The sequence below is a fragment of the Nicotiana tomentosiformis genome, chromosome 9, assembly GCF_000390325.3.
Source record: "Nicotiana tomentosiformis chromosome 9, ASM39032v3, whole genome shotgun sequence".
NCBI lineage: Eukaryota > Viridiplantae > Streptophyta > Magnoliopsida > Solanales > Solanaceae > Nicotiana > Nicotiana tomentosiformis.
In genome coordinates this window covers 68502797-68646975 of record NC_090820.1, presented here as the reverse complement: position 1 = coordinate 68646975, position 144179 = coordinate 68502797, and the positions used below count along the sequence as shown (strand labels likewise).

At 39.9% G+C, this 144179-nt stretch overlaps 3 protein-coding genes across 5 annotated transcripts in view; all 3 read right to left on the bottom strand.

Moving 5' to 3' along the window:
• LOC104092547 (mini zinc finger protein 2-like) overlaps positions 1-162 on the bottom strand; it is a 1925-nt gene extending 1763 nt beyond the window's left edge. For all 3 annotated transcript variants that reach the window (XM_009598171.4, XM_009598170.4, XM_009598169.4), the window contains exon 1: positions 1-162. This exon is cut by the window's left edge and continues 364 nt beyond it. The gene's annotated coding sequence lies outside the window, so the exon portion shown is untranslated.
• Positions 163-40867: 40705 nt separating this feature from the next.
• On the bottom strand, positions 40868-113395 carry LOC138898932 (uncharacterized). The gene is made up of 3 exons (XM_070185041.1): positions 113020-113395; positions 59214-59398; positions 40868-41317 (listed from the first exon to the last, which is right to left on the bottom strand). The coding sequence occupies exons 1-3, from the start codon at positions 113393-113395 to the stop codon at positions 40868-40870; spliced, it is 1011 nt and encodes a 336-aa protein (XP_070041142.1).
• A 7292-nt stretch (positions 113396-120687) lies between these two features.
• LOC138898931 (uncharacterized) lies at positions 120688-121194 on the bottom strand. The gene has a single exon (XM_070185040.1). The coding sequence runs from the start codon at positions 121192-121194 to the stop codon at positions 120688-120690; it is 507 nt and encodes a 168-aa protein (XP_070041141.1).
• Between the last annotated feature and the right edge of the window lie 22985 nt (positions 121195-144179).

The following is a 144179-nucleotide window of genomic DNA, read 5'->3' as shown; positions in this document are numbered from 1 at the left end:
TGGAAAACCCTAACCCTAGAAGGCATATTTATATAGCAAGCTTAGTATTAGTACAAGCTTCTTTTTTGCTTTGGGTCGTGGCTTACTGTAGCAAGTAAACGTTGACGCATTCATTACTCATTTCTTTTGTCTCTTCAATGAATATTTGTATATATTTATTCGTGTCAGTTGGGGTCTCTCTCCTAAGGTAAAATCTAGAATAATCGGGCTGAATTGATTGCTCAACTTCCAATTACGTATCAAATTTGCTTTGCTTAAAAAGGATTGACCGCTCTATAATTTTTTAAATTAAACTTAACATAAATCATTAATTAGCTGTGTTTCCATAATTAGGAATGTAATAGTGACTGATTTCCTATAGAGCAACATGATAAGCTTGCTTTTATTTGGACTAAATGAATGTGGCTCTTAGAAGTGATAGGCAGCCTGCTCGAAAATATAAAACTGGTAATCCAACTTTGAGCTGACCTGATAGAACAAAAAAAATTATATTGTCAGTGTATAATGTTGAGCTCCTCCATCGGCTATCTATAAATCGGCTATCTAGGGATATAAAGATATCTTATATTGTACTCCTTCCGTTTCAGTTTATGTGAACCTATTTCATTTTTGGTTCGTTCTAAAAAGAATGACCCATTTTTAAATTTGGAAATAATTTAGCTTAAACTTTCAATTCTACCATTAATGAGAAGTTTTATAACCACATAAATACTCTGGACCTTTTTTTGACTTGTTTAGAACCACAAATTCTAAAAGTCTTATTTTTTCTTAAACTCCGTGCTCAATCAAACAGATTCACATAAATTGGAACGGAAGGAGTAGTAGATAATATCCTCGCCTCATGAGCTAACTTCTAGGGTGAGCTAGGTTCTAAGATCTATTTTTTTATCGTGTATAAAAGCTACACGTGCAATTCAGCACTAAGTTTTTAGTTATCTCAGTTTCTTTTAAAAGAAACTAAGCCTTAAACCCCAAAATAAGATGTCTAAAATTATGAACCACACATCTCAGTCTAGTTTACGATCAAGTGCTCACAATAGTGATAGATGCATTAAACAGATTACTTCAAGTTGAGAAGCCAGAATCAGCACTTTGGCACAAAAGATCATGTCTGCATACTTGAACATATAAAATATTAGGCCTCACAGCTCACATGTAATCCTTTTCTCTCTTTCAATATGACTAGACAATATGTTTGGTAATGGTGGAGAACTAACTTAATGGGCCTAAATGTTTTTCACCCATTTCTGCTACACATAGTTCGGTCGGATATCTTCTTTCTCATGCTTCTGTGCCGAAATTGAATTTGAGCTCCTATTGTGTCCACCAATTTTGAAAACTACAAACCTGGTTATGCACTTTTTCAAACTTTAGGTACTTGTACGAAATAACGTAATCCTTCCAGCAGCACATTGTTTAAAAGAACAATAAAATAAAAATTTCATTGAATCATTTTATCGGGTGTGCTAACAAAGTTTTATATTGAAAGTTGATATAAATAAAATATATAGGATATAGGTATACTTTTAATGGAGTGACACTTTTTAAAAGAAGCGGTGTAAATTCAGCACAAAGCAAATAGTATCACACTATGATAGTGTCACGATCCCCCATTTCCCACCATAGGATGTCGTGATGACACTTAGACTCTAAGACTAGGTAAGTCTAACACATGCTGATTTAATAACAGAATTAAATTATTTAATCATTTATCATAAACCATTAAATGACATACATAACCGCAAGCGGCCAATAGGTATACATTTCTCAAAACCGGTATTACTGAGTCATAAGCACTACTAAAACACACTAGAATTTCTAAACACAATACTGTTTTGATATTACAATTTAACAGTAGCATAATGAAGTAAGATAGTGACTTCGAGGCTTGCAAACGTCAAGCAGGTATACCTTGAAGTCTCCCGCCGCGCAGACGCAACTTCAACAACACATACATAATACCTGGATCTGCACAAAAATGTACAGAAGCGTAGCATGAGTACACCACAACGGTACCTAGTAAGTATCAAGCCTAACCTCGGTTGAGTAGTGACGAGACCAGGTCAAGACATCTACTAGACATAGAAAACTGTTCAAGATATACATAAGCTAACAATGGAAAGAACATCAATGTAAGACCAACGACAGAAAATATATTGATTTACAACCAACAATGAAGTAATTGAAACATAAATGGCAGCAAGTAGTAAACGATTAATAAAGAAACATCATAATAAGAACATCGATGAGATGTAAATGAACCCAAATAAGGAAAAACGGATGACAACTCAAATAATAAAATCGCTCCCAACGCATGGAATTACAACAAAAATTATCCCGAGGCACCACACCTCATAAACCACAAGTGATGGACCACAATTTCTAAATCTTACACATATGGCACCTCGTGCCCATAATAACAATTATTTTTGCAACCGTGATAAGTAATAATTTAGATGAACGAAAGATATATTTAAACACCATAAAACATAATAACAATCTTGAATAAAGTAAGGTGTCAAATGAAATAATGAGTTTATTTTAGAAATCAAGTAAAGTAAAATAATATACAATTTGTACGAAACAGAGTATAAGATGGGTTTAGTTTAGAAATCAATAAAATTGAGAAAAAGTATCATTTTTAACGAATTAAATATAGAATTTACTAAGGAAAAATACGATAACAATTTTAAGTAAGGTAAACATCTAATAGGGTGATGAGTATCATTTGAGAACCCAATTATAGTAAAAGTGCGATAACCATTTAGAATAATAAGGCACTGAGTGAGATAACGAGTTCTCCCTTAAGAGGATGACACATAGTATAAAACATGTTAATAATTCTTTTATTTAAACCATTCACTACTGGAAAACTGCCTAATTTCGTCCAAGAAAACCGACCGATATCGGTCGGAATTTGAGGAAAAGCGACCAATTTCTGACCGTTTTTAATCAGTTAAAAAAATAATGGTCGCTAAGGTGTTGCGACCGAAATCGGTTGAAATTTTTCGACCGAAAACGGTTGGTTATTTCAACGCATTGACTGACAACAGAGATAAATATACCGACCGAAATCGGTCGGTATTAATTAAATTTTTATTTTTTATTTTTCAAATAACGACCGACATCGGTCGGAATTTTAAATATATTATATTTTATAATTATTTATAAATTGTAATAAACCGACCGAAATCGGTCGGTATACTAAATAAATAAATAAATTTAAAAAGACATTTCCGACCGAATGCAGTCGGAAATTTCAAGATTCTGCAGAATTCATTTGAAATTTCCGACCGAACTCGGTCGGAAATTTTGAATTTTTGGAAAACAAAAGAGATTTCTGACCGACTTCGGTCGGTTTTCTAAGTAAAAAACGGACAAAATATGCCTGCTTTTTAGCTACACCACTTGTCAATTACAACCAATATCCATCCTATAATGGCAACATTACATTGTTGCCATTCAACCATAATTAACCAACAACAACAACAAGAATTAACCAACAATAACAACAATAATAATTAACCAACAACAACCACAACAACAACAACAATTAACCAACAACAATGCTAATAACAACCACAACCACAATGCTAATAACAACAACACCAACCACAACAACAACTATACAAATGTTCAATAACAAAATAATATCAACAATACAATCATCATTCAAAACTATTCCCAACTAAATATTCACACGTTCAAGACTTTGTTTAGCAATACACATGTCACGACCCAATTGGAGGGTCATGACTAGCACCCGGGCCATACTTGCCGAGCACCAACGTACATTTTATCTAACCTTCCTTATTATCTTTAAGGGCCGACAAGATCAATATAAATGGTAGACATGGATCATGAACATCCAACAATGAAAGATAATGTCATGAACATACATAATATGGGACGACAAGATTGTCAAGAAGCTATATATAAGGTACGAGCTACCATGAAAGACTATACAACAAAAATCAGCCGACAAGGCATTCCAAACCATACATGAGTCGACACCTGTCTATGAGCCTCTAAAGGAACATAAGTGCTACAACATTGCCGGAACAGGGCTCCGACATATCCATAATGTCTATAATAAAAATGCATACCAAGACCACGGCAAGTCCAGAGAAGGGATCTCGCCAATAACTGCTGAACTGGACAGCCTACTGTGGTGGGGGAGTTGCGTCTTCCCGTTTATCAGGACCTGCAACACGACATGCAGCATCCACAAATAAAAGGGACGTCAGTACGAATAAAGTACTGAGTATGTGAGGCAGGAAAGCATAAGTAAGAACAGTAATGTAAACAGGGATAGAGAATATACAACCTGTGACATCTGGGTACCTCTGAGGGCTACTGACATGAAATACATGATACATACATATATATACATAAACTTTTAAATATATACGCCTTTGTGGGCATCACCATCATCATATCGTACCCGGCCGTAATAGGCTCAGTAAAACGTACCCGGACATCATAGGGCTCGGTAGAATCGTACCCGGCCACATGGAGCTCGGTAAAACCCAACTGATCAGTGGTTGCACAATAGGTGCCTTACCCGGCCGACTATAGCACAGCTCGGTAGAGTAAATAAATACATATATATATGATGCATGCTGGACTCATTGGAATCACATTTTGAACCTTTCGAGTGACGTAAGGTCGGTATCCTTCGTACACGTTATTAGGATTAACTCTTCATAAAGAATCTTATAAGAATCAGAAACTACCAACAACATCGATAATATAAGAATAAAAGAAGTAACATCAATATCAATCGTTTCGTAAGAAGGGCAGCAATGTAAGTACTGCTAGCTTCTAAGAGTAGAGTATCTTTGGGAGCTCGTTCATTACATTATGTACAATCGGAGTCGTGCAAAAGAATGAAGGGGATAGCCTCACATACCTTGTATATACTGCCCAACCTCAAGCTATGCAAATGTCACGACTCCTTAGTCTACAATAAGAGAAATGACACTATCATTATCGTTTAAGCGTCGTAACTATTATGTATCGACCACAACCTATTTTATGATGAAACGGACAACACCTCCCCTGTTTATATGACTTCACACAAGTAAATACAATCACCAAACAGCCCAAACAACATCATTAATAATCATATTGAGCCTCCCAAAATATTCCACCAACCAACAACATTACTACCAAGACTTTCGATATATATTTCACAAGTTCTAGCTTCAACGACTTAGCCGCAACTTGGATAATCTTAAATATATATAGAGTAAGAGGTTCCTTACATTTAAACAGAAATAACAACTCCAATTTGACCTTAATTTTCCACGAAATATCCCTCCAATTCTGCCACAAGAACAAGGTAGCGAAACTAGCAATCAATTCGGGTTTTTCAGCACTTGAATTACTTTAGAAGACATGAAATCACCTAGGGTTGATATTAAAAACTTGAAGGAGTATTTACAGAACATAAAACACTTAAAACAACCTCCCACACGAGCTGGAACAACACAAAAATCAGCAACAACGAGAAGAACAAGAAACTTACTAGCACCACGGGATTTCCGACACTTGATTTGTGTTGTTTGCCCTTTGTTTGGGTCTTGGATCATGAGAACCTTGAGAGAGTGTTTTTAGGGTTCTAAGGTCTGAATATACTGAAAAATAATGACTGAAAACGGGGTTGAGGTATCTTATATATATCCATATGTCTTAAACCACCTATGTGGGCCTCATAGAGAGATGCTTGGCGCACTCTCTCAAAAATGCGAATATCTCTCTATTCCGAGATCGTATCGATGAACGGTTTAATGCGTTGGAAAAGAGACTCATAGATCTTCAATTTTATAGGTAGATCACCCCATAATTCCAAGTACATTGGGATAAAAATGTAGTAACATTTGACCTAAAGTTTAAGTAAAATTATAAACGTAAGTTGCGACAACTTTTATCGACTTTGTTTCATAACTCGCTTGACATCAAGACTTATGATACGGATATTATATGATTAAAATACATTAAAACATGACCTCTTGGGACAATTAATATCCTCTAGTGTTACCCGATAATACGGGTTACAACATCCTCGATTCGTTTAACTTCTAATACTTGTTAACCACTCTTATACACCCTTGTATCGTTTAAGACCAATATGATTAACTTCTTATCTTCTCAAAGATAATATCTTCTTGGATTTACGTCGACTAACTTATGGCGTGATCTAAGGTACGCGAATTTGGGTTGTAACACCCTCTCCCCCTTAGGAACATTCGTCCTCGAATGTAAGGGTTTATGGGGTGTCTAACTCATCGTGGATTCCGACGGAAATTTCCAGCTGAGTTTCCCCTATAAAATGGACACTAGCCAAACTTGCAAGCAGTTAAACCCAACCTATGGCCTTACAAGACTATAAAAAGCATTATGGATATGTACATTATCTGCATATCACCATTTTGTATTAAAAAAAAAGTATTCACAAGCTATTGCTTACCTCATAGAGCCGTTCCACCTTATAATGCATCCTTCTTTCCCCCGGCATCCTCGTTATCTTCACTTTGGAATAGGTAAGGGTATTTAGACTTCATCTCCTCTTCTGCTTCCCATGTCATTTCTTCTATATTCTTGTTCCTCCATAATACTTTGACGGAAGCTACATCCTTTTTTCTTAGCTTGCGGACTTGTCGATCTAATATAGCCACTGGCACTTCATCATATGATAGATCCTCTGTAACTTGTACATCTTTGATAGGGACGACCCGAGAAGGGTCTCCAATACATTTTCTCAACATAGATACATGGAATACCGGGTGGACAAATTCCAATTCGGATGGCAATTCTAACTCATAAGCAACCTGTCCAATTCGTCGAAGAATTTTGTACGGCCCAATATACCGCGGACTCAACTTACCCTTCTTCCCAAAATACATAACACCCTTCATCGGTGAGATCTTCAGGAAAACCCAATCACCAACCTCAAATTCCAGATCACGACGTCGGACATCGGAATAAGACTTTTGCCTGCTTTGTGCCGCCCTTAGTCGCTCTTGTATCACTTTCACCTTCTCAATGGCTTGGTGAATCAAATCTGGCCCATATAATTCTATCTCACCGACTTTGAACCATCCAACTGATGATCTACATCTCCTCCCGTACAGTGTCTCATACGGGGCCATTTTAATACTGGAATGTTAGCTATTATTGTAGGCGAATTCTATAAGTTCCAGATGGTCATCCCAATTCCCCTTGAAATCTAGAACACATGCTCGTAGCATATCTTCAAGCGTCTGAATGGTACGTTCAGCCTGTCCGTCAGTCTGTGGATGGAATGCAGTGCTGAGATTTACTTGTGTGCCTAAACCCTTCTGAAAAGACCTCCAAAAGTTAGCCGTAAATTGAGCTCCTCGGTCTGATATAATAGATACTGGCACACCATGAAGCCTAACAATCTCCTTGATATACAACTTCGCATAATCTTCAGCCGTGTAAGTTGTCTTAACTGGCAGAAAATGGGCAGATTTTGTAAGTCGATCAACTATCACCCAGATGGAGTCAAACTTATGATAAGAGCGAGGTAATCCAATAATGAAGTCCATATTAATCACCTCCCATTTCCAGGTCGGAATCTCTATATTCTGAATCAATCCACTGGGTTTCTGATGCTCGATCTTTACTTGTTGACAATTAGGAACTGAGCTACAAATTCTGCAATAGACTTCTTCAGGTTATCCCACCAATACTGCTCCTTAACGTCATAATACATCTTTGTCGAGCCGGGATGGATAGAATATCGGGACTGATGAATCTCAATCATAATCTTCTCTCGCAACCCTTCCACACTAGGCACACATAATCGGCCCTGGTATCTCACTGTCCCATCTCCTCCGATATTGAAACCTGTAATCTTACACTGCTGAATTCTCTCTCTCAATCTTACTAAGGTAGGATCTTCATATTGCCGTGCTTTTACCTCGGCTACCAAAGATGATTCTGCTGTATTCTGTATAGTAACACCTCCGTCATCAGAGTCCAACAATCAGATTCTCATATTGGCAAACTGGTGAAGCTCTTTGGTCAACCCCTGTCTACCTGCCTCAATATGTATTAAGCTTCCCATTGACTTACGACTGAGAGCGTCTGCCACAACATTGGCTTTACCGGGATGGTACAATATCTCGATGTCGTAGTCTTTCAGTAATTCAAGCTACCTACGCTGCCTCAAATTCAACTCCTTCTGCTTGAAGTTGTATTGTAAACTCTTGTGATCTGTGTAGATGTCAACATGGACGCCGTATAAGTAGTGTCGCCATATATTCAAAGCATATATTACTGCAGCCAATTCCAAATCATGAGTCGGGTAATTCTTTTCATGCTTCTTTAATTGTCTTGATGCATAAGCAATCACCTTCCCACGTTGCATCAATACGCACCCCAAACCTATACCTGAGGCATCACAATATACCACATAACCTTCTATTCCTTCTGAGAGAGTGAGCATTGGCGCGGATATCAATCGATTCTTTAGCTCCTGAAAACTATGTTCACAAGCACCAGACCACTGGAACTTGGTAGTTTTCTGTGTTAACTTAGTCAATGGTGCTGATATAGAGGAAAACCCTTCTACAAACCGCCTATAATATCCTGCTAGCCCCAGGAAGCTGCGGACTTCTGACAGTGTTGTAGGTCTCGGCTAATTCTTCACTACATCGATCTTCTGAGTGTCGATACTAATACCCTTATCAGATATCACATGGCCAAGGAATGCTACTGAGTTCAACCAGAATTCACATTTAGAGAGCTTAGCATATAAATTATGATCCTGAAGGGTCTGTAATACTATCCGCAAGTGGCCCGCATGTTCTGCCTCCAAACGAGAATACACCAGAATGTCATCAATGAATACGATCACGAACACATCAAGATAGGGCCTGAATACACTATTCATGAGATCCATAAAAGCTACTGGGGCATTTGTTAGCCCGAACGACATCACCAAGAACTCAAAGTGCCCATATCTTGTCCGGAAGGCCGTCTTTGGAATATCCTTCTCCTTAACCCTCACCTGATGATACCCTGAACGCAAGTCAATCTTTGAGAAATACTTGGCACCCTGGAGTTGGTCAAACAAGTCATCAATCCTTGGAAGTGGATACTTGTTCTTTATTATAAACTTATTCAACTGTCGATAATCGATACACATCCTTAACGACCCATCTTTCTTCCACAAAAACAAGACTGGCACACCCCAATGTGAAGTGTTAGGCCTAATGAAACCCTTATCCAGCAAGTCCTTCAACTGCGCCTTCAACTCTTGCAACTCTGTCGGGGCCATCCTGTATGGAGGGATAGAGATCGGTTGAGTGTCAGGCAGTGCATCAATGCTAAATTCAATCTCCCTTTCAGGAGGAAGGCCTGGGAGTTCATCTGGGAAAACATCTGGAAATTCATTGACCACGGGGATTGATTGTAGAGTAGACGGCTTCGCCTCCGCATCCCTAACACGAAAAAGATGATAAATGCAACCTTTTGAGATCATCTTCCTTCCTTGCCTTAAGATAGGAAATAAACCTACCTTTCGGTGTAGCAATGTTCCCCTTCCATTCAATGGCGGGTTCACCAGGAAACTGAAACCTAACCATCTTCGTACGATAGTCAACATTTGCATAGCATGAGGTCAAACAGTCCATTCCCATTATCATATCGAAATCAACCATTTCTAACTCAAATAAATTTGCCGAGGTTTGACGACTATAAATGATCACAGTGCAACCTCTATATACCCTTCTAGCAATCACAGAATCTCCTATCGGAGTGGATACCGCAAGCGGTTTACTTATCAATTCAGATTTAACGCCAAACTTATTAGCCACAAAGGGTGTAACATATGATAAGGTAGATCCCGGATCAATTAGCGCATATACATCATAAGAAAACACAGACAATATACCTGTAACAACATCCGGAGATGACTCGAGATCTTGTCGACCTACTCTAGAGCATAGGTTCGATTTTGAGCACCACTCGAACTCGGCACTGAACCTCTACCTCTACCACGACATGTCGACTATTGAAAACCTTGTGCTGGAGGTTAAACTGATGAGAAAGAACCAGACACAGATCCAGTGGGCTGAACCATACCACCACCTCCTCTGTTAGGAAAATCCCGCATCATATGGCCAGGTTGTCCGCAAGAATAGAATGCATCGGAACCTCGATGGCACAGCCAAAAGTGGGCCTTGCCGCATTGATCACAACGAGGTGTTGGGGGTCTCGTCTGACTAGTATCTCTATGAAATTGTTAGCCTGATTCCCTCGAACTCTGACCTGAACCAGAATAGGTAAATCGATCATACCGAGGCCTTTGAAACTGTGGAGGAGCACTAGCTACAGGTGGCGCCGAACTCCTCGAAGACTGGGGCCTGATACTGCATCTAAACTCATCAGAATACCCTGCAAATCTCGCACTCTTATGCCGGCCCCTATCCTGCTCCCTATCTGCCCTTTGCTAGCGCTTATGATCCTCTAGGGTTTGGGCATAAGCCTGAATACGGGAAATATCCATGCCCTCTACCAAGGAGGCTGTTGTGCACTCATTTATCAGATGTGGTCCCACCCCGTTCACGAACAGGTGCACCCTATCACTCATCTAGGCCACCATATGGGGAGCATACCTTGCTAAAGAATCAAACTGCATACTATAGTCTCGTACACTCATATTACCCTGTCGAAGGTTCAAGAACTTATCAGCTCTAGCTCGTCGTATCTCAACTGGCAAGTAGTGACGAAGAAAAGCCTCAGAAAATTCCATCCACACGGCTGGAGGAGCGTTCGGACCCCTAGATCTCTCCCAACTATCATACCAAAAAATCGCTAAATACCGTAACCGATAAGAAGCCAACTGTACTGCCTCCGTATCACTAGCATGCATAACCCACAATGTACGATGAACCTGATCAAGAAATGTTTGCGGGTCCTCCTTGGGGTCTGATCCGATAAACACTAGAGGGTCTAGATTTATAAAATCACGAACTCTCGCACTAACCAGTTTATCAGCAACACTGGTATTCTGCCTCTGAGCCTGAGCAGCTACCAAGCTAGTCAACAACTGCACCACACTGTGCATATCGTGGTCTGTAGTGCCAGACGGAGGAACTGGATGTACTGGGTGCCTCCTAATATCCTCTGGAGGAGATGGAGAGGTATGAGACGACATCTCACTCTGAGCCTCATTTTGGCCTGCTCTGGCTGGAGGCACCTGAATGTTACCATCTGCCACAGCTGTATCAAGCCGTTTACTAATCGCTTGCTTCCTAGTCGAAGGCATCACTGGAAGAAAATAAGGTGAATATTAGATATGAACACTTACGACTCAACTCTACGCACGATCTAGATTCAGGAAGAAGGTAACAAACCTAGATGTCACGTAGCCTCCTGATTAGAAATGTGGCGCGCTACATATCCATAATCAAAACTCTACTATACACGGCTCATAGACAACCCCTAGGACAGACTTTCTCTCATACCAAGTTTGTCACGACCCAACTGGAGGGTCATGACTAGCACCCGGGCCATACTTGCCGAGCACCAACGTACACTTTATCTAACCTTCCTTATTATCTTTATGGGCCGACAAGATCAATATAAATGGTAGACATGGATCATGAACATCCAACAATGAAAGATAATGTCATGAACATACATAACATGGGACGACAAGACTGTCAAGAAGCTATATATAAGGTACGAGCTACCATGAAAGACTATACAACAAAAATCAGCCGACAAGGCATTCCAAACCATACATGAGTCGACACCTGTCTATGAGCCTCTAAAGGAACATAAGTGCTACAACATTGCCGGAACAGGGCTCCGACATATCCATAATGTCTATAATAAAAATGCATACCAAGACCACGGCAAGTCCGGAGAAGGGATCTCGCCAATAACTGCTGAACTGGACAGCCTACTGTGGTGGGGGAGTTGCGTCTTCCCGTTTATCAGGACCTGCAACACGACATGCAGCGTCCACAAATAAAAGGGACGTCAGTACGATTAAAGTACTGAGTATGTGGGGAAGGAAAGCATAAGTAAGAACAGTAATGTAAACAGGGATAGAAAATATACAACCTGTGACATCTAGGTACCTCTGAGGGCTACTGACATGAAATACATGATACATACATATATATACATAAACTTTTAAAACATACGCCTTTGTGGGCATCACCATCATCATATCGTACCCGGCCGTAATAGGCTCGGTAAAACGTACCCGGCCATCATAGGGCTCGGTAGAATCATACCCGGCCACGTGGAGCTCGGTAAAACCCAACTGATCAGTGGTTGCACAATAGGTGCCGTACCCGGCCAACTATAGCGCGGCTCGGTAGAGTAAAATAGATACATATATATGATGCATGCTGGACTCATTGGAATCACATTTTGAACCTTTCAGAGTGACGTAAGGTCGGTATCCTTCGTACACGTTATTAGGATTAAATCTTCATCAAGAATCTTATAAGAATCAGGAATTACCAACAACATTGATAATATAATAATAAGAGAAGTAACATCAATATCAATCGTTTCATAAGAAGGGCAGCAATGTAAGTACTGCTAGCTTCTAAGAGTAGAGTATCTTTGGGAGTTCGTTCATTACATTATGTACAATCGTAGTCGTGCAAAAGAATGAAGGGGATAGCCTCACATACCTTGTATATACTGCCCAACCTCAAGCTATGCAAATGTCATGACTCCTTAGTCTACAATAAGAGAAATGACACTATCATTATCGTTTAAGCGTCGTAACTATTATGTATCGACCGCAACCTATTTTACGATGAAACGGACAGCACCTCCCCTATTTATATTATTTCACACAAGTCAATACAATCACTAAACATCCCAAAAAACATCATTAATAATCATATTGAGCCTCCCAAAACAGTCCACCAACCAACAATATTACTACCAAGCCTTTCGATATATATTTCACAAGTTCTAGCTTCAACGACTTAGCCGCAACTTGGATAATCTTAAATATATATAGAGTAAGAGGTTCATTACCTTTAAACAGAAATAACAACTCCAATTTGACCTTAATTTTCCACGAAATATCCCTCCAATTCTGCCACAAGAACAAGGAAGCGAAACTAGCAATCAATTCGGGTTTTTCGGCACTAGAATTACTTTAGAAGACTTGAAATCACCTAGGGTTGATATTAAAAACTTGAATGAGTATTTACAGAACATAAAACACTTAAAAAAACCTCCCACAAGATCTGGAACAACACAAAAATCAGCAACAACAAGAAGAACAAGAAACTTACTAGCGCCACGGGATTCCCGACATTTGATTTGTGTTGTTTGCCCTTTGTTTGGGTCTTGGATCATGAGAGAACCTTGAGAGAGTGTTTTTAGGGTTCTAAGGTCTGAATATACTGAAAAATAATGACTTAAAACGGGGTTGAGGTATCTTATATATATCCATATGTCTTAAACCGCCTATGTGGGCCCCATAGAGAGCTGTTTGGCGCACTCTCACAAAAATGCGAATATTTCTCGATTCCGAGATCGTATCGATGAACAGTTTAATGAGTTGGAAACTAGACTCATAGATATTCAATTGGATAGGTAGATCACCCCATAACTCCAAGTACATTGGGAGAAAAATGTAGTAACATTTGACCTAAAGTTTAAGTAAAATTATAAACGTAAGTTACGACAACTTTTATCGACTTTGTTTCATAACTTGCTTGACATCAAGACTTATGATACAGATATTATATGATTAAAATACATTAAAACATGACCTCTTGGGACAATTAATCTCCTCTAGTGTTACCCGAAAATACGGGTTACAACATCCTCGATTCGTTTAACTTCTAATACTTGTTAACCACTCTTATACACCCTTGTATCGTTTAAGACCAATAGGATTAACTTCTTATCATCTCAAAGATAATCTCTTCTTGGATTTACGTCGACTAACTTACGAAGTGATCTAAGGTACGCGAATTTGGGTTGTAACAACACACCATTCAATGAGTGTTTTGTATTGCATCATCTCCATCTTCACTACTAGAAGCTTCATCTTCGGCATGGTTTGAAGGATCAGGACGAGAAGGATTAGCATCTGGGAAAGGCTCACGAGACCGGACAATGGGGAAAGCACCACTAGCAAGAAAATTGGCCAACTGACCTTGAAGGAGATTAAATTTTTGGTCTCTCTTTTCTAGCTGAACTTGAAGGGTATCAAATTGTTCATCTCTCTTTTGCTCTCTAGCCTTTGTCTCTTCAAGATCTGCTGCCAGCTTTGCAATCTTCTTCTCCATAGACGAGAGAGTCGACCTATCAATTGCCTCGCCTTAGGTAGAAGTCCTTATACCTTGCAATCCAACCCTATAGCGCCGAAATGATCTCTCTGGAAGGCCGTATGCTATCCTCCTTTTAGGACCACCGACAACATCCAATTATATCCTTTGCACTTCTTTGTCTAAAATAGGTGGTGGCTCGCCTTGCTCATTCGGTGGCAAGCTCTGAGTGTACTCCTCCACATTAATTTTGTAGCAACACTTTATTTAGAAGATAGAAAATTATTAATTATATAATATTATAAACATTAATTTCAAGTTATAGTAGTTATGAAACATACATATGCAGTCTCCGCCCGGTCCTCGACCCATCTTGTTGGATCTGTCGGTGCCTTCTTCTTCCGGATGTGAGTCTCCATGAAGAACTCATCATGAGTCATCTTCCTCCCATATTGTTTTTCCTACAAATATAATAAACATGTTAACTAAATTAAAATATATAAATATAGTTCGATAAAAATAGAATTAAATATTTTAAGGAATTACAAGTAGTCTCCTCGCAGTCCCCATGCTCCTTGCGCCCACACAATGCAAGGAGCCACCCTTCTGAAATGCTCGACCCTTTTCCTTGTTCACTTTTTTTCTCAAACTTCTCAGTGGTCTACTGCCTCAGCATATCCTCCCATATATGTAGTAGAACCCATGAAGGCTTCTTGCCATTCTTGCAAGCAGAATAGAAGGAACCGAATAGTCTCTTATGGCATTTGAACTCAAAAATTGCAAGAATTGCATTGTTATGCTGGTCCTCTCAGGCACACTTGGTCTGCAAATGAAGTGTGTAATGTTAGATGAAAATATTGTTAATATAATGCTTAAATAGATAAGAATTGTATTAAAACCTTAAATTAGTTGAAGATTTGCTGCACGAGCTCCGGTGAAAAGTCACTCCAAGTCGCATATGGTGCATCGTACAACCGGCCAAGAGCTTTAGTGATTATCTTTGTAGTCCGATTATTAGGTATGAACCTGCAAAATAGAAATTACATTAAATAAACAAGACTAGCTATTATAATTCATCAAAAACAAAGAAGTAATAAATAAATCTTACCCAATGCCCTCAGGCCTGATGATCATCCTATGGTAACGATCATACCGCACTTCCTCTGGATCATCTTCCTCCGATGAATCTGAAGCATGCGCAGAAGGGGAGGCATCTGGCTCAGCGCTACTATCCCGAAGGCAAAGTCTAGAAATTCTAGGAGACGAACTCCGTGGAGAGGGAGACGGTGTCGCTGATGAAGATGGCTGCGATCCACACCCCTGCAGCGATCTAGATCCCTGCAGCGATCTAAACCTCTGCTGCGATCCAGACCACTACTGCGATCTGGCTGGCTGAAATCTAGATGGATGCGATCCAACTGGTGATGAAGCAAATGGAGCAGATGGAGGGCGTATCACCACATGGCTCTCTAACTGATGACTCGATGGACCCATGTAACTATATGCAGGATCTTGTGGAGGAAGCGGGGTATAGCACTGTGGCGGAGAATGGTAAGAATACTACTGGGAGGGCGAATGGTAGGTAGTCTGATGAGTAGATGGATGTGGTGGAATATATGTGTGTCTAGAAGATTGCTGTCGGCCATCAGCAGCGGAGGGATGCAAGTGTGGAGTGGAAGGAAGCGAGGGTGTAACACCATCATCATGATCAATAGGACTTTTATCCTTCCTAGACCTACCTTGACCCCTACCGGTCATCTGCATAAATTAAAGAAAATGTTAGAATTGAGAATATAAAACTATATAAGTTGAGAGCGCTTGAAAAAACTAACATGCTAGTCGTCTTCATAGTATCCTTCCTCGTCCGAAAATTCTTCCTCTTCACTTATTTCATTTTCATTAAGTGATTCTTCATCCTCATTTTCTATGATTATTATTTCCTCCATATCAACTTCTTCTAATATGCATTGAGGATGCTCCAAGTCATTTTCTAACTGATCATCCAACATTTGGTTAACACTTGAGGTATCGTTTTGGTAAGCAACATCTAGCACATTCTCAACTTCCACCCCACCAACAGGCTTAGTTTTTATTACAACCAACCAATCAGCCTTATCCCTCCACAATGGATATGAAGCATAATACTTTTCCCTAACTTTTTCTGCAATTATAAAAGGATCATAGCGATCATACTCCCTTTTTTTATTAACCTCAATTATGTTGTTGTGCGTGCACATTTGTACCTCTTCTAGGTGTTGGGTCAAACCACTTGCATCGGAAAAGTATGATTTTCTTATTTGGCAAACCTGAATATGACAATTCTAGAATCTCTTTGATCACACCATAATAATCATTTTCCCCATCTTGGTTGCCTTCACCACCTTTGACACACACCTCACTGTTATTGCTTTTTTTATACTTGGAGCATTCCTCGGTGTGAATTTTGTAACCATTCACAAAATACTTAGACATAGTTGTAACCGTAGGTGCACGTCCCCAAGATATGTCTTTCAAAAATTGATTAACACCATTGTTTGTATTATTGACCTACATGTAGTGTTAAATAAATAACAAGTGAGCAAGTATATTCACAAGTAACCAAGTATGTATATTCACATGTGAGAAAGTATGTAAGATGCACTTACACACTTTAAACCATGCCTCAAATGTAGAATATACAACATCATGGCCAAATTGACTCACGAAGTCAGTGAGAGACACATTAAAAATTATTTGTTCATTGCATCAACCAAATTAAATAGTAGTCCATGTAAATTAATCTTACGTCAACACTTACTTAAGAAAGGGTTGAACTTCCGGACAATTTAGCAAAACATGATTTGAAGCTGATTTGTACTCCATAACACTTAGGCCCCTTTTTGTTCGATCTTTAGAACCTTGACCTGGTTGATTGAATATGGACATTGGTGGGTATAATGGATCAATCCCAATAACGACATTGTGCAGATTGGGCCTATTTCTAGCACATGGCACATGACTGTCGAAGAAGTAAGAACAAAAATGGACAGTTTTCTTTGCAAGATAGGCTTCACATATGGATCCTCCAATCCTATTCCTCTGTTTAACATATCGTTTACACTTGCCGATAGTCCTGCACATTGTCATATTAGACGATAACATTAAAGAAAATTACAAGAATAAATCAATGTTTGATCGTTACCTCTCAAATGGATACATCCACCTGCATTGAACCGCCCTCCAAGTCGTGCCTCGTGTACAAGGTGAATTGGAAGGTGTTCCATCACATAAAAAAATCACATGGAAAAATCATTTCCAGCTTATTACTAATTACATGAATGTTCCGATTAATTTGAAATAGTTTTTGTTCCCTTAACGTGGTAGAACATAAGTCTTTGAAGAACAAACTTATCTCTGTGATGGGTTTCCATATATTTTCAGGCAAACCACAAAATACAATAGGGATTAAGGTTTCCATGAAGACATGACAATCATGACTTATATATGAGTCAGCTTTCCTTCAACCATATTGGTACGTTTTCCCAGGTTCGAAGTATAGCCCTCGGGCATCATTAGGTTTGTAACCCAGTCGCAAATCTGTCGTCTTTGTTCCAAAGTGAATGTGTAGTTGGCCTTGGGCTTGAACACCTTACCATTGTTCGTAGACTGCAAATGTAATTCAGGCCGCCTGCAATATTCTTGTAAGTCCAATCTAGCCTTCGGGTTATCTTTTGTCTTATTCTTATCATCCATCACTGTGTTGAAAAGATTATCAAAATAGTTCTTCTCAATATGAATGACATCAAGATTGTGTTGGAGAAGATTATCCTTCCAATATGGAAACTCCCAAAATATACTCTGTTTTGTCTAGTTATGAGTAACACCATATCCAGAAAATCTAGAAGTTGGGGCCTCGTTAACTTTAGTGAAGTTCTGAACCCTCTCCCATATTTCCTCACCGGACAAAATTGGAGTTTGAAAATCATGTTCAACTGTATTCTTTTTGAATGCCTTCTTCATCCTTCTAAACTCATGATCAACTGGCAAGAATTGACGATGACAATCAAACCATGACTGCTTTCGTCCATGTCTTAAAGTGAACGCTTAACCATTTTCCATGCAGTAAGGACATGCTAACTTTCCAGCAGTCATCCACCCAGAAAATATTCCATACGCAGGAAAATCATTAATGGTCCACATTAAGTTAGCACGCAAGTTGAAATTTTGCTTAGTTGATATGTCATATGTCTCAACTCCATCATACCACAACTGTTTTAATTCATCAATCAGAGGTTGCAAATACACATCAATCAAAAAAATATATAGACAAGTCATACACATTTCAGGCGAAAGATTATATGGAGTAATAAAGACCGGCCAGCCTGAATATGGTGTTGTAGAACAGAAAATGGCGCGAAACCATCAGCACACAAACCCAACCGAATATTCCTCGGTTCACTAGCATAATCAGGATACGTCCTATCAAAATGCTTCCAAGCTTCCCCATCTGAAGGATGAAACATAGCACCGAGCGACCTTCTATTATCATAGTGCCATCTCATATGAAGAGCGGAACTCATCGATGCGTACAACCTCTTTAATCTAGGAATAAGAGGTAAATAATGCATTGACTTCACAACAACATTCTTCCCGCTGGAAACCCTCTTAAAACGAGTTTTTTCACAAAATTTTAAACTTTCTAAATCTGCATCACCCTTATAATACAACATGCAACCATCCTCACAACAATCGATTCTCATAGACGAGAGTCCTAACTTAGAAACCAATCTTTTAGCCTTATAGAAATCTTCAGGTATGTTGAAAGTTGGGTCAACTAGTTCACTCATAAGGCCAATGAAAGAATCCATTCCCGCTTGAGAAATATTGGTATCTGATTTGATACTTAATAATCTAACCGCAACAGACAACTTAGAGTGCATACTCCCTTCCCTTAGTGGACGACTAGCGGCCTCTAACTGTTCATAAAAACATTTTTCCTCTTCGTTAGGAAGTGTTCAACACTTTCATGGGTTTCAAAATCGAAGTGCATCCCAAAAGCATCCGCAACCATTTCATGGTATCTAGGATGTTGAACGCTATTCTCCACCGAACTTCTACTTTCACCAACAACTACGTTATGAACTACACCATCAGTACCATCAACCTCTCCATAACTAGTCCACACAAAATAATTATCCATAAACCCTTTTTTTTAAAGATGAGTCTTAACATCCTTCGATAAAAAAAAAATGCAAACACTTCCACTTCACAGAAGGACACCTAATCATTCCTCCGATTTGAAATGGTTCAAGTGACATTGGAGGCCTAATAAATTCAATAACCCCTTCTATAAATTCCTCCCTAAAAAACAGACGATTAGGATAATTCCTATTATACATCCAACTACGATATTCAATCTACACAGAGAACAAATAAATTGCATGTTATATTAATTTGAAAGTTCATATATATATATATATATATATATATATATATATATATATATGAATTCAATTAGCTTATATGATTCTATCATTAATCATATAATTAGACCTTAAATTAATCTATAATTCTATAATAAGCTTATGAATTCAATTAGCTTATGATTCTATAATAAGTTCATAATTTATAACTTAAATTAATTTATATATTAAATAATTTAAATGCATTAATTTGAATTCTATTAAGAACCATAAGTTCATAATTTAAGGTAGTTCGTTATTTATACTTTAAGTTCATAATTTATACCTTAAATTAATTTATATATTAAATAATTTAAATGCATTAATTTGAGTTCTATTAAGAACCATAAGTTCATAATTGAAGGTAGTTCGTTATTTATACCTTAAGTTCATAGTTTATACCTTAAATTAATTTATACATCAAATAATTTAAATGCATTAATTTGAATTCTATTAAGAACCATAAGTTCATAATTTAAAGTAGTTCATAATTTATACCTTAATTCTAAATCTAATGTAGTTCAAACCAAAAACCCTAAAAAAAATTTAATTTAGGTAGTTCAATTCTAAAACTAAATCTAATGTAGTTCAAGAACCCTATTTAGTCACAAAAATTCTAAATAGACTAACCCTAAAAAATTGCATAAAATTATATTCCGAAAATTAAAAATTATAAAGCTAATAAGGTAGATTACTAACCTTGAACAATAATGGCAGTGGTGGTGCTGCCGAGGAATCAAAATGGTAGTGGTGGTGGTGGCAGCGCAATAATGGTGGTGGTGGTGGCGCAACAGTGGTGGTAGTGGAGGCGCGGAACAATGGGGGCGGCGACAGGGGGCTTAGGCGTGAGAGAGAAGAGGTGTGGCTTCGTTGTTTGGGGGTGGGTGACTTGATTTTGGGTGGGATTAGCAAACAAATCGGTGGGGAAGGGAGATAGATAAGAGATAGAAGAGAGAGAGAGAGAGAGTGAAAAGATGAAAATGGGGAAGAAACTCGCCTGGTGTGGTCTAATTAACAGATTTTCGACCGATTTCGGTCGGTAATGTTAAAACAATATTTGACCATTTGACCTCACAAATACCGATCGAATTCGGTCGGTATTACAATTTTAAAATTTTAAAATATTAATTTAATGAATAAACCGACCGACTTCGGTCGATTTTATTTAATTTATATAAATAAATTTTAAATAAATAATATTTAATACACAAACACACACACACACACACACACACACATATATATATATATATATATATATGTGTGTGTGTGTGTGTTTAAATTACTTTTATATGAACACTATATCTGTCACGACCCAAAAGCTAACCCGTCGTGATGGCGCCTATCGTGATACTAGGTAAGCCGACATTTCCAAAAAAAACACACTTTCAACATTTAACAGGAATGAATTAAGACATTTAAAGTAACCGGAGTTTTTCATAAAACGGGGTAAAACCCAAAGTATAAATGCGGAAAAATAGCCCGACATCGGGGTGTCACTGAGTCATGAGCATCTAGATATCCAATCTAATACAAACAGTGTCTAAGTATCAATACAGAAAAGAAAGAAAACATAGAAGGAGAGACAAGGTCTGCGGACGCCGACAACTACCTCGTAGTCTCCGGTACTCGATCGCGCACGAACTTAACGACCTCCGTGATCAAACACACCTGGATCTGCACATGAAGTGCATGGTGTAGCATGAGTACAACTAACTTAGCAAGTAATAGAAATAAATAAGGAACTGAGAAGGTAGCGATGAGCTATCCAAATACAATTCATTTTCAATAATTTCAGCAAAGGATAGACATGCTTTCAAATCCGACCGTTCAAATCAAATCAGTTTTATACAGTTAAAGTGCAGGTAAATCCGAAAATAGAATCTTTCAAAAATTTCACGACAATGACAAATAGCAACTAAGTGCATCAACAAATGAAAAAACAAGTACAACCTCTCAGGGCAACAGTCACTCAACTCGTCACAACAGCTCCATCACTTGGCTCTCAGCCCTCAGTACTCACACTCAATAGGTACCTGCGCTCACTGGGGGTGTGCAAACTTCGGAGGGGCTCCTTTCAGCCCAAGCGCTATATCGCTGCGGCGTGCAGCCCGAAACAATCATATAAGTAGCCATAAAGCTCGTTGCGGCATGCAACCTGATCCACAGTCCATAAACAGCTATAAGGCTCGTTGCGGCGTGCAACCCAATCCATATACCCTCACATAGCTTATAGCTCGGCACACAGGCCCTATCTCAGTCACTAACCTCTCCAGCCCTCTCGGGCTTTCAGAAATCATACAAATCAACCAAAAGAGCTATTAACAAGTGTCAACAAGAAAACAAATGGAAACTGAGATATGACTCACAAGTAGCACTGTGACTAAGTTCAAGATGGAAAATAGCAATTAATTCAACAAGTACTCGACCGCTGTGGGTCCCAACAATGATAACATATGGCCTAAGCATGGTTTCTAACATGAATGGCAGTCACATTTCTAGAAAACAGAGGGAACATGTAATAAACAATAAACTATTCGACTTTACAGTCTCACGGGACGGACCAAGTCCCAATTCCCCACGATGCACGCCCACACGCCCGTCACCTAGCATGTGCGTCACCTCTAAAATAATCACATCATACCAACATCCAGGGTTTAATACCCTCAGAACCAGATTTAAAACTGTTACTTACCTCAAACCACGCAAAATCCTACTTCGCAATGCCCTTGCCCCTCGAATCAATCTTCAAACGCCCCAAATCTAGCCAAAATCCGAAATAGGGCCAAATAAGCTAAAAGAATCAATCCTACAAGAACACGAAATTATAAGCCAAAATCCGAAATAGGCTCAAACCGGTCCCTGAGCCTACATCTCGAAATCCGACAAAAATCACAAAATATGAACACCCATCCACTCACGAGTCCAACCATACAATAATTACTCGAATCCAACCTCAAATCACCTTCCAAAACTCGACATTTAGCCTATGAAGTTTCTACCATTTCCCCCCAAAGTTTCTGCCCAAATACGATATTAAAAGATGCAATTAGTGATAGATTAGTAGGATATAACCAAAATGGAGTGTATAATCATTACCCAATAGATGTCTCTGAAAATCCCTCAAAATGTCGTCAAAATCCGAGCTCTCAAACTCAAGTTTTGATAAAAATGGCCAAACCCTCATTTTGAAATGATATAAGTCTGCCCAGTGATTCCTTAATCGCCATCGCGGAACATTCCTCGCAATCGCGAAGCACAACTATGCTGCCCCAAAATTTTACACTACGCGAATGCAGAATCACCCACGTGATCGCGGATCACTACCTCTCATACCTACGCGATCGCATCCTGTGTCACGCGGTCACATAGAGCGTTGGCCACACCTCCCCTCCTGCTCAAATCCTTCTACGCGAACGCAACCTTAGCCACGCGTTCACGAAGCACATCTTCGCACACATACGTGATTGCATTCCTAACTCTGCGATCGCATAGAACAAACTCACCTCTGCCCCAAATGAGCTTACACGATCTCGAATGAATCCATGCGATCGCGTATAAGGAAACCAGAACCTGCTAAAACTAGAACTTCATCTATCAAGCCAAGTCCAAAAATGATCCGTTAACCACCCCGAAACTCACCCGAGGCCACCAGTGTCACGACCCAAAATCCCAACCTGTTGTGATGGCGCCTATCTAGATACTAGGCAAGCCGATAATCTCGATAAACCATAATTTCTCTTAAGTTTGAAAATACAATAATTTAATACAATACAAAATCCCATAAATACTAACACGAACACTCCCCAAAACCTGGTGTCACTGAGTACATGAAAATCTAATATGGATACAAATCTAGAACATAAGGTCTATAATAGTCTAAGACAAATATACAGTAAACGAGGAGATAGGGAAAGAGAGACAAGGTCTGCGAAACCCGGCAGCTACCTCTAAATCTCCTGAAAATCAACTGCGAGAAATGATCTACACCCGCTATATCCGAGAACACCTGGATCTGCACACGAAGTGCAGGGTGTAGTATGAGTACAACCAACTCAGCAAGTAACAATAATAACTAAGGAACTGAAGATAATGACGAGCTACACAGTTACAGTTCACTTTTAGTAATTCCAGCAAAGAATAGACATGCTTTCAAATCCGGCAGTTTAAGTCAAATCAATTTTATACAGTTCAATTTCATGTAATTCAGATATAAAATCTTTCAGAGATTTCACAACAATGACAGATAGCAATCAAGTGCAATAACAAATGCAAAGCAAGTACAGCCTCCCAGGCAACAGTCATTCAACTCATCACTCGGCTCTCAACCCTCAGCACTCACACTCAATGGGTACCCGCGCTCACTGGGGGTGTACAGACTCTAGAGGGGCTCCTACAGCCCAAGCGCCATAATTTGCACGGATAACTCACGTGCTGCACGGACAACTCATGTGCTATAATATCTTGCACGGACAAATCATGTGCCATAATATCCTTACCTCACCGTCAGGCCCTCGGCCTTACTCAGTCCTCAACCTCTCTAGTCTCCCGGGCTCTCAGAAATCACAAAGATCAGCCCAAACAAAGATAACATAATGCACCAACAAATATCAAGAAAGACTGAGGTATGATACGCAAGTAAAATCATGACTGAGCATAAGATAGAAATTAGCAATTAATTCAATAAGTACATGCCCTCTGTGGGTCCCAACAGTACTATCACAAATCCTAAGCATGATTTCTAACATGATTTATAGTCAAATTTCTTCAACACATAGAGAGTATATAGCTAACAACAAATTATTCAGCTTTACAGTTTCACGGGACGGACCAAGACACAATCTCCTCGGTGCACGCCCACACGCCTGTCACCTAGCATATGCATCACCTCCAAAATAATCACATGACACAAAGTTTTGGGGTTTCATACCCTCAGGACAATATTTAAAACTGTTACTTACCGCAGAGCGTGAAATTCTTTACTCTGCTATGCCTTTGCCTCACAAATTGGCCTCCGAATTCCTCGAATCTAGTAAAAAATAATTCGTTTCAGTCAATAAAATTTATTGAAATTAATTCCATAAGAAAATGCTAATTTTCCATAAAAATCCGACTTTTAGCTCAAAAATTGCCTGTGGGGCCCACATCTCGGAACTCGACAAAAGTTATAAAATCTGGAAGGCCATTCAACCACGAGTCTAACCATACCAATTTTATCAAAATCCGACCCCAACTCGACCCTCAAATCTTCAATTTAAACTAAGAGGGTTTTCAAACTTTTCCAACTTAATTCACCAATTAAATGATAAAAACAACCATAGATTTGGGTGAATTTAACCAATATTGAGTGTAGAACACTTACCCCGTTGTTTTCCTTGAAAAACTCCCAAAAATCGCCTCTTCCCGAGCTCAATTCCGTTTTTAGTCCCATTTTCATAACTCTTACTCTCTGCCCAGACATTTGCTCTACGCGATCGCGAACAGTCCCACACGATCGTGAAGAACAATTTTCCATCGCCCAGATTTTACCCTACGCGATCGCGCACTTCCCCACGCGATCACCAAGAACAACATCACAGACCTACATGATTGCAGACTCGTCCACGTGATCGCGAAGCACAAAATGCGTGACTTCTATTTCCGTTCCACTTACTCTACGAGAGCACGACCTTCTTCACGCGTTCGCGAGTCACAAAATCCTAGAGCTACGCGATCGCGTCCCGCTTCATGCGATCGCGAAGCACAAAAATTCCACTGCCTCACATTAACCCTACGCGATCATAGATATCCCCACGTTATCACGTAGAACAAATACCCCCACTGACCAACTGAGCCTACGCAATCGCAGACGCATTCACGCGATCGTGTAGAAGGAAAACATCATCAGGTATCAGAAAATTCCAGCAGTTGGTCAAGTCCAAAGTTTTGATACGTTAACCATCCAAAACTCACCCGAGCCCCCCGGGACCTCAACCAAATATACCAACAAGTCCTAAAATATCATACGGACTTAGTCGAACCCTCAAATCACCTCAAACAATGCTAAAACCATGAATTACACCCCAATTCAAGCCTAATGAACTTTGAAATTTCTACTTTCTACAAACGATTTCGGAACCTATCAAATCACGTCCGATTTAACTTAAATTTTGCACACAAGTTATAAATGACATAACAGAGGTACTCAAATTTTCAGAATCGGATTTCGACCCCGATATAAAAAAGTCAACCCCCCGGTCAAACTTTCCAAAAATTCAACTTTCGGTATTTCAAGCCTAATTCCACTACGGACCTCCAAATAATATTCCGGACATGATCCTAAGCCCAAAATCACCATACTGAGCTATTGGAATCATCAAAATTCAAATCTGAGGTCGTTTACACATAGGTCCATATCCGGTCCACATTTCTAACTTAAATTTTCAATTATGAGACTAAGTGTCTCATCTCACTCCGAATTCCTTCCGGACCCGAAGACACTAACCCGGTAAGTCATAAAACAACTATAAAGCATAAATTGAGTAGTAAATAGGGGAACGAGGTTATAATACTCAAAACGACCGGCCGAGTCGTTACATTTTCCCCCTCCTAAACAAACGTTCGTCCTCGAACGGGTTTAGAACAATACCTGGAGTCTCAAATAAGTGTGGATATTTGCTACGTATCTCCTGCTCAATCTCCCAATTAGCTTCTCTGGCTGGCTGGCCTCTCCACTGCACCTTCATTGATACTATGCTTTTGACCTCAGCTTTCTAACCTGCGGGTCTAAAATAGCCACCGGTTCCACGTCATAAGTCAAATTACCGTCCAACTGTACTGTACTGAAATCCAGAATATGAGATGGATCCCCGACATACTTTCGAAGCATGGATACATGGAACACTGGATGAATACCTGATAGACTAGGTGGAAAAGCAAGTTCATAAGCCACCTCTCCAATTTTCTTAAGCATTTCAAAAGGCCTAATATACCGAGGGCTTAACTTGCCCTTCTTCCCGAACCTCAACACACCTTTAATGGGTGAAATCTTGATCAGAACCTTCTCCCCCACCATGTGAACAACATCACGAACCTTCCTGTTGGCATAACTCTTCTATCTAGACTATGCCGTGCGAAGCCGTTCCTGAATCACTTTGAACTTCTCTAAAGCATCCTGAACCAAGTCAGTACCCAATAGCCTAACCTCACTCGGCTCAAACCAACCCACTGGAGATCAGCACCGTCTCCCATATAAAGCTTCATACGGAGCCAGCTGAATGCTTAACTAGTAGCTATTATTGTAAGCAAACTCCCCGAATGGCAGAAATTGATCCCAAGAACCCCCAAAATCAATGACACAAGCGCGTAGCATATCCTTCAGTTTCTGAATAGTGCGCTCGGATTGTCCGTCCATCTGAGGGTGAAATGCTCTACTCAACTGAACCTGTGTGCCCAATTCTCGCTGCACTTCCCTCCAAAACTATGAGGTAAATTGCGTACCCCGATCTGAAATAATGGACACCGGCACACCGTGTAGGCGAACAATCTCGCGAATATAAATCCCAACCAACAGCTCCGAAGAATAAACAGTACCGACTGGAATAAAATGCGCAGATTTGATCAACCGATCTACTATCACCCAAACAACATCAAACTTTCTCAAAGTCTATGGGAGTCTAACTACGAAGTCCATGGTAATACGCTCTCACATCCACTTCGGAATTTCAAGTCTCTATAGCAATCCGCCCGGTCTCTGATGCTCGTACTTCACCTGTTGACAATTTAAACACCGAGATACAATCCCAACTATATCTTTCTTCATCCACCTCCACTAATAGTGCTGTCTCAAATCATGATACATCTTCGCGGCGCCTGGATGAATAGAGTACCGCGAACTGTGAGCTCCCCGGAGAATCAACTCACGTAAACCATCTACATTAGGCACACATAGCCTGCCCTACATCCGTAATACATCGTCATCTCCAAAAGTGACTTCCTTGGCATCACCGTGCTGAAACGTGTCCTTAAAGACAAGCAGACGTGGATCATCATACTGGCGCTCTCTGATGCGATCATATAAAGAAGACCGAGAAACCACACAGGCCAAAACTCGATTCGGCTCGAAAACATCCAATTTAACAAACTGATTAGCCAAGGCCTGAACATCTAAGGCTAAAGGCCTCTCTGCTACCTGCAAGTATGCTAAGCTGCCCAAACTCTCCGCCTTACGACTCAAGGCATCGGCCACCACATTGGCCTTTCCGGGATGATAGAGAATGGTGATATCATAATCCTTAAGCAACTCCAACCACCTTTGCTGCCGCAAGTTAAGATCCTTCTGTTTAAACAAATGTTGTAGACTTCGATGATCATTATATACCTCACACTGGACACCGTACAAGTAATGACACCAAATTTTCAAGGCATGAACAATAACTGCTAACTCAAGATCGTGGACTGGATAATTTTTCTCATGTACCTTTAACTGTCTAGATGCATAGACAATCACCCTACTGTCTTGCATCAGCACTGCACCGAGACCAATACATGACGCGTCACAATACACAGTATAAGACTCTAAACTTGTAGGCAACACCAATACTGGAGTTGTAGTCAAAGCTGTCTTGAGCTTCTGAAAGCTCTCTTCACATTCATCCGACCACCTGAATGGAGCACCTTTCTGGGTCAATTTAGTCATAGGTGATGCAATAGACGAGAAACCCTCCACGAAATGACGATAATAACCAGCTAAGCCGAGAAACCTCGAATCTTAGTAACTGAGGATGGTTTGGGCCAATTCTAAACTGCCTCTATTTTCTTCGGATCCACCTTAATTCCTTCATTGGACACTATATGTCGCAAGAATGCCACCGAACTAAGCCAGAACTCACACTTAGAGAATTTGGCATACATTTTCTCATCTCTTAGCCTCTGTAATACAATACCTAAGTGTTGTGCATGCTCCTCCTGGCTACGTGAGTACACCAGAATATCATCAATAAATACTACGACAAATAAATCAAGATATTGCTGAAATACACCATTCATCAAATGCATAAATGCTGCTGGGGCATTGGTTAGCCCAAAAGACATCACAAGAAATTCATAGTGGCGATAACGAGTTCTGAATGCAGTCTTCAGAATATCTGAATCCCGAATTTTAAACTATTGATACCCAGATCTCAAATCAATGTTTGAGAACACCCTCGCTCCCTGAAGCTGGTCATATAAGTCATCAATACGCGGCAAAGGATATTTATTCTTGATCGTCACTTTGTTCAACTGCCTATAGTCAATTCACATCCGTATAGTACCATCTTTCTTTTTCACAAATAGAACGGGTGCACCCCAATGTGACACACCTGGCCTAATAAACCCCTTTTCAAGGAGTTCCTGAAGTTGCTCTTTCAATGTTTTTAACTCAGATGGTGCCATACGATACGGAGGAATAGAAATAGGCTTAGTGCCCTGCACCAAGTCAATACCGAAATCAATATCCTTGTCGGGTGGCATACCCGGCAAGTCTGCAGGAAATACATCTGGAAAGTCTCGCACGACTGGTACTGAATCAATAATAGGAGTATCAATATCAACATCTCTCACAAAGGCCAAATATGACAGACATCCATTTTCAACCATATGTTGGGCCTTCAAATAAAAAATTACCTTGCTAGGAACAAAATCTAGAGAACCTTTCCATTCAACCTTTGGAAATCCCGACATCATCAACGTCACGATTTTTGTGTGACAGTCCAGAATAGCATGACATGGAGACAACCAATTCATACCCATGATTACATCGAAATCAACCATACCAAGTAATAAGAGATCAACTTTAGTCTCTAATTTCTCAATAGTCACCACACACGACCAATACACACGGTCCACAGTAATAATATCTCCCATCGGTGTAGATACACAAAGAAGTGAAACTAAGGACTCACAGGGCATAACCAGGTAATGAGAAAAATACGATGATACATATGAATAAGTGGAACCAGGGTCAAATAATATAGAAGCCTCCCTGTGGTACAGTGAAACATTACATTTGATCACTGCGTCTGAGGCAACAACATCTGGCCTGGCAGGAAAAGTATAGAATCGAGCTTGCCCGCCACCTGATCGGCCTCCCCCTCTTGGGTGACCTCTAGCTACCTGACCCCCACCCCGAGCTGGCTGGGCGGGTGGTGTAACTGCTGGAGCTGGGGCCGTTGGTCGAGAACTCTGTTGTGGAGCCCTACTCAACAACCTAGGACAATCTCTCTTGAAATGACCTAATTCTCCGAACTAGAAACAACCCCTCATCTAACGGAACTGCTGCTCCTGATAACCTAAAGAATTACCTATAGAAGCCTGAGCAGACGAGGCATGATGAGAAATCTGCGTTGGTAGTGTACTGAATGAAGACTGGCCTGGGTGAGCACTGTAAGAACCGTGGCTAGCTGATGCACCACGATGATCTGGACGACCCGCCTGAGAGTGTCTGTAAGAACGGCCCATACCACGGTAAAACTGAATCCCTAAAGGAATATCGCTGAAATCACCTGAACCATGAGGCCTCTTATCCTCCCTCTCAACCTGCTCCTTGCTACGAACCATCTCAATCTGATGAGCAATGTCGACAACCTCGTCAAAAGTAGCACCGGACACTCTCTCTCTAGTCATGAGTAATCGCAGCTGAAAAGTGAGGCCATCTATGAATCTCCTGATACTTTCCCTCTCTATGGGAATCAAACAGATAGCATGATGGGCCAATTCAGAAAATCTCATCTCATATTGTGTCACGGACATATCACCTTGATGAAGCTGCTCAAACTGCCTGCGCAGTTCCTCTCTGCGAGATTGAGGCACGAACTTCTCCTGTAATAGATCGAAGAACTACTGCAGGTAGGGGGTGTTGCGCCGACCAGTCTACACCTCTCGTAAGACTCCCACCATCTGAAGGCAGCCCCAAAAAACTGATAAGTAGTGAGTGAGACCCCACTGATCTCTAGAATACCCGTTGTCCGAAGCATCCACTGACACTTATCCAGAAAACCCTGGGCATCCTCTGACTCAGTACCGCTATATGGTGGAGGTAGAAGCCTCTCAAATCTCTCAAGTATCCTCTGCTCATCATCTGCCATAACACGAACTACCGGGGCCTGAGCAGCTGCAACCGGCTGGGCTGGTAGTGCCCCCGGTATCTGAAGTCCCTGTACTACCTGGTCTGGAGTATGGGCAACGGGGGTATGAATACCTCCCCCGGCCTGAGAAGCGGCAGGTGCGGCCTGAGCCGAAACCACCTGAGCAAGACCAGTGCAAGTCTCCTGAAGGCCTGAAATCTCAAAAGGCACAGCTTGTGCCTGAGCTGATCCTGTCGGCTCAGCTTTATCCGGAATCTGCTCCTGATCTGGAGCAGCTGGTGGTACTACAGGTGCTGGTCCAACTGTGGTACGAGCTACACCTCGACCTCTACCTCAGCCCCGACCTCTACCATGACCCTGACCTCTCGCAGCCCTAACTGGTGGCACTGGTGGCTCACCATCCGATCCGATAGTACATGTCCTCACCATCTGTGGGAGAATAGAATAGCGAAAATTTAGTTTCCAGACTCAACAAATTCACACGACAGGATACAAGAAAGTGAAATTTTCCTAAGGGTTTCGCAGCCTCTCGAAGATAAGTACAGACGTCTCCGTACCGATCCGCAAGACTCTACTAAACCTGATCATGACTCTTGAGACCTATGTAACCTAGACTCTGATACCAACTTGTCACGATCCAAAATCCCAACTTGTCGTGATGGCATCTATCTCGATTCTAGGCCAGCCGATAATCTCGATAAACCACAATTTCTCTTAAGTTTGAAAATACAATAATTTAATACAATACAAAATCCTATAAATACTAACGCGAACACTCTCAAAAACCTGGTGTCACTTAGTACATGAGCAACTAATATGGATACAAATCTGGAACATAAGGTCTATAATAGTCTAAGACCAAAATACGGTAAACAAGGAGATAGGGAAAGAGAGACAAGGTCTACGAAACACAGTAGCTACCTCTGAATCTCCTAAAAATCAACTGCGAGAAATGATCAACACCCGCTATATTCGGGAACACCTGGATCTGCACACGAAGTGCAGGGTGTAGTATGAGTACAACCAACTCAGCAAGTAACAATAATAACTAAGAAACTGAAGATAATGACGAGCTACATAGTTACAGTTCACTTTCAGTAATTCCAGCAAAGAATAGACATGCTTTCAAATCCGGCAGTTTAAGTGAAATCAATTTTATACAGTTCAATTTCATGTGATCCGGATATAAAATCTTTCAGAGATTTCACAACAATGACATATAGCAATCAAGTGCAATAACAAATGCAAAGCAAGTACAACCTCTCAGGCAACAGTCACTCAACTCATCACTCGGCTCTCAAACCTCAGCACTCACACTCAATGGATACCCGCGCTCACTGGGGGTGTACAGACTCCGGAGGGGCTCCTACAGCCCAAGCGCCATAATCTGCACGGATAACTCATGTGCTGCATGGACAACTCACGTGCTATAGTATCCTGCACGGACAACTAACGTGCCATAATATCCTTACCTCACCAACAGGCCCTCGACCTTACTCAGTCCTCAACCTCTCTAGTCTTTCGGGCTGTCAAAAATCACAAAGATCAGCCCAAACAAAGATAACATAATGCATCAACAAATATCAAGAAAGACTGAGGTATGATACGCAAGTAAAATCATGACTGAGCACAAGATAGAAATTAGCAATTAATTCAATAAGTACGTGCCCTATGTGGGTCCTTACAGTACTATCACATAGCCTAAGCATGATTTCTAACATGATTTATAGTCAAATTTCTTCAACACATAGAGAGCATATAGCTAACAACAAATTATTCAACTTTACAGTTTCACGGGACGGACCAAGTCATAATCCCCTCGGTGCATGCCCACACGCCCATCACCTCGCATGTGCGTCACCTCCAAAATAATCACATGACACAAAATTATGGGATTTCATACCCTCAGGACCATATTTAAAACTGTTAATTACCTCAGAGCGTGAAATTCTTTACTCTGCTATGCCTTTGCCTTGCAAATCGGACTCTGAATGACTCGAATCTAGTCACAAATAATTCGTTTCAGTTAATAAAATTTATTGGAATTAATTCCATAAGAAAATGCTAATTTTCCATAAAAATCCGAATTTTAGCTCAAAAATTGCCTGTGGGACCCACGTCTCGGAACTTTACAAAAGTTATGAAATTCGCAAGACCATTCAACCACGAATCTAACCATACCAATTTTATCAAAATCCGACCCCAACTCGACCCTCAAATCTTCAATTTAAACTAAGAGAGTTTTAAAACTTTTCCAACTTAATTCACCAATTAAATGATAAAAACAACCATGGATTCGGGTAGTTTAACCAATATTGAGTTAAGAATACTTACCCCGTTATTTTCCTTGAAAAACTCTCGAAAATTGCCTCTTCCCAAGCTCAAATCCGTCAAAAACTGAAATGGGACAAAGTTCCATTTTCAGAACTTCAACTCTCTGCCCAGACATTTGCTCTACGCGATCGCGAACATTCCCACGCGATAGCGAAGAACAATTTTCCATCGCCCAGATTTTACTCTATGCGATCGCGCACTTTCCCACGCGATCGCGAAGCACAACATCATAGACCTACGCGATCGCGGACTCGTTAACGCGATCGCGAAGCACAAAATGCGTGACTTCTATTTCCCCTCCACTTACTCTATGCGAATGCGGCCTTCTTCACGCGTTTGCGAGTCAGAAAATCCCAGAGATACGCGATCGCATCCCGCTTCATGCTATCGCGAAGCATAAAATGCCACCACCTCACATTAACCCTACGCGATCGCAGATATCCCCACGCGATCGCGTAGAATACCCCCCCCCCCCACTGACCAACTAAGCCTACGCGATCGCGTAGAAGGAAAACATCATCAGGTATCAGAAAATTCCAGTAGTTGTTCAAGCTCAAACTTTTGATCCGTTAACCATCCAAAACTCACCCGAGCCCCTCGGGACCTCAACCAAATATACCAACAGTCTTAAAACAGCATACGGACTTAGTCGAACCCTCAAATCACCTCAAACAATGCTAAAACCATGAACTACACCCCTATTCAAGCCTATTGAACTTTGAAATTTCTAATTTCTACAAACGACTCCGAAACCTATCAAATCACGTCTGATTTACCTCAAATTTTGCGCACAAGTCATAAATGACATAAGAGAGGTACTCAAATTTTCAGAATCGTATTTCGACCCCGATATCAAAAGGTCAACCCCCCGGTCAAACTTTCCAAAAATTCAACTTTCGACATTTCAAGCCTAATTCCACTACAGACCTCCAAATAATATCTCGAACACGCTCCTAATCCCTAAAACACCATACAGAGCTATTGGAATCATCAAAATTCAAATCCGAGGTCGTTTACACATAGGTCCATATCCGATCCACTTTTCTAACTTAAATTTTCAATTATGAGACTAAGTGTCTCATTTCACTCCGAATTCCTTCCGGACCCGAACCCACTAACCCGGTAAGTCATAAAACAACTGTAAAGCATTAAGTGAGCAGTAAACAGGGGAACAAGGTTATAATACAAAAAATGACTGGCCGGGTCATTACACCCGGGACCTCAAACAAACATACCAACACATCCCAAAACATCATACGAACTTAGTCGAATCCTCAAATCACATCAAACAACGCTAAAAACAAGAATCACCCTCTGATTCAAACTTAATTAACTTGAAACTTCCAATTTCTACAACCGATGCTGAAACCTATCAAACCACATTCGATTGAACCCAAATTTTGCACACAAGTCATATTTGAAATTACGGATTTACTCCAACTTCCGAAATCGGAATCCGACCCCGATATCAAAAAGTCAACCCCCGGTCAAACCTCACAAAAATTCGACTTTCGCCATTTCAAGCCTAAATTAGCTACAAACCTCAGATTCACAGTCCGGACAAACTCCTAAGTCCAAAATTACCAAACGAAGCTAACAGAACTAAAAGAACTCCATTTTAGAGTTGTCTTCACACTCTTCCGACTACGGTCAAAATCTTGAGACTTAAGCTTCCGTTTTAGGGACTAAGTGTCCCAAAACACTCCGAAACCAAAAACAAGACCTCCCGACAAGTCACATAAGCAGAAATAGATAAGGGGAAAACAGTAAATAGGGGATCGGGGCTAATACACTCAAAACGACCGGCCGGGTCGTTACAATATCCTATCTGTCTATGTATATATACATATATGTACATAAAGTTTAATTGATTTAACATCCTAAATTATAATATTCAATATATATATATATATATGCGCATACATACATAATCTTGAATGCTATATTAACATATGTAATATTCATATGTTGTTGTTGCTACAACATCAACAACAACAACAACTCAATAAAACACCACTAATGGGGTCTAGGGAGGGTAGTGTGTACGCAGACCTTACCACTAGCCCGAAGGAGTAGAGAGGTTGTTTCTGAAAGGCCCTCGGCTCAAGAATTAATATAGCTTATATATATATATATATATATATATATAGTTATATAACATATGTATACATATTAATGCTATATTAACATATGTTATATTCATATGTTGTTGTTGCTAATATATATATATATATATATATATATATATATATATATATATATATATATATATATATATAGTTCTATAAGATGTAGTGCTACATCTTATAGAACATATGTATACATATTAATATATATATATATTTTATGTATACATATTAATATATATATATATTTTATATATACATATTAATATATGTAGTGCTAATATATATTTTAATATATAAGCTATATTAATACTTAAGTTGTAGCAACAACAATATGTATACATATAAACGTTATATTAACATATGCTATATATGAATATATGCTATACTCATATGTTGTTGTTGCAAAAACTTAAGTATTAATATAGCACTACATTTTATAAAACTATAAACTTTGTTTTTAAATGTGTTATAGTAAGTTTTAATCGAATATAATTGAATTTCCAATTGACCCACTGATGAATTATCCGAGCAAAGTACATTAAGGTGATCGATAATAAAACATTCAAGATTATGTGTGTGTGCATATATATATATATATATATATATATATATATATATATATATATATATATTGGGACGACCCGACCGGTCGGTTTGAGTGTATTAGCCCCGATCCCCTATTTAACGACCCAAAAATGACCGTCGTGATGGCGCCTATCGTGGAACTAGGCAAGCCATAACTCAACAATTTCAACACAGTAAAGCACTCTTATAGAAATAACAACGGAACAATTTATATTAAAGAAAAGCCATTTAAAAATAGAATTTAACCAAAATATGGTACAATCCATCCCGAAACCAGGGTGTCACTGAGTACATGAGCGTCTAAAACCAGAATACAGTCCACAGTAGTATCTAGAGAATAAAACTGAAAGTGCATATAAAATAAGGATGGGAAATCAAGGCCCGCGAATGTTATGTAGCTACCTCGATAGTCCCCGAACTCTGATGCCTCAATCAGCAATCGCCGCCGTAACCAGGAGTGCCTGGATCTGCACACAAGGTGTAGGGAGTAATGTGAGTACATCCAACTCAATAAGTAACAAGTCCAAACTTTGGATTGAAAGGTAGTGACGAACTCAATTGGTACAGATAAAATGGAAATAACTGTGCAGAAACGTACGCATGGTCCCAAATCACATAAGCAGCTCAAACAGTAAAGTAAAGTAGATCCGGATAGTGTAATGAATATAACTCTGTTATCTCTACATGCCAATGCACATACTGTACGTGATGCACCATGCTGACAGCCTCAAGTTCTCACACTCTCAATATCTCAACCACCCGGTACTGTATATGGCCTACACGACCAGGGAAGATCCATCTCAGAATATATACAACACTGACCATAGGTCACCCAGTACCGAGGAAAGGCCAATCCAGCCTTGTGGAGAAGAACCATCTCCAGGTATCAAGTACTTCGGACAAGATCCATGTCTAGGGAAGATCCATCCCTCAATAATATCAACCGCGCTCACTGGGGTGTGTTACAGACTCCGGAGGAGCTCCTACAACCCAAGCGCTATCATACAATTAGTATAACAGTTGCGGCGTGCAACTCGATCCCATAACTGTCACTCATAATTAGGCTCTCAGCCTCACTCAGTCATCAATCTCTCCAGTCTCACTCACGGGCTAACAATATCATGAAACCTAGCCAGAAACAATGATATGATGTATCAATATATAACAACTGAGACAGAGATATGATATGAAATGCATGAACATGACTGAGTACATAATATTAATGAAATTAGTGAGATGACAGCAAGAAAAAACCAATAGGGGTCCAAATAGTGCCGACATAAAGCCTAAGCATGATATCCAGCATGATTGACAGCTCAATTACTTAATCACAAGATAAAAACATGGATATCAACAAAATATAGTCACTATACAGTGCCAAGGAATCAACAGGCCACAATTCACATGGTGCACGCTCGCACGCCCATCACTTGGCATGTGCTTCACCTCAATACCAATCGTATAGCACATAGTTCGGGGTTTTGAACCCTCAGAACCAAGTTTGAAAGCGTTACTTAGCTCAGACCGCGCAAAATGCTACTCTGAAATGCCTTTGCCCCTCGAATCTGCCTCCGAACGCCCCGAATCTAGCCATAAGCAGTATGGTATAATTAATATAGGCTAAAGGAATCAATTCCACAAGAAAAACACGAAATTATAAGCCAAAATCCGAAATAGGCTCGAACCGGCCCCCGGGCCCACACCTCAAAATCCGACAAAAGTCATAAAACACAAAAGCCCACTCACTCTCGAGTCTAACCATATCAAATTTACCTAAATCCGCTAACAAAATCCCATTCAAAACCTCAAAAATCTAACACAAGAATTCTTCCTCTTTTTCCCAAATATTTCACCCCAAATCACACATTAATTGGTGAAATTAGAGGCATAATCATGGGATTTGACCAAAATTGGATAGGATTCACTTACTCCAAACACCCACGCAATAATCTCTCCACAAATTGCCTTCTACCGAGCTCCCACTTCAATTTTATGATATGAACTCAAAACCCTCGTTTATAATCTTTTAAATCTGCCCAGATGCACCTTTATCGCGAATGCGACCACATTCTCGTGTTCGCGTAGACCAATCAGCCTGCCCCTTGGCTTCACTCTTAGCTTCGCGAACGTGAATATTTACCAACATCACCCTTCGTGAACACGACACCCGCTACGCGAATGCGTAGAACACATCTTTGGGGTTCCCAGCTGCTCCACTTCCTCTATGCGAACGCGATGTCCTTCTCGCGTTCGCGATGCACTGATCCTCAAACCTTCGCGAACGTATCCCCATCTTCACGAACGTGAAGAACAACTCCAGCTGGACTCTCAAATGCCTTAAGCGATCGTGAGACATCTCTCGCGAACGCGATGAAGAAAAGTCTGCAACAAAAATACCAGAAAATCTGCTATCTCACCTAAGTCCAAAATGATCCGTTAACCATCCGAAATCAACCCAAGGCCCACCGGGACCTCAACCAAACATACCTACAAGTCCCAAAACACCATACAAAGTTAGTCGAGCCTTCAAATCACATCAAACAACAACAAAAAACACGAATCACCCTACAATAATGAACTTAAAACTTCAAATTTCCACAACCGATGTTGAAACCTATCAAACCACGTCCGATTGACCTCGAATTTTGCACACAAGTCATATTCAACATTACAGATCTACTCCAACTTCTGGAATCAGAATCCGACTCCGATATCAAAAAGTCAACCCCCAATCAAACTTCCCAAAAATTCAACTTTTGCCATTTCAAGCCTAAATTTGCTACAGACACCAGATTCACAGTCCGGACATGCACCTAAGTCCAAAATCACCCAACGGAGCTAACGGACCTAACTGACCTCACAAAACTCTATTTCGGAGTGGTCTTCACACAGGTCTGACTACGGTCAAAATTCTAAGACTTAAGCTTCTATTTTAGGGACTAAGTGTCCCAAAACACTCCGACACTTAAAATAAGACCTCCCAGCAAGTCACATAAGCAGAAACAGATATGGGGAAAACAACAAATAGGGGATCAGAGCTAATAAACTCAAAACGACCGGCCGGGTCATTATATCCTCTCATCTTAAAACAATCGCTTGGCCTCGAATGAGCATAGAGACATACCTGAAGTGGTGAAAAGACGAGGATAACGGCTGTGCATATCATGCTCGGTCTCCAAAGTTGCCTCCTCAACTAACTAACCCCTCCACTGAAGCAATATTCTTCGACCTCAGTTCTTGAACCTGCCTATGTAAGATCGCCACCAGCTTCTCAACATAAGATAAATCCTTGTCCAACTGGACAGTGCTAAAATCCAACACGTGAGACAGATCCTTGTGACACTTTAGGAGCATAGAAACATGGAATATTGGATGAACTCCTGCTAGACTAGGAGGCAAGGCAAGCTCATAGGCAACCTCCCCAACACATCGCAACAACTCAAATGGACCGATAAACCTCGGGCTCAGCTTTCCCTTTCTCCCGAACCTCATAACGCACTTCATAGGCGAAACCCGAAGCAACACCCGCTCCCCAACCATGAATGCAACACCACAAACCTTCCGATCTGCATAACTCTTCTGTCTGGACTGGGATGTACGTAGTTTATCCTGAATCACCTTAACCTTCTCCAGAGCATCCTGAACCAAGTCTGTACCCAATAATCTAGCCTCGCCCGACTCGAACTAACCCACCGGAGACCTACACCACCTACTATACATAACCTCATACGGTGCCATCTGGATGCTCGATTGGTGAGTGTTGTTATAAGCAAACTATGCTAGAGGCAAGAACTGATTAGATGAACCCCCAAACTCCATCACACACGCACAAAGCATATCCTCTAATATATGAATAGTGCGCTCGGACTGTCCGTCCGTCTGAGGGTGAAATACTGTTCTCAACTCCACTCGAGTCTCCAACTCATGCTGCACGATCCTCCAGAACCGTGATGTAAACTGCGTACCCCGGTCAGAGATGATAGATACTGGTAGGCCATGAAGCCTGACGATCTCGCAGATATACACTCTAGCCAGCTTCGCGGAAGAATAGGTAGTCATCACAGGAATGAAATGAGCTGACTTGGTTAGCCGGTCCACAATCACCCAAACTGCGTCAAACTTTCGCTGAGTCTGTGGAAGCCCAACAAAGAAATCCATAGTGATCTGCTCCTATTTCCATTCCGGAATATCTAATTTCTAAAACAACCCACCTGGTCGCTGATGCTCATACTTCACCTGCTGGTAATTTAGGCACCGAGTTACATACTCCACTATGTCCTTCTTCATTCTCCTCCACCAGTAATACTGTCTCAAGTCCTGATACTTCTTCGCGGCACCCAGATGAATAGAATACCGTGAACTGTGAGCCTGCTGGATAATCAGCTCACGCAAACCCTCTACATTGGGCACACATAGCCTGCCTGTATCCTTAATGCACCATCATCCCCAATAGTGACCTTCTTAGCATCACCGTGCTGGGCCGTGTCCTTAAGGACAAGTAAGTGGGGGTCATCATACTGACGCTCCCTGATATGATCATAAAGAGAAGACCAAGAGATCACACAAGCCAATACTCGACTCGGCTCAGAAATATCCAATCTAAAAAACTGGCTAGCTAAGGCCTAAACATCCAACACCAATGGCCTCTCTGCTGCTAGAATATATGGTAAGCTCCCCAAACTCTCTGCCCGGTGACTCAAGGCATCGGCCACCACATTGGCCTTACCGGGATGGTACAAAATGATGATATCAACGTCCTTAAGAAGCTCCAACCACCTCCGCTGACGCAAGTTAAGATCCTTTTTCTTGAACAGATGCTGCAAACTCCGATGATCAGTGTTAATCTCACAATGGACCCCATACAAATAGTGTCGCCAAATCTTCAAGGTGTGAACAATAGCTTCTAACTCAAAGTCATGGACATGATAGTTCTTCTCATGGGGCTTCAACTGGGGCAAAGTATAAGTGATCATTCTACTCTCTTACATTATAACACACACAATACCAATCCGCAAGGCATCACAATACACTGTGTAAGAACCAGAAGCTAATGGTAGAACTACAACTGGAGTCATGGTCAAAGCAGTCTTGAGCTTCTGAAAGCTCTCCTCGCACTCATCCGACCACCTGAAAGGAGCACCCTTTAGGGTCAATTTAGTCAAAGTAGATGCAATAGATGAGAAGCCCTCCACAAAACGGCGGTAATAACCAGCCAACCCGAGAAAACTTTGAATCTCCGTGGATGTGGACGGTCTTGGCCAACTCTGAACTGCCTCTATCTTCTTCAGGTCTACCTGAATACCCTCACTGGACACCACTTTCCCCAAGAACGCCACTGAATTAAGCCATAACTCACACTTGGAGAACTTTGCATAAAGCTTCTCGTGCCTCAACCGATGTAACACAATCCTCAGATGATGGGCATGCTCCTCCTAGCTACGAGTGTACACCATGATGTCATCAATGAATACAATAATGAATGAGTCAAGATAAGGCTGAAACACACTGTTCATCAGATGTATGAATGCTGCTAGGGTGTTGGTCAGCCCAAAAGACATCACAAGGAACTCATAATGGCCATATCGGGTCCTGAAAGCTGTCTTAAGAATATCTGAGTCCCGAATCTTCTGTTGGTGATACTCTGACCTCAAATCAATCTTGGAGAACACCATCGTTCTCTGAAGCTGGTCAAACAAATCATCAATACGTGGCAATGGATACTTGTTCTTGATTGTGACATTGTTCAACTGTCTGTAATCAATTCATATTCTTATAGTACCATCCTTCTTCTTTACAAATAGAACTGGTGCACCCCAAGGTGACACACTAGGCCGAATAAACTCTTTATCAAGGAGTTCCTGAAGCTGCTCCTTCAATTCCTTCAACTTCGTCGGTGCCATACGATACGGTGGAATAAAAATGGGCTGAGTGCCCGGCACCAAATAAATACCGAAATCAATATCCCTATCGGGCGGCATGCTCGGCAGGTCTGCAGGAAATACATCCGGAAAATCTCGCACCATTGGAACAAAATCAATAGTAGAGGTCTCTGCACTAACATCCCTCACAAAGGCCAGATAAGATAGACAACCCTTCTCAACCATCACCTGAGCCTGCAAGTATGAAATCACTCTACTGGGAACATAGTCTATTGAGCCGCTCCACTCAACCCTCGACAACCCCGACATCGCCAACGTCACAGTTTTAGCGTGACAATTGAGAACAACATGACATGGAGACAACCAATCCATACCTAAAATCAAGTCAAAACCGACCATACTAAGAAATAAGAGATCTACTTTGGTCTCCAAACTCTCAATAGTCACCACACATGACCGATATACACGGTCCACAATGACAGTATCGCCCACTGGCGTAGACACATGAACAGGTGAAATTAGAGTCTCACGGGGCATATCTAGAGAATGAGCGAAATACGAGGACACATATAAATAAGTGGATCCAGGGTTAAATAATACAGAGGCATCTCTATGGCAAACTGATACAATACCTGTAATCACAGCATCCGAAGCAATAACATCTGGTATGGCAGGAAGAGCATAGAAACGGGCCTAGCCGCCCCCTGATCAGACTCCCCCTCTCGGGTGACCCCTAGCTGACTGAGCTCCGCCCCTAGTTGGCTGGGCGGGTGATGAAGCAACTGGTGCTGAAGTCGAAGGCTGACTCCTCTACTGAGATGAACCTCCTGAAAGGCGGGGACAATACCTCTTGATATGACCCAAATCTCCACACTCAAAGCAACCTCTCTCTCCGTATGGTGGTGGGGACTGAAGGGAACCCCGAGCACTGCAATAACTGCTAGAAGGTCCAGACACAGATGAACCCTGAGCTGGTGGTGCATGAGACGAACTCTGAGCTGGCAGTGCACTGAATGAAGACTGGCCTTGCTAATAGCTGTGTGCACCATGGCCAGATGATGCACCACGGTGAACCGGGCGAGTCTTCTAATCATGTCTGAAAGGACGACCCCTACCGTGGTTGAAATGACCCCCAGAAGGAACACCGCTGAATCCACCATGTCCACGAGGCCTCTTGGCCTCACTCTCAACCCACTCCTGGCTGCAAACCATCTAAATCTGACGAGCAATATCGACAACCTTATCAAATGTAGCACCAAATACTCTCTCTCTAGTCATAAGCAATCACAACTGAAAAGTGAGGCCATCTATGAACCTCCTGATCCTTTCCATGTCTATGGAAACCAACCATATAGCATGATGTGCCAACTCTGAAAATCTCATCTCATACTGCGTCACGAACGTATCACCCAGACGAAGCTGCTCGAACTACATGTGCAGCTCCTCTCTGCGGGACTGAGGCACGAACTTCTCCAGAAGGAGAACAGAGAACTGCTGCCAGGTAAGGGGTGCTGTGCCAACCGACCTACACCTATCATAAGCCCCCTACCAATTGAATCAATCCCAGAGAACTAAAAAGTAGTGAACGAGACCCCACCGGTCTCTAGAATATCGGCTGTACGGAGTATCCTCTGACACCTATCCAAGAAGCCCTGCGCATCCTCTCCCTATACACCACTGAAAGATGGAGGCTGGAGCCTCCCAAACTTCTCCAATATACGCTACTCATCCTCGGGCATAGCAGGAACCACATAGTCCTGAGCAGCTGCAACCGACTGGGCTGGTAGTGCCCCTGGTGTCTGGAGTCCCTGTACCACCTGCTGTGGTATGCGGGCGGCAGGAGTCTGAGCACCTCCTCCGGCCTGAGAAGTGGCTGCTGCGGCCGGAATAGAGACCGCCTGAGCAATACTGGTCTCACAAGATCATCCACAACTGGAGCCTGCTCCTGAACGGGGGCAACTGGTGGATCTACAAGTGCTGCCTTAGCTGCAGTGCGAGCTGCACCTCCTGAAGGCCTAGAATCACAATGGGCATAGGTCGTGATTGATTGTACTGGTGGCTATCCATCCTGCTCTATAGCATGTGTCCTCACATCTCTGAGAGAATAGAACAACAGAAATTCAGTTACCAGAATCAAGCGATTCGCACGAGAAGAATTCAAGAATGTGAAAATTTTCTTAAGGGTTCGCCAGCCTATCGAAGATAAGTACATATGTCTCCGTACCGATCCGCAAGACTCTACTAAACCTGCTCATGACACGTGAGACCTATGTAACCTATGCTCTGATACCAACTTATCACGACCCAAAAACCACCATTGTGATGGCGCCTATCATGGAACTAGGCAAGCCACAACTCAACAATTTCAACATAGTAAATCACTCTTTTAGAAATAACAGAGAAACAATTTTTATTCAAGAAAAGCCATTTTAAAAAAGAATTTAACCAAAATACGGTACAATCCATCCCAAAACCGGGGTGTCACTAAGTACATGAGCGTCTAAAACTAGAATACAGTCCATAACAGTATCTAGAGAATAAAACTGAAAGTGCTGATAGAATAAGAAAGGAAAATCAAGGCCCGCAAAAGCCATACAACTACCTCAATAGTCCCCGAACTCAGATGGATCAACCAGCAGTCGCCGCCGTAACCAGGAACACCTGGATCTACACAAAAGGTGCATGGAGTAACATGAGTACATCCAACTCAGTAAGTAACAAGTACAAACTTTGGACTGAAAGGTAGTGATGAACTCAACTGGTATAGATAAAATGGAAATAACTGTGCAGAAACGTAGGCATGGTCTCAAATCACATAAGCAGCTCAAATAGTAAAGTAAAGCAGATCCGGACAGTGTAATGAATATAACTCTGTTATCTCTACATGCCAATGCACATACTGTAAGTGATGCACCATGTTGACAGCCTCAAGTGCTCACACTCTCAATATCTCAACCACCCGGTACTGTATATGGCCCACACGGCACAGGGAAGATCCATCCCAGAATATATACAACACTGACAATAGGTCACCCAGTATCGAGGAAAGGCAAAATCCAGCCCGGTGGAGAAGATCCATCTCCAGTATCAAGTACTTCGAACAGGATCCATGTCCAGGGAAGATCCATCCCTCAATAATATCAACCGCGCTCACTGGGGATGTGCTACAGACTCTGGGGGGGCTCCTACAGCCCAAGCGCTACCATACAATCAGTATAACCGATGTGGCGTGTAGCTCGATCCCATAACTGTCACTCATAAACAAGCTCTCAGCCTCACTCAGTCATCAATCTCTCCGGTCTCACTCACGGGCTCACAATATCATGAAAACTAGCCAGAAACAATGATATGATGTATCAATAAATAACAACTGAGACGGAGATATGATATGAAATGCATGAACATGACTGAGTACATAATATCTATGAAATTAGTGAGATGACAGCAAGAAACAACCAGTAGGGGTCCAAATAGTTCCGACATAAAGCCTAAGCATGATATCTAGCATGATTGACAGCTCAATTACTTTATCAAAAGATAAAAACACGGATATCAACAAAATAGAGTCACTATACAGTGCCATGGAATCAACCAGGCCACAATTCTCACAGTGCACGCCCGTCACTTGGCATGTGCGTCACCTTAATACCAATCGTATAGCACATAGTTCGGGGTTTCGAACCCTCAGAACCAAGTTTGAAAGCATTACTTACCTCAGACCGCGCAAAATCCTACTCTGAAATGCCTTTGCCCCTCGAATCAGCCTCTGAACACCCCGAATCTAGCTACAAGCAGTACGGTATAATTAATATAGGCTAAAGGAATCAATTCCACAAGAAAAACACGAAATTATACGCCAAAATCTGAAATAGGCTCGACCCGGCCCCCATGCCCACACCTTGAAATCCGAGAAAAGTCACAAATCCCGAAAGTCCACTCACTCACGAGTCTAACCATATTAAATTTACCCAAATCCGCTAACAAAATCCTATTCAAAACCTCAAAAATCTAAATCAAGAATTCTTCCTCTTTTTCCAAAAATTTTCACCCCAAATCACAAATTATATGGTGAAATTAAAGGCATAATCATGGGATTTGACCAAAATTGGATAGGATTCACTTACCCCAAACACCCACGCAAGAATCTCTCCAAAAATCGCCTTCTACGAGCTCCCACTGTAATGTTATGATATGAACTCGAAACCCTCGTTTCTAATCTTTTAAATCTGCCCAGATGCACCTTCATCGTGAATGCGACCACACTCTCGCGTTCGCGTAGACCAATTTGCCTGCCCCTCGACTTAACTCTTCGCGAACGCGACCACAGCTTCGCGAACGCAAAGCTTTACCAACATCACCCTTTGCAAATGCGACACCCGCTACGCGAACATGTAGAACACATCTTTGAGGTTCCCAGTTGTTCCACTTCCTCTACGCGAACGCGATGTCCTTCTCGTGTTCACGATGCACTGATACTTAAAACTTTGCGAACGCGTCCCCATCTTCGTGAACACGAAGAACAACTCCAACTGGCCTCTCAAATGCCTCACGCGATCGCGAGACATCTCTCGCGAACGCGATGAAGAAAAGTCTGCAACAAAAAGGCCAGAAAATCTACTATCCCACCTAAGTCCAAAATGATCCGTTAACCACGCGAAATCAAACCGAGGCCCCTGGGACCTCAACCAAACATACATACAAGTCCCAAAATACCATATGAACTTAATCGAACCTTCAAATCACATCAAACAACAACAAAAACATGAATCACCCTCCAATTCAAATTTAATAAACTTGAAACTTCAAATTTCCACAATCGATGCCGAAACCTATCAAATCACGTCTGATTGACCTCAAATTTTGCACACAAGTCATATTCAACATTATGGATCTACTCCAACTTCCGGAATCAGAATCCGACCCCGATATCAAAAAGTAAATCCCCCGGTCAAACTTCCTAAAAATTTAAGTTTCGCTATTTCAAGCCTAAATTAGCTACAGACCTCAAATTCACAGTCCGGACACGCTCCTAAGTCCAAAATCACCCAAAGAAGCTAACAGAACCGACATAACTCCATTCCACAGTCGTCTTCACACAATTTCAACTACGGTCAAAATTCTAAGACTTAAGCTCCCGTTTTAGAGACTAAGTGTCCTAAAACACTCCGAAACCAAAAACAAGACCTCCCGGCAAGTCACATAAGCAGAAACAGATACGGGGAAAACAATAAATAGGGGATTGAGGTTAATACACTCAAAACGACCGGCCGGGTCGTTACACACACTCTCTCTCTCTCTCTCTCTCTCTCTATATATATATATATATATATATATATATATATATATTACAATTTAGGATGTTAAATAAATTAAATATTATGTACATATATGTATATATACATACACAGATAGGATATAGTGTTCATATAAAAGTAATCTAAAAAAATACATACACACACATATCAACTATGTATTAAATATTATTTATTTAAAAGTTATATAAATTGACTAAAACCAACCGAATGCGGTCGGTTTTCTCATTAAATTAATACTTTAAAATATTTAAAATTAAAACCGACCAAATTCGGTCGGAAACATTTAATTAAATATTATTTCGGTTTTTAAATCAAATATATATATAGTTTTTGTTATATTAAAAAACCAATTGCCTTGGACGGGAAAAATAATTTCAATTATACCAACCGATTTCGGTCGGTATATTTGAAAATTTTTAATTAAAAATTATTTTATTAGATAATATGAAGTATGACCAGGTGTTGGTCAAATATTGACTAATTTTCGACCGATATCGGTCGAAATTTGTATATATTTATTGTGGGACCTCTATTTCTGTTGTCAATTTTTTTTTTTGACTTCTGCGATTAATTTACTTATTTTCTAGCCCATTTCGGTCGGTTTGGTTTCCGATCGATTTCGGTCGGAATTGTGTGGATGAATTTTTCCATTTTTCTAGTAGTATTTATGTTACCAACAACTCAACATAATATGATATAGTGAGACCACACAATTAAATTCACATTGACAATCAATTAAAAGTTATAACAGAGTCACAGATTGGCATGTTAAAGCAACACAATAAATCACGTAGAATGCATGACTCCCACAAGAAACCACAGTTGTTCCAACACCAAGATAACAACGAATAACTAAACACAATCAAAATACGGATGAATGATTGAAGAAAGAACAATGACCATTCAAATCAACAAGTTGTTCCAACATGGAATGTACAATAAAAATGACAACCGAGGTACCGCCTCGTATTCACATTTCACAATTTCAATCACAATATTTCCTTATATATTACCACGTGAACCTTACATTTAGTTTTCAAAATTATTTTTCCCAAAATAGCTACAAGCATTTTATCCCACCGTATCTCACCGCGTGGCTTCAAGTAGTTCCCCTACTAGTAGCACGCATATCAAGCCCACCTTATCTTACCGTATGCGTATTAACCCCTAGCCTTATACCACCAGATACGTATCAATATCACAACACAATCACAACTTGCACCACAAGTGCCCATACGCCACAACTAAACCATAATGTCAACAATACTAGTATTTTCACAACAAATAGCCCATGGCTCAACCACAATATGTACAAGAATTTCAACAATAACAAAATGAATGGGAATGCTTAACAAGGAAAGGTATCTCAACAATTAACAATTTTGCCTCAATGTGATAACGACTATTACAACTTCAACACCAATAACTTAATAAGATGATATTTCACGAAATAACAACTTCAATTAAAAGTGATTCAACAATTAAGAGGTAACAAGACAACAAGGAAGGCAATAACTTCAACTAAAGCATATAAGAGCAAAATAACAAGTAAGAGGTAGAACAAGTGCTAACAACATCAAATAGAGCATGTAAGAGTAAATTAAGAACGAGAGATATAACATGCTATGACAATTCAATTAAAGGCATGGAAAGAGTCTAGATAATCTAAACAGGTCGAATACCACATATAGCCTGTGTACCAACTTGTCACCTTGCGTACACGACTTTCACATAACACAGATAGCACAATCAACACAAATCATAAGGGGTAGTTTCCCCCACACAAAGTTAGGCAAGATACTTACCTCAATTAGGCCAACTCAATCTTCCGAAATAGCCTTACCCCTAAAATTCGCCTCCACACGGCTCAAATCTAACCAAAAATTACTTAACCAAAAATGCAAGAGAAACCAATTACAATAAATAAAGCTATGATCTTTATATTTCTCCCAAAAAGTCAACAAAAGTCAATGTCGGGTCTACCTTGGATTCTGAATCCAAGCTTACCCGAGAAAAGCCCGAACCAATACAAGCTCACAAGAATGAAAACTGATTCAAACGGATTCCGATAGCTCAACCAATTCACCAAAAACATCGCTCTTGGGTGTTCATAACCCAAGAGTCCAACCCACACTAGTTGGGTCCTATATCTCCTGAAATACTCCTCCAAAACTTGCCAAATTCAGGTATGTTGTTCTCCTAATATTGGAGAACAAGATCCCAAAAGGAATCGGGAAATAAACGCCTCTAACTCATTTTCAAATTTTAAATTTAGGACATAACCCTGGGTCTTGATTGAAAGACTTAATTGCGTTTCAATTAAAATCATGGATTAAAGCGTAAACCAAGGGAATGAATTAAAGGAAAATACATACGTTATGGTTTGAATTCTCCCAATCCCAAACATTTAAGATGAGAAAAACTTCAACAACATTAATAGTCAAAATGCCCATTTGTTCTACCTTGTTTCTTATTTCAAACCATCCCAAAACTTGTTTTTGATGCCTCCAATGGATTCCTCGTGAAAGTGCAGTCAAGTTAGGCTTTTGAATCACTCAATTTGACCTTATAATGAATGAGATATTATGGTTTCAATATTTGGAAATAGTGCAGGTTTTTAAATACGAATTTAGTGACAATTTTGTAATTAATCTGAAAAATCGGACAAACCAATTCTTAGTAAATGACCATAAATTCCTCATACGATGTCAAAACTTGATGATTTCAGTTACTATGGTTCCAAAATTACAATACGGATATAATGGTTTAGTCGAAATACGAACCAAAGGCCTTTTAATCAATATGGTAACCTTTATGCTCAAATCGACGTCGAAAGCGAAAACAATCACCATACAACCCAAACTTATCCAAAACTCATTAGAATTTAACCAACGTTTATGGACATGTCCAAAATTATCATACAAACTTATTGGAATAATTAAAACTTTCCGAGTCTGTTTACCCAAAAGTCAAATGTTGGTCAACTCTTACAACTTAAAGCTTCTAAAACAAGAATCATTCTTCCAAATCAAATTCGAACCGCTCGAGAACCGAAACCAACCATACACGCAAGTCATAATACATAAGATAAATCTACTCAAAGTCTCAAACCACCGAATGGAATGCTAAAGCTCAAAATGATCGGTCGGGTCATTACATTCTCCCCCACTTAAACATACGTTCGTCCTCAAACGTGCCAAGAGCCGTTCCAATGCCATCAAATCGCCATATAACCTCACCATTCACATAACCATGGGTGATCCCATGTCACCTCAATCCCTATAAGCCTGACAACACCACCTAACAGAGGATCCTTACTTCAACCTTAGTCCATAAACATTAAAACCCAAATCCCCAACATCCAGAACTCATTATATGACCCTATTCTTGCATCTATGCACTATATAACTCTGAACAAGATGTATCAATCCATAACCATATCTCAAGACATAATCACATGATATACCACATAACTCAAATACTAATAACAATAACTTCTGACCGCAATAGCTGCTCGATAAACAACCCGACACCGGTAACAAATCTCATATCAACTAAAACCTTATTATGAACCTTCGTACATGCCAATGATGAAAGAAACATACAGAAACTCATAACCACCCATTAGATTAACAAGTCGTGTAACTCTCTCGCCTGATAGGAACCATGGCCAAAATCTAAGCAGACTAGTGACACAATTCTTGCAAACATACCGTAATCAAATCCGATGGCACGCATTTCAGGCCCAATAACCTCACCTCATCCAGTACAAGCTACTCGACCGACCCGTCACACAAATCCCACTTAGAGCCACCTACCAGGCAATACATGCACCAACGAACAATAACTCAAATATACCCAATAATGGAAAGAGAATGGAAATGAAGAAACCATCCCGCCAGCTCAACAGATACCATCACGAAGCATAGTGCTATTAATCCACCACACAAGGGGAAACATAACCCACGAAATAAGAACAAAGAATCATGTCCTGGCGTAACGTCGCTGCGATGAATGACCCAATCCGACATCGGTCCACCTGGAATACGTCGAGCCATAATACTCACAATCAATAACCATAAGCATATCAACATCAAACACACGAAGCGCGTGACCATAACTATGGATATATGAATATCACTATGTACCAGAAACAGGAAGGCCATAACCAAGGCACAATCAACCATTCAACACCCCAAGAGAAATCTCGCTCGAATTTTACTACAAAGCCCAAACATAACCGCATCGGTGTGTAGATAACCAATAGATAACAACCCATTGCAACATAGGAGAGTAACACATGAGATATATCATAACATAAATGCGATCCACCCTAACCAATAACATACCCCTCCATAATAACTGTGCTGAGTAGATAAATATGACCCGATTTAGAACAAACATACTTATTAGACCTACTAGTAGCCTCCAAATCAATTCTGATCCTTCCGAAGTAGGTAGATAGCCTCCGAAAAGCCCACAATAACATATCTATAGTACATACCATTAGTTGCAAACCTCTTAACATACCTTCACCGTTCACAACCATGAAATCTCCATATCTGATCACAACTACACTACTCAAATAACTAACACATTCCTCACATACTTCTATAATTCTTTCATGCCAGAAAGCAAAATCTGGACATCAGCAGTCGATCAACCAGGCGATTACCGTAATACTAGTCAAGCATCTGCAATCGAAACATAATGCGCCTTTTGGAGTGCACACCCTTCTTAGGTGGTATGAAATAATGCTAACATTCTTCTAAACATCTGAAATCGTCCATGTTGTCTAGAACTAATGACCCCATCCAGGTAAAAATCATAATATGCAACATGCTCTTTATGCTGGTAGCAGACATATAGCTCAAGCTCTGGTCGACACTATCAAGAACTCTTCGAGGCTAGTCCGCACATCACCAAGCCATCAGAACTGAACTTCCCCAACCCAACCAGGTCACGCAAGCCGTCAAACCCAAGAGTATTTCCATAGAACGCTGGTGAAGTATTACCACACCAAAAGACCAGTTACCTTTGTTGCTCTATTGACCCAACACCGCCGAGCTGGCCCATTTCTTCTAATCCTCCTGACTTGTCTTCATGTCAACACTTTCCCTTATCGGTACACCCAACAATGCTACAACCGAGATACCCACTCTGAAGAGACCTTCTGTGAATCTAAAGATGTTTCTCTAACCTCTCTGATACTGGAATGTAGATTTAGAAATGATACAGATATACCGCAAGTTCCAGCACCATCCCTTGAAAATCTCAAATCTTAGTCATGTACAATTCCGGGGTACCCCTCAACACTGCATATATACCTCAAATCCAAGAGTGATATGATACTTGACCACGCAATCTGATCATCGATAGTAGACTCCCCCATTTAGTGCGAAGTCATAGGGCACAACATCCGATGATCCACATTACCAACTTTCATAAGCTCGTACAACACCAATTAGATACACGAACCAGTTGCATCCTACACTTGAACAATTGAAGATGTACCAACATGTCTGTGTCCTTAGTCTGGACAATACCTCGAGACAATGATCGAGAATATATGGCCTCCTCGTAGCCCATACGCAACATTATAAACCATCGAGGTATAGCTTATACCGAGCGCGCAATATCATATACGAGTGGATGTAAAAGAATATAAGATATATGCTTCAAAATGAATCAATGCCTCACAATAAGGAATGGAAGGAGTGGTTCCTAATAGTTCCATTGCCTCTCGAAGATAAGTACAGATGTCTCCGTACCGATCCGCAAGACTCTACTAAAATTGCTTATGACTCGTAGCACCTATGAACCTAGAGCTCTGATACCAACTTGTCATGACCCCAATTTCTCACCTTAGGATGTCGTGATGGCACCTAGACTCTAAGACAAGGTAAGCCTAACACATGCTGATTTAATACCAGAATTGAACTATTTAATCATTTATAGAAACCATTAAATGATATACATAGCCGCAAGCGGCATATAGTTATACATTTCCCAAAATCGATAGTACTGAGTCATAAGCACAACTAAAACATACAAGACTTTCTAAACACAATACTATTTTGAATTACAGTTTAACAATAGCATAATGAAGTAAGATAGTGACTCTGAGGCCTACTAACATCAAGCAGGTATACCTTGAAGTCTCCTGCCGCGCAGATGCAACTTCAACAACACAATCAGAATACCTGGATCTACACAAAAATGTGCAAAAACGTAGCATGAGTACACCACAACGGTCCCCAGTAAGTATCAAGCCTAACCTCGGTAGAGTAGTGACGAGGCCAGGTCAAGACACCTACTAGGCATAGAAACATGTTCAAGATATACATAAGCTAACAATGGAAAGATAATCAATGTAAGACCAAAGACAGAGAGGTTATTGATTTACAACCAATAATGAAGTAATATAAACATAAATGGCAGCAAGTAGTAAACGAGTAATGAAGAAATATCATAATAAGAACACCGATGAGATGTAAATGAACTCAAATAAGAAAAAACGGATGAAAACTTAAATAATTAAATCGCTCCTAACGCATGGACTTGCAACAAAAATTATCCCAAGGCACCACACCTCATAAACCGCAAGTGATGGACCACAATTTTGAAATATTACACATATGGCACCTCGTGCCCACAATAACAACAACCTTTGCAACCGTGATAAGTATTAATTTAGATGAACGACAGATATATTTAAACACCATAAAACATAAATAACAATCTTGAATAAAGTAAGGTGTCAAATGAAATAATGAGTTTATTTTAGAAATCAAGTAAAGTAAAATAATATACAATTTGTACGAAATCGTGTATAAGATGGGTTTAGTTTAGAAATCAATAAAACTGATTAAAAGTATCATTTTTAAACAAATCAAAACTTAAGTTAAATTAACGAATTAAATATAGAATTTGTTAGGGAAAAACATGATAATAATTTTAAGTAAGGTAAACATCTAACAGGGTGATGAGTATAATTTGAGAACCCAATTATAGTGAAAGTGCGATAACCATTTAGAATAATAAGGCACCGAGTGAGATAACGAGTTCTATCTTAAGATGCACATAGAATAAAGCATGTTAGTAATTCTTTTATTTAAACCATTATGTTACCAACAACTCAACAAAATATGATATAGTGACACCACACAATTAAATTCACATTGACAATCAATTCACCAACTTATAACAGAGGCACAAATTGGCATGTTCAAGCAACATAACAAATCACGTCGAATGCATGACTCACACAAGAAACCACAATCGTTCTAACACCAAGATAACAATGAATAACCAAACACAATTAAAATGCGGATGAATGATTGAAAGAAGAACAATGACCGTTCAAATCAACAAGTTGTTCCAACATGGAATGTACAATGAAAATCACAATCGAGGTACCACCTCGTATTCACATTTCACAATTTTAATCACAATCTTTCCTTATATCACCGCATGAGCTTTACATTTAGTTTTGAAAATCTTTTTTTCCGAAATAGCTACACGCGTTTTAGCCCACCTTATCTCACCGCGTGGCTTCAAGTAGTTCTCCTACTAGCAACACGCGTATCAAGCCCACCTTATATCACCACATGCATATCAACCCCTTGCCTTATACCACCACATGCGTATTAATATGACAACACAATCACAACTCGCACCACAAGTGCCCATATGCCACAACTTGCCACAAAGTCAACAATACCAATATTTCAACAACAAATAACTCATGGATCAACCACAATGTGTTCAAGATTTTCAACAATAACAAAATGAATGGGAATGCTCAACAAGGAAAGGTATCTCAATAATTAGCAATTTCGGCTCAATGTGATAACGACTATTACAACTTCAACACAAATAACTCAATAAGATGATATTCCAAAAAATAACAACTTTAATTAAAAGTGATTCAACAATTAAGAGGTAACAAGACAATAAGGAAGGCAATAACTTCAACTAAAGCATATAAGAGCAAAATAACAAGTAAGGGGTACAACAAGTGCTAACAACGTCAAATAGAGCATGTAAGAGTAGATTAACAATGAGAGATATAACATGCTATGACAAATCAATTAAAGGCATGGAAAGAGTCTAGATAATCTAAACCGGTTGAATACCACATATAGCCTATGTACTGTCACGACCCAAAATCCCAAGTGCCGTGATGGCGCCTATCATGATACTAGGTAAGCCGACAACTCACACATACCAACATCTTGAAAATTAAAATATACGAAGATTAGCTTAAGTAAGTAAAAGTCTCATAAAACTGAATGAAAACGTCACAGCTCAATACAGAATTTACCAAAACCCAGGTGTCACTAAGTACATGAGCATCTATACCCTAACATAGTCTGATACACTGTCTAAGAAAGTAGAATAGAATAAGTACAACTAAGAGATAAGGGAGTAGAGTCAAGGTCCGCGGACGCCAAGGCAGCTACCTCTATAATCTCCGAACGACTGAAACTCCGAGATCAGCAACCATCGTGTCCGGAAACACCTGGATACGCACACGAAATGCATGGTGTAGCGTGAGTACAACCAACTCAATAAGTAAAAAGTCTAACCTTTGGACTGAAAGCGGTAACGAGTCCGAACAATACATTCCAAATACATAATTTAACAGTACAGAAATTTATAGAACATATGACAGTAATATCTCAGAGTAACTCATAATTTGCTGGTACCAGTACAGGAATGTAGACATGCTTCCAGGTTTAACTGTTAAACTCAGAACATATAAAATATGTCAAGTCTGAATGATATGAGGAATATGACATCTCTATATCTACATGCCAATATGCATATCGTATGTGATGCAACACAATGAAAGCCTCGCGTACTCATACTCTCGGAGTACTCAACCTGTTTGTATCAATACTCACTCATCACACTCAATCACTCAGCACTATACATGGCAGATCTAGGCCAAATGCTAATAAATCCTGCTGCGGCGCGCAGCCCGATCCTATCATGAATCAATAGCAACTGCGCTCACTGTAGGTGTGCATACTCTGGAGGGGAAGATCCAGCTCAAGCGCTATAATAATCCAACCATGGAATAAATCAATAAAGCGTGCAGCGGCGAGCAGCCCGATCCCATGAGTATCACTCATAAATAGGCCCTCAGCCTCACTCAGTCATCAATCTCTCCAGTCTCTCGGGCTCAAAACACTCATGCTAAGTAGCCCAAATCAATGATACATGATGTGACAATATATGATAACAGAAACTGAGATATGATATGAAAATAATGAATGCGACTGAGTACATAACTGCAATCAAGCAAATAACTCAACAGCAAAGAACGACCACTGCGGGTCCCATTAGCACCATCACATAGCCTAAATATGATTTCTAACATAAATCATATCTCAAGTGCTCTAACACATAGGGTACATTAATAATATTCATATAAGATAGCTACACAGTTCCACGAAATTACTGAATCATAATTACTACGGTGCATACCCACATGAGCCCATATGAAAATGCTAAGTTCTAAATCGAAAGTCAAAAGGTTAACTCAAAAGTTAACCCTCGAGCCCACGTCTCGGAATTCGATGAAAGTTACAAAATCCGAATACCCATTTAACCATGAGACCATTCATACCAAAATTACTGAAATTCGATACCAGAAAACTTCAGCAATCTTCAAAGTCCCATTTCACTCTGTTAACCATTCGAAATCATACTCGAGGCCCTCGGGACCCCAACCAAGCATACCAACAAGTCCTAAAATATCCTACGAACTTAGTCGAGGCCTCAAATCACATCAAACAACCTAAAAAATATGAATCGCACCCCAATTCAAGCCTAATGAACTTATAACTTCTACATTCGATGCCGAAACCTATCATATCAAGTCCGATTGACCTCAAATTTTACACACAAGTCATAATTGACACAACAGACCTATTCCAACTTCCGGAACCAAAATCATATCTCGGTAACCACAAAGTCAACTCTCGGTCAAACTTCTCATTTTCCAAAACTTCTAATTTTCCAACTTTCGCCATTCCAAGCCTAAATCAACTACGTACCTCATAATTACTATCCGGACACAATCCTAAGTCCAAAATCACCCAACGGAGTTATCAGAACCATCAAAACTCTATTCGGGAGCCATTTAAACATAAGTCAACATCCGGTCAACCTTTTCAACTTAAGCATCCAATCTTGAGACTAAGTGTCTCAACTTATTTTGGAACATCCACGGAACTGAACCAACTACCACGACAAGGCACATAACGACAATTGAGCATAAAATAAGTAGTAAATGGGGGAACATGGCTACAACACTCAAAACGACCGGCCGGGTCATTACATCCTCCCCCTCTTAAATAAGCATTCATCCTCGAACGGTTCTAGAAACATACCTGGAGTCTCAAATAGGTGTGGATATCTACTCCGCATCTCCCGTTCGGTCTCCAAAGTAGCCTCCTCGACTAGCTGACCTCTCCACTGCGCCTTCATTGAAGCCATGTTCTTTGACCTCAACTTTCGAACCCGCCGATCCAAAATGGCCACTGACTCCATATCATAAGTCAAATCACCATCCAACTGAACCGTGCTAAAGTCCAAACATGACACGGATCGCCGACATACTTCCGGAGCATAGAAATATGAAATACTGGATGAACACTAGACAGACTGGGCGCCAAGGCAAGCTTGTAATCTACCTCTCCAATCCACTAAAGCACCTCAAATGGACCAATGTACCGAGGGATCAACATGCCCTTCTTCCCGAACCTCATATCACCTATCATGGGTGAAACTCTTAGCAGTACCTTCTCCCCAACCATATAAGTAACATCATGAACCTTCCGATTAGTGTGGCTCTTCTATCTTGACTGCGTCATGCGAAGCCAATCCTGAATCAATTTAACCTTATCCAAAGCATCCTAAACCAAGTCAGTACCTAACAACCTAGCCTCACCCGACTCAAACTATCCCACTAGAGACCGACACCATCTTCCATACAAAGCCTCATACAGAGCCATCTGAATGCTTGATTGGTAGCTATGTTGTAGGCAAACTATGCAAGCGGCAGAAACGTATCCCAAAAACCCCCAAAATCTATGACACAAGTGCGTAGCATATCCTCCAATATCTGAATAGTGCGCTCAAACTATCCGTACGTCTGAGGGTGGAAGGTTGTACTAAACTCAACCTGGGTGCCTAACTCTCGCGGCACTGCTCTCCAAAACTGTGATGTAAACTGCGTGCCCTGATATAAAATGATGGACACCGGCACACCGTGAAGGAGAATAATCTCGATGATGTAGATCTCAGCCAACTACTCCGAAGAATAAGTAGTCCCAACTGGAATGAAATGCACAAAGTTGGTCAACTGATCCACAATCACCCAAATAGCATCAAATTTCCTCGAATTCCGTGGGAGCCCAACTAAAAAATCCATGGTGATACGATCCCATTTCCACTTCGGAATATCAAGCCTCTGAAGCAATCCGTCCGGTCTCTGATTCTCGCACTTCAGCTGCTGACAGTTTAGGCAGTGAGCTACAAACCCTACTATATCCTTCTTCATCCTCCTCCAGCAATAGTGCTGCCTCAAGTCATGGTACATCTTCGCGGAACCCGGATGAATAGAATACCGCAAACTATGGGCCTCCTCAAGGATCATCTCACATAGCCCATCTAAATTAGGCACACAAATTTGACCCTACATCTTGAACACCCCATCATCCCCAATAGTAACATTGTTGGCATCACCGTGCTGAAACCGTGTCCTTAAGGACAAGCAAATGGGGATCATCATACTGGCGCTCTCTGATGCGATCATATAAGGACGACCGAGAAACCACACAAGCTAGAACTCGACTAGGCTCCGAATTATCTAATCTCACGAACTTTTTGGCCAAGGCCTGAACATCAGCTGCAAGCGGTCTCTCACCGACAGGAATAAATACAAGGCTACCCATACTCACCACCTTTCTACTCAAAGCATCGGCCACCATATTGACCTTCCCAGGATGATACAGAATGGTAATATCATAGTCCTTTAGCAGCCCCAACCATCTTCGTTGCCTCAAATTTAAATCCTTCTATTTGAACAAGTGCTGGAGACTTCGATGATCCGTAAATACCTCACAAGATACACTGTAGAGATAATGCCTCCAAATCTTCAATGCATGAACGATGGCTGCTAACTCCAAATCATGAATATGGTAGTTCTTCTCACGGGGCTTCAACTGAAGTGAAGCATAAGCAATTACTCTACCCCCTTGCATCATGACATACCCAATACCAATCCAAGAAGCATCACAATACACTGTATAAGAGCCAAAAGCGGAAGGTAGAACTAGAACTAGAGCTGTAGTCAAGGCGGCCTTGAGCTTCTGAAAGCTCTCGTCACACTCATTCGACCACCTGAATGGAGCACCTTTCTGGGCTAATTTGGTCAAAGACACTGTAATGGACGAGAAACCCTTCACAAAGCGACGATATTATCTGGCCAAAATGAGAAAACTTTGAATCTCAGTAGCGGAAGATGGTCTGGGCCCGCTCTGATACCAACTTGTCATGACACAAATCACTAATTAAATGATGAAATCAAAGATATATTCATGTAATTTAACCAAAACCAAGTAAGAATCACTTACCCCAATCACTCCCTTGAAAATCTCTCCAAGAGTCGCCTAAATCCGAGCTCCCAAAATCAAATTGTGAAATAAACTCAAACCCTCATATTTGAGACTTTAAATTCTTCCCAGATATCCCTCAATCGCGATCGCGCAAAATGCTTCACGATTGGGAAGCACAAACTAAGCTGCCCAAAAATTAACCCTACGTGATCCTCAGTCAACAATCTCTCCAGTCTCTAGGGCTCACAACATTCATGCTAAGTATCCCAAATCAATGATACATGATGTGGCAATATATGATAATAGAGACTGAGATATGATATGCAAATGATAAATGCGACTGAGTACATAACTAGAATTAAGCAAATAACTCAACAACAAAGAACGACCACTGTGGGTCCCAGTAGCACCAGCACATAGCCTAAACATGATTTCTAACATAAATCATAGCTCAAGTGCTCTAACACATATGGTACAGTAATAATATTTAGATATGATAGCTACACAGTTCCACGGAATTGACTGAATCACAAATATTATGATGTATGCCCACATGCCCGTCACCTAGCATGCGCGTCACCTCAACACCAATCTCATACCACGTAATATCATGGATTCATACCCTCAGAACCAAGTTTAGAAGTGTTACTTACCTCAAACCGGCAAATCTCTACTCCAACAAGCCCCTGCCTCGCGAATCGGCCTCCAAATGCCTCGAATCTAGCCACACATAATTCGATACAATCAACTCAAGCTATAGGAATCAATTCCACATGAAAATGCTAAGTTCTAAATCGAAAGTCAAAAGGTCAACTCAAAAGTTAATCCCCGGGCCCACGTCTCGGAATTCGATAAAAGTTAAAAACAACCAAACACCCATTCAACCACGAGTCCAACCATACCAAAATTACTCAAATACGACACCAGAAAACCTCAACAATCTTCAAAGTCACATTTCACTCCGTTAACAATCCGAAATCCACCCGAGCCCCACCGAGACCCCAACCAAACATACCAACAAGTCCTAAAACATCATACGAACTTAGTCGAGGCCTCAAATCACATCAAACAACCTAAAAACACTAATTGTACCCCAATTCAAGCCTAATGAACTTATGAACTCCTAACTTCTACATTCGATGCCGAAACCTATCAACTCAAGTCCGATTGACCTCAAATTTTGAACACAAGTCATAAATGATGCAACAGACCTATTCGAACTTTCGGAACCAAAATCTGAGCCCAGTAACCACAAAGTCAACTCTCAGTAAAACTTCTCAATTTCCAAAACTTCTAATTTTCTAACTTTTGCCATTTCAAGCCTAAATCAACTACGGACCTCCAAATTACTATCTACACTTCTAAGTCCAAAATTACCCATCGGAGCTATCAGAACCATCAAAACTCTATTCCGGAGCCATTTATACATAAGTCAACATCCGATCAACCTTTTCAACTTAAGCTTTCAACCTTGAGACTAAGTGTCTCAATTCATTCCTGAACATCCCCAAAATCGAACGAACTACCCCGGCAAGTCACATAACGATAATTAAGCATACAATAAGTAGTAAATGGGGGAACAAGGCTACAACACTCAAAACGAATGGCCGGGTCATTACATGTACCCACTTGTCACCTTGCGTATACGACTTTCACATAACACAGATAGCATAATCAACACAAATCTTAAGGGGTAGTTTCTCCCACACAAAGTTAGGAAAAATACTTACCTCAATTAGGCCAACTCAACCCTCAAAAATAGCTTTTCCCCTAAAATTTGCCTTCACATGACTCAAATCTAACAAAAAATGACTTAATAACATCAAACAGTGCAAGAGAAATCAATTACAATAAATAAAGCTATGATCTTTACATTTTTCCCAAAAAGTCAACAAAAGTCAATGTCAGGTTCGCCTTGGATTCTTAATCCAAGTTTACCCGAACCAATACAAGCTCACACGAAAGAAAACCAACTCAATCGGAGTCACATAACTCAACCAATTCGCCAAAACATCGCTCTTGGGTGTTCATAACCCAAGAGTCCAACCCACACTAGTTGGGTCCCATATCTCTCGAAATAGTCATCCAAAACTCGCTAGATTCGAGTATGTTGTTCTTCTAATATTGGAGAACAAGACCCTAAAAGGAATCGGGAAATACACGCCTCTAAATCATTTTCAATCTATAAAATTTAGGACATAATCCTAGGTCTTGATTTAAAGAATTAAATGGGTTTTCAATTAAAATCATGGATTAAAGTTTAAATCAAGGGAATGAATCAAAGTAAAATACTTAGGTTATGGTTTAGATCTTACCCCATGTACGAAACTTGAAGAACATCCTTGAATTCTCCCAATCCCAAACTTTCAAGATGAGAAAAACTCCAACAACATTAATAGCCAAAAAGCCCAGTTGTTCTGCCTCATTTCTTGTGCCAAACGATCCCGAAACTTATTTTTCATGTCTCCAATGGACTCCTCGTGAAATTCCAGTCAAGTTAGGCTCTTGAATCACTCAATGTGACCTTATAATAAAGAAGATATGTTGTTTTTAATATTTGGAAATAGTGAAGATTTTTAAATACGAATTCCGTGGCAATTTTGTAATTAATCTAACAAATCTAGCAACGCAATTATTAGTAAAATGACCATAAATTTCTCATACGATGTCGAAATTTGATGATTTCAGTTACTATGGTTCTTAAATTATGATACGGATATAATGGTTTAGTCGAAATACGAATCAAAGGACGTTTAATCAATTTGGTAACCTTTATGCTCAAATCGATATCGAAAGCGAAAACAATAACCATACAACCCAAACTTATCCAAAACTCATCGGAATTTAACCAAAGTTTGTGGACATGTCCAAAATCATCAGACAAACTTATTGAACTAATTAAAACCCGATTCCGAGTCCGTTTACCCAAAAGTCAAATCTTGCTCAACTCTTCCAACTTAAAACTTCTAAAACGAGAATCATTCTTCCAAATCAATCCCCTCGAAAACCGAAAAAACCATACTCTCATGTCATAATACATAATATAAAGCTACTCAAAGTCTTAAACCACCGAATGAAACGCTCAAGCTCAAAACGACCGGTCGGGTCGTTATATTATCCCCCACTTAAACAAACGTTCGTCCTCAAACGTGCCAAGAGTCGTTCCAAAGCCATCAAATCACCATATAACCTCACCATTCACATAACCATGGTTGATCCCACATGACCTCAATCCATATAAGCCCGAAAACACCACCTAATAGAGGATCCTTACTTCAACCTTAGTCCATAAATCTTAAAACCTAAATCCCCAACATCCGGAACACATTATATGATCCGATTCTTGCATCTATGCACCGTATAACTCTGAACAAGATGTATTAATCCATAACAATATCTCAGGACATAATCACATGATATACCACATAACTCAAATACTAATAATAATAACTTTCAACCGCAATAGCTGCTCGATAACCAACACAACGACGGTAACAAACCTCATATAAACTAAAACATTGTTCTGAACCTTCGTACACTGCCAATGATAAAAGAAACATACAAAAACTCATGACCACCCATCAGATTAACAAGTCGTGGAGCTCTCTCGCCAGATAAGAACCATAGCCAAAATCTAAGCCGACTAGTGGCACAATTATTGCAAACATACCTTAATCAAATTCGATGGCATTCCTTTCAGGCCCAATAGCCTCACCTCATCCAGTACAAGCTACTCGACCGACCCGTCACACAAATCCTACTTAGAGCCACATACCATGCAATCTGTGCACCAACGAACAATAACTCAAATATACCCAATGATGGAAAGAGAATGGAAATGAAGAAACCATCCCGCTAGCTCAACAGATACCACCACGAAGAGCAGTACTATCAATCCACCACACAATGGGAAACATGACACACGAAATAAGCACAAAAGATCATATCCTAGCATAACGCCGTTGCGATACATGACCCAATCCGAAACCGGTCCACCTGGAATACGTCAAGCCATGATACTCACAATCAACAACCATAAGCATATCAACATCAAACACACGAAGCGCGTGACAATAACTATGTAGATATGGATATCACTATATACCAGAAACGAGAAGACCATAACCAAGGCACAATCAACCATTCAACACCCCAAGAGCAATCTCGCTCGAATTTCGCTACAAAGCGCAAACATAATCGCATCGGTGTGTAGATAACCAATAGATCACAACCCATCGCAGCATAGGAGAGTAATACATGAGACATATCATAACACGAATGTGATCCATTCTAACCGATAACATAACCCTCCACAATAACTGTGCTAAGTAGATAAATCTGACCTGATTTAGAACACACATCCTTATTAGACCTGCTAGTAGCTTCCAAATCAATTTCGATCCTTCCGAAGTAGGTAAATAGCCTCCGAAAAGCCCACAATAACATATCTATAGTAAATACCATCAGTTGCCAACCTCTTAACATACCTTCACCGTTCACGACCATGGAATCTCCATATCCGATCACAACTACACTACTCAAATAACTAACACATTCCTCACATACGGTCAAACCACGAGAAGTACTTCCATAATTCTTTCGTGCCACAAAGCAAAATCTGGATATCAATAGTCGATCAACCAGGCGATTACCGTAATACTAGTCGGGCAACGATGGTATAGCGAACCCATCTTTTTGTACTTTGAAACATCAATTCAAATACATACAATCAAGCTTGTCAAAATGTACGGTTTTAAGATTGATCACTTAAGTTTCTCATATATGTTGGTAAAATTGAAGAATTGTGAAATGCAACCAAATATCTGAGTACAAAAAGCATGTTAATTTCCAACTGTTATGTTTTGTAATATAAACGTTAAATTTTGCATAACGGGTGACTCATAAACTCCTGTCCCTAAATCTAGAATGCCAATTAATTTTCTTTTGAAAGGTAATTTTCAATCATTGCTTAGTATTATGTAGAGTAACAATAAAAAGTTTAGGATTTCTTCAGAAGTAAAAATGGAAGGATTTAGCTCATATATTCCAACAATGCAAATTGTTTTTACACTATTAATATCTTTTAACCCGTTGCAGTATGAAACGTGCTTACTAATTCTATTTTTTTTAATGAATAATTACATTTAGTTATCTTCTTGGTCACTTATTAAAACAAATTGTTACACTTTCACTATGTAAAGGTTTTAACTCAAAATGAAAAGCACTGGCTTTGTGCAGCAAAAATCTTTCGATATGATTTTAACAGAAGCTCAAAAGGTGGTTACACATATTAGTTTAGACATATACTTAAAAGCTGCTTGTTGGTTTGTCTAAGTTGATACAAGAAATGGAGGTGGGGGAGTATCAATTATCATGTTCACGAGATTATATTAATTAATCAACTAAACAGAAATGCTCAAAGAAGGTAGTTAGAAAAATGGATGATTAGAGATTTTGAAGTTGATAGGTGCTTAATTAAAGAAAAGCATGATTGTGCTTTTAAGAAGGATAATGAATTATGACTCATTCTGTAAGGTTTGCTTCTCACCTACCCAACCCATGTTCTCAGTTTCATTAATTAGCTTTTGGGACCACTAAAAAAAGCATCTTAGGCTCCTAAATTTAGCTTTTTTCCACTTTTTGTTTCAGAAGAAATTAAAATTGCATAACTAATTAAAATCAAACGAATAATAGGACAGGTAAGAACGGTTTTAATTATTGAAATAAAGCATGCATATGTTTGCTTGAATTAGGAAACTTTTAGTGCTGATTGATGCAACTTGTCAAGTAAGATTGCTTATATCCTTTTCTAATAAAGACATAATTCATTCTGAATGCATGAACAGACATTGTTATTATTATTATAATAATATTATTATGCATGAACATTCAACATGACGTTGCTCATCATTCAGTTAGTTCACGTACGTCAAATTCATGCATGTTCGACTAAATCTTTGGAGCCAAATATAATTTGTACCAAAACTAATTAATGTTAATAGCAAAGTACACAGTATATAATTTACGGAGTGGCCAAACACTGGTTTTTTAAGAACTCTGTGAACTCAAAATAAGTATAAGGAAATGTACTTAACACCTCATTGTTGCGACGTGCAATCTGATCCAAACATGACACTGTTACGGCGTGCAACTCGATCCAAACATAAAATTGTTGCGACGTGCAACCCAATCCACACAATATACATGTGGCAGCGTGCCACCCGATCCAAACAACGTATCCGTGGCAGCGTGCCACCCGATCCACACATAACAATTAATAAGAAAACACCCATCAAGCCGTAACGCTAATACTTAAGAAATGCCCGAATATCGACCACAAGCACGCCAAACGCATAATACAATCCCTGGGGAGACGAATAGCGCCATACGCTACAAAATCCAAGCACGACCAAGGTGCAATAAATGACTTGCATCTCGAGAGCCATCTTGCTCATATAACACCACAAGCTATACAGGATCACAACACATGTGCGAATAATCAAGCCGTCTCATAACTCACACGACACAATAGAGTATTACATGGAATAGTTGATGACGGGAATACCATCCAATGCCCGAAGACTCCTCCATAAGCAACGCTACGCTGAATGAACACATCAGTCCTGATGTTGAGCACACATTCACATTAGACCCACCAACGAACCTCAAGCTGATTCGGATCATCCCATACTAGGCCAACAACCTTTCAAGATTCCACAATGGCCATATTCTTAACACACACGAACAGCGGTCCAATATGGAAAAAACTCTCACAGTCCACAACCAAATAAATACAGCGTCTTTCAAGCATAAACTCTCACATTAGCGATAGTACCAGAATCTCCATACTTGGTTTCAATCCTTAACAATCAAGTGACTAACATGTCACGCTCATACGATCTTCCCGTGGGTTATACTCTCACGACCTTCCACACCATGTAGCAAAGCCTGCACATCCATACCTCCAACCGTTCTCAAGTGACACTAAGATGGCGCCGGTTTGCTTTGGACATCTGAAATCCTCCCTGCTCATCCGAGCCCGTGACATTCTTATCAACACCCAATTGCAATCTTGATCCTCAACATCCAAAATTCCATACCGCTCACTGCACCTAACATGCTACTACGTGAGAATCAAAGAATTCATCATAACCCCTGAACTACTAGTAGAATAAACATTATATTGGCTAGAAACCTTTCACTTAACTCACTTCAGAAGAACCATTGCAATACTCAACTGAATTCCCATAACAGTATAAAATACAAACCTCAAGTCGTGGTCTAAACCGCCATAAACTTTTCCCGGATCCATTTACACAACAAAGCCATAGGAATCGAATACCTCCCAAATCAAGCAAATTATGGTGGCTGTCAAGCCCGCACATACAACCACAAACCACCTGTATAACTTAATACGCCGAAGGAACTGATTATTGCCACAATCATGCTGATTCAAACCATTACTAAATGACCCAACTTCTTCCAATTTACTCTTGACTTGCCACAGAAATAATAATAGCTCCATTCAAAATATAACGAACTCAATCAGCACTTATCCTGAGTGACCTGAATCATGAGAACACATCGTCTCAATACCCACAAACCATCTCATACCCTCATCAAGCGCACCATGGCATCTCCAATAAGTACACCCATTCTAAAAGACCTTCCGCGAACCCGAAGTTGTTTCTCCCATTTCTACAATTCTGCCCCACAGACCCGATGATAAAATTAAAAATTGCCTAAGTATTCTTCACACTTTGCTGCAAAATCCCGGTCCTCAAGCACATAACAAACCCAAAATCCTTAGAAACCGCGCTTATGTTCTTAAAACCATTAGAACCACTATTGAGAGTCCATCACTCTGACCTGGTCCCAAATATAATCAAACTCAAATGCTCAGTTAGCACACGAACACTCCCAAAGAAGCAACCAGATGGATTCTTCTCCTTGTACATCACATCCATAAGAAGCATAGACTCTGAGTCTTCCTAAAACCTGCACATGAATCGATAAGGCAAAATATAGAAGACATTCATCAAGTTCTTTATTCCAATTACCCCTGATGTTTTCTTTTCTTAGTCATAATTTATCCACCAATGCACTGATAACCAGAAACCGCAGAAGCAGACAATCACGCGATCCTGTAACGACCCGATCAGTCGTTTTGAACATTTTCACTTTGCTCGGTTGTTTGAGGGCATGAGTAGCTCCGTATGATGTACTTTGACTTGTGTGAATCGTCGTTTTTGGTTTTGCAGGTATTTCAGAATCGAATTGGAAGAAAGAATTTCATTGTTGAAGCTTTAAATTAGGAGAGTTGACCAAGTTTAACTTTTTAATATTTGACCTTGGATTTGAATTCTGATGATTCCGTTAGCTCCGCTAGGTGATTTTGGACTTAAGAGTGCGTCTGAAATGTGATTTGGAGGTTCGTGGTAGAATTAGGCTTGAATTTGCAAAAGTTAACAATTTGGAGAATTTGGTCGGCAGTGGAAAATTTGATATCGGGGTCGGAGTGGAATTTCGGAAGTTGGAGTAGGTTCGTAGTGTCATTTGTGATGCGTGTGCAAAATTTGAGGTCATTCGGACGTGGTTTGGTTCGTTTCAGCATCGTTTGTCGAATTTGGAAGTTTAGAAGTTCTTAGACTTGAATCCGAGGGTAATTTGGTGATTTGATATTGTTTTGAGTGATTTGAAGGTTCTATTAAGTTTGTATGTTAATATATGACTTGTTGGTATTTTTGGTTGAGGTCCCGAGGGCCTCGGAGCGATTCCGGGTGGTTAACGAATTTGTTGAAGTTGGAAAATGCAGTTGAAGCTGCTACTAATGATATTTCCGCACCTGCGGAAGGAGGAGTCGCAAGTGCGTTTGGGGTAGCCACATATGCAAAAATGAAAGGCCAAGGCTGCGAATGCAGGTGCGAAGGATTTTCCGCATCTGCGAGACCGCGGGTGCGAGGCCTTGAGCGCGGATGCGGAAAGGAAGGGTTGAGCCGGTTCCGCAAAAGCATAAGTGTTGTGCCGGAGAGGTGCAGAATTTTAGGACTTAAGTGGTTCTCGCAGGTGCGAGGATTCGACCGCAGGTGCGGTTCCACAGGAGTTAACATTTGGCCGCAAGTGCGAATGTGCTGGGCAGAAAAGCCCCAGCTCGTGGTTTTATCTTCATTTTTCAATTTTTGATTTGAGAAACTCGGGAGAGAGACGAGTTTTCGAAGGTTTTAAAGGAGAAACGTTGGGGTAAGTGATCCCAACCCATAGTGGTATAAATTTCGTGAATCTATGGCTTTGTTCATCATTAATTAGTAGGATTTTGGAGTGAAAATGAGGGGTTAGGGCTTGGGATTTTGGAGAATTTAAATTAAGGATTTGAGAGACCAAATGATGTCGGATTTTGATAAATTTTGTATGTATGGACTCGTGAGTGAATGGGATTTCTAGTTTTGTAAATTTTGTCGGATTTTGATACATGGGCCCAGGGGCAGGGTTTGAGCCAATTTCGGGTTTTGGGGCCAATTTGATAGTTTTTCTTGTGGAATTCATTCCCTTAGCATATATTGATGGTATTGTACTGATTGTGAATAGATTTGGAGCATTAGGAGGCTGATTCTAGAGGCAAGAGCATTGCGGGGTAGAGATTTGACCAGTTTGAGGTAAGTAACAATTTTAAATCTAGTCCTGAGGTTATGAAACCCCCGATTTTTGTATCATTCTACTATTTTATAGTGACGCACATGCTAGGTGACGGGTGTTTAGGCGTGAACTGTTGGAGATTTGTGACTTGGTCCGCCCCATAACAACTGTAAAGTTGCATATTTTGTGGAAATTATATGATACTTATATGTTTTAGAAAGCGTTTCTATAAATTGGGCTGAATGCCATGTTTGGGCCTTGTGTCAGTGCTGTTTGGACCCTTAGGGGCATTTTCTTACTATCCTCTCACTGTTTTCGATTTAAAATCTATACTCAGTCATGGTTATACTTGTTTACTGCATAACTCAGTTTTATGACTCTATTTTGATGCATATAAATGTTGTTTTGGGCCGAATGCCCTGTTTTTACTGAAATGCCTGAGTGGCTTGAGAGGTTTTTGACTGAGTGAGGCCTAGGGCCTAATTTGTGAGGATATTTATGGGATCGGGTTGCACGCCACAGAATGTTTGATGTAGGCCGAGGGCCTGAGTGATTTATGCCATGATTTGGCTTGATATAGCGCTTGGGCTGAAGGAGCCCCTCCGGAGTCTGTACACACTCCCAGTGAGCGTAGGTACCTACTGAGTGCGAGTGCCGAGTGGTGAGTGATTGGGAGGCACGAGTGATTGTGAGGTTTGCCTGAGTGGCACGAGTGATTGTGAGGTATGCCCGAGAGGCATGAGTGACTGTGAGGTTTGCCCGAGGGGCTGTATACGAGTGATTGTGAGGTATACCCGAGGGGCTGTTGTTTATGATTTCATCATTTTTATCACCTGTTCATTTAGCCTATGTTTGAAAACTGTTGAAAAATATCTTTAAATGATTTTACTGGAACTGAGTTTAAACGAGATGTTGTGATTCAAATCCTGATTTCTAAAGCATGCGGTATTTTATTGAGATTTCATGATATGAACTTTTTATGTTTTATTGCTCGTCACTACTACTCAGTCTTTATTTATTGTTGTTACTTACTGAGTTGGCGTACTCACGTTACTCCCTGCACCTTGTGTGCAGATCCAGGTGTACTATGATACGGTAGCCGTTGTTTATTATTCTAGCTACAGATCTTTCTCGGGGATAGCAAGGTAGTTGTTTGGCGATCGCAACCTTGCTCTTCTCCCTCCTATCTTCCTTTAGTTGTATTAGCTATTTTCCAGACTATGTTAGTCTTGATATTGTTAGACAGATTGTAGTAGATGCTCATGATTAGTGACACCCCGATGTTGGGCTTTTTTTTCCAGCATTTTTGTTTCGATTTCAACTCCTTTACGAAGGTTTTTACGCTATATAGCCTTGAAATTATCCCTGAAATGAAAATATCGGTTTGTTTTGGAATGAGTCGGCTTTCCTAGTTCCACGATAGGCGCCATCATGATAGGTTAGGTTTTTGGGTCGTGACAGATTGGTATCAGAGCCTAGGTTACATAGGTCTCACGAGTCATGAGCGAGTTAGTAGAGTCTTGCGTATCATTATGGAGACGTCCGTACTTATCTTCGAGAGGCTGCAAAACCCTTAGGATAATTTCATTTTCTTGTATTCTATCGTGCATAATTGATTCAGCTTGGAACATAACTCCTTGATTTCCTTCCATGCATTCGTATGAGCACATGAGCGCTCAATATCAGTTGTACATCGCCAGCTTGTGATTCTACGAACGATGTTTGATATGTGTTATGTGTTTTGGTAATGGGCTAGTCTGGAGGACTTGAGGCTAGGTTTAGACCATAGCTTTGGCTTGGTAGCTTCAGTTGTAACCTATACACTTGGACTCATATGTCCGGTAATGCCCCTACGAGTGGAATTTTGGGGCTCGATGAGCGGTGGAATGACTTTATGATGAGTATGATGTAACTGCGGGATGTGTTAAGAAGATTTGAATATGATGAGAAGTATTTCCTTGAAATGTAAAGGAAGTCCATTGGGCACTGATTTTTGTTTTGATGTGACGTACGGTCTCGAGTGTGAATGTTTTGAAGGATCTTTCACGTTGTTAAATTTTGGGACAAATTAAATTCTCATGTCTTGTCAATAGTTTGGACTCAAGAAGAGTAAGTGATTGTGTAGTAATTGTGGTGAGTATTTCTGATGTTTATGGCTCGAGAAAGATGATCTTCGAAGAGACTTAGAGTCGATAATATTTTATTGGTTCAGATGCGACAGAGATGCATTTCGATTTGATGCAGCAGTTGGGTAGCAAAGTATGAGGGAAGACATAACGGGAAGTATTTCGCGGTGGTTGAAGTACTAACAAGTCAAGTAGGAGAAGTAGAGGTTGAGAAGTCTCTTAAAGGTGATGATTTAACCGAAGTAAGAGTGGCAGATTGTCATATGAATTCAGTGGTAGGGTAGTCGTGCACCTTGAGAAAGTGTAGAACTGTTTGGAATCGTGATAGAATGTGATTTGGCATGTAGCCTTTATTTTGAGTAATGGTTACTGTACGAAGAAAGATTGAATATGGCAGAAAGGAGTTTGTTTGAAACGAAGAGGGATGTGAAGATTTGATTATCATTTCAGGCGCAATATGACTTGAGTTCGGAAGGTATTGTTGAACTTCTAGTTAATGTCAATAAGGAAAGTACAAACTTATACAAATGGTAGGCGAGCATTAGCTTAGGAAAACATTGATGATAACGTAGTTGTTGTACCTAGTGCAATATCGTTGGAAGATGTCGGTAAGGAATTCCACATGTGGGTTATCTCTGATGAGTAGTTAGCGATGGCGTGATATTGATGAAACTTCTGTGAGAAATATTAATTTCTACCTATTAAGAGGTCGAATGTGTGACTGTGGCTGGCGATTCAGAATGTTTATGAGAATCTTAATAAAAGACTTCGAGAAGTCTGGCGAGTTAACAGTGCAAGATCTTGGTAATTGAGAAGGAGAAATCCTTGCGGGTTCTAATTTTATGTAATTGCAACTTGAGGCTAAGTGGGGGAGTATGCTATCGACGAGTTGATTGCACAGTTATGTGTCATATTAGTTTTGGTTCAGGGTATACTGGTGAATCAGTTATGACTTACAGAGGTCGAGATCGAGGATGACTCGGGTAAAGGAATTTCTGGACACAAGTTGTATTACACTCTATGGTTATAGGAGGACCATAAAATAATTGAGTGGTTATTCACGAAGAATGTAGTGTACATGGAGCGGGAATTTGCTCGGTTGTGTAGGAGTGTGGGTTATTCTTTATTTCCCTTGGTTGTTGGTGTGCTAATGGGGCACAAGTCGTTTCGGTCCATTTGGTCGGTTAATTCGAGATTTGAGTAGAGTGGATGACTCTCAAGAATGGTTCTAATGAATTCAAGATTTATATGTAGCGATTTAGAATTTTCAAGATTTATATATATCGCTAGAAAACTGGGAGTTGCATTGAATGGTGTCCAGACTTGTGGAATTTTATATCATTGTGAATTATGCATTTTAGTATCAAGAAGGTGAAGGAAACAGTTTTAGTTTCACATAAAGTCTCTTCAGAGTAAGCATTTTTGGTTGTGGTACCTATGGGATACATAAAATTAGGAGACTTGACCAAGTTTGACTTTTTAGCATTTGACCTCGGATTTGAATTTTTATGGTTTCGTTAGCCCCTTTAGGTGATTTTGGACTTAGGAGTGCGTCCGGAATGTGATTTGTAGGTCCGTGGTAGAATTAGGCTTGAATTGGCGAAAGTTGAAAATTTGGCGATTTTGGTCTGAAGTGGAAAGTTTGATATTGGAGTTGGAATGGAATTCCGGAAGTTGGAGTAGGTTCGTATTGTCATTTGTGACGTGTGCGCAAAATTGTGGTCACTCGAACGTGGTTTGGTTTGTTTAAGCATCGGTTGTCGAATTTAGAAGTTTAGAAGTTCTTAGGCTTGAATCCGAGGGTAATTTGGTGATTTGATCTTGTTTTGAGTGATTCGAAGGTTTGACTAAGTTTGTATGTTGATATATGACTTATTGGTATTTTTGGTTGAGGTCTCGGGGGCCTCGGGGCGATTCTGGGTGGTTAACGAATTTGTTGAAGTTGCAAAATGTAGCTGAAGCTGCTGCTACTGATATTTCTGCACCTGCGGAAGGAGGAGTCACAGGTGCAAGGTCGCAGGTGTGTTTAGGGTAGCCGCAGATGCGGAAATGAAAGGAAAAGGCTGCGAATGCAGGTGCGAAGGATTTGCCGCATCTGCGAGCCCGCAGGCGCGAGACGTTGAGTGCATATGCGGAAAGGAAGGGTTGAGCCGGTTCTGCAAAAGCGAAAGTGTTGCGTAGGAGCGCCCCCGCAGGTGCGGAACCTGGGGCACAGGTACGGAATTTGAGGACTCAAGTGGTTCTCACAGGTGCGAGGATTCGACCGCATGAGCGGATATTTGGCCGCAGGTGCGAATGTGTTGCGCAGAAAAACCCCAGCTCGTGGTTTTGTCTTCATTTTTCAATTTTTAGATTTGAGAAACTCGGGAGAGAGACGATTTTTTGAAGGTTTTCAAGGAGCAATGTTGGGCACGAGTGATTGTGAGGTATGCCCGAGTGGCACGAGTGACTGTGTGGTATGCCCGAGAGGCATGAGTGACTGTGAGGTTTGCTCGAGGGGCTGTATACGACTGATTGTGTGGTATGCCCGAGGGGTTGTTGTTTAGGATTTCATTATTTTTATCATCTGTTCATTTAGCCTCTGTTTGAAAACTGTTGAAAAATATCTTTAAATGATTTTACTGGAACTGGGTTTAAACGAGATGTTTTGATTCAAATCCTGATTTTTAAAGCATGTGTTATTTTATTGAGATTTATGATATGAACGTTTTATGCTTTATTGCTCCTCACTACTGCTCAGTCTTTATTTATTGTTGTTACTTACTGAATTGGCATACTCACGTTACTCCCTACACCTTGTGTGCAGATCCAGGTGTAGCTGGATACGGTAGGCGTTGTTGATTATTCTGGCTACAGATCTTTCTCGGGAATAGCAAGGTAGCTGCATGCCGATCGCAACCTTGCTCTTCTCCCTCCTATCTTCCTTTAGTTGTATTAGCTATTTTCCAAACTATGTTAGTATTGATATTGTTAGACATATTGTAGTAGATGCTCATGACTAGTGACACCCCGATGTCGGGCTTTTCTTTTCCGTATTTTTGTTTTGATTTGAACTCCTTTACGAAGGTTTTTACGCTATATAGCCTTGAAATTATCCCTGGAATAAAAATATCAGTTTGTTTTGGAATGAGTTGGCTTGCATAGTTCCACGATAGGTGCCATCACGACAGGTTAGGTTTTTGGGTTGTGACATATCCAATCGTAGACGGTGAGCTTCCTCACTTATCTTTAAGCTACAATCACATAAATGTAGAACCCACAAAGATTCCTCCTTCTCAATTACCATTATCTTGCACCGTTAACCCGCCAAATATATCGAAATACCTTGTTAAACTTTTCATAAAACATTCTTAATTACCAGCCACAATCGCACATTCGATCTCCTGATAGTTGCACCATCTTGTTCAAGCGATCGAAACTCACATCCTAGTACTTGCCTCTCACTGTGTAGAAAGTAGAACTCATCATAGAAACTTCATCAAGACTCACGCAACTGCCAACCTACTCACATGAGATAGCCCACCTGTGGAATTCCATTTCGACATCTCCCAACGACATTACCCTAGTTACAGCTTTCACGAAATCCGCAAATCCTTCCTGAGCCCATGCCCGTCCACCAGTTGTAAAAGTCTATTCATTCCTCATTGACATCAACTGAAAGTCCGACAATACTTTCCTCAATACAGTAGCTGCCATCCCAAATGACATTTATAGACTTAGTCATTGTCCACCATGATCCCCAAATCGCTCTAAACTTTCTCAAAGTATGTGGCTACCCTACCATAGAATTCATACGCTCCTTTGCCATTCCCCCTTTGGTTAAACCTTCTCTTTACGCAACTTCTCGGCCTCTGTTGTTCATACTTTGCCCGCTAGCAATTCAACAACCGCGAGACACCTCCCACTATGTCCTTCCTCGTCCTTCGCTGCCCAAATACTGCTTCAAATCAAAATCTATCTCTGTAGCACCTAAACTAATAAATTTATACCAATGTTAAGCCTCCTCGAAGATCATCTTTCTCGAGCCATCAACATCAGAAACGTCGATTCGATTATGAAACCGCTACACACCACCATCTCTGACAACCGCTTCTTAGGCACCATATCACAACACCCTGCCCCGAAGGCATCATAACACCGACGAGCCTTAAAGCATTCAAACCAGGATGATAAGACCACATCAAAAATGAGAATTTCCACCAAGTTCGAAAATATCCGATCACACTACTCCGTCAACCGAGGCACGAACATCCATAGTCCAATTGTCTCTTCTCCACTGGTATTAAATGCCGAACCTCTAAACCATGAATCGAGTAGTCCTCCTTTAGAATCATTCATTACTATGGCACATAAATAAGCACCTTATCGTTTACACCAACACTGCACGATAACCACTCACGAACATCATAATGCACCGTGCATAGCCGTGAAACTATAGGTAACACTAATAATTGCGCTGAAATGACAGAACATCCCTCCACAAGGCGATGATAATAGCCCAATCAAATATGCAGGGAGAAACACCCTGCACCACATCTACAGTACTGTTTCAACTCCTCAATGCCCAATTATTATCAAGAGCTCCACGTCGCATATGATCGAGTAGGAAGAAAATGAAGGAATAAGCTTCAATTGAATCAAATCGCACGATGAGGAATCAAGAAGGGAAGTGCTCCTAACAGCCCTGTAGCTTCTCGAAGATAAGTATAGACGTCTTCGTACCGATCTGCAAGACTCTACTAGACTTGCTCATGACTCGTGAGACCCAAGTGAACCTAGAGCTTTGATAACAAGCTGTCACAACCCAATTTCCCACTATAGGTCGTGATGGCGCCCAACATCGCCGTTAGGTAAGCCAATGGTGAACTATCAATTCAACTATTCATTTTATTATTTTTAAAATCATAAGTCTTATTAAGTAAAGGATTCAATGCGTTTAAAAATTCATGAATATTTAATATATTAGTAAGATATAAAATCAAAGATGACAATATCAAGCCGGACCATAAACAACCACTAGAGTATCCCAAAATCCGGTGTCACAAGTGCATGAACATTTACTAAGGAGTACAATAATAATACAATATTAGTCTGGAATGTAAATAAGACAGGATAGAGTAAATAGTACGATGGAGACTCTGTGGGTTACGATACGTAACCTGGAATACAGCTCACCATAAAGTCTCCTCAGCAGCTGCGCTTACGCGCCAAGATGACCACCAATTGAACCTATCAAATCCTGCACATTTAGTGCAGAACTGTAGCATGAGTACGTAAATCAACGTGTACCCAGTAAGTATCTAGCCTAACCCCGGAGAAGTAGTGATGAGGGATCGACATCGACACTTAGTAGAGGTCCAATAAAGCAATATGATAGATCATAAGCAGATATGAAGCACAACAGTAATAATGGGGTAAAACTGTAAGTTATATAATCTTCCAAAAATTCTTTTAAAGGTATAAATTCCTCGGTCTCGTATTCTATCTCAACAACTCATGTGTCAAATGCAGTATCAAACGGATAAGGAATACCATATAAAATGCCAGACATTAGTGGACGGATAATCATGTGAATATTCGGATTGCTAGTGATATAACGCACGATTATGCTGAGGTCATACGGCCCGATCCAGAATAATATGTACACTCCAGTGGGTCGATCGGCATGAACCATGGATGCATCTATCATCCTGCCGAGGTGTTCGTCCCGCTCCACAAGAAAGGAAGGAACTTATCGAATTACGAGGCACGCGCTTACAATACAGGTTCAAGAGCATAAATTGAATATAATCTTTACCGTTTCTCAAATAATTGGCCAACAACTCAAGGTGATAAATTTTGGCCTAATATATATATATATATATATATATATATATATATATATATATATGTATTTCTAAATCAATTTTAATTATAAATTCAATTATTTAAGCTAGCAAATGGAGTTCAAATAATTCAAATATTACATGATATAATCCTGAGTCTACCCGGACATAAATATGCTTTAGCTACGCCAGACTCTCGTCATCTTGTGCGTTCGTAGTACCCACAACTAGTAGAACATAACAACTACATCACCTGGGGGTAGTTTCCCCTTCACAAGGTTAGACAAGAGACTTACCTCGCTCCGATGTTCCATAACCGGCTCCAATGCCTCTCTAACACCTCAAACCAATGCCCATCGATCCGAAACTAGTCAAACAAGGTGCAAATCAATCAAAATATACTCCAATGCATATAATTTAATAATTTATAATATTTCTCAACTCCGCTCGAAAAGTCAACAAAGTCAACCCTCGAGCCCACATGCCCGGATTCCAAAAATTCTTGAAGATAGTCACTACGCATAGCACCACGAACTCAAATATGTAGTTTATTCCTAATTCAATGTCCAATTTCGTGGCCAAAATATAAAATACTAAATTCTAGGTTTTCCTCAAAATCTCATAATTTTCCACAAACTTCATGTTTAAATCCATATATAAACCATGTATTTAACTCACAATGTGTAGAAATCTCTTGCCTCATGATTGATGATGAAAATGGATCCTCCAAATTTCCCCAAAAATCGCCCAATCAAGAGAGGAATGAGTGAAATGAGCAAAAATCCCGATTTAAATCAATTCTGCCCAGGCCCGTCCTTCATCGCGTTCGCGAAGGGCTGGCAGTCCACAGCATCGCGTTTGCGATGGCCAACTTGCCCCCAGCCTGGAACTCCTCCTTCGCACTCACGGTTGTCTTTTGTGTTCGCGAAGGGAACACTACAAGCCCAACAACTTACCATGTTTGTGACTACCTTGTCGCGTTAGCGTTGGGTAAAGTCCCCCTGATCCCCAGTTCTCCTTTACGTTCACGAGTCCTCCTTCGTGTTCACGAAGCATAAAAAGGCAGCCACTAATTTTCCTTCTTCGCGAAACGAAGAACAAAACTAGAACCAGTAACAACAACAACAACAACAACAACAAAACAGGGAGAGATGACCCGAAACCATCCTGAAACACACCCGAGGCCCCCGGGACCCCGTCCAATCACATCAACAAGTTCGAAAACATAACACAAACCTGCTCGAGGCCTCAAATCACACCGAACAACATCAAAACTAAGAATTGATGATCGAAACTTTTATTTAAATGTTCAAACATTCAAACTTCGACAACGCATCTGATTCATACTTAAACATTCCGGAATGACGTCAAACTTTACGCACAAGTCACAAATCACGATACGAACCTATTCCAAGGTTTGGAATCCCAAACGGATATTGATAACACCAAAGTCCAGTTGAAACCAAACTTAAGGAATTCTTAAACTTTTAAAATGCCAACTTTCCATAATAAGAGTCGAAATGCTCTCGGACCACCCGATACTTAACCTGAACACATGCCCAAGTGCAAAATCATCATACAAACCTATTGGAACCTTCAAATCCCGATTTCGAGGTCTTTTACTCATAAGTCAAACGTTAGTCAACTCTTCCAACTTAAAGCTTCTGAATTGAGAAGTTGCCATACGAATCAACTCCGAACTTCCTAAAATTCAATTCCGACTATACATACAAGTCATGATACATGAAGTGAAGCTACTCAAGGCCTCAAATCGCTGAACGGTGCGCTATAGCTCAAAATGACTGGTTGGATCATTACACTAAGTCTCGTAACATAATTCAAGTATGTCTTTTTTTCAAAATAAATTTCCAAAAAAGAAGAAGAAGGAACACTACAAGAAATCCGGTAAAATCTGGACGATATCCAAAAAAGTGACCAAACTATCATCCAACACAGACGGAAACTAGTAAAAAAATATTTTAAATTTATTTTAAATGCCATACCGACCAAGGATGGTTGGTAAACATTGGCGCAATTACCCGAAAAAATATTAGTGACCGAAATCGGTCGGTAAATTGGTCAAACATTTGACCGCAACGGTCACACTTGCTTAGTCAATGTATTTTTTTGATTATCTACCAACATCGGTCGGTTAACTGGACCCACGTTTTAAAATTATAATAATCATATTATTATTTAAAATTTTATAAAATTTATAGTTCTAGTTACTAATCAAAGTTGGTTGGTTATTACAGGAGAACATTTTACCGACCACCTTTGGTCGGTAACTGTAATGTTTTGAATCTAACCGACCAATGTCGGTCGGTTCATAGGTCAAACATGGTCAAACTTTTAAATCACATTTAAATTTACTATATAAATAATATAAATATAATCTATGTACCGCTTTATTTTGTAATACAAATAATGAATGCACTAACATATACTATAATAAGCATCTAAGAACGCGAACGCTAGGGCTAAGCATATGTAAAATAGAATAATATTGGTTTACCAACTCATCAATTGATCAAGTTTTCATGCGTTGTAAGGCATGCACGTGCCTCATATATAAGAAGTATTATTAGTTATTCACAGAAGTTGAACAATAATAGTTTAAAGTGGTACAACAAAGTATATATTGATCATCAATTGTGAATATAATGTAAGTTTGTGTGTGTGAAATGACTAATATATTTAATTATCACTTATAAAACTTAACTTATATAGATGAATACAAAAGGTAAAATATCTTGACCGATATTTATTAATCTATGTGATTTATAATTAGTTATAAAACAATTTAATATATAAGATGAAACGTTTAATTCGAATAAAATAAACGACTCATAAATACGTTTATTTGTTTATTACTATTGATTAATTTATATATATATATATATATATATATGTGTGTGTGTGTGTGTGTGAATAAAATATATGCTTATAGTTTATTAAAAGTAATTAGTAAATATATACTTATTTATAAAGATTATGCTTATAGTTTATAACTATTTATTAGTAAATATATATGTGAATAAAATATATGCTTATAGTTTATAATTATTTTTTAAATTATATATATATTTTTAAGAAATAAATGAAATGGAATTAATATTGGAAATTCTTTTTAAGGTAACCGACCAAAATCAGTCTGTTACCTATGGTCAAACACAGTCAACGGTCACTTAAGTGTACCGACCGACTTTACTGTCACGACCCACGTTCTCCTATAGGCTGTGATGGCGCCCAACGTCGCCGCTAGGCAAGCCAACGATAAACTAATCATGTAATTACTCTTTTTAATAAAATTTCAAAGTAGTTGAATTCCGTTTATTAAGAAAATGAGGAGTAGAAATATTTAATAAAGTAAAACGAAGGCTAATGAGTGAACAAATACGGTGGCATAAAAACTTCAAAACTATAAGTCTACTAGTATGTGTTCCAAGATATGGTGTCATAAGTGTATGAGCAACTAGTAGAATATACAAAACTCTAACTACTGTCTGAAATAAAGGTAGACAGAAAATAGATGCAAAAGAGAGACTCTAGGTGCTGCAGAACGGCTCAAGAAGCATCTCACCACTAGGCATCAGGGTAACGGGGGTGCGCGCCGATATGACCTCCTAATGCACCTGCCTTAGATCCTGCATGATTAGTGCAGAAGTGTAGCGTGAGTACATAAATAATATGTACCCAGTAAGTATCTAGTCTAACCTCGAAGAAGTAGTGACGAGGGGTCGACATTGACACTTACTAAGGGGTAACAATAATATACAAAAATTATATATAAGCATGGATTGTGTGAATAATAATAGCTCAATAACAAGCAGTGAATAAGCAATTCTTTCACTAATAGTAAATCCCAAGGCAATTTCTGTCATTAAATAATTATAACCTCTCAAGTCATAAAAATAATATCAAGTATAATTAGGTTCCGAGTATTATCACGCACGATTTATGCCGAGGTCGTACGACCCGATCCAGAATAATATGTACACTGCCGAGGGTCGAGCGGTACGAACCATAGATGCATCTATTCTACTGCCGAGGCATTCGTCCCACTCCACAAGAAGAGAGGATACTTTATGAACATCCGATTTAAAAGCTATTACTAGGCTAATACAGAAAGAAGTACAATTTCTATTAACGGTCAAGTAACCCGCCAAAATTTAAGTAAGTGAAATTCGGTCTTGTAAAATTCCTCTATAAAGTTCCAATATAATTTAGGCACTTTAATTAACAAGTAGGGTGCAAACATTATAAGTATTTTATTATTTTGGTCCTAAACTACCCGGACATAAGCATAATTAGTAGCTACGCACGGACTCTCGTCACCTCGTGCGTACGTAGCCCCCACAATTAGAAGCAAATAGAAATTTAAATCACCTATGGGGTAAATTTCCTCTTACAAGGTTAGGCAAGAGACTTACCTCGTCTCAAAGCTCACTTTCTGGCCTCAAATTCACTCTAAGGACCCAACTTGGTGCCGAACAATCCGAAGCTAGCCAAATATTATATACAATAATCAATATACGCTCAAAAGTTAATAATTTAGCTATTAGAGTAATTACCCAACCCAAATTGGAAGATTCTTAAAATTCACCGCCGGCCCACGTACCCGGATTCCGGAAAGTTTTGAAGGTAATTGTTACCCATAACCTCACGAACTCATATATATAATTTTCACTAAATTCCATAATCATTTTCGTGGTTAAATCCCATTGTTTTTTTTATCAAAACCTAGGTTTTTCAACTAAACCCACAATTTCTACATTTTATATGATAAGAATCTACCCAAAAATACATGTATTAAACTTATCTCATATAGGAATTACTTACCTCAAAGTGCTAGGTGAAAGCCCCTCTCTAAGAAGCTCCAAAATTGCCCAAGAAGTGAACCAAAATGGCCTAAGTCCCGACTTAAAAGAACCTCACTGCCCCAGCGATTTTCGCTTCTGCGGAACATCGGCCACTTCTACGGCTCCTCTTCTGCGGATAAAGCCTCACAGATGCGGACCATGCCCAGGTCTGCCTTTCCGGCTTCTTCGAGCGAAGTCTCACTTCTGCGGCACAAACGCCGCATCTGCACACCCTCCCGCTTCTTTGATCAACTTCCTCGCATCTGCGCCTTCGCATATGCGTTCCCTTCCTCGCTTCTGCTACCACTGGGCAGTCCACTCCATTTCACTTCTGCGGTCATTGGCTCGCTTCTGCGAGCTCGCACTTGCGACTGGTTCCTTGCAGGTGCGATTGCACAAGAAGCTCTACTGCTTCAGCTATTTTCTCCAAGTCCAAATGAGTTCTGCGCATCCTCTGAATGGCATATGGGTCCCCCAAGGCCTTGCCCAAACATACCAACAAGTTCGCAACCACAAGACGAACCTACTAGACCGCTCGAAACACAGAAAACAACACCAAAACTAAGAATCAGCTTATGAACTGCAAGTTCTTCCAACTTACTCCGAACGCGCTGGATCATACTTAAACTACTCGGAATGATACCAAAATTTTTGTGCAAGGCTTAAATCACTATACGGAACTATTCCTGGGCATGGAATCCCAAACGGACCTCGATAACACAAAAACTTACTTCAAACAAAATTTTAAGAACTTTAAAACCTTCAATGCGCCAACTTTCAGCATTAGGCGTCGAAACGCTCTCGGGTCATCCAAAACCCGATCCGAATATACGGCCAAGTCCAAAATCATCATACGAACCTATTGTGACCGTCAAATCCCGGTTTCCAGATCGTTTACTAAAAATGTTGACCCAAGTCAAACTTAACCCTTTCAAGCCAATATTAAGGAACTAAGTGTTCCGGCTTCAACCCGAACCCTTCCAAACCCGAACTTAGCCATCCCCGCAAGTCATAAAACAGTAAAGGCACATGCGTGGAGTCTAATTTAGGGGAACAGAGATCTAGAAAGAAAGTTTGTCATGTTCCGACCTCGGAGAGCGCGACCGACGCTCAACCGAGATATTTCGGCTAAGCAAGCCTGCTGGATTACCTTCTACCCAACTCACCCATAAAACAAGAGAATACAAAATTCATTAATTAATACCACGAGGGTTCATGAACAACACGAGTTCCATCACCATTAGTTACTTCATTTATATATATTCAAAATACATACACTTTTTTAGTTTTAAGTGGAACATGTAATACACATACGACATTACTCTCTTGACTTTCCCAATACCAATACACAACCCACACCATATCTATGGATCCTCTAATAGATATAAAAGATTACAATGCTAGTGCTAACAACAAGGCTCTAGCTATACCTCAAAACATACTACACACGCAACAAAAGATGCACAACTCCGAAATGAAGTGGGGCTCACCAAGTCTGATGAAAAGAGTGTACCGCTATCACTGGTCGATGCCTCCCGTTGTTAAGCAAAACATATATTCAAGGACATGGAAATACAACATGAATATGATGAATCATGGTAACAATAATAAGGCTTAGATAGCCATACAAGTCAAAACAGATTTATTAAGAACTTCCAATAATATTAAAAATTTCAAGTCGGGAATCCTCTACAACTACCTTTACACAGAGCGGCCTTGCCGCTTCACCCCAATGTATGCGGGTGGAGGTGCAATAATAATACCAGAAACTCTACACATAGTGGCCCCGCCGCCTCACCCCAATGTATGCGGGTGGAGGGGTATTCACAATACCACAATTATACACAAAGCGGCCACGCCGCCTCATCCCAACGTATGCGCGTGGAGGTGTAATCACAATACCACAACTCTATACAAAGAGACCGCGCCGCCTCACCCCAACGTATGTGGGTGGAGGTGAAACCACAATGCCACAACTCGAGTTCCCAAAATGATAATAATATGTACAAAAGAGTTCCCTTTTAATCAACTGTTTGGCACCTTTGGCCTTAGCAAGTGTAAATTCATAAAGTTTCATCATATGAGAAATAAGTGTTTAATCACATTGATTTCATACAAGATCTTCTACTACAATGCTCAAAGTTTACACGATAGCATTCCATGTCCGAACTTTACACGATGGAGTTTCGTAATAATACGGGAATTCCAATACCATTAAAAGAGTTTATCCTTCATACCTCGCTTTGAGCTTTCCTTAAATTACTACAATGTTCCGAAAATCCTAGCAACTTCAATCTATTTTGAGACATAAAAAAATTGAACACAAATTAGGAAGATATTCATGGTTTCAGCTCATTGGAGCATTTTATCAAACACTAGGTGTGCGAATTTAAATACAATGTTCTTCCACAAGATTTCCTTCACTCCACAATTAATTCAACACCAAGAGTTTACCCATACTAGTTCAATTACCTCCCTACCATCCTCATAGCCATATGCATGCATAAATAAGAGCTCCCATACCCAAAAATCATACTCCCAAATTACCCATCTTTTACCCAAACTCGAAATTGAGGACTAGGGTTTGAACCTTACCTCTTGGATGAAAACCTTGTGAGTTTTCCTTGGGAGTTTTCCTTGTGAATTCTCCAAGCCTTGAGCAAGGATTGATGAACAATTAGCCTAGGGTTTCCCCTCTCTCTAAAACACTCTCACTTCTCTCTAAAATATCAGATTTTTGCTTCAAAAGAGTCCTTCTACTTCAATATATCGAAATAGGTTGGGTCAAAATTTTTAAAAATTGAAGCCCCGACGCAGATCTTGTCACGACCCAATTTTCCCTCCACTGGATATCGTGATGGTACCTAGCTTAAAGTCTAGGTAAGCCTAACATTTATTGAATAACAACAATAATTAAATAACATCTAACAATTTTTTTGAAATAGAATCTCTATAAAATTTACAACTCCCAAAACCGGCAGTACAAGTCATAAGCTCTACAGAGTTTGTTACAATTTTCTAAATACAACTATTTGAAATAAAGTAAACACTGTGAATACAAATAAGAAGGTGACTCCGAAGCCTGCGAACGCAGCAACAGGTTTACCTTGAGTCTCCACAGCAGCAATTCGCACAGCTAGCTAATGATCAAGTGACTTCAAAAATACTTGGATCTGCACAAAATTATGGAGAAGTATAGTATGAGTACACCACGGTGGTACCCAACAAGTATCAAGACTAACCTCAGTGGAGTAGTGGCGAGGAACGGTCAAGACACCTTCTGGAATAAATAACCAGAACAAGTATAAATATAGGAACAACAGAGTATGATATCTACATAAGGACTACGCAAAATAGCAAATAATACGGTAATTTCAGTAAGAAAGGAAATCAACAACTACTAGCGGAATACCATAGTAATGACATAGAAAAACGAACGGAAACACAACCTAAATCCGATGAACACAATTAAAAGAAGGGAAGGTAGCACCTAGATGAAAACAACCACTTTCACACAAGATTTTAGCCAATAAACTCCACGAGGTACCGGACCTCATACTATTCACAACTCACGGGTCCCAATACCTGAACCCTAACACTGGGCATCCTGTGCCCTCAATATACCGCACTGACGACTCACGCACCAAATAGAGCCATTCTCACATAGAAGGCAAGTAACAAGGGTGTGCATCTATACTCAGCAATATCAGGAAAACCTCTTAATCGATAAGAGTGCTCAACACGTGTATGCTTATGCAAGTGTCCTAACATGGTTCATGCCAGCTAGTAAATATAGGAAAGGAAATGGACAACACTTAGAATGTTTTCTCACAACTTTTCACACGACAAAACTCACACAAGTAAGTGTACCACTACACAAACATCAATAACAAGGATGACCCCGGGCCATCACAACTCATCATAAATTAATCCCTGACATAGCCCACCTTGTCTCGCCATGTGTGCAATAATAAAGTAAATGCCCGCCTTGTCTCTCCACACGTGCATACTAATGTTCCCACCTTGTCTCGCCACATGCGCAACCCACATATATATATATATCCCGCCTTATCACGCCGCATGTGCAAATATCAATAGTAACAACAGCACGGCAGAAACCTCGTGTAACCCAATAACACTCGCACGACAGAAAACTCGTGCATCATAATAACAACAATCGCACAGCAGAAACCTCATGCATCACAACAAAAACTACAACAACAACAATGACAATAATACAAGGGTGCGACAAATAAGTCAACTCAGAGATTACAGAACTCAAAGAAACGGAGAAACTAATTCACAAGGAATAGCCACAATCGGGAATGCTAGTCATAATAAGAACAACTCAACAAGAAAGAAAATACTATGTAACAACGGTCCACAATATACAGTTCGACAACGCAAGTTGAATAATTTCAAATAAGGACAAGTCAACTAAAATATAGGATATTAGGAAAGAGATACTTCTTTTAAGGTTGGGCAATTAGGAAAGAGATACAACAAATTCAGTTAAGGATAAGTAGCAGAAAGATAATCATAGTCTCAATTAAGGCTAAACAGTTACAGAAGAGATAGTAATAATTTCAAATAAAGATAAACAATTAGGGAAAGGATAACATGGCAATAGAAAGGTAACGATTTTAGTTAAGGTACATATGAATCAGTAAGCAATAAGAGTGAATCATGAAGTAATTAATTCTTATTAAGCAGGTAGATGTGAAACTAGTAATTAAGAAGCATAATCATAACAAAAACAACAACATATTCGGTGAATACAAGGACCTAAGAACCCTAAAAGGCTAATTTTTCAGAAATAAGTCCGAGCACGTACTCGTCACCTCGCGTACACGGACTACAATTAGCATAGAACACTCAAATCCTAAGGGGTAGTTCCCCCACACGAAGTTAGTCAAGATACTTACCTCAAAGAAGACAGACCGAGACTCAAAAATGAACTTCTCGGTGAAATGACCTCCGGACGGCTAAAATCTAATCAAAATAACTTCAAAACACAAATAAAACTCATAAGAAACTATTCCGGATCATAAAGCCTCAATCTTTATCAAAATCTAAAAATCGACGCAAAAGTCGACCCCCGAGCCCACACCTCAGAACCCGACAAGTTTCACAACACCCGAACATCCATTCCGATATGAGTTCAACCATACTAAAATTATCAAATTCCGATACCAAACATGATTTTTCATTTTGAAATATTTCTTCAAAAATCCCCATTTTCCTCACTCAAAAACACTAATGTAATGATAAAAATAAAGATAAGATCATGGAATATAATAAATTCTAGGTAAGAACACTTACCCAATCAATTTTCTAGAAAACCCCACAAAGAATCGCTCAAAACCGAGCTCTACAACTCAAGTTATGATAAAAATGGCCTAACCCTCGATTTGGAAAGTATATTTTGCTTCCCAGGTGTGTGTACATCGCGATCGCGGAGGAGGAGATGCGATCGCAAAGAGGAAATGACTACTGCCCGGAATTGGTGCTGTGCAATTGCAAACAAGGAAAATAGTGGCACGAGAACTGGGCTAATTGAACGTGTGAAACGGTACGCGAACGCAAAGGAGGGGAAAGCACACTTACGTGTTCACGGATAGAACAGTGCGAACGCGTAGAGGAAATTGTCACCAACTCCCAGCTCCTAGTTTCTACTATGCGAATGCGATGGTACGGATGCGATAGCGTAGAAGGGGGAAGATAGGCTTTCTCGATCGCAAGGGGACTATCTGTATACGGGTAAAATCGGGCCTATGGGACACCCCGAATTCTGATAAGGTAAATGAAGTAAGAGACGTGATGATAAGGAGCCAGAATCGTGGCAAGGGTCTCATCGAGACAGGGAGCCAACTGCTCTGAAGAGTAAGTAGTAATCACAGGAATGAAATGAGCTGATTTGGTAAGCTTATCCACAATCACCCAAACTGCGTCTAACTTTCGCTGAGTCCGTGGAGTTATGCGAACGTGGAGAACAAATAATTCATCCTCCGAAATTACACTACACGAACGCGAAGGAAGTGACGCGGGCGCGATTAAGGAAACCAGATGACAAAAAATAGGAGGAAATGGCTCGTAGCCCATCCAAAACTCACCCGAGGCCCCCGGGACACTGTCTAAATATACCAACAGGTTCCATAACCTATCACGAACTCGCTCGAGGTCTCAAATAACATCAAACAACGCCGAAACTACAAATCTTGCCAAGAATCGAACTTATGAACTTTCAAAACTTCGAACTTTGAAGACTCGTGCCGAAACCAATCAAACCAACCCGGAATGACGTCAAATTTTTCAAGCAAGTTCTAAATGACATAACGGAGTTGTTCCAACTCTCGGAATCACATTCCGACCATCATATCACCAAAGTCTACTATTGGTGAAACCCCTCAACTTTCCAACTTCAACTTTCGCCGAAATGCTTTAAATCACCCTACGGACTTCCAAATCCAAATCTGAACACACGCTTAAGTCGAAAATCACCATAGGAAGCTGTTGAAATCATCCAAAACCCTTTCTGGAGCCGTTTACCCAAAATTTAAATTCTGGTTAACTCTTACCGCTTAAGCTTCCAAAACTTGAATCCTTCTTCCGAGTTGACTCCGAATCATCCGTTAACTGAATTCAATCACGCACGCAAGTCAATATACATAATACGAAGCTGCTCAAGACCTTTTGCCACTGAACGTGACTTAAATTCTCAAAATGTTTGGTTGGGTCGTTACAGATATGATGTCGCATATGTGACCAAATAATGCTTTTGCGGTTTCGCAAAATGGACAGCACAATTTCCCTCTGGAACTAGGCGATTCTGCCTCATTCTGCGATCGATCTACAGTCCATAGACCAATTCTGTGGTCGCATAAGGGACCGCAAAACCTCCTTCTGAAATTTCTAATGTTTATTCTGCGATGGGATCTGCAGCCCGCAAAACGGTTTTGCGACACCATAATGGACCGCTTAATGATCCTCAAAATTTGGCTTAAGTTTTTGCTTCACTCTGAGGCCGATCTGCGGCCCACAGAGTGATTCTGCGATCGCATAGTGGATCGTAGAAATTCCATAGTCTGCAACAGGATTCATTCAACTCCCCAACGTACTGTTCAACTCAAAAGATCAGAGCCGCGGCAAGCAAGCTCACCGCAAAGAATTTATACAATCATCAACGCATAAGTCAAATCAGAATTCACAAAACCTCGAGTTTTAGGTAAACATTTCACGGGGACTTACAAAAGTGACCGGTCGGGTCGTTATATTTACCGACCGAAGTCGATCGGTACCTTTTAATTCCAGATCTAAAATCGGATTTCCCCCTCATTTCTTCTTCTCTTCTCATTTTTTCTAACTCCCTTACTCTCTTCTACCTCACACACACAACCCCTTGTCCCACTCCTTCTCTTCTCCCTGACACACATCCCCTTCCCCACTCCTCCGTTGCTACCCCAGCTGCTTCCATTCCAGCATTGCTGCCGCTACTACCGCCACTACCCCTCCTCCTCCTCCACCCCTAAATATTTCCAAGTTTCGATTTGTTCTAATGTTTTATTAATTAGTTAATTAATGTTTAAATTGATTGTTTAATTTTGTATTTTATTAAAATTTTAGGGTTTAGGTCTTTTTAACTTTGAATTGAATTGAATTGATTACCTATGGTGTAAATTGAATGTTTAAGTTTGTATTGAATTGAATAGTTTAGTTAGGAATTGAATGTTTAACTTTGAATTGAATTGAGGTTTTAGGGTTTAGTTCTTGTAAATTGAACTTTTAGGGTATGAATTAAATTATTAAGTGTTGCTATTTTCTGAGGTTAATTGAATTTTTTAGTGTATAAATTGAATTATTTAGGGTATGCATTGAGTTTTTAGGGTATGAATTGAACGTTTAAGGTATGAATTAAATTGTTAAGGGCTTATGTTTGTGAGATTAATTGAATTTTTTAAGTTATGAATTGAATTTGTTTAGGGTATGGGTTGAAAGTTTCGGATATAAATTGAACTTTTAGGGGTAAGTATTGAGCTTTTTGGATAGAGCTTTTGTTTTGTGAGGTTAATTAAATTATTTAGGGTATTAATTGAATTGTTTAGGGTATAAGATGAACTTTTAGGATATGAATTGAACTTTTAGGGATAAGTGTTGAACTTTTTGGATAGTTTATGTTTAAATTGAATTAATCATAATTAATTATATTTACTATAATTTAATTTTAGTTTAACTAGTAAAAATTAGTCAAATTAATTGAAGGAATAATTAGGTGTCCGTGTGTCTAGTGCGATAGTGTAAAGTTTTAAAAACCGGAGGATGTTAAGATGCATCTTTATAGTAGGGTGTTTATAGAGAATTACTTTGTGTAGACTAATCATGGAGAGATCGATGTGTAACGATCTTACTGGTCGTTTTGAGAATTGATGTCCCGTTCGGTTGCTTAAAGTCTTGAGTAGCTCTGTGTTGTGTATTATGACTTGCGTGTGTGGTTGAGTTTAGTTTTCAGATGTTTCGGGATTGGTTTAGAAGGATGATACTTGTTTTAGAAGCTTAAGTGGTAAGAGTTGATCGAAGTTTGACTTTTGTGTAGACGACTCAGAAATGGTGATTTTATGATTCCAATAGCTCTATATGGTATTTTGGACTTAGGCGTATGTCCGGATTTGGATTTGGAGGTCTGTAGGGTTACTTGATGCATTTTGGCGGAAATTGGAAAATTAAAGGCTAGGAACGTTGAGAGGTTTGACCAGGAGTTGACTTTGTTGATATCAGGTTGAAATTTCGATTCCGGGAGTTGGTATAGCTCCATTGTATCATTTGATGACCCGATAGGTCATCTTATGTTTTAAAAACCTAATTTTGTTATCCGAAGCCTTAAAAATCTCATTTTTACCCTCCTCGATTTGCGTGCACAGTCCGGGCATGTTTTCGGAAAGCTTTTATGTTATAAACTATGAAAAATATGAAATTTTGTTTTGAAAACTATTTGAGTTGACTTTGGTCAATGCTTTGCGAAAACGAACCCGAATTCATGTTTTGACGGTCCCGGTGGGTCCGTATCGTGATTTGGGACTTGGGCGTATGCCCAGAATTGAATTCGGAAATTCCTAGCCCGATATATCTGAATTTTTTGAAATTTGAAAGTTAAAGGCTAAATGAATTTGAATTGTTTGACCCATAGTTGACTTTTTGGATAACGGGTCCGTATTTTTGTTCCGAAACTCGGTATAGGTCCAATACCATATTTATGACTTGTCTGTGAAATTTATTTAGAAACAAAGTGGGTTTTACGTGATTCGGACGTCCGGTTGTGGAAATATAAGTTTTAAAGCTTTCTTGAAAATTTCCTTTGATTTGGTGTCCGATTCGTAGTTCTAGGCGTTACTTTGGTGATTTGATCGCGCGAGCGAGTTCGTACGATGTTTTAGGACTTGTGTGCATGTTTGGTTTGGAGTCGTGAGGGCTCGGGTGTGTTTCCGATAGGCTCTAGAGTGAATTTGGACTTAGAACATTATTGGTGTGCATCAGTTTTTGTTCCAGGCCTCAGATCTCGCAATTGCGAGATCAATCATCACATTTGCCACCACTGTTGGGTTCGCATTTTCGATCTACTCATCGCATTTGCGAAGAGTAGTTGGGGAGGCCAGTGTTCGCATTTGCAATGGGAGCTAGGAGGAGGGTTCTTTGTATTTGCGATCACTAGGTCGCATTTGCGATCAAGCTAGAGTTCGCATTTGCGAACTATTCTTCGCATTTGCGAAGAAAGCAGAGGTGTGATGATTCTCGCATTTGCGAACCCCAGGTCGCAAATGCGACATCTGCAACTGATCAAATTTTCAAAACCTAAAACCTTAGAGGTTATTTTTCCATGACTCTTTCTTCCCCAAATTGTTGGTAAGTGATTCTAACCTATTTCCTTTCAATCTTTCACTACGTTTTCTAAGATTTCAACCAAAACTCTAAGGTTTCCATGGTGGAATTGGGGGGTTTTGGGTAGAAATTAGGGATTTGGTAAATTGGGGATTTAGACCTCAAATTGAGGTCAGATTCCCAAACAAATTACATAACCGGGCTCGGGGGTGAATGAGTAATCGGGTTTTAGTCCGAACTTCGTGATTGGACCAAGTGGGCCCGGGAGTTGAATTTTTTTGACCTTTTCAATAATGACCTTAATTGAATCCTTTGCAATCGTGGGTACTTCCTAAGGCTTAATTTGAATCATTTGGTTGGTAATTTGCTAGATTCTATTGGTTCAGAGGCTTGTTTGAAAGGCAAATCTATGATTGAGATTTGAGTGAACCTTTGGAGCGAGGTAAGTGTCGTGATTAACCTTGACTCGAGGGATTAGAACTTGTTTGTCTATTTGCTACATGTTTAGATATTCGGAACAACGTATATGTGAGGTGACGAGTACTTATGCGTTGTTGTCGGGTTAAAGCATGCGGGTGGAACTTGTTCCTTGTAGTTTTTTTTGCTTACTTTGATCTTGTTATCCATGCTTGGACTACTTATTTACTGAATTGATCATTCTTATCGTGTTTACGGGCTTTTGTGATAATTGAGTATTGATTCTAAAGTTGAGATTGGTATTGTGGAACCATTGTTGAAGTAAGGCTTGTTTTTGTTGATTCTATCTCCCTACTATTACTTGTTCATTATTATGTGGTAAGGGAGAGTGTTAATGCACAAAGGGTGATGACGTGCCATATTATGAGTGTTAATGCACGAAGGGTGATGCCATGCCATATTGTGAGGGTCAATCTACGAAGGGTGATGTCATGCCATGTTATGAGAGTTGATGCACGAAGGGTGATGCCATGCTGTATCTAATGATTTATATTGTAAGGTTGAGAGTAAAAGGGCAAAGGGTGATGTGTGCGTATGAGTGTTGCTTGGTGACCGGTCTTTTTCCTTCTTCGCGTTCACATTGGTTTGTCCGCGATCGCGTGCGTATGAGTGTTGCTTCTTCGCATTCATGTTTGGTCTTAGACGTTCGTGTAGTGATGACCATGCTAGGGAGGCAAAGGCTTTGTTCTCCGCATTCACGTCCCTTGTTCCGCGTTCGCGTAGTGCATTTTGGGCCAGTTATTGTCTCTTCGTCGCGATCGCGTTAGATTTTATGCGATCGCGATGTGTAATTCCTAGGCAGCAGAATATTAATTCCCAAATCGAGGATTTTGTTCCATTTATCATCTTTTAAGCTAGAGACCTCAGATTTGAGCGATATTTGAGGGGTTCTTCACGTGTTGGATTGGGGTAAGTGTTCTTCACCCGGAATTGATTATATTTCATGATTCCATAATTTGTTTTTATCATTAAATTAGTGATTTGAATGGGGGAAAATGAGAATGTTTGTGAAAACTTTAAAAAATAAAAAATTATGATTTGATGGATGAATTTGATAATTGTGGTATGGTTGGACTCGTATCGGAGTAGGTGTTCAAATTTTGTAATTTTTGTCGGGTTCCGAGGTGCGGGCCCGGGTTTGACTTTTTGAGTTGACTTTTTATTTCTCTTTCTAGATCGAAGCTTTATTATCCGGAATTGTTTGCTATGAATCTTATTTATGATATTAAGTTAGTTTGGCTAGATTTGAGCCATCCGAAGGTTGTTTCACATAAGAAGGTCATTTTAAAGTATCGGTCTAGCTTCTTTTAGGTAAGTATCTTGTCTAACTTTATGTGGGGGAAACTACCCCTTAGGATTTGAGTCATTTGTGCTAGTTGTATCCTGTGAAGGTTGTGTACGCAAGGTGACGAGTACGTACTCGGGCTTATTTGTGGAAATTTGACTGTTTAGGGTTCTTAGGTTCTTATGTTCATTAAAATTAAGTTGTCTTATCATGGCAAATGTTCTTCCCTTGTTGCCAATAAACTCTTAAGTACCTTAATTGTTGTAGTATCCTCTTTTATTGCTATGTTGTCTTTTCTGTAATTGCTTAACCTTAATTGAAGTTATTGTTATATTTTCCGTTATTCCTTTTCCTTAATTGAAATTATTATTATCTCTTCCGTAATTGCTTAACCTTAACTGAAGTTTTATTATCCCCTTCATTGTTGACTTATACTTATGTGGAATCATTGTTACACATTATGTCTCCCTTTGTTGAGCTATTTGTGTGGAAACCATTATTACCTGTGTGTCTTTCATTGTGAGCTCGTTCATTGTTATTGATTGTTGTTGTACTCGGTGTTGTTGAGCCGAGGGCTATGCGTGATTGTGGTATTAAAATTGTTTCGAGTAAAAGTCGTGGCATATGGGTAGATGTGGTGAAAGACCTTATATTGTGTTGTTATATTTTTGGCACACGTGGTATTGTTGAGAGGATTGTTAGTGTATTCACACGTGAGTTGCCCGTGCTATTGTTATTATTGATATTTGCACATGCGGTGTGACAAGGCGGGATACATATTTGGGTTTGCGCATGTGGCGAGACAAGGTGGGAATATTATTATACTCGTGCGGCGAGACAAGGCAGGCATTTACTTCATTGTTGCGCATGTGGCGAGACAAGATGGGCTATGTCGGGGAATGATTTGTGATGACTTGTGATGGTCTGGTGTCATTGTTATTGACAATATTTGTGGAGTGGTGTGCCTTCCTTATTTGTGGAGTGGTGTGCCTTCCTTATTTGGGGAGTATACATTGTACATTTCGTGGTGTTTGTTTCCTATGTGACATTCATTACCTCTACTTGTACTTGTCGACTTGAGTTGTGATAGGACACTTACACAAGAATACATGTAATTAATCACACCTATCGGTTTAAGAAGATGAATTGGGATGATATTGACCATTTATATGTACCCTCGTTTACTTGCCTTCTGTGTGAGAGTTATCCCATTGCCATGTGAGTTGTCTGTGCAGTCATGAGTCATTGTCATTGTTGGCACGTGAGTTGTCCGTACGGATATGAGATATTGTCACCCCCTTGGCACGTGAGTTGTCCGTGCAGTTGCGAATTGTAATGTGGGCACAGGATGCTAAGTGATTAGGGTTCATAAATTAGGACCCGTGAAATGTGACTATGAGATGAAGTAACTCGGGAAAAACCTTGAACAAATCTTGTGTGGAAGCGGTTGTTCTTATTAAGTTGTTACTTGTTTCCTTTACTTGGTTTCACTAGACTTAAATTGTATTCAGCTTACTCCACGACATTACTACTTGTTGTGTCTCGTTGCTAATTGTTGCTCTTAGTTTCCTATTACAAGCATTGTTTTGTTATTGTTATCATGCTTAGCTTTATATTAATATTGTCCCACGCTAGTTTCACATTTATACTTGTACAAGTTATTATGTCTAGTACGTGTCTTGACAGTTCCTCATCACTACTCCACCGAGGTTAGTCTTGATACTTACTGGGTACCACTGTGGTGTACTCATGCTACGCTTTCTGCACATTTATGTGCAGATTCAAGTACTACTAAGTTTGTTGATCGCTAGCTAGCTGTTTGAGTTTTGCTGTGGAGACTCAAAGTATACCTATGGTCGCATTTGCAAGCCTCAGAGTCACCTTATGATATTGTACTTATATTGTCTATTACTATTTCGAAACGGTTTTACTTAGAAGATTAATCCTAGTAAACTCAGTAGAGCTTATGACTTGTACTACCGGTTTTGGGTATTGTATTGCACTCAGAATTATTGGTTTACTATAAAAATTTCATTTTCATGCTTAATAGTTGTTTCTGGTTAAATTATGTCTTTTAGTTCAGTATGTGTTAGGCTTACCTAGTCTTAGTGACTAGGTGCCATCACGACATCCTACAGAGGGAAATTGGGGTCGTGACACGATGGTAGTTGTGGAATATTTCATAACATGTTTGTTGGTAAGAGTAGTAGGTCGGTGGAGAATAGAAATCAAGATTCTATAATTCATGATATGATTGGGGATGCGTTTGGGATGCACTTTGGGGTTGAGCCAGATGAAAATGTGGAACAAACTTCTATTGATGATGCAAAATATTTTTATGAATAGTTAGAGGAAGCTAGTCGTCCACCATGTGAAGGAAGTCTGCACTCTGAGCTATCAGTTGCGGTTAGATTATTAAGTATCAAATCTGATTGGAATATTTCTCAGGCGGCCATGGACTCTTTCATGGACCTTATGAGTGAACTAGTTGACCCATATATCAACTTACTTGGTGATTTATATAAGGAAAAGATATCCGTTTCTAAGTTAGGACTTTCGTCGATGCGAATTGATTGTTGTGAAGATGGTTGCATGTTATATTATAAAGATGATGCAAATTTAGAAAGTTGCAAATTCTGTGAAAAGCCTCATTTCAAGAGTCTTTATAGTGGGAATATGTTTGCGTCTAAGGTGATGAATTATTTGCCTCTTATACCTAGTTTAAAGTGGTTATATGCGTCGATGATTTCTGCTCCTCATATGAGATAGCACTTTGAAAACAGAAGACCACATGGTGTTATGTGTCATCCTTCAGATGGAGAAACTTGTAAGCACTTTGATAGGACATATTAAGATTATGCTAGTGAACCAAGGAACATTCAGTTAGGTTTGTGTGAGGATGGCTTCACACCTTTTTCTATATCTGCGACACCATATTCATGATGGTCTGTATTTCTTACACCTTATAATCTACCGCATGAGTTGTGTATGGCTAGTCCATATATACTTTAAATTGTATTATCCAAGGTCCACATAATCCGAAGAGTTTGATTGATATATATTTGCAACCTTTGATTGATGACCTAAAACAATTGTGGTATGATGGTGTTGAAACATATGACATATCAACCAAGCAGAATTTTAACTTGTGTGCTAATTTAATATGGACTATTAACGATTTTCCTGCATATGGAATGTTGTCTAGGCGGGTGACTAATTAGAAGCTAGCTTGTCCTTACTGCATGGAAAATGGTAAAGCGTTCACCTTACAATATGGCCGAAAGCAATAATGGTTTGATTGTCACAATCAGTTCTTTCCTGCTGATCATGAGTTAAGAAGGATGAAAAATACATTCTAAAAGAATATAGTGGAACATGATTCGCCACCTCCGATACTTTCGGGGTGAGTAAATTTGGGAGAGGGTGCAAAACTTCACTAAAGTTACTGAGGTGCCACCTTCTAGATTCCCCGGATATGGTGTTACTCATAATTAGATGAAACAAAGTATATTTTGGGAGTTGACTTATTGTAAGGATAATCCTCTCCGACACAACCTTGATGTTATGCATATTGAGAAGAATTATTTTGATACTTTGTTCAACATGGTGATGGTGTTAAAGGTAAAACAAAATATAACTCGAAATCTAGAATGAACTTACAAGAATATTGCAGGCGACCTGAAATATATTTGCAGACAGTGAACAATGGTAAGGAGTTCAAGCCCAAATCAAGTTACACATTCATTTTATTTGGAGGAGAGACGACATATTTGTGATTGGGTTACGAACTTGAACATGCATGAGGGTTATGCATCGAATATGGGAAAGCATGTAGATATGGAGCTAGGGAAGTTGAGCCATTTGAAAAGTCATGACTTTCATGTTTTCATGTAGATCTTAGCGCCTATTGCATTTTGTGGTTTTCTCGAAAGAATTTGGAAACCCATCACATAGATTAGTTTATTTTTCAAAGACTTGTGTTCTATCACTTTGAGTGAAGAAAACCTACTTCGGATGGATAAGAAAATTCATGTAACTTCTAGTAAGATGGAAAAAATATTTCTGTGTGGTTTATTTGATGTGATGGAACACCTTCCAATCTACCTTGTACACGAGGCATGACTTGGAGGGCCTGTTCAATGCAGATTGATGTATCCCTTTGAGAGGTAATATTATAAGTTTGTGTAATATTCTATTTTATTTGAATGTTCTTGGCTAACATGAGATTATGTAGGACAGTTGAAAAATACAAACAATTTGTTAAGCAGAGGAATATGATTGAAGAATCTATATGCGAAGCCTATCTTGCAAAGAAAACTGCACATTTTTGTTCTTACTATTTCAACAGTGACGTACCATGTTCTGGGAATAGGCTGAATAGTCACACTATTGAATGTGTGAATGATCCATTATATCCACCAATGTCCATCTTCAATCAACCAGGCCGATGTTCTAAGGATGTTAGAAAGAGAAGTTTGAGTGATATGGAGTACAAGTCAGCTACAATGCATGTGTTGCTAAATTGTCCTGAAGTTCAACCATTTCTTAAGTAAGTGTTGATTTATTAGTAATCAAAATGTAAAATTTTCAGTGATTACATTTATGCAATTACTAAAATTTTTTGATGTGTCACAATCACTTTGTGGGTCAATTTTGCCATGATGTTGTATATACGAGATTTGATACGTGGTTCAAATAGTTTGTAAGTTTATTCTGATAATGTACTTCTAAAGTTCCCTCTATATATATATATATATATATATATATATATACACATATATATATACACATATGGGTATGATAACTTATGTGTTAGGCTTACCTAGTCTTAGTGATTAGGTGCCATCACGACATCTTACAGAGGGAAATTGGGGTCGTGACACGATGGTAGGTGTGGAATATTTCATAACATGTTTGTTGGTGAGAGTAGTAGGTCGTTGGAGAATAGAAATCAAGATTCTATAATTCATGATATGATTGTGGATGCGTTTGGGATGCATTTTGGGGTTGAACCAGATGAAAATGTGGTACAAACTCCTATTGATGATGCAAAATATTTTTATGAATAGTTAGAGGAAGCTAGTCGTCCACTATGTGAAGGAAGTCTGCACTCTGAGTTGTCAGTTGCGGTTAGATTACTAAGTATCAAATCTGATTGGAATATTTCTCAAGCGGCCATGGACTCTTTCATTGACCTTATGAGTGAACTAGTTGACCCAAATATCAATTTACTTGGTGATTTCTATAAGGCAAAGATATTCGTTTCTAAGTTAGGACTTTCGTCGATGAGAACTGATTGTTGTGAAGATGGTTGCATGTTGTATTATAATGATGATGCAAATTTAGAAAGTTGCAAATTTTGTGAAACACCTCATTTCAAGAGTCTTTCTAGTGAGAATATGGTTGCGTCTAAGACGATGAATTATTTGCCTCATACCTAGGTTAAAGTGGTTATATGCATCGATGATTTTTGCTCCTCATATGAGATAGCACTTTGAAAACAGAAGACCACCTGGTGTTATGTGTCATCCTTCAGATGGAGAAGCTTGTAAGCACTTTGATAGGACATATTAAGATTATGCTAGTGAACCAAGGAACATTCAGTTAGGTTTGTGTGAGGATGGCTTCACACCTTTTTCTATATCTGCGACACCATATTCATGATGGTCTGTATTTCTTACACCTTATAATCTACCGCATGAGTTGTGTATGGCTAGTCCATATATACTTTAAATTGTATTATCCAAGGTCCATATAATCCGAAGAGTTTGATTGATATATATTTGCAACCTTTGATTGATGACCTAAAACAATTGTGGTATGATGGTGTTGAAACATATGACATATCAACCAAGCAGAATTTTAACTTGTGTGCTAATTTAATATGGACTATTAACGATTTTCCTGCATATGTAATGTTTTCTAGGTGGGTGACTAATTAGAAGCTAGCTTGTCCTTACTGCATGGAAAATGGTAAAGCGTTCACCTTACAATATGGCCGAAAGCAATAATGGTTTGATTGTCACCATCAGTTCTTTCCTGCTGATCATGAGTTAAGAAGGATGAAAAATACATTCTAAAAGAATACAATGGAACATGATTCGCCACCTCCGATACTTTCGGGGTGTGGAAATATGGGAGATGGTGCAGAACTTAACTAAAGTTAGTGATAGTGTTACTCATAATTAGATGAAACAAAGTATATTTTGGGAGTTGACTTATTGGAAGGATAATCTTCTTCGACACAACCTTGATGTCATGCATATTGAGAAGAATTATTTTGACACTTTGTTCAACATGGTGATGGATGGTAAAGGTAAGACAAGATATAACCCGAAATCTAGAATGAACTTAAAAGAATATTGCAGGCGACCTGAAATATATTTGCAGACAGTGAACAATGGTAAGGAGTTCAAGCCCAAAGCAAGCTACACATTCACTTTGGAGGAGAGACGACATATTTGTGATTGGGTTACGAACTTGAACATGCCTGAGGGTTATGCATCGAATATAGGAAAACGTGTAGATATGGAGCTAGGGAAGTTGAGCCATTTGAAAAGTCATGACTGTCATTTTTTCTTGGAGACCTTAGCGCCTATTGCATTTTGTGGTTTTCTCGAAAGAATTTGGAAACCTATAACATAGATTAGTTTATTTTTCAAAGACTTGTGTTCTACCACTTTGAGTGAAGAAATCCTACTTCTGATGGATAAGAAAATTCATGTAACTTCTAGTAAGATGGATAAAATATTTCCATGTGGTTTCTTTGATGTGATGGAACACCTTCCAATCTACCTTGTACACGAGGCACGACTTGGATGACATGTTCAATGCAGATTGATGTATCCCTTTGAGAGGTAATATTATAAGTTTTATGTAATATTCTACTTTATTGGAATGTTCTTGGCTAACATGAGATTATGTAGGACAATTGACAAATGCAAACAACTTTTTTAGCAAAGGAATATGATTGAAGAATCTATATGTGAAGCCTATCTTGCAAAGTAAACTGCACAGTTTTGTTCTTACTATTTCGACAGTGATGTACCATGTTCTGGGAATAGGCCCAATAGGCACACTATTGAATGTGTGAATGATCCATTGTATCCACCAATGTCCATCATCAATCAACCAGGTCGATGTTCTAAGGATGTTAGAAAGAGAAGTTTGAGTGATATGGAGTACAAGTCAGCTACAATGCATGTGTTGCTAAATTGTCCTGAGGTTCAACCATTTCTTAAGTAAGTGTTGAATTTATTAGTAATTAAAATGTAAAATTTACAGTGATTACATTTATGCAATTACTAAATTTTTTTGATGTGTCACAGTCACTTTGTGGGTCAATATTTTCATGATGTTGTATATACGAGATTTGATACGTGGTTCAAACAGTTTATAAGTTTATTCTGATAATGTACTTCTAAAGTTCCCGCTATATATATGTATATATATATATATATATATATATATATATATATATACACACACACATATGGGTATGATAACTTATGCATTTTTAACACTATATGTAGGTAAAGAATCCAAATAATGGTGTAAATCAATTTTTGAAAAATATATCTGGGGGACCTGGTATTCTTGTCACAACAATGTCTAAGTACGTAGTCAATGGTTATAAGTTTCATACGGACGATTGCTCTAAGAATAACAATTGCAATAACAGCGGGGTGTGGGTTAAAGGTGGTGATGACAACCAAGTTAAAGATATTGATTATTATGGTGTGGTCAAAGAAATATTACAACTAGTATATACAGGTTGGCCATATAAGAAATTGGTACTCTTTAGATGTAGGCGGTTTGACCCAAATCCAACAAGAGGTACAAAAGTACACCAGCAACACAACATAATTGAGTTTAATCATACAAGGGAGTATGATCGCTATGATCCTTTCATAATTGCATATAACGTTAGGCAAGTGTATTATGCTCCTTATCCATTGCGGTGGAGTAAGTCCTATTGGTGGGTGGTAATCAAACCTAAACCTGTGGGTAGGGTGGAAGTCGAGAATGTGTTAGATGTTGCATATTAAAATGATATCTCAAGTGTTCACCAAATAGTGAACGATCAGTTAAAAAATGATTTGGAGCATCCTAAATGCATATGATGTTGTGAGATAATTCCATATATTTTGACATTATTTACCCTACTTGCTTGTTGTTTGGATGATAATTTGTACGACAATTGCGCTTAACATAGCTTATTTCATGTGTAGGAATGATTGGACATGAAATGGAGAAACGTTGCAAGAAATGGTACCTTAGAGCTACAAAATGGAGTAATAAAAGAAGAAGTGCAAGGCAACGAAAATTTAGTTCCATAGACAGAGCCTTGCACAGTAACTACAGTGCCATAGACAATGCAAGTCATTGTCCAGGGCACTGTCATCAGTGCCATAGATAGTGCCTTGTGCCGGAAAGATAGTGCGATAGACAGTGCCTTGCACCGAAACGATAGTGCTACAGGCAGTGCAAGGCGCCAACAATGCCATCCAAAAAAAGTTTAATTCCTCATTAGTATTGGACATGTATATTCGGACCTACCCTATAAATACCCCTTAAAGTTAGTTTTTGAAGAAAAGACATCATTAGAGAGGAATCGACATAAGGAGGCAAGAATACGAGGAGCAAGGAGGAGAAATCTTCTACGAGTTTTTCACTTCCTTCTTCATATTTTCATTATTGGTTATGAATTCTAGTATTGTAGTTTTGCATACTATTATGAATAGCTAATTTGTTATCTAGGATTTTGATTGAACCTTTTGAAAGATAAATTCTCGTTATGTTTTTATATAATTGAACCGTTAGATTTCTCTACTCGTTCAACTATGTGTTTACTGCTATTGATTTAATGTCCATCAATTGACTGTGCCTATTTAGTATGTATTGCTTGAGAGAGGGTACATATTTAGTGCTAGCTAGCGTAGTTCGAGAGAATATGTCTAGTAAATTGTGGTAGTTGCTCGAGAGAGAATTACGACACTTGAAGTACTCTCGATCGGTAGAGAATACTTAGGCGAAATTATAGAAGACGTAGCAGGAAGGATTCCGACAATTGGGAAAATTATAACTCTAGACCTCCTTAATCTTTTCTCCAACCTTTAGTATCCCTAGTTATTAATTTATTACTTTAATTTGTTAGTTAATTAGTTAGATATAAGAATCTTAATATTTATAACTTTGGAATTGTTCGAGCTCGTCTTCTTAGTTATAGTCAACTGTTGTAGCTAAACCTTAGTTCTATGTGGGATTCGACTCCGGACTTTTAGACTGGATTATATTTGCAGCGACCGCTTATCCTTTTTAGAACTAGAGTTGGGCGTGATCAACATATTAGAAGAAGTTGATATAAATGAAGTAACAACTATAGAAAATGAGGATGAGGAATCAACTAATTAAATTGAGACAAGTGAGGATGAAGAATTCTCAGACGAGTAACAATACGTTGACGAGGATTAACCAGTTCATTTTTTAAAGCACTCTCGTGTTATAACTAGTTTCTTATTTTGTTATTCTAAATATGTATTATATTATGCAGATGGTAGGAAAGGGTCTAGGTAACAATGGCCCTGCTAGATCTCGGGGTCGAGAAAAGGCTAGAAAGGCAAGGAGGAGGGTAGAATCTGGGGATAATTGTCACGACCCCAATTTTCCAGCTTAGGATGTCGTGATGACACAGTCTCTAAGACTAGGTAAGTCTAACACATGCTAATTAATATGAAATTTAACTAAATTAACTGCAATACATTAAATAATAACTGAAACAATATAGTTGAGCCAACATCGGTCATACAATCTCAAAATCTACAGTACAAGTCATAAGCTTCCTTTAGAGTAATCCGGAATACCAAGTACATCACTGTTTCGAAATAATAGTAAACAATGGAAATAAAAGACAACAGAAGGTGACTTCGAGGCCTGCGAACGTCGAGCAGGTAAACCTTGAAGTCTCCAACAGCACAGACAAAATTCTCAAAACAAACTCGATCAAAAGTAACTAGATCTGCACAAAAATGTGCAGAAGTGTAGCATGAGTACACCACAACGGTACCCAGTAAGTATCAAGCCTAACTTCGGTAGAGTAGTGTCGAGGCCAGGTCAAGACACCTACCAGACATGTAAATCTGTGCAGGTTATATAATAAAGCTAACAATGGAGAGAACATCAATGTAAGACCAACAGCAGAAGGATAACAATTTACAACCAACAATGAAAATAATAGAAGCACAAATGGCAACAGGAAATAACCAGTTAATGAAGCAACAAATCCTGCACAATAATAACAATATCCGTTGGAGTGTCCAACATGATCACACACAATAATAACAATATCCATTACGGTGTGCAACCCAATCCACACAATAAATACAATATCTGTTGCGGCGTGCAACCCGATCCCACCTATATCATATAATCCGTCCTTAAGGCTCCTTTTCATATTATTTCAATACTGTTGTAGCGTGCAACCCGATCCTCAAACAATATGAATTAATAATACAAACTACAACCAACTACGACATATCACAAACATAAATGAAATAAAGAATTAAACAAAGAAGGTTACGAGCGGATAATATAGTTACATGAAGACTCGTAACGGTTCATGAATAAAGGTACAATTACAAAGAATCAATTAACAATTAAGGCATGCAACAAATAAGGCATGAATTCATCATGTAATTGCAATTAACAATTAAAGCAGGTAAGGAGTAAACTTGACAATAAAAGATAGGACATGTAATAACAACTTCAAGTAAGGAACGTAAGAGCAAATTCAATAACGAAAGATATAACATGTTGTGACAAATACAATTAAATGCATGAAAGAAGTTTAGAAGTCTACACTGGTCAAATACCACATATAATCCCGTGTACACACTCATCACATCGTGTACACGACTTCTGCATGACACAAAAATAGCACAAACGACTCAAATCCTAAGGGGGGTAATTCCCCCACACAAAGTTACGCAACATACTTACCTCAACTAGGCCTACTCAACCCTCCAAAATAGTTTCCCCCCTAATTTTCGCCTCCAAACGGCTCAAATCTAGCAAAAAATGACTTAATAACATCAAACAATGCAAGAGAAACCAATTAAAATAAATAAAGCTATATTCTTTATATTTTCTCCAAAAAGTCAACAAACGTCAATGCCGGGCCCACCTTGGATTTCGAATCCAAGCTTACCCGGGTGAAGCCCAAACCAATACAAGCTCACACGAACAAAAACCGACTCCATCAGAGTCCCATAACTCAATCAATTTGCCAAAATATCGCTCTTGGGTGTTCATAAGCCAAGAGTCCAACCCACACTAGTTGGGTTCCATATCTCCCGAAATACTCCTCCAAACCTCGCCGAATTCGAGTATGTTATTCTCCTAATATAGGAGAAAAAGACCCCAAAAAGGAATAGGAAAATAAACGTATCTAACTCATTTTCAGCTGTTAAAAATTTAGGACATAACCCTAGGTTTTGATTTAAAGAATTAAATGGGTTTTCAATTAAAATCATGGATTAAAGCTTAAACCAAGGGAATGAACCAAAGAAAATTACTTAGGTTATGGTTTAGACCTTACCCCATAGAATAAACTTGAAGAACATCCTTGAATTCTCCCAATCCCAAACCTTCAAGATGAGAAAAACTCCGATAACATTAATAGCCAAAAACACCCAGCTATTCTGTCTCGTTTCTTATTCCAAACAATCCCGAAACTCGCTTTTGATGCCTTCAATAGATTCCTCGTAAAATTCCAGTAAATTTAGGCTTTTGAGTCACTCCATTTGACATTATAATGAAGGAGATATATTGGTTTCAATATTTAGAAATAGCGCAGATTTTTAAATATGAATGCAGTGGCAATTTCGTAATTAATCTGAAAAATATCTAACAACCCAATTCCTAGTAAAATAACCATAAATTCCTCATATGATGTCGAAACTTGATGATTTAAGTTGATATGGTTCAAAAATTCCGATAGGAATTTAATGGTTTAGTCAAAACATGATCAAAGGCCGTTTGCTCAATATGATGACCTTTATGCTCAAATCGACGACGAAACTGAAAACAATCACCAAACAAACCAAATTTATCCAAAACTCATCGAAATTTAACCAAACTTTGTGGACATGTCCAAAGTCATCATACAAACTTATATGAATAATTAAAACCCGATTATGAGTCCGTTAACCCAAAAGTCAAACCTTGGCCAACTCTTCCAACTTAAAGCTTCTAAAACGAGAATTATTCTTCCAAATCAATCCCGAACCACTAGAAACCCGAAACCAACAATACACGCAAGACATAATACATAATATGAAGTTACTCAAAGTCTCAAACCACCGAATGGAATGCTAAAGCTCAAAATGACTAGTCAAGTGGTTATATTCTCCCCCACTTAAACATACGTTTGTCCTTGAAAGTTCCAAGAGTCATTCCAAAGCCAACAAATCGCCATATAACCTCACAATATACATAACCATGGGTGATCCCACATCACCTAAATCCATATAATCCCGAAAACACCACCTAACAGAGGATCCTTACTTCAACCTTAGTCCATAAACCTTAAAACCAAAATCCCCAACATCTAGATTCAATTATATGACCCGATTCTTGTATCTATGCACCGTATAACTCTGAACAAGCTATATCAAACCATAACCATATCTCAAGACATAATCACATGATATACCACATAACTCAAATACTCATAGCAATAACTTCCGACTACAATAGCTGCTCGATAACCAACCCGACACCGGTAACAAACCTCATATCAACTAAAACTTTGATTTGAACCTTCGTACACTGCCAATGATGAAAGAAACATACAGAAACTCATAACCACCCATCAGATTAACAAGTCGTGGAGCTCTCTTGCCTGATAAGAACCATAGCCAAAATCTAAGCCAACTAGTGACATAATTCTTGCAAACATACCTTAATCAAATACGATGGCACTCATTTCAGGCCCAATAAGCTCATCTTATCCAGTACAAGCTACTCGACCGACCTTTCAAACAAATCCTACTTAGAGCCACATACCATGCAATCCGTGCACCAACGAACAATAACTCAAATATACCTAATGATGTAAAGAGAATGGAAATGAAGAAACCATCCCGCAAGCTTAACAAATACCACCACGAAGCGCAATGCTATCAATCCACCACACAAGGGGAAATATAACACACAAAATAAGCACAAATGATCATATTCTATCATAACGCCGCGGCGATGCATGACCCAATCCGACACCGGTCCACCTAGAATACATCAAGCCATGATACTCACAATCAACAACCATAAACATATCAACATCAAACACACAAAGCGCGTGACCATAACTATGGAGATATGGATATCACTATATACCAGAAACAAGAAGATCATAACCAAGGCACAATCAACCATTCAACACCCTAAGAGCAAGCTCGCTTGAATTTCGCTACAAAAGCCCAATAATAACCACACCGGCGTGCAGATAACCAACAGATCAAAAACCATCTCATCATAGGAGAGCAAAACATGAGACATATCTGAACATGAATGTGATCTATCCTAACCGATAACATACCATCCACAATAACTATGCTGAGTAGATAAATCTGACCCGATTTAGTACACACATCCTTATTAGACCGACTAGTAGCCTCCAAATCAATTCGGATCCTTCCGAAGGAGGTAGATAGCCTCCGAAAATCCCACATAACATATCTATAGTACATACCATCAGTTTCCAACCTCTTAACATACCTTTACCGTTCACAACCTGCCTCAAGAACCCTCTTAGTCTTTAATCCCTAGAATACTAGAATCTCTATATCCGATCACAACTACAATACTCAAATAACTGACACATTCCTCATATACAGTCAGCCCGTGAGAAGTACTTTTATAATTCTTTCATGCAACAAAGAAAAATCTGGACATCAGCAGTCGATCAATTAGGTGATTACCGTAATTCCAGTCAGGTATCCACAAGTCGAAACATAGTGCGTCGTCTGGAGTTCACACCCTTCTTAGGTGGTATCAAATAATGTTAGAATTATTCTAAATATCTGAAATCATCCATGCTATGTAGAACTCGTGACCCTATCCAGGAGAAAATCATAACACATAACACGTTCCTTATGCCGGTAGCAGACATCTTGCCCAAGCTGTGGTCGACAATATAAATAACTCTTCAAGGCCAGTCTGCACATCACCAAAACATCAAAACTAAACTTCCAAACTAAACCAAGTCACACAAGCCATCAAACCCAAGAGTATTTCCACAGAATGCTGGTGAAGCATTACCATGCCAAAATACCTGTTACCTTTGTTGCTATACTGACCTAACCCTACCAAGCTCACCTATTCTTTTTAATCCTCCTCAACTTGTCTTTAGGTCAACACTTTCCCTTATTAGTACAGAATGATTCTAAATCAAAGCTCACTGTGGAAGACCCTAGCACGAACCACATCGTCCGAAAACCCATAAGTCGATGTATTTCCTCTAGAGAACCCAAAAATGATGCAATCGAGATACCCACTCTGAAAAGACTTTCTGTGAATCTGGAGATGTTTCTCTAAACTCTCTGATACTGGAATGTAGATTTAGCAATGATACAAATATACCGCAAGTTCAAGCACCATCCCATGAAAATCTCAGATCTTAGTCATGTATAATTTTGGGGAACCCCTCAACACTGCATATATACGTCAGACCCAAGACTGATATGACACTTGCCTATGTAATATGATCATCAATAGTAGACTCCCCTACATGGCGCGGAGTCATAGGGCTTAACATCTGATGATCCACATTACCAACCTTCATAAGCTCATATAAAACCAATTAGATACATAAACCAGTGGCATCCCACACCTGAACAGCTGAAGATCTACCAACAGGTCTGCGTCCTTAGTTTGGACAATACCTCGTGATAATGATCGAGCATCCATGCCCCCCTCATAGCCCATACACATCATTACAAACAGTCAGAGCATAGCTGATGCCGATAGCGCAACATCATATACGAGTGGAAGTAAATGGATATAAGATATATGCTTCAAGTTGAATCAATGCAGCATGATAAGGAATGAAAGGAGTGAAATTTTCTCATAGTTACGTAGCCTCTCGAAGATAAGTACAAACATATGCGTCCGAATCCACAATACTCTACTAAGCTTGCTTATGACTCGTAGCACCTATGAACCTAGAGTTTTGATACCAACTTGTCACGACCCCAATTTCCCATCTTAGAATGTTGTGATGGCACCTAGTCTCTAAGACTAGGTAAGCGTAACACATGTTGATTATTAATAAAATTTAACTAACTTAACTGCAATAGATTAAATGATAACTGAAACAACATAGTTGAGCAAACATCGGTCATACAATCCCATAACCGGTAGTACAAGTCATAAACCTCCCTAAGAGTAATTAGGAATACCAAGTAAATCATTGTTCTGAAATAATAGTAAACAGTGGAAATAAAAGACAACAGAAGGTGAGTTCGGGGCCTGCAAACATCGAGCAGGTATACATTGAAGTCTCCATCCGCACATACATAAGTCTCAAAACCAACTCGATCAAAAGTACCTGGATCCATATAAAAATGTGCATAAGCATAGCATGAGTATACTATAGCGGTACCCAGTAAGTGTCAAGCCTAACCTCGGTAAAGTAGTGACGAGCCAAAGTCAAGACACCTATCGGACATGTAAATCTGTGCATGATATAACATAAAGCTAACAATGGAGAGATATAACATAAAGCTAGCAGCAGAAGGATCACAATTTACAACCAACAATGAAAATAATAAAAGCACAAATGGCAACAGGAAATAACTAGTTAATGAAGCAATAACATAGTTAGAATACAAATAAAATATTAATGAGCCCAAGTGAGGAAAACCGATGACAACTTATCAATCAAGTCTTTCATAATGCATGAGTTACAATAAGAATTACCCGAGGTACCACTCCTCGTAATCTCAAATCATAAGTGACAACTTCCAAATCTTACATGTATGGCACCTCGTGCCCACATTTTCCAAATCACTTTCGCACAGCAAAGTCCACGTGCTATTATATCCCTGTCAAATACTACATAAAATGTTCGAGAGATTTATTTATATAAAATAAGGCATAATAACAATCTTGAATGAAGTAGAGAATCAAATGAGGAAATGAGTTTATTTTAGAAACCAAATACAATGAAATAAGGTACAATTTATACAAGATATGGTTTCAAATGAGTTTAGTTTAGAGATCATTTGGGTAAAAATAATGACATTTTCAAATAAAACAAAGCATCAGATAAGTTACCGTATTAAATATAGAATTTGTTAAAATAAAACATAATAATGATTTTTAAGTAAAGTAAAAACATTAGATAGGGAAAGGAGTTTAATTTGAGAAATCAATTAAAGTAAAATATTGTCCCGACCCCAATTTTCCTCCGTAGGATGTCGTGACGGCACCTAGTCTCTTAGACTAGGTAAGCCTAAAAACATGAGAAATAATTGAGATAATAATAAATATAAGTCTCATACTCACCAGCTGTATAAACACAAACGTTACAACTCAGCATATACAAATCCAGAGACCCGGCGTGATACAAGTCACAAGCTCTAAGTATGAATGCTAGATAACCCTATACATCATGTCTATATATATAAAGGGTAATGAGATAAGAGATCTAGAGAGAGGGGGACTCCGAGACCTGCGGACGTCGGCAGTTATACCTTGAAGTCTCTGCAGAAGAATCCCAACTAATGCTTGGGCTAGTAAGAAGTGCCTAGATTTGCACAAAATGATGTGCAAAAGAGTAGCATGCGTACACCACAACGGTACCCAGTAAGTTCCAAACCTAACCTCGGTAGAGTAGCGACAATATCATGTCAGGGCCCTACTGGAAATAATAAAAGACTGAACAAATGTAGGCAGTGTAATAAAGATGGTAATGAAATTGAAACAACGAATAGTATAACAAGTTTAGCTACACAGAACTAAGCAAATAGTGCAACACGGAGAAAGACAATTAATAGTATGCTAAGGAAACGACGATCAAAGACAAGTACAAAAGAATGGGGAAATAACAACAAGAGTCACTAGCGAAGAACCGCCTCGTAGTCCCAAATCACAAAATAAATCAAAATCTTTCCTTATATCACCACGGGAGCCTTTACATTTAGTTTTGAAAATCATTTTTCCCGAAATATCATCCCGCGTTTTAGCCCACCTTATCACACCGCATGGCTTCTAGTAGTTCCCCTACCAGTCACGCGTATCAAGCCCACTTTATATCACCGCATGCATTTCAACACCCAGACCTTATATCACCGCATGTGTATCAATATCATAACGTATCACAATTTACACCTCAAGTGCCCAATATCACAATTTTCCTGAGAAACCAAACAATAACAAAATTTCACAATAAGGAGCCCACGGCTCAACCACAATGCACACAAAGTCTCAACAATAATAACCAGGAGAATAACTCAATAGAATTATATTTCATAACTTAACACTTTGCCTCTATAGGAATCACGACCTTTGCAACTGAATACCAATTTCAACAACAAGATATTCCAGGAAATAGCAATTTCACGTAAGAATTCAACAGTTAAATAATGAATACGAAATAAGGAAACATGAATTTCAACTAAACATGTACAACAATTAGCAAGTAAGATATAAGACAAGTAGACACTCGTCACCTTGAGTACACAACTCTTACACATCACAATTATTCTAAGCAACACCAATCCAAAAGGGAAAATACCCCCATACAAAGTTAGGCAAGCCACTTACCTCAAACCACGCTATACCAACTCCGAACAGCTCGAATCTAGCCAAAAAAATTTCATACTATAAATATAACTATAGGAAACTAATTCAAACAATGAAATTACGATCTTTGCAAAGAATTGAAAATTTGACCCAAAAAGTCAACCCAGGCCCTCGTTTCGGAACTCGACCAAAATTACAAAATACGAACACCCATATGATATCGAGTCCAACCATTCAAGAATTATTTAAATCCGACCTCAATTCTCCTTTCAAAACTCAAAAATTTAGCCTAAGGTGTCTACCATTTTTCTCCTATTTCCAACTTTGAAGCACTAGTTAAATGAAGAAATTATCAATAGATTCATGTATATTCACCAAAAATGAGTGAGAATTCCTTACCCCAAAGTTCTCTCTGAAAAACCCTCGAGCAATCGCCTCCCACCGAGCTCTCTATGTCGAAAAATGGATTATGAAAATTAACCCTCGATCAAGCCCCTTTCTGCCCAACGATTCTTGCTTCTGCGGGCCTGGGGGCGCTTTCGACAGGATAGGTCTTGTCATGCACCTTCAGTTGTCTAGATGCATAGGCAATCTCCCTACCGTCCCGCATCAACATCATGCCGAGACCAATACCCGACGCATCACAATACACAGTATAAGACCCCGAACCCGAAGGCAATACAACCATAGGGGCTGTAGTCAAAGTAGTCTTGAGCTTTTGAAATTTGTCCTCACACTCCTCGGTCCACCTGAACGGATCAACCTTATAGGTCAATCTGGTCATAGGTACAACAATAGATGAGAAACCCTTTATGAATCGACACTACTACACTGCCAAACCAATAAAACGCAAGATCTCAGTAGCTGAAGACGGTCTGGGCCAACTCTGCACTGCTTCAATCTTTTTTGGATCTACCTTGATCCCCTCACTTGACACTACATGACCCAAAAATGCCACCGAATCAAGCCAGAATTCACACTTTGAAATATTTTGATATAACTTCCTTTCTCTCAAGGTCTGAAGCACAGTCTTCAGGTGCTGCTCATGATCCTCCCAGCTCCGGGAGTACACTAGAACTTCATCAATAAACATAATGATGAAGGATTCAAGATAGGGCTGAAATACACTGTTCATCAAGTGCATGAATGATGCTGGGGAGTTGGTCAGCCCAAATGACATTACAAGTATCTCATAATGACCATACCGAGTCCTGAAGGTAGTCTTTGGAATATCTGGCTCCCGAATCTTCAACTGATGATAGCTTGAATGCAAGTCAATCTTGGAGAACAATTGTAGCTGATCAAATAGGTCATCAATACATGGTAATGGATACCTGTTCATCACTGTAACCTTGTTCAACTGGTGATAATCAATACACATGCGCATTGAACCATCCTTCTTCTTTACAAATAAGACCGGAGTACCCCAAGGTGATACTGTGAGCCGAATGAAACCCTTGTCAAGCAACTCCTGCAACTGCTCCTTTAAGTCCTTCAACGCTGGTGAAGCCATACGATATGGAGGAATAGAGATGGGCTGAGTGCCCGGTAACAAATCAATGCCAAAATAGATATCCCTATCGGGCGGCATGCCCGGAAGATCCACCGTTAATACATCTGGACAATCCCTAACTACCGAAAATGACTCAACGGTAGGAGTATCAACACTGTCATCTATCACATATGCTAGATACACATCACATCCCTTCCCAACAATGCGCTGAGCCTTTACAAAAGAGATAACCCTGCTAGGAACATAATCTAGAGTACCTCTCCACTCTACCCACGACAAACCTGGCATAGCCAATGTCACCATCTTGGCGTGACAATCAAGGATATCATGATAGGGCAACAACCAGTCCATGCCCAAAATGACATCAAAATCTACCATACTGAGCAAAATTAGATCGACTCTGGTCTCAAAACCACTAAGGACAACTAAACGCAACTGGTACACATAGTCTACAATAAGGGAATCTCCCACAGGTGTGGAAACATAGACATGAGAACTCAAAAAATCACAGGATACACCCAAATATGGAGCAAAGTAAGATGATACATAGGAATAAGTGGAGCCTGGGTCAACTAAGACCGATTCATCTCTATGACAAATCGAAACAATACCTGTGATAAATGAGTGAGATGCAACTTCCTCCATCCTAGTAGGAAGAGTATAATATTTGGTCTGGCCTCTCCCTCTAGGGCGATCTCTACCTGCCCGACCTCCACCTCTAGGTGGCTGTGCAGGTGGAGTGTAAACTGGAGCGGTAACCATGGCCTTAGGACCCGATGGAATACGTGGAGACTGAGTAGTTTGTGAAGGTGCACCTTTCCTGAGTCTGGGGAAATCCCTAAACATATGATGAGTGTCACCACACTCAAAACAAGCTCTCGGAGGACGTGGCTGGTATGACTGGCTCGGGCCTCATTAGTTGGACTACCACTGAAAGTATCTCATACAGAGGTGGAGCAGACAATGGCGGTGCATAATAGGGAACCTGAGGCCTAGGAGTGGTCGGAATATCATTGGAAGCTAGAAGTGCTAAATTAATAGGGCGACTCACATAGCCCCTACCATGACGGGCTGCAACAGGGGCATGGGCACCACTGTATGTGCCAGAATCTCAAGGCCTCTTGGTCTCCCTCTCCTCTCTCTCCCGGGACCATATACCCTCCAATCTCATACCGATCTCCACTACCTACTGGTATGCGATGTCCATATCCAACTCTCGGGCCATGCTAAATCTGATACTAGGGTTGAGCCCCTCGATAAATCAACGGACTTGCTTCCTAACAGTAGCAACCAAGGCAGGTGCATGCCTGGACAAATTACTGAACCGGACTGCTTACTCCGATACGGTCATAGAACCCTGGAAAAACTGCTCAAACTCTGCGCACCATGCATCCGTGAGACTCTGGGGAACAAACTCCCTCAAGAATATATCTGAGAACTGAGCCCGGGTGAGTGAAGCTGCCTCGGCTGGACTACCCAACTCATACGCTCGCCACCACTGATAAGTCGCTCCCTAAAGCTGGAACGTAGTGAAAGAAACCCCACTAGACTCCACAATACCCATGGTACGGAGGATTCGGTGGCACTCCTCAAGAAAACTCTGGGCATCCTCTGAAGCCAAACCACTAAAAGTTGGAGGGTGGTACTTTTTGTATCTCTCGAGCCTGAGCTGCTCCCCCTCAAAAGCTACTGCCTTAACCTTGGGACCTCAAGGACCTAGTTAACCTTGACCTGCTGCTCCAGGGTACAGGCAGTGGGAGTCTTTGCTCCTCCCCTAGCCTGAGATGTGGCAGGAGCAAGTGGGATCATCCCTGAGTGAGCCAGAGTGCAAACATACTCAGAAACTGGGCGAGGGTTTCCTGATGTGCTGGCGCAGTAACAAACGTCTTAGGTGCTTGCTCTCCAGCTGGAGCTACTGGTGGCTCCTCTATACCAGCTCGTGCAGGTGCTCTGGATGCACCAAGTAGACGTCCTCATTCTCTACCTTGGCCCCGATCTCTCGCGGCTCTAGCATGGGACGCGGGTGTCTGGTCATTAAATCCGGTTATGCGTGCACACCATTTGTGAGAGAATAGAAAGACAAAAGTTTAGAAAGACTAAACCTGCTTGTGACAGGTAACACCTATGAACCTAGAACTCTGATACCAACTTATCATGCCCCTAATTTCCCTACATAGGATGTCGTGATGGCACATAGTCTCTAAAACAAGGTAAGCCTGATAACATGCGGAATAATTCATATAATAATAAATATAAGTCTCATACTCAAAAACTATATTAAACAAACGTTACAACTCAACATATACAATTCCCGAGACCCGGCGTAATACAAGTCACAAGCTCTAAGTATGAATGCTAGATAATCCTATACATCATGTCTATATATATAAAGGGTAATGAAATAAGAGATCTAGAGAGAGGGGGACTCCGAGGCCTGCAGACGCGGGAAGGTATACCTTGAAGTCTCTGCAGTAGAATCCCAACTAATGCTTGGGCTGGTAAGAAGTTCCTGGATTTGTGCAAAAAGATGTGCAAAAGAGTAGCATGGGTATACCACAACGGTACCCACTAAGTGCCAAACCTAACCTCGGTAGAGTAGCTATGATATCTGGTCAGGGCCCTACTAGAAATAATAAAAGACTGAACAAATATAGGCAGTGTAATAAAGACAATAATGAAATTGAAACAACAAATAGTATAACAAGTTTAGCTACACAGAACTAAGAAAATAGTGCAACACGGAGAAAGACAATTAATAGTATGCTAAGGAAACAACTATCAAAGACAAGTACAAAAGAATGGGGAAATGACAACAAGAGTCACTACCGAGGAACCGCCTCGTAGTCGCAAATCATAAAATAAATCAAAATCTTTCCTTATATGACCGCGGGAGCCTTTACATTTAGTTTTGAAAATCATTTTTCCCGAAATAGCATCCCGCGTTTTAGCCCACCTTATCACGCCGTATGGCTTCTAGTAGTTCCCTTACTAGTCATGCGTATCGAGCCAACTTCATCTCACCGCATGTGTTTCAACACTTATACCTTATATCACCACATGCGCATCAATATCACAACGTATCACAAATCACACCTCAAGTGCCCAATATCACAATTTTCTAGAGAAATCAAACAATTACAGAATTTCACAATAAGGAGCCCACGGCTCAACCACAATGCACACAAAGTCTCAACAATAATAACCAAAAGAATAGCTCAATAGAATTATAGTTGACAACTTAACACTTTGCCTCAATAGGAATCATGACCTTTGCAACTGAATACCAATTTCAACAACAAGATATTCCAAGAAATAGCAATTAGAAAGTAAGAATTCAACAGTTAAATAATGAATACGGAATAAGGAAACAAGCATTTCAACTAAACATGTAGAGCAATTAGCAAGTAAGAGATACGACAAGTAGACATGTGAAATTAGACTAAACATGATGACCATAACATGTTAAGGTAGCCCAATTAAAGCATGAAAGGAGTCTACATAGCTGAAAACTGGCAATTTCCACATTTAGCACGTGTAAACACTCGTCACCTTGAGTACACGGCTCTTACAGATCACAATTATCACAAGAAACATCAATCCTGAGGGGAAAATTCCCCCACACAAGGTTAGGCAAGCCACTTACCTCAAACCACGCTAAATCAATCTACTAGAAGGAATTTCCAACTACGAACGGCTTGAATCTAGCCAAAACAATTTCATACTATAAATATAACTATAGGAAACTAATTCAAACAATGAAATTACGATCTTTGCAAAGAATTGAAAATTCGACCCAAAAGGTCAACCCTAGCCCGCGTCTTGGAACCCGACCAAAATTACAAAATCAGAACACCTATTTGATATCGAATCCAACCATACAAGAATGATTCAAATCCGACCTCAATTCGCCATTCAAAACTCAAATAATTAGCCCAAGGAGTTTTAACCATTTTTCTCATATTTCTGACTCCGAAGCACTAATTAAATGAAGAATTTATCAATAGATTCATGTAAATTAACCAAAAATGAGTGAGAATTCCTTATCCCAGAGTTCTCTCTGGAAAAAACCTCGAGAAATCACCTCCCACCGAGCTCTCTAAGTCCAAGAATGGATAATGAAAATTAACCCTCGATGAAGCCCATTTCTGCCCCGTGATCCTCGCTTCTGTGGGCATGGGGGCACTTTTGTGATGTCACACCTGCGGTAGAGTCATCGCAGGTGCAGATTTCACTTAAACTCAAGAAATTCCATTTCTGCGGACAAAACTTCTCACCTGCGAGTGCGCTCTTGCGGACGATTCTCTGCTTCTACGATGACCGTCCAAGTAGCCCCTCTTCTGCATTTGCATCCGAATATGCCAACAAGTTCCAAAACACATAACAGATCTACTCGAGGCCTAAATATACATCAAAACAACGTAAATTCTATGAATCACAACCCAAATCCAAGCCCATGAACTATGAACTTCCAAATTCCGAAACCGATGCCGATTCATACCAAATCAGTTTCGATTGACTTCAAAATTAGCAAACAAGTCATAATTGACATTACAGACATATTCCAGCTTTCGAAATCGGGATCCGACCCCGATATCAATAAAATCAACTCCCGGTCAAACTTTCCAAAATCTTCCATTTTCTAACTTTCGCAAATCATGCCGAAATGACCTACGGACATCCAAATCACCATCCGTACATGTTTCTATGTCCAAAACAACCATACAAAGCTATTGGAACCATCAAAACTCCATTTCAGTGTCGTCTACACCAAAGTCAAACTACGGTCAACTCTTTCAACTTAAAGCTCCAACTTTGGGACTATGTATCCCATTTCACTCTGAAACCCACGCGAACCATAACCAAACACCCCCGGTAAGTCACATAACAATAATACAACATAGAGGAGACAATAAATAAGGGAGCGGGGCTAAAATACTCAAAATGAGCCGAGTCGTTACATCCTCCCCCTCTTAAAACAAATGTTCGTCCTCAAACGAGTATAGAGACATACCTTAAGTGGTGAAAAGATGAGGATAACGGCTACGCATATCATGCTCAGTCTCCCAAGTCAACTTTTGAACCTGCCTGTCCAAAATGGCCACTGGCTCCTCAACATAAGAAAATCCTTGTCCAACTGGACTGAGCTGAAATCCAACATATGAGACGGATCACCGTGATACTTCCAGAACATAGAAACACAGAACATGGGATGAACTGCAGCTAGACTTGGTGGTAGTGCAAGCCTGTAAGCCACCTCTCCAATCCTATCAAGTATCTCAAATGGTCCAATATACCTAGGGCACAACTTTCCCTTCTTCCCGAACCTTATAACTCCCTTCATGGGCGAAAGCCGGAGCAAGACCCGCTCTCCAACCACGAATGCAACGTCGCAAACCTTCCGATCCGCATAACTCTTCTGTCTAGATTGGGTAGTATGAAGTCGATCCTAGATCAATTTAACCTTTTCCAAAGCGTCCTGAACCAAGTCTGTACCCAATTTCCTAGCCTCACCCGGCTCAAACCAACCCACTGGAGACCGACACCGTCTCCCATATAAAGCCTCATATGGAGCCATCTGAATGCTCGACTAGTAACTGTTGTTGTAGGCAAACTCCACAAGCGGCAAGAACTGATCCCATGAACCCCAAACTCCATCACACACTCACGAAGCATATCCTCCAATGTCTGAATAGTATGCTCGGACTATCCGTCCGTATGAGGGTAAAATATTATACTCAACTCCACCCGCGTGCCTAACTCATGTTGTACGGCTCTCCAGAACCATGATGTAAACTGCATACCCCGATCAGAGATGATAAATACCGCCACACCATGAAGCCTGAAAATATCACGAATATAGACCTGAGCTAGCTGCTCTAAAGAATAAGTAGTCACCACTGGAATGAAATGAGCTGACTTGGTCAATCTATCCACAATTACCCATACTGCATCGAAGTTCCTCCGAGTCTGTGGGAGCCCAACAACAAAATCCATAGTAATCTACTCTCATTTCCACTCTAGAATCTCTAACCTATGAAGCAATCCACCTAGCTGCTGATGCTCATACGTCACCTGCTGAAAATTTAGGCACTGAGCTACATACTCCACTATGTCCTTCTTCATTCTCCTTCACCAATAGTGCTGCCTTAAGTCCTGATAAATCTTCGTGGCATCCAGATGAATGGAGTACTGCGAACTGTGAGCTTTCTAGAGAATCAACTCACTCAAAACATCCATATTGGGCACACATAGCATGCCCAACATCCGTAACACACCGTCACTACTAATAGAACCTCATTGGCATCGCCATGCTGGACCGTGTCCTTGAGGACAAATAGATGGGGATCGTCATACTGATGCTCTCTGATGCGAACATAAAGAGAAGACCGGGAAACCGCACAAGACAAAACTTGACTCGGCTCAAAAACATCCAATCTAATAAACTGGTTGGCCAAGGCATGAACATCCAAGGCTAATGGTATCTCTGCTACCGGTACATATGCTAAACTGCCTAAGCTCTCCGCCTTGATACTCAAGGCATCGGTCACCACATTGGATTTCCTGGGATGATATAGAATGGTGATATCATAGTCCTTAAGCAACTCTAACCACCTCCGCTACCAAAAGTTAAGGTCTTTCTGTTTGAACAGATGCTGTAGACTCTGGTGATCGGTGTAGACCTCACAAGGGACAATGTACAAATAGTGTCGCCAAATCTTCTGGGCATGAACAATAGCTGCTAACTCATGGTCGTGGACAGGATAGTTCTTCTCATGCACCTTTAACTGCCTAGACTAATAGGAAATCTCCCTATCGTCCGGCATCAACACCGCACCGAGACCAATAAGCTATGCATCACAATACACAGTATAAGACCCCAAACCCGAAGGAAATACCAACACAGGGGCTGTAGTCAAAGTAGTCTTGAGCTTTTGAAATCTCTCCTCACAATCCTCGGTCCACCTAAACGGAGCACCCTTCTTGGTCATTCTGGTCATAGATTAGAAACCCTTTATGAATTGATGCTAATACACTACCAAACCAAGAAAACTCTAGATCTCAGTACCTTAAGATGGTCTATGCCCACTCTGCACTACTCCAATCTTCTTCAGATCTACCTTGACCCCTCACTCGACACTACATAACCCAAAAAGCCACCTAATCAAGCCAAAATTCACACTTTGAAAAATTTTCATATAACTTCTTTTCTCTCAAGATATGAAACACGGTCCTCAGGTGCTGCTCATGATCCTCCCGGCTCCGAGAGTATACTAGAATGTCGTCAATAAACATAATGATGAAGGAGTCAAGATAGGGCTGGAATACATTGTTCGTCAAGTGCATGAATGCTGCTGGGGAGTTGGTCAGCCCAAATGACATTACAAGGAACTAGTAATGACCATATCGAGTCCTGAAGGTAGTCTTTGGGATATCTAGCTGCCGAATCTTCAACAGATGATAGCCTGAACGCAAATCAATCTTGGAGAACACTTTGGTACCCTGTAGCTGATCAGATAGGTCATCAATACATGGTAATGGATAACATTTCATCACTGTAATCTTGTTCAACTGGTGAAAAATCAATACACATGCGCCATCCCTGCTTCTTTACAAACAAGACCGGAGTACCCCCAAGGTGATACACTAGGCCAAATGAAACACTTTTCAAGTAACTCCTGCAACTGCTCCTTCAACTCTGGTGGAGCCATACGGTATGGAGGAATAGAGATGGGCTGAGTTCCCGATAACAAATCAATACAAAAATCAATATCCCTGTCGGGAGGCATGCCCGGAAGATCCGCCAGGAATACATCAGGATAATCCCTCACTACCGAAACTGACTCAACGGTAGGAGAATCAACATTGACACCTCTCACATATGCTAGATACACATCGCATCCCTTCCCAACCATCCACTGAGCCTTTAGAAATAAGATGAAACTACTAGTAACATAATCTAAAGTACCTCTCCACTCTACCGGCGGCAAACCTGGCATAACCAACTTCACCGTCTTGGCGTGACAATCAAGGATATCATGATAGTGCAACAACCAGACTATGCCTAAAATGACATCAGAATCTACCATATTAAGCAAAAATATATAGGCTCTTGTCTCAAAACCACTAAGGACAACTAAACACAACCGGTACATATGGTCAACAATAAGGGAATCTCCCACAGGCGTGGACACATAGATAGGAGAACTCAAAGAATCACGAGATACACCCAAACATGGAGGAAATTAAGATGATACATAGGAATAAGTGGATCCTTGGTCAACTAAGACCGATGCATCTCTAGGACAAACCGGAACAATGCTTGTGATAAATGAGTCGGATGCAACTGCCTCCGTCCTAGTAGGAAAAACATAATATCTGGTCTAGCCTCTCCCTCTAGGGTGACCTCTACCTACCCGACCTCCACCTCTAGCTGGCTGTGTAGGTGGAGTGGAAACTGGTGCGGTAACCATGGCCTAAAGACCTGATGGAATACATGGAGATTGTGTAGTCTGTGGAGATGCACTTTTCCTAAGTCTGGGGCATTCCCTCAGCATATGAAGAGTTGCACCACACTCAAAACAAGCTCTCGGAGGACGTGGCTAATGTGACTGGCTCGGGCCTGATCAGCTAGACTGACCACTGAAAGCATCCCGTATAGGAGGTGGACCAGACAATGGCGGTGTATAATAGGGAACCTGAGGCCTAGGAGTGGTCGGAATATCGCTGGAAGCTAGAAGTGCTGAATGAAAAGGGCGACTCACATAGACCCTACCATGACAGGCTGCAACTGGTGGATGGGCACCACTGTATGTGCCGGAATCTCAAGGCCTCTTGGCATCCCTCTCCTCTCTCTCCCGGGACCATGTACCCTCTAATCTCCTAGCAATCTCCACTACCTACTGGTATGCGATGTCCATCTCCAACTCTCGGTCCATGCTAAATCTGATACCATGGTTGAGCCCCTCGATAGATCAACAGACTCGCTCTCTAACAGTAGCAACCAAGGCTGGTACATGGATGGACAAATCACTAAACCGGACTGCGTACTCCGATACGGTCATAGAACCCTGGCGCAACTGCTCAATGTCTGCATGCCATGTATCCCTGAGACTCTAGGGAACAAGCTCCCTCAAGAACATATCTAAGAACTGAGCTCAAATGAGTGAAGCTGCCTTGGCTGGACTACTCAACTCATACGCTCGCCACTACTGATAAGCTGCTCCCTTAAGCGGGAATGTAGTAAAAGCAACCCCACTAGACTCCACAATACCCATGGTATGGAGGATTCAGTGGCATTCCTCAAGAAAACTCTAAGCATCCTTTGAAGCCAAACCACTGAAAGTTGGAGGGTGGTACTTTTTGTACCTCTCGAGCCTGAGCTGCTCCCCCTCAAAAGCTGTTGCCTTAACCTCGGGCTGAATTGGAGCAACCGACTGTACTAGTATGACCTCTAGGACCTGGTCAACCAGGACCTGCTGCTCTGTGGTACGGGCGGTAGGTGTCTTTGCTCCTCCCCCAACCTGAGATGTGGCAGGAGCAAGTGGGATCAACCCTGCCTGAGCTAGAGTGCAAACATATTCAGAAACTAGGCGAGGGTCTCCTGAAGTGCTGGGGCATTAGCAGCTCATGCAGGTGCTCTAGCTGCACCACGTAGACATCCTCATTATCTACCCTGGCCCCGACCTCTTGTGTCTCTAGACGGGGGTGCGGGTGTCTGGTCATCCGATCCGATGTGCGTGTCCACCATCTGTGAGAGAATAGGAAGACAGAAGTTTAGAATCCCGAAGTCAGTATTTTCACACGATCAGGAATCAAAGAAGTAAAGCTTTTCCTAACATTTCCATAGCCTCCTGAAGTTAAGTACAGACGTCTCCATACAGATCCACGAGACTCTATTAAACCTGCTTGTGACTCGTAATACATATGAATCTAAAACTCTTATACCAACTTCTCACGATCCCAATTTCCCTCAGTAGGATGGCATGACGGCACGTAGTCTCTAAAACTAGGCAAGCCTAACAACATGCAGAATAATTTTTTATAATAATAAATATAAGTCTCATACTTAACAACTATATAAAACAAATATTAAAACTCAACATATACAAATCTCGAGACTCGACGTAATACAAGTCACAAGCTCTAAGTATGAATGCTAGATAAACCTATACATCATGTCTATATATATAAAGGGTAATGGAATTAGAGTTCTAGAGAGAAGGGTCTCCGAGGCCTGTGGACACCGGCAGTTATACCTTGAAGTTTCCGCAGTAGAATCCCAACTAATGTCTGGGCTGGTAAGAAGTGCCTGGATCTACACAAAAGGATGTGCAGAAGAGTAGCATGAGTACACCACAACGGTACCCAGTAAGTGCCAAGCCTAACCTTGGTATAGTAGTGATAGGTTCAGGTCAGGGCCCTACTGGAAATAATAAAGGGAAAAGGGCCAAATATACCCCTCTACTTTCGAATATTATCTACATTTAACCTCCGTTAAACTATCCAGCCAAATTTACCCCTACCATTATACTATCTGGCCAAATTTACCCCTATCATCAACATAAATTTAAAACTTACCCTTTGATGTATTAAGTAATCCAAAATCTCCCAAATTACTTTTATTTAAATCACTTATTGTTCTTCTTAATGCACCCACATCAGAAATTACTATTGACGTGAACGCTAAATTATTCATGAATATTTTTAATTACCAATGCACCCACTTCTTTTCTTGTAGTAATGGGTTTGGAATTGGTTTAATTGTTATTTCAACCAACTGTAGAATTCAGTGTGTCTATTTATTGTGAATTATATGCAGCTGATCACCATGTATGTACATGTATTATATTCAAATATATTTTGTCATTGTCTGGTTAGTATAGAGTTCGATCGACTAACTTAAGAGTGCACAATTTATAGGCATTTGATTAAACCAAAGTTGAATTCGACAATGTAAAGTCATTGAGGAACTTCAACTTCAATCACTAATACTTGCAAAGTCCCCAGACTTTGCTGCAATGAATTCATTAAAATTGGGATGTTGTAAATACTTTTAGAATTTAGACAAGCTACCTAATTTAGATTTTTCAAATAACTATATTTTGTTTATTAACGATTGTATTATTTAATATTTTTCTCGTTTTTTTCCAATTTCGAGAGCAGGTAAATGCCAATTATTTTGAAAATAGTGGACCAAGAAGAAGAAGCAGTAAATTAATTAAAATGATTTCGGAGATTCTAGGTCACCTGACGGACTGAGGGGTAATTTTTAAAAGTTTGTTGATTGTAGGGGTAAATTTAGCCCGATAGTATAACGATAGAGGTAAATTTGGCTGGATAGTATAATGGAGGTTAAATGTAAACAATATTTGAAAGTAGAGGGGTATATTTGGCCCTTTTTCCAATAATAAAAGACTAAACAAATGTAGGCAATGTAATGAAGACAATAATGACATTGAAACAACGAATAGTATAACAAGTTTAGCTACACAGAACTAAGAAAATAGTGCATCATGAAGAAAGACAATTAATAGTATGCTAAGGAAACAACAATCAAAGACAAGTACAAAAGCTTGGGGAAATGTCAACAAGAGTCACTACCGAGGCACCACCTCGTAGTCTCAAATCACAAAATAAATCACAATCTTTCCTTATATCACAATATTTTCTTAGGCAAGCCACTTACCTCAAACGAAGCTAAATCAATCCACTAGAAAGCCTTTCCCTCGATTTTTCAACTCCGAATGGCCGAATCTAGCAAAAATCAAATTTTATACTATAAATATAACTATAGGAAACTAATTTAAACAATGAAAATACGATCTTGGAACCCGACCAAAATTAAAAAATCCGAACACCAATTCGATATCGAGTCCAACCATATGAGAATTATTCAAATCCGACCTCAATCCGCCTTTCAAAACTAAAACATTTAGCCTAAGGAGTTTTCGCTGTTTTTCTCCAATTTCCAGCTCCTAAGCACTAATTAAATGAAGAAATTATCTATAATTCTTGTAAATCAACCAAAAACAAGTGAGAATTCCTTACCCCAAAGTTCTCGCTGAAAACCCCTCGAGCAATTGCCTCCCACCGAGCTCTCTAAGTCCAAAAATGGATTATGAAAATTAACCCTCGATCAAGCCCCTTTCTGCCCAGCGATCCTCGCTTCTACGGGTCTGGGGGCGCTTCTGCAATGCCGCACCTACGGAAGAACCATCACAGGTGTGGATTACACTTAAACTCAAGAAATTCAGCTTCTACGAATAAAACTTTGCACCTGCTAGTGCGCTCCTGCGGACGCGCAGATGCGGTTAACACCACACACTTGCTACCCCAGCTCGGCTAAGCCAATTGCGCTTCTACGACCACTTTGTCGCTTTTGCGAGTCCGCACCTGCGGTAAAACCCTCTGCAGGTGCAATGACACAAAAAGCAGGAAACCTTCAGCAATCCAACAAGTCCAAAATTGTTCCAGGATCGATCCGAATCACACCCGGGGCCCCCGGGACACCATCTGAATATAAACAAGTTCCAAAACACATACAATCATACTCGAGGATTAAAAACACATCAAACAACGTAAATTCTATGAATCGCAACCCAAATTCAAGCCTATGAACTATGAACTTACAACTTTCGAAACTGATGCTGATTCATACCAAATCAACTCCGATTGACTTCAAAATTCACAAGTCATAATTGACATTACAGACCTATTCCAAATTTTAGAATCGGGATCCGACCCCTATATCAATAGAGTCAACCCCCGATCAAACTTTCCAAAATCTCCCATTTTCCAAGTTTTGCCAAATCACTTCGAAATGACCTACGGACCTCCAAATCAACATCTGTCACGCTCCTGAGACAAAAATCACCAAGTTGAGCTATCATAACCATCAAAACTCCAATCCGGAGTTATCTTCACACAAGTCAAACTATGGTCAAATCTTACGACTTAAACCTCTAACTTAGGGACTTTGTGTCCCATTTCACTCTGAAACTAACCCAAAACCAAAACCAAACAATTGCATTTCTGCGACCGCAGTACCACTCTGTGGACCGCAGAATGGTCGCAGAGTAAGTCAGTTTTCTGGGTCATTTTTTATTTCAATTTTGCGGCAATTATGCGATCGCATAACCACTTTGTGGGCCATACTCGTGTCGCATATCCCACTTTGGGATTTTTCAGAGGGAGGTTCTACGGTGCACTATGCGACCGCATAACAGATCTGTGGGCCGCATAGTGACCGCAGAGCAAGACAAATATTTTTCCAGTTCTGGACACCAATTATGCCGTCGATATGCGGTCTGCATATCAATTATGCGATTGTAGACCTTGTTCCGGGGCTTATTTTTTGGGTTTTTAAACCCGACCCCATTTCGTTAAAACATGTACTATAGCTCATTTTGTGCACATTTCTGATATTCTAGAGTGAGTGAGAGAGTTCTTAGAGTGAGGGGGAAACCTTCAACCTATTATTCATCAATTCTTGCTCAACCATTGAGGATTAACAAAGGAAATCTTCACCCTAAAGGTAAGAATCTATGTGCTAGCTCTCAATTTCGAAATTTTACAAAAATAGGTTAATTAGAAAGGCAAATATTGGGTGTGTGGGTTGTTATCTTGCATGAATCTGTTATTAGAGAATGTGGGAAGACGGTGAGCTAAAAATGGTAGTGAATGGGTTGGGGAATGATGGAAGCCTCTATAAAAGGACCTTGAAAACTTGATGCACACCTAGTGTTTGATAAAATGCTTAGATGAGCTAGGACCATGATCATCCTCCTAATTTTTGGTCCAATTTGTTATATTTCTAAAATAGATCGGAGTTGCTAAGAATTCTGAAATATTTTAGAGTTTAAGGAAGCTAAATTGAGGTATATTGGCTAAACCTTTCTTTAAGAACTGAAACCTCAATATCCTTGTAAGTTCCAAGATACTTATTACAAGTTTAGTATTCAAAATAAGTTTTTATGATAAAGATATATGTTTAATTCGTTTTTGAAATTCTCTCATGATATTGTATTATAAATTGAGGATGTGTTCCAAACTATGTATTGTGTATCTACGTGTTGTGATTCCAAGTCGTGATTTATGTGTAAAACTATTTTGCCAAATTGTGTAGAGATTATGATTAGGGTTACACCTCCACCCACATATATTGAAGTGAGGTGGCAGGGCTTCTTTGTGTATGATATTGGTATTGTAGTTTCGCCACCACCCGCATATATTGGGGTGAGGCAGCATAGCCGCTTTGTGTATGATATTGGATTTATTGTTGCACCACCACCCATATATATATATTGGGGTGAGGCGGCATGGCCGTTTTGTGTAGGTATTGGTGTCGTGGTACACTTCCACTTGCATATATTGGGGTGAGGCGGCGGGGCCACTTAGTGTGTGATATTGGTATTGCTGTTGCACCACCACCCACATATATGGGGTGAGGCGGCATGACCGCTTTGTGTAGGTATTGGTGTCGTTGGTGCACTTCCACCCGCATATATTGGGGTGAGGCGGCGAGGCCTCTTTGTGTAGAGATGGTTACAGAGGATCTCATCTTAAATTCTATAAATGTTAATGACTGCTCTTAATAAGCTTGCTTTGGTTTAAACGGCTATCTATACTATTCTATTGTCTCCTTGATTCATCATGTTCATACTGTATTTCCGAGTGCTTAAATTGATGTTTGGTGTTCATACTAGTACTATTCGACATGTACAAACATCCTTTTTGCCGGGGGCGCTGTATCATAAATGGATGCAGGTAGTTCCATAACGGAGGATATTGACCAGTGATAGTAGTGCTCATTTTTCCCAGCTGACTAGGTGAGCCCCGTTATAACTACCCGACAGGTCGTTTATAGTATTACCACCCCGTTTCCCCATTTACTACTCAAATTGTGCTTTACAATTGTTGTGTGACTAGCCGGGTTAATTGGTTCGGGTCCGGTGAGGTTTTATAAGAAATTGGAACACTTAGTTACAAAGTTTAAAGCTTAAGTTAAAATAGTTACCGGATGTGGACATAGGTGTAAACGACCCCGGAATGGAGTTTTGATGATTCCAATAGCTCTGTATGGTGATTTTGGACTTAGGAGCATGTCCAAAAAATTATTTGGAGATCCGTAGTGGAATTAGGCTTGAAATGGCGAAAGTTGAATTTTTAGAAGTTTGACCAGGGGGTTGAAATTTTGATATCGGGGTCGGAATACGATTCTCAAAATTTGAATAGGTTGGTAATGTGAAATGTGACTTGTGTGACAAATTATAAGTCATTCCGGATTGATTTGATGTGTTTCGGCACAAGATATAGAATTTGAAAGTTCAAAGTTTAGAGATTATGATTTGAGGAGCGATTTGTCATTTTGATGTTGGTTGATATGATTTGAGGCCTCGAGTAGGTCCGTGTTATGTTATGGAACTTGTTGTTTTGTTCGGACGGGGTCCCGAGAGGCTCAGGTGAGTTTCGGATGCCTAATGGATCAAATTCGGACTTAAGAAAATGCTTGAACTACTGCCTACTGGTGTGATTGCACCTACAAAGAGTTTGATCGCAGGTGTGAAGCCGCATGTGCATGCAACCAGTTGCAGAAGCGGCCAAGAGTGGAACTGGGCAGTGCTCGCAGGTGAAAAGAAATTACCCGCATGTGCGAGGCCGCATGTGCGAAGGGGTATGCGCATCTGCGAGCCCGCGGATGCGAGAAGGGCATCGTAGATGCTAGATTTTAGAAGGCCAGCTGTTTCCGCAGGCGCGCATTTCCGTACGCAAAATTGGATGTGCAGGTGTGAGCCCAGGCACCACAGGTGCGGAAATGCCTATGCAGTGTTAAAAACGAGGGTTCAGAGATTTTTTTCAATTTGGATTTTTTGGAGCTCGATTTGGGTTACTTTGGAGAGGAGTATTTCAACACACCTTGGGGCAAGTGTTCTTTACTCCCTTTTGTTAATATTCCTTGAATCTATCTTCATTTTTAGCAATTGGATGATGAATTTAAAGAGAAAATTGGGAGTGGTTGCCTAAAGTATAATGCGAATTTTTGAGTTTTGAGCATCGATTTGGGGTCGGAATTTAGTGAAATTAGTATGGTTGAACTTGTAACTGGATGGGTTGTCAAATTTTGTTACTTTCTGAGACATGGGCCTCACGGGTGATTTTTGGGGCGTAATTTCGATTTGCGGAAAATATTAGTATTTTGATATGGAATAAATTCCTATAAATTGTGTGGACTGAATCCAACTGAAAAGGCGAAAGTTGAATTCGACAATGAACCCTGAATATATGTATTATGTTAATTGTTGGGAGGTGACGCACATCCTAGGTGACAGGCGTGTGGGCGTGCACTAATGAAATTGTGACAAAATTGTTTATGGGGAATTTAGTAGTTAAATAATCTTGGCATTTTCCATGCGGTTTTATGTTTTAAAGAAATTGAGCTGAAAAGCATAATAAAAATTATGTTGAGGCTATGTGCCAGTGTTTTGGGACCCACAAAGGTCATATTTCTGTGAATTATTTGTTTTAAATTGAAAATTCATTCTTAGTCATATTCATGTCATTACATATCATATCTCGGTCTCTGTTATTATTTATTGATACATCATATCATCATTTTTGGGCTATTTTCATGACATTGTGAGCCTATGAGAGAGAGATTGGAGAGATTGATGACTGAGTGAGGCCGAGGGCCTGATTGATTCTGATATTGATTCTATAGCACGTGAGTTGTCCGTGCAGATTATAGCGCTTGGGCTGAAGGACCCCCTCCGGAGACTGTACACCCCAGTGAGCGTGGTTGATATTATTGAGGGATGGATCTTCTCTGGACATGAATCTTGTCCGAGGCACTATATACCTGGAGATGGATCTTCTTCACGGGCTGGATTGGCCCTATTCGGTACCGAGTGACTGATGATCAGTTGATTTATATATTTCAGGATGGATCTTCCCTGGGCCGGATTGGCCATATATAGTACCGAATGATTCGGTATGATGAGTGGAATGTGTGAGAAATTGAGATTGAGTACTCTGAGAGTGTGAGTACATACGTTCATCTCTTAGATACATTTCATTGACATGCACACATGACATACAGGCATCGAGATGTATTTTTCTCATGTTGTACAGTATCACATCATTCATGATTTCTCACACATGTTGATAGATGGGCATAGTGATGCATTTGTTTTACATTGGTTATCTGGAAAGAAAATGAAACATCCTTTTTATTATTATTGAAAAGATTTTTGGGAAAAATTATTGTTTTCAAACTTATTCATATTTGTTTGGCAACTTCGGTAAACTTCGGCAGAACTCTTTTCGAAAATCATGATTTTGCTGAGCATCTTATCTCTGAGTTACTTCTTGTATTATTTTCTTTACGTTGTTATAAACTATTGTTGGTATTTGGTGGTGGACTTGACCTTGGTAAAAGCTCGTCACTACTTTCAACCTAAGGCGAGGTTTGTTACTTACTCAGTACATGGGGTCGGTTGTACTGATACTACACTTCTGTACATTGCGTCCAGATGTTGGCTGCTGTTGTTACTGTGCTCGATGGTTGGCGGATTTGAAGATGTACCTGCGTTCCGGTTGTAGCTACCTCTTGTTCATGGTAGCCTTAGATTTATAACAATTTGTTCATGTACATTTCGAACAGATGATGTATTAATTCATATCAGTTTTGTAAATTTTATACTTAGAAGCTCATGATTTGTACTACTAGTTCTTGGGGAATGTATAAGATAAAGATCTTTATTTACTTAAATTGCTTTAATAATAGTTATTGGAATTGTATAGTTGAAAGTTGGCTTACCTAGCGGGTTGGGTTCGGTTCCATCACGACTAGTTGGATTTTGGGTCGTGACAAGGTGGTATCAGAGCTCTAGGTTCATAGGTTCTACAAGTTATGAGCAAGTGTCTAGTAGAGTCTTGCGGATCGGTATGATGACGTCCATACTTATCTTCGAGAGGTTATAGGGCATTTAGGATATATACTTCCCATCTTTCTTTCCTTATCGTACGTGATTGATTCAGCTTGAGACATAACTCTTTGTATTCCTTCCACATATTCGTATGCGCACATGAGCACTCGGTATCAGCTGTGCATCGCCGGCTTGTGATTCTATCAACGAGGTTCGAGATGTGTATTATGCGATGGGCCAGTCTGGAGGATTTGAGGCCATGGTTAGACCATAGCTTAAGCTTGGTAGCTTCAGTTGTAACTTGTACAATTGGACTCATATGTTCGGTAATGACCCTACAGTGGAATTTGTGGCTCGATGAGCGGTGGAATGGCGGTGTGATGGGTACAATATGACCGCGGGATGTGTTAAGATGATTTGAACATAACGAGAACTGTTTCCTTGAAATGTAAAGGAAAGGCCATTGGGTGCTTGATTTTCATTTTGATGTGACGTAGAGTCTCGAGTATGAATGTTTTGAAGAATCTTTCACATTGTTAAATTTTGGGATAAGTTAAATTCTCATGTCTGGTTAATGATTTTGGACTCAGATAGACTAAAGGATTACCTAGTAATTGTGACTGCGAAAAGATATAACAAGATGTCAATTTGAGGCCAAACAGGTGGGTTATCCACTGCAGAGTAATGTACGTAGGTATGCTCCTTATATGTGAGTGGAGAGTTTCTATTCTGCCAACAAGGCGTATGTGTGGAGATTTGAATTTGAATCTGGATGAGAAAGTTTACTTGAGTGTCAAGAGAATGATTGCAAGCTTAGCGGATGATTTGGAGTATTTTTATGGTTGGCGTTGCATGAGTTTGAGAAGAAGTTTCGTTGAACTGACTATGGTATTATGGCGATAATAGAATATTGGTATTGTGAGGTATGGAGTGTTTAAATCTATGGCTTTGAGCCAAGTGGGGGAGTCTGCTATTGACAATTCAATTCATGGTTATATGTCAAATATTTTGTTTTGGTCTGAGGTATACTTGGGGATCAGTGATGGCTTGTAGAGGTGGATACGGGTTATATTGCACTTATGAGTATATGAAAATCGTGGGATCAGTGAGTTGTTATTTGTGAATGATGTAGTGCGCACAAAGTATGAATTTGATAGGTGGTATTAAAGTAGAGTTACTTTTTTGAGTGTTGTGCTAATGGGGCACGTATCGTTTGGCCCATTTGGGCGGTGTAATTTGGATTTGAACAAAGTGGGTGACTCTCGAGAAAGTTCCAATAGGTTCGAGGTTTATATATAGCAATTGAGAAATTCTCTGGAATTGTGTATGGATAAAATCTGAGATTTGCGTTTGATGGTGCGTGGACTTGCTAAAATTCTGTATGACTATGGATTATACATTTTTGTATAAGGAAGGTAAGAAGAACAATTTCAAATTCACATAAGATATTCTCTGAGTGAGTGATACAGTTGTGGTATTTTTGAAGGTGCTTAAGAAGAATATATTTGCTTATGGGCTGTAGGGCATTGTGGTTTTATGCTAGGTTTCTAGGTGAGTTGTGGCTAAAGGTCATGGTGTTTTAGCAAGGTGGAGTGTCAATCTGAAGACAGATTCGGAAGAAACTCAGGAAAAAAAAAGACAAACGGGTAGTAGGTTGGATTAGTATGGTAATGGATATGATCGGTTCTCTGGGTGCTTATGATGTTAGAGTTTTCTACAGGTGCTTTGCGACAATACTCTTGGGCTTAGCGACCTGCGTGGCTTGGTTGAGTTAGGGAGATTCAGTTCTGATGGCCTGATTATGGGAAAATGGATTCCAAGGCATTCTCGAGGATTTCTACCACGGTTTGAGATGGGTATTTTCCTACTACCCTGAGGAGTATGTTGAGTACTGTGATTTTTACCGGATGGGATCAAATGGAAGGCTTCTGGCTGTTCAAATATGTATTTTACTTGTGACTCAGAATGATTATGAGGTTCACGTATTTTTCAAATAATGGCATGATAGATGCGGTGTGTTGCGTGGGATTAAGGTTGGCATGTGGAAGGTCACAGTTTAACTTTGAAAAAGAGGTCATAAATTCTTAGAGGGCATGAAATGTTTTCGATGTTTAGATGAATGCTATAACTATTTGGTATTGCATGAGTATAGTGTACATTTCAGAAGGCGCACTATGCTCTGAATTATGGATATTTCATAGGTGTTGCGGCACTCTCCTGGTTGATCGACTGCTGATTTTAAGATGCTGCTATGTGGAACGAAAGAATGGGAGAAGTATTCCTCGTGGGATGATCGTGTATGAGAGATGTGTTAGACATTTGGGTGGTGGGGATGGGACCAGAAATGGTGGTTCGTGTGTCCTATGGATTTGGAGACTAGGAGCTGTCAGGAGCAGATTATTTCATGGTGGTGGACTGTGAAGTCGTGGCCGAAGCTAGCTAGATGATAGTATGTATTATGATTCAGTCGTTGTGGATTTTCGGAGGGTTATTTATCTATTTTTGGGTGACCAGAGTTAATTTGGGGGTCCATTGGTAGGCCCAATTAAGATGTGCATTCTACACCGAGTCGGAATGGTTGGTTTCATACTACTATTGTTGAGGGATGTGCCATTCGGTTGTTGTTGATCTTATTTGTGTTTTGAAATGATCTGTGAGTTACTCCTTTATGCTATGAGAAGTTTTGATTCATTGGTTATGCTCACACATGGTGCGGTTCTATTGGGGGCCTCATGGCGGAATTTTAGCGAGATGAGTATTTGGGTATTGCATGATTGGTTGCATATTGGCTATGTTCTTTCAGGTTTTGTGTGGCATTGTGTCATTTGCCTCTCTGTGGTTATTGATTTTGAGCGGGGTAGCTCGAGGTATATAATATGGACCAGCATTTGGATGGGGTCGCCCATTGCATCGGACTTATGTTAAGGTATGAACCATGTGTTAGAATCGTGTGTTGGTTCTACAGTGTGTGATGGAGTTTTAGCATTTCTTTGTGGCGGTACTTGTTAATCTGGCGTGGCAGTTCTATCATTTGAGTCATTTTTCCATGACTGAGTACATTTGAATTGTTGCGTATTGGTGCACGGATGGCACGAGTTGTGGCTCTTAGTAATATTGGTGCGACATGTCTGTGGAATAGTTGTGTTTAATAATATAAGGTCATTGGACCTAGAATGGCTACTATCAAGTTTGATTACGGTATGTTCGGAAGGATAATATTTAAAGTCGGCTCAGAAAGCGATTATGGTTCTCGTTGGGGCGAGAGAGCTCTGTGACTTGTTGATCTGATAAGTGGTCATGCAATTTCGAGTGTTTCTTTTATTATCAATAGTGTACGAAGGTTTTAGGATGAGGTTTGGTTCAGTATGGGTTTAATACTAGTATTTGGTTGGTTTTGGAGTAGTCACTGTGATCAGGAATGGTGCCACGAGCATGCGAGTTGTGTAATATTTTAGTTGATTATATCTGTGGTTATAGTTATAGCTCGATGCAGCTTGTTCAAACTCATACAGCGTGTAAATGTAAGATTTGTATCTTTAAAGAAATTCTAAAGGTTGGAAATTAAATTCCAAGGTTTATAGGTTAAAGTTAAATGAATGATATCAGTCGTATTGTGGTGTCAAGCCTATATGGAACAGTGATTTGATGGCTTAGAAGAGTGATTTGATAGCTTGGAAACAACCCTGTTTCCTCATTTACGACTCAAATTGTGCTTTACAGTTGTTGTGTGACTTGCCGGGGTAATTAGTTCGGGTCTGGTGAGGTTTTGGAATAAATCGGAATAGTTAGTTCCAAGGTTTAAAGCGTAAGTTAAAATAGTGACCGAATGTCGACTTATATGTAAACAACCCCGGAATGGAGTTTTGATGATTCCAATAGCTCCGTATGGTGATTTTGGACTTAGAAGCGTGTCCGAAAAATGTTTTGGAGGTCCATAGTGGAATTAGGCTTGAAATGGCGAAAGTTGAATTTTAAAAGTTTGACCGGGGGGTTGACTTTTTGATATTGGTGTCGGAATCCGATTTTGGAAATTTGAATAGGTCCATAATCTGAAATGTGACTTGTGTGCAAAATTTGAAGTTACTCCAGATTGATTTGATGTGTTTCGGCACAAGATATAGAATTTGAAAGCTAAAAGTTCATAGATTTTCATTTGAGGTGCGATTCATCGTTTTGATGTTGGTTGTTATGATTTGAGGCTTAGAGTTGGTCGGTGTTATGTTATGGGAGTTGTTGGTATGTTTGGATGGGGTCCCGAGGGGCTCGGGTGAGTTTCAGATTATTAACGGATCAAATTCGGACTTAAGGAAATGCTGGAACTGCTGCCTACTCGTGTGATCGCACCTGCGAAGATTTTGATCGCTAGTGCAAAGCCGCATGTGGGCGCAACCAGTCGAAGAGGCGGCCAAGAGTGGAACTGGGCAGTGCTCGCAGGTGCAAAGAAATTGCCCGCAGCAACGAGGCCGCATGTGCGAAGGGGTATGTGCATCTGCGAGCCCGGAGATACGAGAAGGGCGCCGCAGATGCGAGATTTTAGAAGGGCGGCTGTTTTTGCAAGCGCGCATTTTCATCCGCAAAAGAGGATGTGCAGGTGCGATCCCATGCGCCGTAGGTGCGGAAATGCCTAGGCAGTGTTAAAAAAAAGGGTTCTGAGATTTTTCTCATTTCGGACATTTTGGAGCTCGGTTTGGGCGACTTTGGAGAGGAATTTTTTCACACAACTAGGGGTAAGTGTTGTTGACTCCCTTGTGTTAATATTCCATGAATGTACCTTCATTTCTAGCAATTGGCTGATGAATTTAAATAGAAAATTAGGGGTGTTGGCCTAAATTTCATAATGCGAATTTTTTTTGAACATCGATTTAGGGTCGGAATTGAGTGAAATTAGTATGGTTGAACTTGTAATTAGATGGGTTGTCGGATATTTTGAGTTTCGTCGGATTTCGAGACGTGGGCCCCACGGGTGACTGAATCAAATTAATTGTGACTAGATTCGAGCTGTTCGGAAGTTGTTACGTGCATAATGGAATTTATGGAGCATTGTTTAGCTTGCTCGACATTGGCTTCGGCTTGTTTGAGGTAAGTAACTCTTCTAATCTTGGAGCTCAGTGTATGAACCCTGAATATATGTATTATGTGAATTGTTGGGAGGTGACGCACATGCTAAGTCACGAGTGTGTAGGCGTGCACTATAGAAATTGTGACATAATTGTTTCTCAGGATTTTTGTAGTTAAATAATCTTTGCATTTTCCATGCGGTTTTATGTGTTATAGAAATTGAGCTGAAAAGCATATTAAAAATTATGTTGAGGCTATGTGCCAGTATTTTGGGACCCACATAGGTCATATTGCTGTGAATTATTTGTTTTAAATTGAAAATCCATACTCAGTCTTATTCATGTCATTACATATCATATCTCAGTCTCTATTATTATTTATTGATACATCATATCATCATTTTTGGGATATTTTCATGACATTGTGAGCCCACGAGAAAGAGACTGGAGAGATTGGTGACTGAGTGAGGTCGAGGGTCTAATTGATTCTGATATTGATTCTATAGCACGTGAGTTGTCCGTGCAGATTATAGCGCTTTGGCTGAAGGAGCCCCTCCGGAGTCTGTACACTCCCAGTGAGCGTGGTTGATATTATAGAGGGATGGATCTTCCCTGGACATGCACTATATACCTAGAGATCGATCTTCTCCACGGGCTAGATTGGCCTTATTCGGTACTGAGTGACTGATGATCAATTGATGTGTATATTCCGGAATAGATCTTCCCTAGGCCGGATTGGCCATATACAGTACCGAGTGATTGGGAACGATGAGTGGAGTGTGTGAGAAAGTGAGATTGAGAACTCTAAGAGTGTGATTACATGATTTCATCTCTGAGATACATTACATTGACATGCACACATGACATACATGCATTGAGATGTATTTTCCTCATGTTGTACGGTATCACATCATTCATGATTTCTCACTTATGTTGACAGATGGGCATAGTGATGCATTTGTCTTACACTGGTTATCTGGAAAGAAAATGAAACATCTTATTTATTATTATTGAAAGGATTTTTGGGAAAAATTATTGTTTTCAAACATATTCGTATTTTTTTAGGCATCTTCGGTAAAGGATTTGGGTTTCACCGATGTACTTGAAAAGGCAGAACTATTTTCGGAAATCATGATCTTGCTAAGCATCTTATCTCTATGTTACTTCTTGTATTATTTGCTTTACGTTTTTATGAATTGTTGTTGGTATTTGGTGGTGGACCTGACCTTGGTAAAAGCTCGTCACTACTTTCAACCTAAGGCTAGGTTTGTCATTTACTCAGTACATGGGGTCGGTTGTACTGATACTACAATTATTCACATTGCGTGTAAATGTTGGCTATTGTTTTTACTGTGCTCGATGGTTGCCGGATTTGAAGATGTACTTGCGTTCCGGTTGTAGCTGCCTCTTATTCATGGTATCCTTTGATTTATAACAATTTTCTCATATACATTTCGAGCAGATGATGTATTATTTCATATTAGTTTTGTAAATTCTATTCTTAGAAGCTCATGATTTTTACTATCAGTTCTTGGGGAATGTATAAAATTAAGATTTTTATTTACTTAAATTGCTTTAATAATTGTTATTGGAATTGGATAGTTGAAAGTTGGCTTACCTAGCAGGTTGGGTTAAGTTCCTTCACGACTAGTTCGATTTTGAGTCGTGATAAGGTGGTATCAGGGCTCTAGGTTCATAGGTTCTACAAGTCATGAGCAAGTTTCTAGTAGAGTCTTTCGGATCGGTATGATGACGTCCAGACTTATCTTCGATAGGCTACAGGGCAATTAAGACATATACTTCCCATCTTTCTTTCCTTATCGTGCGGGATTGATTCAGCTTGAGACATAACTCTTTGAATTCCTTCCACATATTCGTATGCGCACATGAGCTCGGTATCATATGTGCATCGCCGGCTTGTGATTCTATGAACGAGGTTCGAGATGTGTATTATGTGATGGGCCAGTCTGGAGGACTTGTGGCCATTGTTAGACCGTAGCTTATGCTTGGTAGCTTCAGTTGTAACTTGTACAATTGGACTCATATGCCCGGTAATGACCCTACAGTGGAATTTATGGATCGATGAGCGGTGGAATGGCAGTGTGATGGGTACGATGTGACCGCGAAATGTGTTAAGACGATTTGAACATAACGAGAAATGTTTCCTTGAAATGTAAAGGAAAGGCCATTGGGTGCTTGAATTTTGTTTTGATGTGACGTACAATCTCGAGTATGAATGTTTTGAAGGATCTTTCATATTATTAAATTTTGGGATAAATTAAATTCTCATGTCTGGTTGATGAGTTTGGACTCAGATAGACTAAGTGATTGCATAGTAATTGTGATTGCGAAAAGATATAACAAGATGCCAATTTGAGGCCAAGCAGGTGGGTTATCCCCTGCGGAGTTATCTACATAGGTATGTTCCTTATATATGAGTGAAGAGTTTCTTTTCTGCCAGCAGGGTGTATGTGTGGAGATTTGAATTTGAATCTGGATGAGAAAGTTGACTTGTGTGTCAAGAGAATGATTGCAAGCGTAGCAGATGATTTGGGGTATTTTTATGGTTGGCGTTGCATTAGTTTGAAAATAAGTTTTGTTGAACTGACTGTGGCATTATGGTAGTAATAGAATATTGGTATTGTGAGTTATGAAATGTTTGAACGGTGTAATTTGGATTTGAACAAAGTGGGTGACTCTCGAGAAAGTTCCAATAGGTTCGAGGTTTATATATAGCAATTGAGAAATTCTCCGGACTTGTGTATGGATAAATTCTGAGATTTACGTTTGATGGTGCCTGGACTTGCGAAAATTCTGTATGACTATGGATTCTACATTTTAGTATAAGGAAGGTAAGAAGAACCATTTCAAATTCACATAAGATATTCTCAGAGTGAGTGATACAGTTGTGGTATTTTTGAAGGTGCTTAAGAAGAATACATTTGCTTATGGGCCGTAGGGCGTTGTGGTTTTATGCTAGGTTTGTGGGGTGAGCTGTGGCTAAAGATTGTGGTGTTTTAGCAAGGAGGAGTGTCAATCTGAAGATAGATTCGGAAGAAACTCGAAAAAAAAAGACAAACAGGTAGTAGGTTGGATTAGTATGGTAATGGATATGATCGGTTCTCTGGGTGCTTATGATGTGAGAGTTTTATACAGGTGCTTTGCAACAATACTCTTAGGCTTGGCGACCTGAGTGGCTTGGTTGAGTTAGGGAGATTCAGTTACGATGGCCTGATTATGGGCAAATAGATTCCAAGGCATTCTCAAGGATTTCTACCACGGTTTGAGACGGTTATTTTCCTACCGGCCTGAGGAGCATGTTGAGTATTGTGATTTTCTACCAGATGGGATCAAATGGAAGGCTTCTGGCTAATCGGATAGGTATTTTACTTGTGACTCAGAATGATTACGAGGTTCTCATATTTTTGAAATGATGGCATGATAGATGTGGTGTGTCGCGTGGGATTAAGGTTGGCGTGTGCAAGGTCACAGTTTAACTTTGAAAGGGAGGTCATAAATTCTTAGAGGGCATGAATAATTTTTTATGTTTAGATGAATGCTAAAACTATTTGGTATTGCGTGAGTAGAGTGTACTTTTTCAGAAGGCGCACTATGCTTTGAATTATGGATATTTCATAGGTATTGCGGCACTTTCCTAGTTGATCGACTGCTGATTTTAAGACGCTGCTATGTGGTACGAAAGAATGAAAGAAGTATTCCTCGTGGGATGATCGTGTATGAGAGATGTGTTAGACATTCAGGCGGTGCAGATGAGACCAGAAATGGTGGTTCGTGTGTCCTATGGATTTAATGACTGGGAGTTGTCAGGAGCATATTGTTTCATGGTGGTGGATTGTGCAGTCGTGGCCGAAGCTAGCCAGATGATAGTATGTATTATGATTCGATCATTGTGGATTTTCAGAGGGTTATTTATCTATTTGTGGGTGACCAGAGTTGATTTGGAGGTGCATTGGTAGGCCCAATTAAGATGTGTATTCTACACCGAGTCGGAATGGTTGGCTACATACTACTATTGTTGAGGGATGCGCCATTCGGTTGTTGTTGAGCTCATTCGTGTTTTGAAATGATCTGTGAGTTACTCCTTTATGCTATGAGGAGTTGTGATTCATTGGTTATGCTCACACATGGTGCGGTTCTATTAGGGGCCTCATGGCAAAATTTTAGCGAGATGAGTATTTGAATATTGCATGATTGATTGCATATTGGCTATGTTCTTTCAGGTTTTGTGTGGCATTGTGTCATTTTCCTCTCCGTGGTTATTGATTTTGAGCGGGGTGGCTTGAGGTACATAATATGGACCGGCATTTGGATGGGGTCTCCCATTGCAGCGGACTTATGTTAAGGTATGAACCATGTGTTAGAATCGTGTGTTGGTTCTATGGTGTGATGAATTTTTAGCATTTCTTTGTGGCGGTACTTATTAATCTGGCAGGGCAGTTCTCTCATTTGAGTCATTTTTCCATGACTGAGTACATTTGAATTGTTGTGTGTTGGTGCACGGATAGCTCGGGTTGTGGCTTTGAGTTATATTGGTGCGGTATGTCTGTGGAATAGTTGTGTTTAGTAATATAAGGTCATTAGACCTAGAATGGGTACTATCATGTTTCATTACGGTATGTTCGGAAGGATAATATTGAAAGTCGACTCAGTAAGCGATTATGGTTCTGGTTGGGGCGAGAGAGCTCCGTGACTTGTTGATCTGGTAAGTGGTCATGAAATTTTGCGTGTTTCTTTTATTATCAATAGTGGATGAAGTTTTGTTCGATATGGGTTTAATACTAGTATTTGTTTGGTTTTGGAGTAGTCACTGTGATCAGGAATGGTTCCAGGAGAATGCGAGTTGTGTAATATGTTAGTTGATTATATCCGTGGTTATAGTTATTCCTCGATACAGCTTGTTCAAACTCATACACTGTGTAAATGTATGATTTGTGTCTTGAAACAAATTCTTAAGGTTGGAAATTAAATTCCAAGGTTTATGGGCTAAAGTTAAATCAATGATTTCAGTCGTATTGGGTTGTCAAGCCTATATGGAATAGGGTGATGTGGGTTCACCCCCGGGTACGTGTGTGGTAAGAAGGAATAGTGATTTGATGGCATGGAAACAACTCTTGGCACTTTCGAGGACGAACGGATGTTTATGTGGGGGAGAATGTAACTACCCGACCGGTCGTTTTGAGTATTACAATCCCGTTTCCACATTTACTGCTCAAATTATGTTTTATAGTTGTTGTGTGACTTGGCAGAGTAATTAGTTAGGGTCCGGTGAGGTTTTGGAATAAGTTGGAACACTTAGTTTCAAGGTTTAAAGCTCAAGTTAAAATAGTGACCAGATGTCGACTTATGTATAAACGACCCCGGAATGGAGTTTTGATTATTCCAATAGCTCTGTATGGTTATTTTGGACTTAGGAACGTGTCCGAAAAATTATTTGGAGGTCCGTAATGGAATTAGGCTTAAAATGGCAAAAGTTGAATTTTTAGAAATTTGACCGGGGGATTGACTTTTTGAAATCGGGGTCAGAGGCCGATTCTGAAAATTTGAATAGGTCTGTAATGTGAAATGTGACTTGTGTGGAAAATTTGAAGTCATTCCGGATTGATTTTTGATGTGTTTCGGCACAAGATATAGAATTTGAAAGTTCAAAGTTCATAGATTTTGATTTGAGGTGCGATTCGTTGTTTTGATGTTGGTTGATATGATTTGAGGTCTCGAGTAGGTCTGTGTTATGTTATGGAACTTGTTGGTATGTTCGGACGGGGTCCCGAGGGGCTTTTGTGAGTTTCGAATGGTTAACGGATCAAATTCGGACTTAAGGATGTGCTGGAACTGCTGCCTACTAGTGTGATCGCACATGCAAAGATTTTGATCGCAGGTACGAAGCCGCATATGCACGCAACCAGTCGCAGAAGCGGCCAAGAGTGGAACTGGGTAGTGCTCGTAGGTGCGAAAAAAATGCCTGCATCTGCGAGGCCGCATGTGCAAAAGGGTATGCGCATCTGCGAGCCTGCAAAAGCTAGAAGGGCGCTGCAGATGCGAGATTTTAGAAGGCCGTCTGTTTCCGCAGGCACGCATTTTCGTCCGCAAAAGCAGATGCGAGCCCAAGCACCGCAGATGCGAAAATGCCTTTGGAGAGAAATCTTTCCACACAACTTGGGGTAAGTGTTCCTGACTTCCTTGTGTTAATATTCCATGAATCTATCTTCATTTTTAGCAATTGGTTGATGAATTTAAAGAGAAAATTGGGGGAGTTGGCCTAAAGTTCATAATGCGAATATTTGAGTTTTGAACATGGACTTGGGGTCTGAATTGAGTGAAATTAGTATGGTTGAACTTGTAATTGGATGGGTTGTAGGATTTAATGAGTTTCGTCGGATTCCGATATGTGGGCCCCACAGGTATTTTTGTGGCGTAATTTCGGATTTTGTGGAAAATATTCGTATTTTGATAAGGAATTAATTCCTATAAATTGTGCGGACTGAATCAAATTAATTGTGACTAGATTTGATCTGTTCGGAAGTTGTTACGTGCAGAATGGAATTTCTGGAGCATTGTTTATCTTGCTCGACATTGGATTCGGCTTGTTCGAGGTAAGTAACTCTTCTAATATTGGAGTTGAGGGTATGAACCCTGAATATATGTATTATGTAAATTTTTGGGAGGTGACCCACATGCTAGGTGATGGACGCGTGGGCGTGCACTATACAAATTGTGACATAATTATTTCTGGGGAATTCTGTAGTTAAATAATCTTGGCGTTTTCTATGCGGTTTTATGTGTTAATGAAATTGAGCTGAAAAGCATATTAAAAATTCTGTTGAGGCTATGTGCCAGTTTTTTGGGACCCACAAAGGTCATATTGCTGTGAATTATTTGTTTTAAATTGAAAATTCATACTCAGTCATATTCATGTCATTGCATATGATATCTCAGTCTCTGTTATTATTTATTGATACATCATATCATCATTTTTAGGCTATTTTAATGACATTGTGAGCTCATGAGAGAGAGACTGTAGAGATTGATGACTGAGTGAGGTCGAGGGCCTGATTGATTCTGATATTGATTCTATAGCACGTGAGCTGTCCGTGCAGATTATAGCGCTTTGGCTAAAGGAGCCCTTCCGGAGACTGTACACCCCAGTGAATGTGGTTGATATTATTGAGGGGTGGATCTTCCCTGGACATGAATCTTGTCTGAGGTACGATATACTTGGAGATGGATCTTCTCCACGGGCTGGATTGGCCCTATTCGGTACTTAGTGACTGATGATTAGTTGATGTATATATTCCGGGATGGATCTTCCCTGGGCCGATTTGGCCATATACAGTACCGAGTGATTGGGCATGATGAGTGAAATGTGTGAGAAAGTGAGATTGAGTACTCTGAGAGTTTGAGTACATTAGTTCATATCTAAGATACATTGTGTTGACATGCACACATGACATACATGCATCGAGATGTATTTTCCTCATGCTGTACGGTATCACATCATTCATGATTTCTCACACATGTTGACAGATGGGCATAGTGATGCATTTGTCTTATATTGGTTATCTGGAAAGAAAATGAAACATCTTATTTATTATTATTGAAATGATTTTTGGGAAAAATTATTGTTTTCAAACTTATTCATTTTTTTTGGCAGCTTCGGTAAACGATTTGGGTTTCACGGATGTACTTGAAAAGGCAGAACTATTTTCGAAAATCATGATTTTGTTGAGCATCTTATCTCTGAGTTACTTCTTGTATTATTTTCTTTTCGTTGTTATGAACTGTTGTTGGTATTTGGTGGTAAACCCGACCTTGGTAAAAGCTCGTCACTACTTTCAACCTGAGGCTAGGTTTGTTACTTACTTAGTACATGGGGTCGGTTGTACTTTGCACATTGCGTGCAGATGTTGGCTGTTGTTGTTACTGTGCTCGATGGTTGCCGGATTTGAAGATGTACTTGTGTTTTGGTTGTAGCTGCCTCTTGTTCATGGTAGCCTTAGATTTATAACAATTTGTTCATCTACATTTCGAACAGATGACGTATTATTTCATATCAGTTTTGTAAAGTTTATTCTT

Coding starts and splice junctions, on each gene's coding strand:
- LOC138898932 (XM_070185041.1), bottom strand. CDS start 113,395: ATGCCAGGTTTGTCGTGGGTAGAGTGGAGAGGTACTCTAGATTATGTT. Junction 59,399..113,019: donor GCTCACAGTATCACCTTGGG/GTACTCCGGTCT, acceptor GCTCTTATACAG/TGTATTGTGATGCTTCTTGG. Junction 41,318..59,213: donor TCTACAGTGTATCTTGTGAG/GTATTTACGGAT, acceptor ACTCGTAGCTAG/GAGGAGCATGCCCATCATCT.
- LOC138898931 (XM_070185040.1), bottom strand. CDS start 121,194: ATGGTAGATTCTGATGTCATTTTAGGCATAGTCTGGTTGTTGCACTAT.